Source organism: Aulostomus chinensis, chromosome 15, assembly GCF_037954235.1.
Source record: "Aulostomus chinensis isolate RoL2024-O1b breed Wild chromosome 15, RoL_Achi_v1.0, whole genome shotgun sequence".
Taxonomy (NCBI): domain Eukaryota; kingdom Metazoa; phylum Chordata; class Actinopteri; order Syngnathiformes; family Aulostomidae; genus Aulostomus; species Aulostomus chinensis.
Window position 1 is genome coordinate 24,988,329 of NC_141334.1, and position 144,179 is coordinate 25,132,507.

General features: G+C 44.6%; 2 protein-coding genes and 6 non-coding genes across 11 annotated transcripts in view; 7 read left to right on the forward strand and 1 right to left on the reverse strand.

Annotated features, from left to right (window-relative positions):
• The first annotated feature begins 12,949 nt into the window (after nt 1-12,949).
• trnaa-agc (transfer RNA alanine (anticodon AGC)) lies at nt 12,950-13,022 on the forward strand. The gene has a single exon. It is a non-coding gene; the product is annotated as a tRNA-Ala (tRNA).
• Nucleotides 13,023-21,292: 8,270 nt separating this feature from the next.
• Nucleotides 21,293-21,364, forward strand: trnam-cau (transfer RNA methionine (anticodon CAU)). The gene has a single exon. It is a non-coding gene; the product is annotated as a tRNA-Met (tRNA).
• A 15,217-nt stretch (nt 21,365-36,581) lies between these two features.
• On the forward strand, nt 36,582-36,654 carry trnaa-agc (transfer RNA alanine (anticodon AGC)). Its single transcript has one exon. It is a non-coding gene; the product is annotated as a tRNA-Ala (tRNA).
• A 24,824-nt stretch (nt 36,655-61,478) lies between these two features.
• trnaa-agc (transfer RNA alanine (anticodon AGC)) lies at nt 61,479-61,551 on the forward strand. Its single transcript has one exon. It is a non-coding gene; the product is annotated as a tRNA-Ala (tRNA).
• A 9,726-nt stretch (nt 61,552-71,277) lies between these two features.
• trnam-cau (transfer RNA methionine (anticodon CAU)) lies at nt 71,278-71,349 on the forward strand. Its single transcript has one exon. It is a non-coding gene; the product is annotated as a tRNA-Met (tRNA).
• A 15,222-nt stretch (nt 71,350-86,571) lies between these two features.
• On the forward strand, nt 86,572-86,644 carry trnaa-agc (transfer RNA alanine (anticodon AGC)). Its single transcript has one exon. It is a non-coding gene; the product is annotated as a tRNA-Ala (tRNA).
• A 32,751-nt stretch (nt 86,645-119,395) lies between these two features.
• jhy (junctional cadherin complex regulator) lies at nt 119,396-139,477 on the forward strand. 4 transcript variants are annotated; one of them, XM_086226261.1, is made up of 9 exons: nt 119,396-119,529; nt 123,153-123,406; nt 127,481-128,138; nt 131,279-131,332; nt 132,490-132,740; nt 133,228-133,477; nt 137,383-137,472; nt 138,166-138,294; nt 138,772-139,477. In XM_086226261.1, the coding sequence occupies exons 2-9, from the start codon at nt 123,162-123,164 to the stop codon at nt 138,973-138,975; spliced, it is 1,881 nt and encodes a 626-aa protein (XP_086082387.1). In that variant the 5' UTR covers nt 119,396-119,529; nt 123,153-123,161; the 3' UTR covers nt 138,976-139,477. The 4 variants fall into 4 exon arrangements, with proteins under 4 accessions (XP_086082387.1, XP_086082385.1, XP_086082388.1 ...); XM_086226259.1 differs by having other exon boundaries at nt 119,408-119,529; nt 123,156-123,406; XM_086226262.1 differs by having other exon boundaries at nt 119,408-119,529; nt 123,156-123,406; nt 133,231-133,477.
• A 2,330-nt stretch (nt 139,478-141,807) lies between these two features.
• Nucleotides 141,808-144,179, reverse strand: part of bsx (brain-specific homeobox) — a 2,825-nt gene continuing 453 nt past the window's right edge. The window contains exons 1-3 of the mRNA XM_086226631.1: nt 143,946-144,179; nt 143,451-143,641; nt 141,808-142,961 (exon numbers count right to left, since the gene is read on the reverse strand). The exon at nt 143,946-144,179 is cut by the window's right edge and continues 453 nt beyond it. Coding sequence (XP_086082757.1) covers nt 142,701-142,961; nt 143,451-143,641; nt 143,946-144,179 — 686 coding nt within the window. The 3' untranslated portion in view covers nt 141,808-142,700. The remainder of the gene's footprint in view (nt 142,962-143,450; nt 143,642-143,945) is intronic.

The window sequence follows — 144,179 nt, forward strand, 5'->3', positions numbered from 1 at the left end:
AGCAAGCTGTGACGGCCTCCTGCCTTACTGGGTCTGCTTATGTTGTTCTTCCCCATGTCTGATGTTCTGTTTGTTTCCCTGCAGGCCTCAGGAGGAGGGGCCAATTAGTCCAACTGGGAGCACCTGGCCAGTGCTCCCAAGGGTATAAAAGTCTGGCTGATCAGGCCGTTTTCTCTCTTCCTCCACATGCCTGGCACCTTTTGGTTTGGTTGCCTTCGGCCATCTTAGCATTTTATGTTCACACCATACAACACTCTGCACACCATGTCCTATACATACACCACTGATGACACACCTCATACCTGTATTGAGTATTTTTAGTTATCCTTGCTTTTGTTAAGTAAACTTATCCATTTCTTTATAAACTACTGTGTCTCTCAAGTTTTTTTTTTTGTCATGGCTCCTGAGCCGAGTCATGACAAAGCAAAGTACACCACACATACACTTGGTACAGAGACGCACACATACAGACGGCCAAGGTCCAAGATGTGACCCCTTGACGGGCTCCTGTGATGTGGACAGCGACTGGACTGGAAGGGTCCTGGTGGAGATTCCCCATCAAGAGCATCATCTCCTGTAAAACAAAAAAGGAAATTTACATGCCTCTGTGTCCCTGCGGCCTCTCCCACATTGGCAAAACCACAAGACCTTTAAAAACAAGAATCACAGAACACAGGTGCGCTATCCGCAACCAGGACCCTTCCAGTCCAGTCTCTGTCCACTTCACAGAAGCCCGTCACGGGGTCACCTCATTAAAATACATCAGGATTGAATCCATCAAACCCCCTCACAGAGGTGGGAACGTGGACACGTTACTCCTCAGGAGGGAACTATTCTGGATAAATACATGGGGTACTCCAGCATCAAAAGGACTTAATGAGGACTTCAACATGAAGCCATTCCTATGAACTGTTCATGGTCCACTTTCTGCGATGTTTGAGTGACTTTTTTGATGGCCTTGCGGCCATCGAAATAATTTCCATGTGGTTTATGAAGGTGGTGTTTCATGTACGTCTGACTTTCTTGTGTATGTGCCTGCGAGATTCTGCCACTATATTTCTATCTGTGTACTGCTTCAATACAATGGATATGACAGGTACCTTTGGTCCTGTCTAAGGATGGATCAGTTTTAATTATCATATAATTTAAAACATCTTTAGATTCAACATGTTAAATAACCATCCTATTGATAAAGCAATGTCTTAAAAATATTAAGAGGCGCCTCTATATTTTATTAGATTTATCCCATCTGGCCGGCCTGATTTGTTTTCCATCTGTTGTAATTTAAAGTCCTATGTATATATGACATAATTATCTTGTGTTTTTTGATGGTTTTATTTTTGTACATATGTATGTATTTGTCTTGGTGTGTATAGTGGAAAAAAAATTCCTGATCATGTGACCCCTCGGGGTAGATTAAAAGATGGAGTCCTCTACACAGGATTTAGCCTGAAGAAGAGCAGCTACGCAGCTATATTGATGTGTAGTCCAGCGCCTATTTATGGGATGTGCGCGACTTCTCTACTTTTGCATATCCAGGAATGTCCAATTCCTTTCTGGTACTTGAAGGTAGTATAAAGTCCATCACGTCACACACACACACACACACACACACACACACACACACACACACACACACACACACACACACACACACACACACACACAAACTCACAGCCTGAAATCAGTATAAAAATGTATATCATCGGAAGACATCTCTGACTGCATTGCTCGTAGGGTTCATTGCTGAGAATAAAGAGGTCCCCCATCTGGCACCTGACACTCAGTCGTCTGATTCCTCTCATCCACCTTTTTCTGCCACGACACCTCATCCCCTCTTGATGTCTTTGGACTGCGGGAGGAAGCCAGAGAACCAGAGAGAACCCACGCAGACACAGGGAGAACATGCAGTCTCACCCAGAACCCACAAAGGCACAGGGAGAACATGCAGTCTCACCCAGAAAGACCCTGTGCTTGAGCCAGGGCTCAAACCCAGAACCTTCTTGCTGTGAGGGGACTGTCCTGACCACTGCACCACCGTGTTGGATTTTCTGCAAAATCATGAACTGGCACTTGACAGTGCCAGCATTCAAACCAAACTTCCAAGTGTGTCATCAACATTTCTGTCACTACATGATAGAAGCTGATGAGTTTTTGTATCAGAACAAGAGGAAAGTGCTCCTGGGAAACAGTAACAATTCTTTATTTTGATTTTGTCCTTCACTCCTACACAAGAGAGTGAAAGAGTCGTCTGGCTTGGAGCAGCTGCTGCTTCAGAATGGGACGAGCCTCAGGACTTTCCAGTGAGTGCTGCAAACTTCCACCAGCGCCCACTGCCAGCACGTCTTCATGACGGAGCTGAGAAGAACTCAACAACACCAGAGCACTGAAGAGGATCAGAACACTTCTTTGCTTCCTCGTCTCTCTCTATCTGTCTCTACCATCTGGAGCTGGGGCTAGGACCTTCACATAGTTTTTCTCTTTTTTTCCAAAAGTGAATGACAAGACTTCCTCTGTATGTTAGAATATGAACTATTTAAAACTGCTCATCCCCAGTTTCAGTTAGGATTAAATTGAAAATACAAAAAAAGCTTCCACACTTAAATCCTGTCACTAAGTGTTGTAAACTGTTTCAAACAAATTCAACTGTTAAATAGTTCAAGTGTTTTCTATTGAAACTGAATGGGCTCTTATATACTTTTTTTGTTCCTTTCATGTCCTCCTGAGATCAAAGACAGAATTCTAGGTACAAATAAATACACGATCAAAGCCCTGATGACATCATCAGAACCCACACAGACACAGGGAGAACATGCAGACTCTCCCAGACAGACCTTGTGCTCCAGCCGGGGATCAAACCTGGAACTTTCTTACTGTGAGGCAGCAGTTCTGACCACTGCACCACTGTGCTGCCTGTAAGTCCATTACCCAGAATTCCTCACTCACAACAGTCATTCCATTAACAGCTCTGATTGTTCAACAGTGATGCACTATGACACACCACCTCTCCATGTTTGAGATTGGCCATTTAATGCCTGTGTCCAGGGCAATGCCCCTCCCCTTCATGTATTCCTTAAACAAAATTTCCTGGATTCAACAGGATTTCAGTTTGTGATTTTTCAAAGACAACAAAGAAACCTCTGTGGAGTCATCAGGCATCTGCACCACTCAGAGCAGACTGGAGAGCTCAGCCTCACTCAACTGTGTGAGCCACAGCAGAGCCACCGTGTGTGATGGAGTTTCATTTTTGGCTCCAAGAGCCTGGATTTAATTGGTGTTTTGTGTGTTTTGAGGCCGACTGGCAGCGATGAATGAATGAACCATTGTTCCATGAGGGAGCTGGTGTCAGGTCAGTCCCTGTTTCTACAAGACCTCCTGCTTCAGAGACAAATGGTGAAACATTCAAAACTCAAATTCCTGTTCTTGTTCCAATCCTGCACTCCTAAAAATAAGCCTGTACAACAAAATGGTGGAGCAGAGTGGCGCAGCGGAAGCGTGCTGGGCCCATAACCCAGAAGTCGATGGATCGAAACCATCCTCTGCTAAATGAAAAGAAAAAAATAAACCTGATTATTTAGAGATGTTTATCTATTAAAACAGGGTGGAAAAGAAACTGGTCTTCCTGCAGAACCACAAACCATTCTGAGTGTTAATAACAGTCTACTTTTGACTGAAGCAGAAGTTTACTGATAGAGGCGTTCAATTTAACCTCACAGATAAATTTCCATTTCTATACTGATGATCTGCAATGGTTATTGGGGGGTGGAGCCTAAACCAGCAGTTTTCGGGTGAAGGGCGGGGTTTATCCTCGAGCGGTGACCAGTCCATGACAGGGCCAACACATATAAACAGACTGATTATAAAAATGTTCATCCCCAAGCTTCCACACTTAAATACTGTCACTAAGTGTTGTAAACTGTTTCAAACAAATTCTACTGTTAAACAGTTAAAATTTTTTCTAAAGAAGCTGAATGTGCTCTTATGTACATTTTTTTATTGTGTTCCTTTCATGTCTTCCTGAGATCAAAGACAGAATTCTAGGTACAAATAAATACACTATCAAAGCCCTGATGACATCATCATGAATTCTGACTTGGATCTGGAGGCTCTTGCTTTAATCTTGACTTTGATCTGACTCATGTTTCCTGACAGGTTGCTGTTTCCACTCCAGAGCCAACAGTAGTTGATCCTATCAGACCAGTCTGATGAACTCAGCTTTTCACGTCATCAATGGAATCACTAATGTGAATATGTTTTGTTTCATGATGTTGGGGGAGGGTTTGTTCAGATGATTCTAGGAGAATCAATGATGACATCAATATTTAACATGAACATCAATCACGAACGATTTGTTTGAACTGAACATACTGGATACTGTGGTGCCTGATGAGGACACAACTGTGGTACAAAGATGCAAAAGAGGGTTTTTGGAGGGAGATTTAGAAAAGATGGTTTCCAAATCAAATCAGTTGTTACAAGGGAAAGTCTGCACATCAACACACACACACACACACACACACACACACACACACACACACACACACACACACTCCCACTGACTAACACATATTTTTCATCACGTAAACCACACTGGAGGATTGAAAAAGATTCCACATGTTGGTCAACCAGAGAAGCTTCAACTGGTGAATCACACAACCATGCATGAAGGTCAAGCTGCATTATCTGCTGTGGTCTTTAGCAGCGGAATTAGCTCAAATGGTAGAGCGCTCGCTTAGCATGCGAGAGGTAGAGGGATCGATACCCTCATTCTCCAGAACACTTGAGCTTCTTCTGTTGTTGATCAGAGGACCTGCTGTGTGAAGAAATCTGACATTTCTCCACAAGTGTGAGGAAGTATCACCCTGCTACTGGAAATGTGAATGAACACGTGCTCAGGTCAAAGCTGGAATGAAAAGCTTGTTCAGGATGCCTCCAGTTTTTAAGCTGTCCATAAGGAAATGTGGCACGAGTTGATCTCAGCTTCAGCGCTGAGGAACATCAAGGAAGCAAAATGGAATATGCCCAGTGTCATGCCCTTCACCAAAGATGTCCAAAAACTGCACGTATATCTCACTCAAGAGCAAGATAAATGGTACACATTCTTCTCTGAGAGTCCCTCGGCAAAGGTCTGGAAGGAGCTGACAAAGGTGGGTCTTGTCCAGCTCATCCTCTTCAATCGGCGCAGAGAGGGAGAGGTGGCATGCATGCCCCATCTGCATTTCTATCAAGAGACACCTCTGTTCCACAAGATCTGGACTGGGCACTCTCCGAGGTGGAGAAAAAACTCTTCAGGCACTTCACCAGGATTGTTGTCAGAGGAAAGCGTGGATGCCCAGTGCTCATTTTTCTCACTCCTAAAATGCTGAGTGCCATAGAACTCCTTGTGTCACAGAGAGAAGCTTGTGGGTTTCTTAAAGACAATGAATACCTGTTTGCGTGACCAGGGGCCATGACACACTTCCGAGGATCAGATTGCTTCCGGTACTTTGCAAAGCAATGTGGTGCTGCGTGTCCCAGGACACTGACATCGACCAAGCTGAGAAAGCATGCCGCAACATTGTCAATAGTGCTATGGACTTTTTTAATGACAAAATTGTCCTTATTAGAGAGAAAATTCACCTCCTCCTGCCATTAGCTGACAACATGGCACCTATAGCCTCAGAAGCCTTTGAGGCTGCTGGAGGACCAGACGTACACTTTGACAGTTTTTCTACTGTGAGCCTTGATGAGCTCAGTTCAATCATTTCCTCCTCTAAACCATCCACCTGTCTTCTAGACACCATCCCAACTAAGCTGCTAAAGGACTCTCTACCCCTCGTTAGCACCTCCCCCTCAGATATGATCAATGTGTCGCTGCTATCTGGTTATGTCCCACAGTCCTTTAAAGTGGCAGTAATTAGACCCCTTCTCAAAAAAGCAACCCTGGATCCAGAAGTTTTGGCCAACTACAGACCAATATCAAATCTTCCTTTTCTCTCCAAAATTCTGGAGAAAGCAGTTGCTCAACAGCTGTGTGACTTTCTCCATAGCAACAGCCTATTAGAGGATTTCCAGTCAGGGTTCAGGATTCATCATAGCACAGAAACAGCACTCGTCAGATTTACCAATGACTTCCTACTAGTATCAGATGAGGGACTGGTGTCTGTGCTGGTCTTATTAGATCTTAGTGCGGCTTTTGATACCACTGATCACCATATCCTTCTATGGAGACTGGAACATGTCATTGGCATTACAGGAACTGCACTAAACTGGTTCAGGTCATATTTAGTAGGTCGATCTCAGTTCGTACTCACTCATGATAAACCCTTGGAAACCACTGCAGTCACTTATGGTGTTCCACAAGGCTCTGTGCTTGGACCAATCCTCTTCACCCTTTATCTGCTTCCTCACGGTCACATTATTAGGAAACACTCAATTAATTTTCACTGTTATGCTGACGACACGCGGCTGAACTTATCAATGCATCCACATGAAATAAATCAGCTGACTAAACTGGAGGCCTGTCAAAAGGAGATAAAAACTTGGATGACCCTTAATTTCCTTTTATTAAACTCCAATAAAACTGAAGTCATTGCCCTGGGCCCAAAACATCTTAGAGACACCCTATCTTATGAGATAGGTACCCTGGAAGGAATTACTTTGGCCCCCAGTCTCCCAGTTTCGGTCTGGGATGCAGACACCCTCTCGACCTTTAAGAGCAGACTTAAGACCTTCCATTTTGATCAGGCTTACAGTTGGGCTGCTTAGGCTGGCCCTTAGATATGCTGCTATAGGCTTAGGCTGCTGGGGGATCTCCCATGGTGCACTGGGCTTCTCTCGGCTCCTCTCTGTCCTCCTATATTTGTCATACATAAATCATACTCATACGTATTACTAACTCATCTTCTTCTCCGGAGCCTTCGGGCTCCCCTCATCCCAGATCGCGGGTGCTGCTGGAGGAGGCTGCAGACCTGAAGAGGCTCAAGCTGCCACCCGTAGCTCCACCTGCTCACGTCCCCATCTGTCCATCAGTCTCTTCCTTTTCTCTCTCTCTTTATCTCTGTCCCACTCTTTCCTTCTGCATAAATGTCTTCCGACATTATCTGTCTTTGTCTCTGCCCCGCTCTCCTGCTCTCTTTCCCCCCCAACCGGTCAAAGCAGAAGGCCGTCTCCATTGAGCCCGGGTCTGCTCGACTCGTTCCTGCCTGTTAAAAGGAAGGTTTTAGTCGCCGCTGTTGCAGGATGTGCTTGCTCATGGAGAATTGTTGGGTGTAAATTCACTGAAGGAGCATGGTACTAGACCTGCTCTACCAGTAAAGTGTCATGAGATAACTTTTGTTGTGATTTGGCGCAATACAAATAAAATTGACTTGACAAATTAACTTGACTATTCTTGTTTTATGAGAGAGACTTTAACCTCTGGTTTTGATCTCTGAGTTCTGACTCTGATGTCTTCGGTGGTGACTGAATTCTACCACCTGACAGACTGTGAAGGCTCATATTTGTGATGTCATCCATAAATATATGAAGGTCTTGTTTCAATGTCAGGGAGTCAGTCAGAGCAGTCAGGTGGTGCAGTGGTTAGGACTGTCGCCTCACAGTAAAAAGGTCCAGGGTTTGAGTCCCAGCTCAGTTGCAGGGTCGTTCTGGCTGAGTCCGCATGTTCTCCCTGTGCCTGCGTGGGTTCTCTCTGGTACTTCATCTTCCTCCCACAGTCCAAAGACATCAAGAGGGGACCAGGTTAATCCAGACTCTAAATTGACCGCAGGTGTGGCTGGGAGAGCCAATGGTTGTCTGTCTATATGTGTTCGTCCTGCCAATGACTGGTGACCCGTCCAGAGTAAACCCCTCCTTTTGCCCAAAAGGCTGCCGGGATAGGCTCCACCCCCCTGGGACTCTTAACAGAAAAAGTGGGAGAAAATGGACATCTGTACCACTCAGAGCAGACTGGAGCGCTCAGCCTCACACTTACCTGTGTGAGCCACAGCGGAGCCACCGTGTGTTATGGAGTTTCATTTTAGGCTCCAAGAGACTGGATTTAATTGGTGTTTTGTGTGTTTTGAGGCCTACTGGCAGTGATAAATGAATGAATCATTGTTCCATGAGGGAGCTAGTGTCAGGTCAGTCCCTGAAACATTCAAGACACAAATTCCTGTTCTTGTCACAATCCTGCACTCCTATAGCAAAGCCTGTTCAACAAACAGTAGAGTAGAGTGGCGCAGCGGAAAGGGGCTGGACCCATAACCCAGAGGTCGATGGATCAAACCATCCTCTGCTAAATGAAAAGAACAAAATAAACCTGATGTTTTAGAGATGATTATCTGTTAAAAAAGGGTGGAAAAGAAACTGGTCTTCCTGCAGAACCACAAAACATTGAGTGTTAATAACAGTCTACTTTTGACTGAAGCAGAAGTTTACTTATAAAAGCATTTGTAATTCAGCTAAAAGATCAATTTCCATTTCTATATTGATGATCTGCACTGGTTCATGGGGGGTGGAGCCTATCCCAGCAGCCTTTGGGCGAGAGGCGGGGTTCACCCTGGATGGGTCACCAGTCCATGGCAGGGCCAACACATATAGACAGACAACCTTTGGCTCGCCCAGTCATGCCTACGGTCAATTTAGAGTCTGGATGCACCTCTGTAGCAGAATGAGACCTGTGCCGACTTTAAACATGTCAGCCCACATAACAAAGTCAGGAGTCATGTGGGAAAGTAAGCAAAGTACACCACACATACACATGGTACAGAGACGCACACATACAGACAGCCAAGGTCCAAGATGTGACCCCTTGACGGGCTCCTGTGATGTGGACAACGACTGGACTGGAAGGGTCCTGGTGGAGATTCCCCATCAAGAGCATCATCTCCTGTAAAACAAAAAATGACATTTACATGCCTCTGAGTCCCTGCGGCCTCTCCTACATTGGCAAAACCACAAGACTTTTAAAAACCAGAATCACAGAACACAGGTGCGCTATCCGCAACCAGGACCCCTCCAGTCCAGTCTCTGTCCACGTCACAGAAGCCCGTCACGGGGTCACCTCATTAAAATACATTGGGATTGAATCCATCAAACCCCCTCGCAGAGGTGGGAATGTGGGCACGTTACTCCTCAGGAGGGAACAATTCTGGATAAAGACATTGGGTACTCCAGAATCAAAAGGACTTAATGAGGACTTCAACATGAAGCCATTCCTATGAACTGTTCATGGTCCACTTTCTGCGATGTTTAAGTGACTTTTTTGATGGTCTTGCGGCCATCGAAATAATTTCCATGTGGTTTATGAAGGTGGTGTTTCATGTACCTCTGACTTTCTTATGTATGTGCCTGCGAGATTCTTCCTCTATATTTCTATCTGTGTACTGCTTCAATACAATGGATATGACAGGTACCTTTGGTCCTGTCTAAGGATGGATCAGTTTTAATTGTCATATAATTGAAAACATCTTTAGATTCAACATGTTAAATAACCATACTATTTATGAAGCAATTTCTTAAAAATATTTAGAGGCGCCTCTATATTCCACTAGATTTATCCCGGCCGGCCAGCCTCATGTGTTTTCCATCTGTTTTAATTTAAAGTCCTATGTTTATATGACATTACAATTATCTTGTGTTTTTTGATGTGTTTATTTTTGTACATATGTATGTATTTATTTGTCACGGTGTGAATCGTGGAAAAAAAAATCCTGATCATGTTACCCCTCGGGGTAGATTAAAAGATGGAGTCCTGTACACAGGATTTAGCCTGAAGATGAGCAGCTACGCTCCAAACGCCGCTGTATGGTGATGTGCTAAATAAATGCACAAAAGTGAGCTGATGTGTGCGGACTCTTTTTTGCCTTTCTATATTGATGTGTAGTCCAGCACCTATTTATGGGATGTGTGCAACTTCTTTACTTTTGTATATCCAGGAATGTCCAATTCCTTTCTGGTACTTGAAGATTGTATAAAGTCCATAACATCACACAAACACACACACACACAGCCTGAAATCAGTATAAAATGTGTATCATCTTCTGTATCATTGGAAGACATCTCTGACTGCATTGCTCATAGGGTTCATTGCTGAGAATAAAGAGGTCCCCCATCTGGCACCTGACACTCAGTCGTCTGATTCCTCTCATCCACCTTTTTCTGCCACGACACCTCATCCCCTCTTGATGTCTTTGGACTGCGGGAGGAAGCCGGAGTACCAGAGAGAACCCACACAGGCACAGGGAGAACATGCAGTCTCACCCAGAAAGACCCTGTGCTGGAGCCAGGGCTCAAACCCAGAACCTCCTTGCTGTGAGGGGACAGTCCTGACCACTGCTCCACCATGTTGGATTTTCTGCAAAATCATGAACTGGCACTTGACAGTGCCAGCATTCAAACCAAACATCCCAGTGTCATCAACATTTCTGTAACTACATGATAGAAGCTGATGAGTTTTTGTGTCAGAACATGAGGAATGTGCTCCATGGAAACAGTAACAATTCTTTTTTTTGATTTTGTCCTTCACTCCTACACAAGAGAGTCAAAGAGTCATCTGGCTTGGAGCAGCTGCTGCTTCAGAATGGGACGAACCTCAGGACTTTCCAGTGAGTGCTGCAAACTTCCACCAGCGCCCACTGCCAGCACGTCTTCATGACGTAGCTGAGAAGAACTCAACAACACCAGAGCACTGAAGAGGATCAGAACACTTCTTTGCTTCCTCGTCTCTCTCTATCTGTCTCTACCATCAGGAGCTGGGGCCAGGACCTTCACATAGTTTTTCTCTTTTTTTCCAAAAGTGAATGACAAGACTTCCTCTGTATATTAGAATATGAACTACTTAAAACTGCTCATCCCCAGTTTCAGGTAGGATTCAATTGAAAATACAAAAAAAACCTTCCACACTTAAATCCTGTCACTAAGTGTTGTAAACTGTTTCAAACAAATTCAACTGTTAAATAGTTCAAGTGCTTTCTAATGAAACTGAATGGGCTCTTATATACTTTTTTTGGTTCCTTTCATGTCCTCCTGAGATCAAAGACAGAATTCTAGGTACAAATAAATACACGATCAAAGCCCTGATGACATCATCAGAACCCACAAAGGAACAGGGAAAACATGCAGACTCTCCCAGACAGACCCCGTGCTCCAGCCGGGGCTCAAACCTGGAACTTTCTTACTGCGAGGCAGCAGTTCTGAACACTGCACCACTGTGCTGCCTGTAAGTCCATTACCCAGAATTCCTCACTCACAACAGTCATTCCATTAACATCTCTGATCGTTCAACAGTGATACACTATGACACACCACCTTTCCATGTTTGTGATTGGCCATTGAATGACTGTTGCCAGGGCAATGCCCCTCCCCTTCATGTATTCCTGACACAAAATTTCCTGGATTCAACAGGATTTCAGTTTGTGATTTTTCAAAGACACCAAAGAAGTCTCTGTGGAGTCATCAGATATCTGCACCACTCAGAGCAGACTGGAGCGCTCTGCCTCACTCACCTGTGTGAGCCACAGCAGAGCCACCGTGTGTGATGGAGTTTCATTTTAGGCTCCAAGAGCCTGGATTTAATTGGTGTTTTGTGTGTTTTGAGGCCGACTGGCAGCGATGAATGAATGAACCATTGTTCCATGAGGGAGCTGGTGTCAGGTCAGTCCCTGTTTCTGAGAGACCTCCTGCTTCAGAGACAAATGGTGAAACATTCAACACTCAAATTCCTGTTCTTGTCACAATCCTGCACTCCTAAAGCAAAGCCTGTTCAACAAGTGGTAGAGCAGAGTGGCGCAGCGGAAGCGTGCTGGGCCCATAACCCAGAGGTCGATGGATCGAAATCATCTTCTGCTAAATGAAAAGATCAAAATAAACCTGATTGTTTAGAGATGTTTATCTGTTAAAACAAAGAAACTGGTCTTCCTGCAGAACCACAAACCATTCTGAGTGTTAATAACAGTCCACTTTTGACTGAAGCAGAAGTTTACTGATAGAGGTGTTCAATTTAACTTGACTGATAAATTTCCATTTCTATACTGATGATCTGCATTGGTTCTTGGGGGGTGGAGCCTTTCCCAGCAGTTTTCGGGTGAAGGGCGGGGTTTATCCTGGAGAGGTCGCCAGTCCGTGACAGGGCCAACACATATAAACAGACTGATTATAAAAATGTTCATCCCCAAGCTTCCACACTAAAATACTGTCACTAAGTGTTGTAAACTGTTTAAAAAAAAAAATTGACTGTTCAACAGTTCATGTGTTTTCTAATGAAGCTGAATGTCCTTTTATATACTTTTTTATTGGTTTTTTTTCATGTCCTCCTGAGATCAAAGACAGAATTCTAGGTCCAAATAAATACACTGTCAAAGCCCTGATGACATCATCGTGAATTCTGACTTGGATCTGGAGGCTGTTGCTTTAATCTTGACTTTGATCTGACTCATGTTTCCTGACAGGTTGCTGTTTCCACTCCAGAGCCAACAGTCGTTGATCCTATCAGACCAGTATGAAGAACTCAGCTTTTCACTTCATCAATTGAATCACTAATGTGAATATGTTTTGCTTCATGATGTTGAGGGAGGGTTTGTTCAGATGGTTCTAGGAGAATCAATGATGACATCAATATTTAACATGAACATCAATCAAGAACGATTTGTTTGAACTGAACATACTGGATACTGTGGTGCCTGATGAGGACACAACTGTGGTACAAAGTTGCAAAAGAGGGTTTTTGGAGGGAGATTTAGAAAAGATGGTTTCCAAATCAAATCAGTTGTTACAAGGGAAAGTCTGCACATCAACACACACACACACACACACACACACACACACACACACACACACACTCCCACTGGCTAACACATATTTTTCATCACTTGAACCTCCACTGGAGGATTGAAAAAGATTCCACATGTTGGTCAACCAGAGAAGCTTCAACTGGTGAATCACACAACCATGCATGAAGGTCAAGGTGCATTATCTGCTGTGGCCATTAGCAGGGGAATTAGCTCAAATGGTAGAGCGCTCGCTTAGCATGCGAGAGGTAGAGGGATCGATGCCCTCATTCTCCAGAACACTTGAGCTTCTTCTGTTTTTGATCAGATGTTGTTTGAACAATGGTGACGTTTGTCCACAAGTGTGAGAAAGTATCACCCTGCTACTGGAAATGTGAATGAACACGTACTCAGGTCAAAGCTGGAATGAAACCAGTGACTTTGAACCACCCACATAGTGAAGGAGTTCATCCTGCAGGTTGAGGGCAGCTTTTAAATTCATTCAACATTGATTACGTTCCCGTCTCCTGCTGAATCACCATCCAGAACCTGGTCAAGAGGAGACAAGAGTTCAGGAGGTGATGTGACGGCTTGTTGGACAACTTAGCATTCAGAGCTGTCCAGTCTGAGATCCCAACTCCACACCATCGAGAGCCTCCTGGATGATGTCCTCAAGCAGCAGTCCCTGTTTGTCTCCTGGCTGGACGCGCTGCACCTGGATGGCCCCGCAGCTCTGAGAATCCAGGAAATAGTTTTGCTCTTGGCTCATCTGATGTCCATCCTCTCCTGCGTACGTTGGTTGTGGAGAAGGGGAGACGGATTTCTTTTCCTCAATTCTCTCCAGATGTCCTTCTTGTGTGTCAAACTACTTTGCTCAAAGAGCTCCCTGACCCAGTGGCTACAGGTGCCTCGACCTCTCTGGAGCAGCCCGTCCTGAGTGGATCCAACAGTTTCCCATGGGAAACGCTGTGATTGTCCCTCTCCTTTTGCTGTCTCCAACTCTGTGAGTGCTTCTACTGGTCCTTCACCATCGTCCCTGCTGCTAGGTGGAGCACTGGTTATGACTAAAGCCAGTGGTTACATCACCTCTAGCTGAGACTTGCCGGTTGATACTGCTTCATTCAACTGTGCTTCCTCTGCCACTGCCCTCGCTGGTGAGGCTGACAGCAGGTTTTCTCTCTCATCTGAACCCTCTGTTTATGATGGTGGCTGAAATCCTGGTCATTGGTGATTCAATCATCAGGTCTGTTGAACTCCCAGGTGCTATCACCAACTATCTTCCTGGTGCCAAAGTTGTGGACGTTATCAAACTGTCCCCAGTACTCATCGATCTCCACACCCCAGCTCAAATTCTGATTATACTGGTGTGCACCAATGACGTCATGAAGAGTCAGTCAATCACACTTCATGACCAACTCCAGTCTCTTGTAATTTCAATTCTGTGTTTCTTCTGGCCCCATCCCTGCTCCTTCCAAATGCAGGGAGCATTTCAGCCGTCTTTACGGTCTGCATGAATGGCTGAAAGACTTCTGGACTGCAACTGGTTCTGGTTTTATCAGCAACTTTGACTGTTTTTGGACCGATCCTGTCCTTCACAGATCTGATGGCCCACACCCCAACATGAAAGGTGTTTGACAAAACTTCATGAAGTTCATTGCTTTTCATTCTGATTGATGCTCATGTCAGCATGACCCTGAGCCAGTAGCCACTCCCACTCATCATGAAGAGCATCTTTCCTCCCTCAATAATTTACAAGCCACCAGGTGTCAAGTACTCCAGTACATTACACAGCAAGACTGTCAAAAAAACCTGTTAGTATGTGTTTGCATAGGTGGGTTCTGTCTGACTTGATTACTATTAAAATACTTCCTGCTAGTCAGTTTAGTCACTCACTTTCAAAGGGTTGTCTGTGGAATCTAAGAGCCATCTTTTATTGTTAATGATTTTATTTTAGCACATTTTATTTTCCTTGTTGAAACTTGGTCAGAGTCTGAAGTTCCTCTCATTCAGGCGTCCTCATGGTCATAGTTTTTGGAATAATCTTAGGCTCTCTGTTTCGAGGGGGGGCTGCTTCACTTGGATAAATGCTGAGTGGAAATGGAAATCCTCTCCAGTTTGATCTCGTTATGATGAAGGATCTTTTAAAGGATTTTAACAGAAGAGGAACGATCTAAGTACTTCTCTCAACTTACTGCTGCTAACCCCCATAACCCTAGGCTGCTTTTCAAGACCATCAGTTCCCTGATCCACCGCCCTCCTGTGACTGCTGAAGTAACTTCTTTTGAGAGATGTCAATCTTTTCGTTCCTTTTTGTTCATAAGGTCTCAAACATCAGAACCTCAAATGTTCCATCTCTGTTTACTTCATCATACAGAAAACTGGACCACACCTTCAGGTCTTCACTGTAACAAATTGCTGTGTATTTACGGTGGATTTTACAACAGTATTCTTCTGTATTTCATGATAATTGTAAAATACTGTTAAATATTCATCCCTTTCATGTAAATTAACAGATAAAATGGCCAGTTAACAATGACATCAAGACAAAGGTCAGATAAGTTAATTTAACAGCACTAAACAGTATTTGACATGAATTACTGTAAATTTACAATGGATTACAACACTATATTACAGTACTTTATAATAATTGTAAACTACTGTTTTATATCCATGCTTACATGTTGATTAACAACTAATTCTCAGTCAATAACAAACTTAATTTCACAGCATGAAACAGTATTTTCTTCAAACCAGTGGAAACCAGTGTCAATTGCAGCCAGAGCAGCGCATGGAGAGCAGGGAAAGTAAATTCATGCTCATCTCCTAAAGCTGAAGTGTCCACTGTCATTTTGTCTGCATGATTCTTGAACTGTTGACATTTCAATTGATTGTTCAGTCCTTTTCAATATTTCAGGTTGCTAAAGCAAGCTCTGTTCCTAGCTTGAGCCCAAGCCTTGTTGCTCGCCTTCAAAAAGTGTTTTTCATTGTTTTTATTGTAGTTCATGTGTCATAACCATCATAACTATCACTGGCCTGCATGATAATATCTAATCACTGTTAGAGCTGGCCCGCTGGATTATTGCATGCACCGCTAATACACTACAAATCCCACAATGCACCGTAAGTGAGTTAGCGTGTCAATCGGGAGCCCGCGAGCGCAAGTCCTCTTGCACTCATTCATCAGCACTCCAAAGGCATGTTCAGACTTGGTACAGAAATGGTAAAAATCTTGGTATATCATCCACCAGAAATTTCTTGTAGAGAAATATTTCCATGATAAATGACTATGGAAAGCTCCCAATAAGAAGTGAATACACCTGATTTTTGAAATTTATAATAACTATTAATGTTCTGATATGCTTTGCAAGCTTTGTTAATTTCAGGTTCAATTCATGCAATAAGGTCATTTGCAAGGTCTCAATAAACACTGAACCAGTCTGGCCCTCGACTTTTACCAATTTTTAAAATTTTGCCCAACTGTGTATTTGAGTTTGACACCCCTGTCTTAGAAACTACAAATAAATTGCCAATTACAATGTTGAACTAACTTGTGTCAACTTGTGATATTACAGAGCTGCCTGTGCTCCTCAAACGCAAAGGAAGGATCTTCCACAAGTTTAGATTTAGTATGTTAGTATATCACATGATTTTTGTGGTCAAAGATAGACATTTAACTAAAGCAAAATAATCTTGTGACGTGTGCTAAGACATGCACTCATATGTTAACATATGTTAGGCATATGTGGACCCACAGTTGCACACCCAGTGCTTCTTGTAAGTGTGTTTTTCCTGGATGTCACAGAACTTTCCAAAAGTTCAGAACATTTAAATCTCACAGCGACCGCCACTGCTGTCCACTTCCCAAGATACTAATGGAGATAGTGTTGTGCAGACTGATGAGCCAGGTCAGTTAAGCTGTGAACAATCAGAAGTCTGCCCAGAGGCTGTGGAAGAAAATCAGTTCTTCAGAAATTTAGCAATGTTTTATCTCAAGTTGCAAGTCAAATTTCTCCTCCCAGCTTCTGTGATTCAGGCTATCATAGAGGACTATCAACAGATGCACGACATTCGTCAGTCGAACCTGCTTTTCAAACTCTAGTAAAAGCTTGCAAATCTTGGTCTTGCAGAAACTGACATAGAGAATGTTATTGATACACGATGATGTGAAGATCCTTTCAGAAAATGTAAGACCCAAACACTGAAAACTGACCAGGGGCCTCATGTATCAATGAGATTTACGCAAGAAAAACATGCGTTCGCAAGGATCGAAGTACGAGTTTGAAGTCGAAGTACGAGTTTAAAGTGGTACTTCGAGTTAAAAAAAAAAGTTGAAGGAACAAAAAAACTAAGATAACAGCAAAAAAGACAAAAGTGTTCCTTAAAAAAAAGTTGAAGGAGAAAAAGAAAAAGTGGAAGGAAATAAAGACAAAATGTCAGGGGAAAAAATAAAAATTGAGTAGAAAAAAAAAAACTTAGGAGAAAAAATAAAGCATTAGGATATAAAAAACAAAGTTGTAGGAGAAAAAACTCAAGTGTGAGGCGAATGTCCCCTAGGGGGCACAAATTCAACAACCCTTTGTTTCAATAGAGATATAAAAAAAATTCTACTGGAAATTGTTTTATGAAAATGTACTTCCCAGCTCAGAAGAGCAGAAGTGCTGTAGTAAAATATCCCTGGGATCTTGCAGTCTTTGTGATGAAGGCACAAAAGTGAAGTCTGTGCGCACCACTGAGCCATTAAACCCGTTCAAGTCACTTGAGCATGCGCTGACGTGATTTGACCAACAAGACGAACGCGCTTGAATTTTAACGCATGTCGTCTTGTTGTGCGGACAAGGAAATTCTATTTCGACCAACCATAGGGGGTTGCTTGTTAAGGAAACAGTTCTGTAAATTGAATACAAAATACTCTTATTTTGAGTCAGATCAATGAAAAAACTTAATATAGACCAACATTAGCTCGTTATCTTTTTTACAGTGTGGAAGATGAATTAATCTCAACCAGTTATGGTAGGAGTGAGAATTGGGAAAATAGGAGAAAGGCTCTAGGTGGGTTCCTTCATGAAAAAGCTGAAGGGGCTTTGATTAAAAATAGTCTCCACTATCAAAGACACACATGCCCCAACATCCTTCTTCTTTAAGCCTGAGAAAAAGGTCAGAGAGAATAATGTGATGATGCATCTCAAGCTTCCAAATGGAGTCACAACAACAGGTCCAGTAAAGATGAGGAAGCTGGCAATAGATTTGTACACTGATCTCTTGAGTGCTGGGAGCTGTGAACTGGAGTGTGTGGAGGAGATCCGGGAAGGACGACCACAGCTGAGTGCAGCACAGGCAGCTCGCTGGAGGCCCCATGTCCTTTGAGGAAATGACTGCAGCAGTTAAACAGCTCAGCTGTGGTCAAGCCTCAGGAGTTCATGGACTTCCCTCAGAGTTCTACAAGGGGTTCTGGACTTTGATTGGTAAAGACTTGTATGAGGTTTTCATGGAATGCTTGGATTCTGGGACCTTGCCATTAAGTTGTATGAGGGCAATCTTCCCAAAACCCAAAAAATAGACCTGGGGTTGCTAAAAACCTGGAGACCAGTGCCGTTGTTATGTACAGACTATAAGATAATGGCAAAATGTCTTTCTAGCAGACTCAAGAAATTCATGGACAGTGTTATTCACTCCAGTCAAACATACTGTGTCCCTGAACGCACAATTATGGACAACCTATTCCTAATCAGAGACATTATTGACATTTCCAAGTTACAGGATTTAGATGTCTCTCTTTTTTCAATTGATCAAGAAAGGGCTTTTGACAGAGGCGATGGCAGGTTTCGAGTTTAAAACACTTGAAGGTTTTGGCTTTGGTAAAAAGTTCATTTCATGGATTAAGTTGTTGTATTCTGAGGCCAGTGTCCTTTTAAAGGTGGGGGGAGGACTCAGTCGACCAGTGGCGTCAGACAAGGTTGTCCCTTATCCGGGATCTTGTGTTCTCTGGCCATGAGCCTCTCTTAAACCAGCTAAGGCAGGGTCTCTCAGGGCTGGCCTTCTCTGACAACAGTGATACGTCTGTTTACACTGATGACGTCACAGTGTTCCTAACAGGTCAAAAGGATGTCATAATTCTTTTTTAAAAAATTTGCTTTATATGAGCAAGCATCCTCTGCAAAAGTTAACCGGTCCAAGTCTGAAGGTCTGCTGTTAGGTAAGTGGAGTAATAAAGAGAAGCCAGTATTCCCAGCTGGGCTTCAGTGGAACACTGAGGGGATGAAATTCTTCGGTGTTTTCCTGGGCAGTGAGAGCTTTGTGAGTAAAAACTGGGAGGGTGTAGTTGAGAAAGTCTGTGCCCGATTGTCAAGGTGGACTTGGATCCAGCCTCTCTGTGGAGCTGTGGCTACAAACAGACATGCAGACACTGCTTCTTCTTCAATAGTGAGGAGTCTCTGCAGCTTTGTGGCTTGGATGTCCAAGACTGAGTCCTCTCCTCTCAGTGCTGCGTCAGCTGCTAAGTGATTTAGACAACAGCTTGTTTGTATTTGGGCCCTGATACGTAGCGGCACAGCGGAGCTGTGTCCCTCTGGTCAACTTCCTCATCAGTCAGGCTAAAATGAGCATCTGGCTGAGTAGAAGACACAAAATGAAAGGTCTGGGGTCGACTGAGGCCACACTCATGTTCAAAGGTTTAGTTGCCACTCAGCTGAAAGTTGAGTTGACATCTTACAGGATGATGTCTCACGTAGAAGGATTGGTGACTGTTTGGGGGGGGGAGTGTTTTATGTACTGTGGTCGACCTCTGAATCACAGAATGTCTGCTCCTGTTGGTGTTTTTGCTGTAGATGTTGATTGATGTTTGTTGTTCATTAATGTAGGTAATATATTGGATGATTAAATGTCAAGCTCTCTCTCTCTCTTGGATCAGTGTGTAACTTTTGGCCCACTTTGTACCTGTAAACCCACCATGAAATCTGCATTGTGCTCCTTCTTGGAGAGAGCAAGAGGCTTGCAGCACCTGGTATCCCAACAGTCTCCATCCAAGTACTAACCAGACCCAATCAGGCTTAACCTCTGAGATCAGACCAGATCAGGTGTTCACAGGCTGGTGGGGCCTTGAGCCGACGGGAAGGCCTCATGTTGGTCTGTAGTGATCCCAGTGATCATAGTGATCACATGCAGTTCAACATTTCAGAACCTGACCTGACCAGAGCGCCCTGTGCTGACACACCTAGCAGGTGGCTGCGAAATGGCCCTGATTTCTCCAGGACCCTGCAAAGCCTGCAGGTCTTCCTGCTCAAACTCCAGATTTTCAAAGATGAGGTTCAATCTCCAGTGAGCCTACCAGTGAACTGCTGGCAGAGTTGCTGAACTTGAGCTTTGGTAAAATCCCACCTCTGCCGAGAGTCAGGAAAGGCAGGCCTGCTCTCCTGGGACGCTCCCAAAAATACTGACAAGCACTTCTAAAAGCCTGGTGGGTGAGAAGAGCTGTGTTCAAATGCCAACAGGAGCTTTGAAATGAATATTTTTCATAAAAACAGAACAGGAGACAGAAGAGTGATCACTAAAACCCTCAGGCTGAGTGTGACATCTTCTAAAAACATTGAAACGATGAGTAAAACCATAGAAGCGGTCCTGTCTAGTCAGTGGTAACAAGTTACCTGTTGAGTGAGTCCAGGTGTGCTGTCTATGATCCTGTTAAAAACCCTCCACACCAGACAGCTGCTGTGTTTGTGGGATCCGTGGATCCTGCTGGAAGAAGCAGGATGGAGCTCTGAATGCTTCCTGTCTCAAAGAGCTTCTCTATGCAGCTCACATCCCCTCCAAAATACATGAACCCATCAGATTCAATGTTGAAACGTTTCGTTTAAACTGTTTAAAAAGCCGTCTTGTCCAGGAGGAGCGCATTTTATAGGTGCCATAGAGATTTTGAAGGGGGTATTAATTCTTGTTCTGTGGTGTGATATGTAACCCCTCAAAAAATGGTTGGGTCTGTGATGGCTGAGAAGCTTCCTAAAGGCTCTCTGAAACCGCTATGTTACCATGTTGGGTTTAGAATGCGTCGTTTGTCCCTATTGGGGTCGTTTCTGACCTTATCTGGCAACCTCCTTATTTATGCAAGTGCATGAGTTGAAGGCAATGGGTTGCCGTTTTTTATCTGGCAACCTCATTTAACTACGACTCCGTGATTGGCTGCCCTCACTGTCCCTGAAAAGAACTCCCACTTTCTCGGCGACTGCTACTGTCAATTGACAACATTCCATATCATACAAAAACATTCGTAAGATAAGATACCAAGTAGCCACGGCCCAGTCGCAGATCCAGCTGAATATGCAGTGGCGGGGTGGCCGTCGGGACAACCGGGAGTTTTCCTGGTGGCCTGGCCCCTTGGTAGCCTGCCTGGCTGGCGAGATTCCTTCCCCCTCAAGCCAGGCCATTGAATGTTGTCATTGAGCTGGTGTCAGGTCAGTCCCTGTTTCTACAAGACCTCCTGCTTCAGAGACAAATGGTGAAACATTCAAAACTCAAATTCCTATTCTTGTCACAATCCTGCACTCCTAAAGCAAAGCCTGTTCAATAAATGGTAGAGCAGAGTGGCGCAGCGGAAGCGTGCTGGGCCCATAACCCAGAGGTCGATGGATCGAAACCATCCTCTGCTAAATGAGAAGATCAAAATAAACCTGTTTGTTTAGAGATGTTTATGTGTTAAAACAGGGTGGAAAAGAAACTGGTCTTCCTGCAGAACCACAAACCATTCTGAGTGTTAATAACAGTCTACTTTTGACTGAAGCAGAAGTTTACTGATAGAGGTGTTCAATTTAACCTCACAGATAAATTTCCATTTCTATATTGATGATCTGCATTGGTTCGTGGGGGGTGGAGCCTAAACCAGCAGCTTTCAGGCGAGGGGCAGGGTTTATCCTGGATAAGTCGCCAGTCCATGGCAGGACTAACACATTTCTAATGAAGCTGAATGTGCTCTTATATACTCTTTTATTGTGTTTCTTTCATGTCGTCCTGAGATCAAAGACAGAATTCTAGGTACAAATAAATACACTATCAAAGCCCTGATGACATCATCATGAATTCTGACTTTGATCTGGAGGCTCTTGCCTCAAATAAAATCAGTTGTTCCAGGGGAAAATCTGCACATAAAGACACAAACACACACACACACACACACACACGCTCCCAGTGGCTACCCAGCGGGCACCTTGAGAACAATTTGACGTTAAAAAATAGTCAAGATTTTGACTACTATTATAAATGGCTTGCAGAGGTTAAGACATCCTTATTTTTGGAAAAAGATCCTACAAAGGGATCAATCCTACATCAGGTTACTGTGCTACACATTGTAAGTCAAAATATTTGACATCAAATTAACGTTGCTGCTTTATACCTGACATCAAAACAATCAAATTGGTGTGAATTTGATGCGCATTCAGCGCTTCGGCTGCATTCCACCGAGTTTTGCCTTGTGTGTCCGCTATGCCCCCCCCCCCCCCCCCCGCCTCGGTTGGCGCAGAACTGAATTTTTCTTTTTAATTTAAGTAGTAAAGAAATTTAGCACGGAGGATGAGATGGTGGAAAGGTGGTGGGTGTTCCTGTTACGTTCACACCGGACGCAAATGTGAATTTCGCGTCATGTCATTGGCGCGAATTTGACGCAAATGGGGCAAGTAGTTGATGGTAGAAGAACAAGGTCATGTTAGTGGCTTACAAAGCATAAATAAAACATAACTTGCAGCTTTCTAAATCGTGAACAGGGAGACTCAATGGTACAGTCCAAGACCCAGACAGGGTAGTTTGAGGGAGAGACCAAAACTTAATTGGCCAGGATTGATGAGGTACAATAGGGTGAAGTAAATGTATGTTTGTGTGTTGTATATAGTTTGAAACTTTACAGGTTCCTGATACGTGGGCCCGAGCTGTGTGGAAGGAGAGAGGTCAGGAGGAGGAGGGAGTCATCCCCTTCTCTTGGGTTAATAACAATTGTTTGTTCTGGAGCTGATGCAACCAAAGCCCTTGAGAAGATGGCCGAACCAGAAAAAAACTGGAGGAGATTTGTTCTCTCAAAAGTCAAATTCACTTCAAGTATGTTCATATTAATTGCTACCTATTTTATATTTATCTTTTATAAATATTAATAATGGGGCTGCACGGTGGTGCAGTGGTCAGCACTGTGGCCTCACAGCAAGAAGGTTCTGGGTTCCAGTCCCGGCTCGGGCGCGGGATCTTTCTGTGTGAGTCTCCATGTTCTCCCTGTTCCTGCGTGGGTTCTCTCTGGTACTCTGGCTTCCTCCCACCATCCAAAGACATGCACTTTGGGGACTAGGCTGATTGGATTCTCTAAACTGACCGTAGGTATGAGTGTGAGTGTGAATGGTTGTTCGTCTCTGTATGTTGGCCCTGCGATGGACTGGCGACCTGTCCAGGGTGAACCCCGCCTCTTGCCCTTAGATGCTGGGATAGGCTCAAGCCCCCCTGCGACCCTTACTAGTAAGGAATAAGCAGAAGACGACGATGGATGGAAATATTAATAATGCATGATTTTCATTTATATCAGTGGAAAAAGAAGAGTGTGAGAACTATGATCTTACCACGGCTGCTGAGATCAGTGATGAGGAGCTAGCCCTTTCCTGGCCCAAGCAGGCATCCAAGAAGAAGGTCCTTGAAGACTTTGTTGAAGGTATAATTATGAAACATTTGTAAAGCAAGTTATATTTTCATAATATTTTATCAGTGTTGGGAATGTTACTTTAAAAAACTCAGTACTTGTTCTAAAAAGTAACTGAGGTTGTAACTGAATTATTCTGTCATTGAAGTAATCCTTTACTAGAGAAAGTAACGATGATGTCCCTGATGTGCGGAGAGTCAGTGACTCCTTTTGCAATCTGTTTCCAATTCCTATGGAAGTTTTTGGTTTAGCACTCCCACCTGAAGTGCTCCTCTATAGAACCGCAGCTGCTTTTTTAAAAACTATTTACATCATAATGTGGAAAAAGTTGGTATTAGGGATAGTATTTGGATTTTTAAATGTTACTGAATGCTGTTGTTTTTTGAGGCTCTTTGACACTATGGCCCCCATAGCTTTCCCCGTTTAGCGACAATGTAGCAGTTAGCTGCGGGAGTGTTCCCACCCACCAGGACAGATTCTCCTTGCAACTTTTCCTGTTGTAGCACTCAGGGATATCAGGACATCGCACCCCCAGTCCAGGATAGCAGGTAGGTCAGGACCAGGTCACCAGTGCACCCAGAAACCCCCAGGACACGGGGAGCCCCAGGCCACCCCTCCCCCTGGAAACAGTCACAGGCCCAACCCATGCATATATATATTTTAACTTATTTACTCAGAACCACTACTGGGTTTGCTGGGGAACTGCACTTTGAAATTTCTGGCATGAAACATTGATAGGGCAGGTAGAAGGATCAGTACACAACAAAATACTGTAGCACCAAAAACTCATTTTTTTAAAAAAAATGTGGCTTTTGTTGCATTTTGGAAAAGATCTCTTCATATATTCATATATACAAATATGCATGACTGTGTGTGTATTTGTTCAAGTATCTGTGTTGTCCCCTTCAAAGTAACACCTGGAAGTGTATTTATACATATTTAATATAATGTTGGAAACTTATTTTTTCAGACTGCTCAAATGATCAAGTGATAAAAGAAAATAATGTTTTAATGTTTTATTGTCACACTATGTTCAAATAGAAGTTCATTCAAGGTCACACTGTTATCATCATGAAAACGCACCTGCCTTGATATGAGCACCCATTCACACACTGCCATGTATCTGTATTATCAGTATAATAAAGGAGCAAGGAACTGTCTCGGCGGACTCTCTCTCGGGAAGCCACTGAGACAGGATGCCCTTTGTACAAAGCTGAATGAGTTCGTGTTGTGTCTTTCCTAATAGCGGGAATTTAGGTTTCGACCTGTTTTCCCTTAACATTTAATTGGTTCTTCGAGCCGGATAAACGCAGTGACTGCCTCGACGACGCCGGGAATCCACACCGCAGACTGTCGACAGCCAGTTCACCATAGGGGAAGTGAAAGACCCAAACCGTTGAATTCGTGTTGGGCCAGTGGTTAGAGGAGACCGGGCGCCGTCGCCGCGGTTTACTCGTTTTCCGAAGAAACAGCAATTGTCTGAGGTAAGACATAACACGAAAAGACCAAAAGTGTGATTGTGTCTGTACTGGAGGTGAGCGAAGAACCTAGGTTGTCAATATAGAAGTGACGTAATACTTCTAAGTAAAGGAGACGGAGGATCTCCGACAGTGTGACCCAGTGAGAGGTCTAAAAAACTAATCCGGAGGGATTAGACAGAATTAAGACGACGTACTGTCTTAATAAAACGCAAAAGTCCCGAGGTACAGAACAAACAGACGAATGAAAGTGTAAACGTATGAATGGTAGTTAACTGTCCATCACTCACGACAGTTACTACATAAAAAAGTGGGAAGGAAACAACAAACCACCTGTAGATGCACAGGCAAGAATTCTCCACCTGAAAGGGTAGAAGTGAGAGTTACTACAGACTGGTAATTTCAAATTGTTGTCCCACTGAGAAAAGTCGTCAAGTAGCGACCACCCCAGGTGTTAAATTGACGACTCCCAAAAGACATATAAAAAACATAAATGTCCGGAAGCGAATTAATAATTGGAGTTTGGGTCGACCCACAGGGACGTCAAACAAAAGTTGATTATATATTCAGTGATCGCGATATTCCAAGTGTAAAATATAGTCGAGTCACATTCTATGACGATAGAATCCAAATAAGACAAAGGTTCATTGACCTCGAACTCGCTGAAGAATTAATAGTCAAGGTTGAAGCTTTCAATTTAATGTGTTAATAAACCACGATGGGAAAAGGTCAAAGCAAAGAGTTAACAGGCGATGCCCTGTACATGGAAAAACTGTACCCAGGTGCAGGACAAGTATGTTCAAAATGGATGTCCAAATATGGGTTTTCCGGAAACCTATCACTAACAGACATCCTGTCGCTCCGATCACAGTTAGCAGTTGATAGACAGAAGCAGAAAAAGGGAAGTAAGAAAAGACAGAAACTGGACAAAATGGTTGAATGAATGCAAGAGAAGAGACAGAGTACGGAAAGATAAGGAGAAGCAGAAGTTGGAGAAAAAGCTGTGTAGTATGATAGGAGAAGATAGGAAACATGTATGAGAGTAAGACACAGGTCAAAGAGAAATACAAAGAAAGGAGAAATAGAGAGCCAGTCAGGATCAGATGAGGAAGTAAGTTACACCGGCCCTACAACTAGGGGCCGACAAATCAAAACTGAGTGTACTTCAACTGCGAAGTCAAAACGCCCACACAGCACGAGCCCACATGAAAAGAATAAAGGAAAAGGGAAAAGTAAATACCCCTTGCAAGATGTGAAAGACACAGTCCGTGCTTACAGGGACGGAAAACCAGAACATTCCTCAGACGAAAGTGAGGAAGAAAGGGCAGTTGGAGGAACTCTAGCTCCTCTAGTGGAAGTCACAAACCCGAGATACGGCACAGACACAGATGGAGATGGTGCTGACATGCGACCTACTCTCGAAGTATTCCGTCCATGGACTCCCGGAGACCTCCGGAGAGCCGCAGATGGAATCACACCTCCCAGTGAAGATACAAATGAAAGCATAAACCAATTACAGGAACTTATTCGAAGTTTCAGACTAAATGGTCAAGAAATAGTCAGACTTCTACTACTAGTATGTAGACATCGTTGGTCCAGTGTACAAGGCCCATTTACTGGAACCGACCCCCAAGGAAGACCATTTCACCCAGATGACCTCAATCTAACCATACAGTTGCGAGAAGTATGGGAGAGAATGAGAAATGAATATCAGACACAACCTGATTACACCAAAATTGGATCATGTACACAAAAATCAGGCGAAGACCCAAGTGAATACGTGGGCCGCCTGTCCAAGGTAATGCGGAAACACTCTGGCATACCATACAGCGCTGATCCAGCATCCCCATTCCAACATCAGCTAAAACTAGCAATGGTGAACGGTCTACAACCGGACATTCAACGAATTGTAAAAAAGAATCGGGTTCTCATGGGAACTGGAACAGTGGCTGATGGCATATTACAAGCAAGACATGCCGAAAAAGTCCTGGCAGAAAAACAGGCCAGAGACTCAAGAAATGATCCAGCAGGAGTATTTGTGTTCCACCCTCAAGGAGGGAAAACACCATGCAAAGGGAAAGTTGATTTTAACCGAGGAAAAGATAAAAGACAGGAACAAAGTGGATGGAAACGTCCTCAAACTTCCCGTCCTCAAAATAACAGAGATGAAGAACAAAGAGAAAGGGACAGAATTAACAGAGCATGCTTCCATTGTCACCAAACAGGACATCAAGCCAGAGACTGTCCTGAAAAACGTAACCAATCATCATGACTAGCTTCATCTACATCACAACCGACTGATGATGAAGACGAAAATATGCTAGACATACAAGCTCGTGTAGCTGATCAAAGCAAGATGCCAATCAGACGATTAAATGTTGGAGGAGCAGAGTTCGATTTCCTCTGCGACTCCGGAGCTTGTACAACTGTAGTGAGAACCTCTCCTCCTGAATACAAAAGAAGCAAAAAGACTGTTTTAATTCGCAGTGCATCAGGTCACACATGTAAAAACAATTTCTCAGAACCACTATCTGTGACCGACATCAAAACAGGACGATCAACCACGGCACGAATCTTAGTTGATCCATCATGTCCTATCAATCTATTAGGAAGGGACATACTTTGCAGACTACAATTTGCCATCGTGCCAAATGACAACAAAATGATTTGTGTTCCAATGGACACAGTAGGTGTCGTTCAAGGTGCGTGCGAACCACATTTCTATTGGACATTAGATATAGAAATAGGAGGAGGTACTCAACTTAAGGTGCAATTACCACAAAAACCGCCCGCTAAGTTACAAGACATGCCGACTGACCAACTACATTGTACATTGAGATACAATCAGGACCCAGGTCCAGACCCAGACTACGACAAACAAATTCAGAAACTGAGCAAACCACAAACTATCCGCCTCACTGCTCTGTATGTCTCCTGCATGGGCGAAGCAGCTGCATCTGTTTCCCTCACCCCAGAGCAACAACTATTATTCAGAGGCAGATATCCACCACATTGCTCATTGCGCAAACTTCCTGAGTCCTCATGGAAGGACCTAGGTAAGATAGTTGATGTAGGAAATCGCACAACGTGGCCATATGTCCCAATCGGACAGTGGGCCACCGATGACAGAACAGGAATGAGTCGATTAGTGTTAGGTTGGACTCTGAGAGCCAAACCGACAACACATTTAAATGACACAGATGAAGAATGATATCAACTAACACTGACAGCTACTCAAGAGGCAAGTTTAAATGCCCTACCACAGATATTATGGTCAACTGGACCAACTGACGTAGGACTAATCAGAAACGTCACACCGGTAGATTTTATCCCACTTCCATCATTAAGACCACAGATACGCCAATATCCAATCTCAAAAGAAGCAACTAACGGTATTACACCTGTAATTGAAGATATGTGCAAATCAGGAATTCTATGTCCTGTAAATAAATCACAATTGGAGTGTTATACCCAAATATTTCCTGTAAAGAAAGCAAACAAGAACGCTTGGAGAATGATCCAAGATCTCCGCGCAGTAAATGAGATCTGTAAAAAAGATGACGTCAACGTAGCAAATCCACATACAATCATGAATAGTGTGGAACCTGATGCTACGTGGTTCTCCGTAATCGATTTATCAAATGCATTTTTCTCGGTACCACTTACAGCAAATGCTAAGCAATATTTTGGATTCCAATTTAAAGGACAATATTACACATACAACAGGCTCCCTCAAGGATTCTGTAATAGTCCTACAAGATACACAGAAGCTCTAAAACAATCAATGTCTACATGTCCACCTCTGATACATGGTAAATATTTGCTGTACGTGGATGATATTCTGATAACTGGACGCACACAAAAAGATTGTGAGTCAAACACACTCACCGTCCTTAAACATTTAAGTAATGAAGGTCACAAAGTGTCAAAAGGTAAGCTGCAATATGTCCAACAACAAGTGATCTATCTCGGTCACCATCTATCAGCAAACGGGAAACAGCTATTAGAAAGCAGAAAAACAGCTATACAAGAAGCTCCTAAACCACAAACGAAACAACAGATGATGTCCTTTTTAGGACTCTGCAATTTCTGTAGGCAATGGATAGCTGAATTTGCAGTCACTGTCCAACCTCTGATGACAGCAATACATGGTCACGCCATGGCCATGAACGATCCTGTTATCTGGACGGAAGATATGAACGCTGCATTTGACAAATTAAAATCGCTACTGCAAACTGACGTCATGTTGAGTCTACCAAACTATGATAAACCATTTCATCTCATGGTTTCTCATAAAGGCCCATTTATGACGGCAGTACTCTTACAAGAATTCGGCAGCGCGAAAAGACCATTAGCCTACTATTCTAGACAAATGGACAACATCATTAGTGGTTTTCCTGATTGTGTTAAAGGTTGTTGCGCGGCTTATGAAGCTTTACAATCATGTGCAGACATTATATTAGGACACCAAGTCACCTTCTACACTGAACACTCAGTACATGAAGTCCTATTACACGCGCATCTACCATTTGTAACGCACGCTAGACATCTACATTTAATCAAAGCATTGTTGTCAAAAGAAAATGTAACCGTTACGAGACGCACAGCCGTCAATGTTGCAGACAACGTTGCAACACCGCTAGATGGAGCACCACATAGTTGTATTGCAGACATCAAAACACATACGCAACCACGTGCTGACATTTCCACATCTGCATTGACAGATGGAGAAGTTGTTTTCGTCGATGGTTCCGCTTCAAAGGATGAGAAGGGGGTCAACCGTGTGGGTTATGCTGTCGTCACAGCCGACTCTGTGATTGAAGCTCGCGCTCTCGCTCCCTCCTATTCTGCACAAACAGCGGAACTAGTTGCAGTTATGCGAGCATGTGAACTCTATGCAGGGAAACATCTCACTGTCTACTCTGACAGTCCATACATTTTCAGTTCCATACACCACCATGCACGTATATGGGAACTGAGGGGTTTCAAGACCTCTGCGGGAAAAACATTGACACATGCCTCATTACTACTACTTGATGCAGTACAGTTACCAAAACGCCTAGCTGTATGCAATTGTGCAGCACATCAAAATGATGATTCCCCTATATCAAAAGACAACGCCTTTGCCGATGCTACAGCCAAAAAAGCTGCAAGAACCAATGACATGTTACAATTATACGCTGCCACAGTTGGTTCACAATTAACCCCAGAACTACTAACAGATGAACAGAAAAGAGCACCGGTCTCCGAGGTAAAGACGTGGATAGCCAGAGGTGCTGTCCTATCTAATGATATCTACTGTGTTAATAAGAAACCTATTTTACCAAAATCCCTACACGCAGCCGCAGCGTTGGTGAGCCATGGAAATACCCATGTCTCAACAGGAGGGATGGTAACATTGGTGAATAACCAATTCTACACTATAAATTTCGAAACTCAAGCAAAAATTCATGTTGCAAAATGTATGATATGTCAAAAGAATAATGTACAAGGCCGACTGCGACCTAAACGAGGGGCATTCCCGACGCCTCCTCGCCCATTTCATACAATACACATGGATTTCATTGAATTAACATGTGAAGGAGGTACTAAATATGCGCTAGTGATCATTTGTGCATTCTCTAAATGGGTCGAAATATACCCAACCAAAAAAGCAGATGCCCCGACTGTTTTAAAATGCCTATGTAATCACTTTTTTCCCACATACGGTATCCCAGAAATTATCAGATCAGACAATGGTACACATTTTGTTCATCAACTTATGACCGGCATCGCAGAATACTTAGGATTCATACCAAAAACACATTGTTCCTATCATCCCCAAAGTGCAGGATTGGTGGAACGAACAAACGGAACAATAAAACAGAGACTAAGAAAAACTGTCACTGAGACACAAAGGCCGTGGCCTGACTGTCTCTCGCTTGTCAAAATGTGGATGAGAATAACATCAAGCAATGGACTTACACCTTTTGAGATTGTGTACGGTAGACAGTTCCCCCTCCCTATCCTAAATGGTAACATAGAAAAATCAGAAAAAGAAACATCGTTAGCAGATTGGATGAGACACATGTTAAAACAACAAGACGTTGTGAACGCTAATAGCATACCAGACGCACCTGTATCTTCTCCCAACAGACAGCCACAACCTGGTGACTGGATCCTCGTTAAAGTCCTACAAAGACCAAATTGGAAAACACCAAGGTGGGACGGACCATATCAGGTACTATTAAGTACACCCACAGCTGTTAAAATAGCAGAGCGACAAACGTGGATACATCAGAGTCATTGTAAGTTGCTCCTCGATTACAAGAGCACTGGAGACACTTAGTGTGAAGGCCAGAACACCTCCAGGGCAGTCTACTCTGAACTGAGACCACAAGGGTCCAAGGAAGGGGGACAACAGGAGGGACCTCCTGGCACCTGGAGCTGGTGAAGTAAGGCAAGGCAAGGCAAGGCAATTTTATTTGTATAGCCCGTTTTCACAGTTTGTCTCAAAGGGCTTCACATGGCATCATAACAACATCCTCTGTCCTTAGACCCTCACATCGACTGAGGAAAAACTCCATAGAAAACCCTTTTAACAGGGAAAAATCTGAGAAACCTCAGGGTGAGCAACAGAGGAGGGATCCCTCACCCAGGACGGACAGACATGCAGTAGATGTTGTTACAGACAAGAAAACAGTTTATAACACAGAATGTAGGAAACATGGAAATGTTAATAACAGCTGAAGAAGGAAGCTTCTGGTAGGGGAGGCAGGGAGAGCAAGCCAGCTTGATGGGGGACTGGATGGCAGACTGGTTCATGGAAGGGGAGCGCAGGCCGGTGTAACAGTAGGGAATAAGAGGGGGGGGGGCGATGCAGGCGGCGGTTGGGGCTCTGGTGGATCTGTGGAAACACAGAGAGACTGCGAGACAAGTAAACATCGTGGAAAGGGTCAATCACCCTGAGGCCACCCTACGTGTCTCCCTAGGGAACGAATGTATTTAGTTGACATAATCCTTGTCGCCTGCCTGTTATTGATTCTGTGGAAGTGTGAACACGGAGGTGTCACACCTACGACGGTCCTGTTCCTTAGCTACTGGTCAATACTTCTCATGTTACGGCTCACATTTGAATAGCCATGAACATCATAATAACCAGTATTATCCTTCTCAGCCATATCGCTGTAGGCGGCGCGTCAGTCATAGATATAGACTTAGAGGGACTCTACTACAATAGCAGGTCGAACTTGCTTACAGGCACATTCAAACAACCATGTAACGACTCAGATACCAGTGGGACCAAAACACCCGACCAATATTTGTGTTACCAATGTAGAAATGGAGCAGTAAATTGGTGTTTCATGAGCAATCAACTGAAAATAGGTGGCTATGGTATACAATCATGGGCGGGATATGTCGCATACGTCGACACAAAGGGCTATAAATCATCAAGCTCGGATTGGTCGTTTGTAATCAGACCTACAAAAAGGAACTCAGACCACACAGGTAATTCAGGGTTGAGAGACGGTTCATACGGAAAACGTGAAGGAGCACAGAAGTGGAACAAAGTCCTCACAATAACTTGGGATAATACCCTATTTTGTATCATAATAAATGGCACAACGACACCTATTCCTGACATTGATGCTACAAGAACACATAGACAACAAGTATGCACAAGATTCGGTATATGTATACACAGACCAAGCCGACGTGACCCTTGTACATTCATCAGTCTATGCCCAAACACCACTACTAATACCCAACACTGCAGTAAACAAGGTGACGGAGACTTCACCATAGGACGTAGAACCTCAAGCACCTCTAAAACAGCGAGTGTCCTAATTAGTAGTGTAGGCGGAGGACAAAACTGGAATTCAAAGTACCTAAACTTTCATTATAATGCGAGTCAGCCTCCCTCAAATACATTGTATACAATGGTAGCCACTATTGCCCGAAGAGTAACAAATACGAGCTGCTATGCATGCTCACTATTCCCTCGTAGCTCAAGCGACACAGCAGTGGTAAAACCTAACCCATATGATGTCACCAAAACATATTGTATGCTGCTGGGATTGACACACAAGTACAAAAACCAAACTGATAAGCCTGATTGGTATAGACTCAATGTGACCATGGACAATGCATGTTTAAGACACGCAAGTAAGCTAATTAGAAACGACTCCTCTGACCCAAAACTCATTCCGCCTGTCATGCATGTGATACAAGGCACCGAACCAACTAGTTTCCCAGTTTGTTTCCAACGTAACTTCTCAGAAAAAGGAGACGAGGTACACGTCGGTTACAATAAAGGATGTCAAGTAACATTGCCAGCCACATGCGGCAACGTCACAAATTCTACAACATGTTTGGACCCTTCAGGAAATCATGCCAACTCAACCAAATTACATTCCAACTTCACACAGACAATTGTGTGGCCATCCGACGATGGATGCAATTCGCCCCAAGAAGCTGTATGGTTGTGCGGGACCGCGGTATTCCGAACCCTACCAACCGGCTGGGTAGGAACTTGTTCTCTAGTGTGGCTAAGCCCCACCATCACCGTTCACGACCAGATACAACATGACACACATGAGTATCCACATTATAGACCAAGCAGACAAAAACGCGATACAGGACACATGACAAGTGGTGAAACCAAATTCCTATCAGGAATACTACCATGGTGGGGTGCCGTAAATAACGCCCTCAACATGGACAAATTACACGTTGAATTGGAGAATCTCCCAGCCACAGTGTTAGAAATCACTAATACATTATCATCATATGCGGTAGCTGTGCAAACCATGCTAATGCAACACCAGATGGCACTTGACATACTATTTGCAGCACAGGGTGGGTTATGTCATGTGATAGGTGACAAGTGTTGTACTTACATCCCTGACATCGGTGATAACCTGACGCATGCCGCGAATCATCTCAACATGTTGTTAAAACAAATGAAGAACGACGAGACAACGGCTAACCCCGAGAGATGGGATTTCTGGGATTGGTTATGGCCCTCAGGCCTATGGGGAAAACTTAGAACAGTCATAGTGCCAACAATTGCATTTTTTGTATTGCTCTGTGTAATTATAACCTGTATTGTCCCATGTGTGAAGAGCCTGGTCACCAAACTAGTTGCTGTACAAGTTGAGACGTACATGAGACTGAATCAAAAAGAAGAACACGCACAATCACTCATTGAATCATGCATAGATGACGAAGACGGATCCTCAGATGACATCGTTCTCCGAGACATACCTGACCTGTTCCCAGATCCTGGTGGCTATGATGGTTAGACAACAAGAGCAGAGTGCTGAGGACTCTAGCTCCACCGGTGGGCCATGTGCTAGTAACCTCTGACCCCATCCCCATGTATATACATGTTACTTGCTTGAAATAATAACTTGTGTAATTTCATGTTTTGCAAACTCCTCATATTCACAATGTACTCTCACTGTCTTGTCATTCGTATGAAGTCTTGACCGAAAATCGAGAGAAGTGGTTATTGATGGATTTAAACAAAGTATGACAAACAGGAGGGAATGATAAAAGGAAACAATGTTTTAATGTTTTATTGTCACACTATGTTCAAATAGAAGTTCATTCAAGGTCACACTGTTATCATCATGAGAACGCACCTGCCTTGATATGAGCACCCATTCACACACTCCCATGTATCTGTATTATCAGTATAATAAAGAAGCAAGGAACTGTCTTGGCGGACTCTCTCTCGGGAAGCCACTGAGACAGGGTGCCCTTTGTACAAAGCTGAATTAGTTCGTGTTGTGTCTTTCCTAATAACGGGAATTTAGGTTTCGACCTGTTTTCCCTTAACATCAAGATTGGTGGCAGTGGCATCCGTGACAATGTCGGCAACGTCATGAAGAGGTTAGCTGTGTTCTTTATCAGTCAATCCTAGAAAAATTGCAGCAGTTAAACTGCAGTTGACCATGATTAACTAATAACCTTGATGTGTATGTGTTCGACAGAGTCCTTACAAATAGGGTAATGGCGGGGCTCAATATGGATGGCGGTAATGGCAAGGGTGCCTTCAGAGCAATGAGCCTTTGCCAGGTCATGATTGGTAAGTAGAATCTCCTTTTGTGAATCTCTTTTTGTGCATCGCCTGTTGTTGAAATACACTGCTTAGAAAATAAAGGGACGACTAGAATAATTCATCCTAGATGTCATTTAAGGAAATGTTTCAGTTAAAAATCTTTATTAATCAAACAGGGGAATGTGTTGAGAGTAAAATAATAAAAGCATGTTTAATGTAAAATGAAATGCTTGCTATGCTTTCCTAAGGGTCCTGGCATGGGTTGGGCCTGTGGCTGTTTCCTGGAGGAATTTCCACTGAAGTTGGATCAGCCTGTATTCTGAGTTTCCACTTTAATTTTGAGCAGGATTCCAAATCCAGAACCCCATGGGTTGATAATTGCATTTTACATAAAACATTCTTTAGTTATTTTACTCTCAACACATTCCCCTGTTTGATTAATCAAGATTTTCAACCAGAACATTTCCTTAAAAGACATCTAGGATGTATTATTTTAGTGTTCCCTTTATTTTTTGAGCAGTGTAAGTTGTTTTGCAGGGTTTCCCCCCAGTGCATTTTAAACAAGGCGGGCCACCTGTCAGGAAAAGCTGGTGCGCAACAGTTTGGGTGGGCTTCATTATAGCCACTAGCGTCCCCTGCGGTGAGCTGTTGTTTGCTTGAGGACCGATCACGAAACCCCCCCACCCCATCGCCAGGCTATGCCTAATTTCTGGGGGAAACCCTGTTTTGATAAATATTAGGTCCTCAATCAAAAAACTCATTTTATTCAACACTTGTGAATTTGCTTTTTTCAGACGCCATTCAGAAGTCAGAGCCTGGCGCGACTGAGGCTGCTATTGTGTCCAGGATTGCAATATATTTGCGGTCAGCACCGGACAGAAAAGGTGGGGGTGGGTGCAGGCCTGCAGCTGTGATTGATTGATAGATTGATTGAAATTGATTTGTGTTTTGAAAAAGTTTTTGTAAAAAAAATTGTGTAAAATAGAAAATAAAATGTTTTGAGCATACATGTATGCTTGATCATTGAGAGATATTCTCAGGTGGAACCTGTTGTAGAAAAAGAAAATGTAGCACTGCCACTCCCACGCATGCAATACTGCAAAACTACATGGATCTCAAGCTTTATTTTATTGCTTTGTACTGGAATCACAAGATCTTCTTCTTTTAATCCTGATAGAGATCCTTTAGTGAGACAAAGTCTAGAGTAAGGCAATTCTACTTGCAATACTAGATTGACATTCAAATGATGTCAAAATAACATCATATTGTATGGCTGAAAGTTTAAAGAATCACATTGAAACATCAGAATAACATCAATATCATGATTTGGCTTCAGCACAAAAGAATCTTAACATCAAAGCAATATCAAAATAAGATCAATTTGATCATTATTTGGCAGAAATTTGACAATAATCAAATTGATGTCAAACTTTGACATCAATTTGATTTATGTTTTTGACCAAATCATGATTTCATTTTGATATCAATTTTTGAAATCATCTTGATGTCGCATTGACATCAGATTCCCACTAGCTAACACATATTTGTCATCTCTTAAACCTCCACTGGAGGATTGAAAAAGATTCCACATGTTGGTCAACCAGAGAAGCTTCAACTGGTGAATCACACAACCATGCATGAAGGTCAAGCTGCATTATCTGCTGTGGCCATTAGCAGGGGAATTAGCTCAAATGGTAGAGCGCTCGCTTAGCATGCGAGAGGTAGAGGGATCGATGCCCTCATTCTCCAGAATACTTGAGCTTCTTCTGTTGTTGATCAGAGGAGCTGCTGTGTGAAGAATGCTAACGTTTGTCCACAAGTGTGAGAAAGTATCACCCTGCTACTGAAAATGTGAATGAACACGTGCTCAGGTCAAAGCTGGAATGAAACCAGTGACTTTGAACCACCAACATAGTGAAGGAGTTCATCCTGCAGGTTGATGGCAGCTTTTAAATTCCTGGGTGCCTCGACCTCTCTGGAGCAGCCCGTCCTGAGTGGATCCAACGGTTTCCCATGGGAAACGCTGTGATTGTCCCTCTCCTCTTGCTGTCTCCAACTCTGTGAGTGCTTCTACTGGTCTCTCGCCATCGTCCCTGCTGCTAGGTGGAGCACTGGTTATGACTAAAGCCAGTGGTGACATCACCTCTAGCTGAGACTTGCCGGTTGATACTGCTTCATTCAACTGTGCTGCCTCTGCCACTGCCCTCGCTGGTGAGGCTGACAGCAGGTTTTCTCTCTCATCTGAAGTCTCTGTTTACGATGGTGGCTGAAATCCTGGCAATTGGTGATTCAATCATCAGGTCTGTTGAACTCCCAGGTGCTTTCACCGACTGTCTTCCTGGTGCCAAAGTTGTGGACGTTATCAAACTGTCCCCAGAACTCATCGATCTCCACCCCTCAGCTCACATTCTGATTATACTGGTGTGCACCAATGACGTCATGAAGAGTCAGTCAATCACACTTCATGACCAACTCCAGTCTCTTGTAATTTCAATTCTGTGTTTCTTCTGGCCCCATCCCTGCTCCTTCCAAATGCAGGGAGCATTTCAGCCGTCTTTACGGTCTGCATGAATGGCTGAAAGACTTCTGGACTGCAACTGGTTCTGGTTTTATCAGCAACTTTGACTGTTTTGGACCGATCCTGTCCTTCACAGATTTGATGGCCCACACCCCAACATGAAAGGTGTTTGACAAAACTTCATGAAGTTCATTGCTTTTCATTCTGATTGATGCTCATGTCAGCATGACCCTGAGCCAGTAGCCACTCCCACTCATCATGAAGAGCATCTTTCCTCCCTCAATAATTTACGAGCCACCATACAGGTGTCAAGTACTCCAGTACATTACACAGCAAGACTCTCAAAAAAACCCTGTTAGTATGTGTTTGCACAGGTGGGTTCCGTCTGACTTGATTACTATTAAAATACTTCCTGCTAGTCAGTTTAGTCACTCACTTTCAAAGGGTTGTCTGTGGAATCTAAGAGCCATCTTTAATTGGTAATGATTTTATTTGAGCACATTTTATTTTCCTTGTTGAAACTTGGTCAGAGTCTGAAGTTCCTCTCATTCAGGCGTCTTCATGGTCATAGTTTTTGGAATAATCTTAGGTTCTCCAGTTGGGGGGGGGCGCTGCTTCACTTGGATAAATGCTGAGTGGAAATGGAAATCCTCAACAGTGTGATCTCATTATCACACAAGTTTTGAAAAATGGACTCAAAGTGAGCTGGGTAGGACGCTGTCACAGAAGCTGAATGAATGAGTGGGTTCTCTTTTTCATGGGACGTGGATGAGAGTGAAACAAGAACTTCCTGGATTCAACAAAATTTTAGTTTGTTGGCATTTTTTCAAAGAGACCAACCAAATCTCTGAGTGGTGCAGATGTCTGATGACTCCACAGAGCAGACTGGAGCGCTCAGCCTCACTCACCTGTGTGAGCCACAGCAGAGCCACCGTGTGTGATGGAGTTTCATTTTAGGCTCCAAGAGCCTGGATTTAACTGATGTTTTGTGTGTTTTGAGGCTGACTGGCAGCGATGAATGAATGAACCATGGTTCCATGAGGGAGCTGGTGTCAGGTCAGTCCCTGTTTCTACAAGACCTCCTGCTTCAGAGACAAATGGTGAAACATTCAAAACTCAAATTCCTGTTCTTGTCACAATCCTGCACTCCTAAACCAAAGCCTGTTCAATAAATGGTAGAGCAGAGCGGCGCAGCGGAAGCGTGCTGGGCCCATAAACCAGAGGTCGATGGATCGAAACCATCCTCTGCTAAATGAAAAGACCAAAATAAACGTGATTGTTTAGAGATGTTTATCTGTTAAAACAGGGTGGAAAAGAAACTGGTCTTCCTGCAGAACCACAAACCATTCTGAGTGTTAATAACAGTCTACTTTTGACTGAAGCAGAAGTTTACTGATAGAGGTGTTCAATTTAACCTCACTGATAAATTTCCATTTCTATATTGATGATCTGCAATGGTACGAGGGGGGTGAAGCCTATCATAGCAGCTTTCGGGCGAGGGGTGGGGTTCATCCTGGATAGGTCACCAGTCCATGGCGGGGCCAACACATATAAACAGATTGATTGTAAAAATGTTCATCCTCAGTTTTCAGTTCGAGACAGGATTTAATTGTGGAAGATTTTTTGTATCTTCAATTTAATTCTAAGTGTTGTAAACTGTTTCAAACAAATTCTACTGTGAAACAGTTCAAGTGTTTTCGAATGAAGCTGAATGTGCTCTTACATACTTTTTTATTGTTTCTTTCATGTCCTCCTGAGATCAAAGACAGAATTCTAGGTACAAATAAATACACTACCAAAGCCCTGATGACATCATCATAAATTCTGACTTTGATCAGGAGGCTCTTGCTTTAAATAAAATCAGTTGTTCCAGGGGAAAATCTGCACATAAACACACAAACAAACACACGCACACACACACACACACAAACACACACACACACTCACACGCTCCCAGTGGCTAACATGATCTGGCTTTGTCAAACTTCGGCGGTATTTTGTAGTTCGCAGCCATTTTCAAACCATCCTCTGCTAACAAAGATTGTCACAACTTGATAGACACGACGTTCCATTAACAGAAAACACAACACACCGGCAGTTAACTCCTAACTCCCCTCTTGACAACAACAGTACCTCCCGCGCATGCGCAGATACGACACCGGAGGGTTTTTGCCATAAAGTGTTGTATATAAAGTGTTGTGGATGTGCAACATAGGAACAAAGTTTGTTAACAGCCAGAGGCTTGCTGCAAGGAACCCTCAGCCAGTATACAGAGTGCCAGCAAAGAGTGCCATTGCTGAAGAAGTTCCAGTCCACATGCGGACTGTCACTGACCGCACTGCAGAGGAAAAGAGACTGGTGGACTTCATTGTCCAATCACAGGGAGCTGAGCAGCATTTAGTGGTACTTGAAGAATGTTCACGTTTTCTCATCATTGCAGACTAACTCACAGAGAGGATTCACCAGGGCCTTTGCTAGGAATACCATCAACAGACAGATTTTTAACATGCAGCTAATTCATTGTATCTTTCTCTTAAATGTATTTATGTATTTAATGTAACTGACATTTACTGTTTGTTGTTCAGTGACTAACAACGACCACACAACAGACTCATAAATCCAATTCCCACAAAATATTTTTCTCTGTAACTTGGTGTGCCCATAGGGTTCGGGTCTACTCAACGGGACGCAGAAGTGGTTTTGTCCAAAGTCCTCTTCCCAGGTGCCTGTCTACCTTGACAATGAGGAACAAGAGGACATCCTTTTTGCCTTTCTGAAGGCAGTATTTTATAGAACACCACCACAACTGAGGATGAAGTGCAGTTCATCTTTAGTGTTCTATTTCCAGAGGTAGGCCTAACCATGTATGTATTTTCGTGTCTCCCAGTTCCTGGACTTTCAAAGCCTACATAAACAGCATGCCTACCATGGTGCTACTTGTGTACGGACCCGTGTAATGGCTTGCTGTTCTGTATTAGTGTAATGGAGTAATTAAATTATATATTTTTGAAGGAACTACTCTCTTTTGGAAAGCCATCATGTAGATTATGTTTTTAAGTGTTTCAATATTTCTTTGTATTTTCGTGACTCCAATTTCATGGCCATGGGGAAGTTTCTTTGTTTTATGTTTTTGCATAATGTTTGAAAAATGATGTTCACAAAAAAGTCAATAAAAGTGTTTGTGGTAAAATGATTCCAGGATATGTTATGGCCCTTTGAAGAGTTTAAGAATATTTTGATGATATTGCGATAATATCGTGACTCACAGTTACTTCAGCAGGATGAACGTGACATGAAATTTTCATCATCGTCCCATATCTACCCACAACCCCCTCACATAGAACCAGGATCCCTCAACTGAATGTACTTTTAAAACTGAGTAGTTGGACAGAAAGCAGTATTTTGCTGGAATTAACCTTTAAATCTATAACTTGTTAGAAAGTATTTTGGTGGAATTGGAAAGACCTTTAATACTATAATTAAAAAGTAGTATTTTGCTATCATCCAATTAGATAGGTGGCGCTGTCTCGACAAACCTAAAGTCCTAAAACTTCTTGTTATCATCCAATATGATAGGTGGTGCTGTAGGGTCCTGGAACTGTGGTCCTGAAAGTGCAGTCCTGAAACCTCCGCTCTCCGGCACTGCAGGACACGAATATTGGAAAGTTAGTCTGAGCTAAGCTAGGAGCTAAGCTTGGGCAGTCCGCACGAGCTAACAGGGGCTAGCTAGCAGCTAATTGTTTGGCTCCATCAGTGCAGAACCGCCACAGGTCCAATTCCACCCCGCTATACCTCGCCTCCAGCCCTTCAAAAAAACCCACATTTAACACACTTATCTGAATCAATGAAGGAGGCAGAAGAGTAACAAAATAACGTGACACACTGAACAGGAGAGAGGAGATCGAGAAGGAGAAGCCATCGCTAGCTTCGAGCTATCATATGATGTAATGTCTAAACCAAGGTTAAACTGCACAAAACAGATTTTTTTTTTTCAAAACTAGAACATCCACTTACATGCATATTATCACGGTTCTTAACATTATTTTGAATTTAAAAGATTAAATATTGGTTAAATATCATTACAAACGGTGGCACGGGGTGCAGTGGTGAGCCACACAGCAAGAAGGTTCCGGGTTCGAGTCCCGGCTCGGAAATAGGATCTTTCTGTGTGGAGTCTACATGTTCTCCCTGTGCCTGTGTGGGTTCTCTCCAGGTTCTCTGACTTCTTCCCACCATCCAAAGACATGCAATTGGGGACTAGGCTGATTGATTCTTCAAATTGAATGTAGGTGTGAAGGGTTGTTTGTCTCTTTGTGTTGGCCCTGTGATGGACTGGGGACCTGTCCAGGGTGAACCCCGCCTCTCACCCGTAGCTGCTGGGATAGGCTCCAGCCACCCCCCCCCCCACACACACACACACACAACCCTTAACAGGAATAAGCTGAAGACAATGGATGGATCATTACAAACATAAATTCTAATACATGTTACACGGAGTGTGGTGTTAAACCTGCTGTACTTGTAAAGTGTGGGATAACTTTTGTTGTGATTTGGCGCCATACAATCAAAATTGACTTGACATGTACAACACTTTTGATTCCAAGCTTAAATCTGAACAAATATTTGACAGCTTCAAGATGGAAGCAATCGACTCTGATTTAAAGCTCATTCTGATCAGTAACAATTTTTGTTTGGTAATTATGTCTCAAAAATAAAACAAAGACATTTCAGTCAGACAGGTCATGTTTGAAGTATTTATTACAAAAATTGTTTGGTGCTTTGATGCTAAAATATCTTAACCACCCCATCCCTACACACCCCCACCCCACTCCCACCCTTTCACAACTGGAAAAGCAAAGAAATTCCAGTCAGTGGTCAGACAGGTGAGACCTTGCGTCTGTTTCTAAAGGGCCTGCTGATGGTTTGGGCCAGTGCAGAAAAGAACCTCCTAACTGCAGCGCACTTGGGCTCTTTAAAAAGGTTCTTGTGGAATGAGGAGACGATGCAGCTTTTAAAAGCTACACAGTCAGTCTCCATTATTTCTACCACAGCCTGTGCACTGCCCCATTGGTCTAGCAGGTCCTTAAAAATTGCCTTGTCTAGATTTTTAAAGGCCTTCTCAGTCACTTTGAAATCCACTTTCCTGAGATCGGCCCAGACCATCTTATTAAGGCGCCTGGTCAGATCCTGCAGCATCGGCGCAGTCAATGTGATCTTTCCATTCCGAAGTACTCTTGAGACAAGCTTAAGAAGTAAGATGTCTATGGACGCCCTCCTCACGTCCTTCCAACAAATGACTCTTTTGGGTGCTTCACCCTTTAAGGGTGATGATGGCGTGTTCTCTGTGAGGGGAACCTCCTCAATTGTTGGGCCCACTGCATGTTTACGTTGGGACAACAGTTCCTCTTGAATAGCTGTCACCATTAGCATCATCTGGTGCTGAGCCCTGAATTTCATCCACCACTTAATCAGCTTTTGGTGGATTGACACCCCACGCCAGACAGCAGTATACATGCGAGCATGTGAAGAGGGGACAAGGCTTCTGTCACCGACAATGTGTCTGTAAACCGTGGTTGTCAGTTCATTGGTCCCTTCCTCATCTTCTAATTGCTCTAGCCTGGAGAAAACGCGCCGCTGGTTTAAACCGGGCTGATCATCCAGGCTTCCTCTGACAGTATGGGAGTCCAGGCTGTCCATGAGGGACTTCATGGACACCTGGCCGTCTTCCTTGTCCTCCTGGGTGACTCCACTCTTGAACCTTTTCATCAGGCGATGGATTGCTGCTCTAGCAATGCATTTGCCAAAGAAGCTTTTTAGGGTGTGGCCCAGTCACTCTCCCAACCGCTTATTCTTCCTCTTGGAAGCAGCGCTCCCCACACGCATCTCCTCACAGCTCTCTTTCTCTTCATCTGCTAAGACTTGAGCGACTTCCTCCACGACAGTCTCCACCTCTTCTGCAGTGTAAGACTGCAGTCCATCATCCATCAGGTCTCTGATGTATGACTGGGAGAATTCACCAAGCTGCTTCCTGATGATCTCTCGATCTGTGGATGCTACATGGCTGTCTTGTGGGGTCAACGCCTCCCCGTCGGGTTCCAACAAAGATTCTGCATTTGCTGGCTCACCCTCGTGCTGCAGCTCCTCTCTCAAGTCATGTTGAGAGACGGACTTGTTTTTCCGTCTTGGTCCAGAGACAAACATATTTTTTGCCTTAGCCATGAATACTTTCAGCATGGCAATAGCTTGACTGAGATTATGGTTCAGTCTGCTGGTGGATGGGATGCATTGGCCTGGCTCCTCGGAGGCAGCAGCACTCACACTCTCTGTGACCTCCTGACTAACCAGCCTGGCCAACCTCTCTGAGCTCTTACACTCTTGGTTTTCTACACCCAGAACCTGAGCAAAGCTCTCAGGCAGCGTGTCACACAGGCTAGCCTCCAACTGCTCATCCTTAATTGTGGTGGGCATTTCCTGGACGATCACTGACACAGATGACACTACGTTCATCAGCAGCTCTGCCACCAAAAATTTTAAGGCATCATCTGGTTTACCAGATGCCAACAGCAGCTTTTGCGGCCCTGACATTCTCCCAAAGAAGAACTTGATCAGCGAAAGAAAGCAACGCCCGATGGCGACTGGAAAATCCTCCATCATCTCTACTGGTTGAACTCTGTTCTGGTCTCTGGTTGAACTGTCAGAAAAGGATACTTGATCCTAGCAGCTATGGTTGTTGAATGTTAATCTTCTGAATAAATGATGGCTGATATAAGTTATTTCTTCCAGAAAAGATCACTGAATTTAGGAACTTCACTGAGAGGATGACAGCAGCAAGATGATGCTACAGATGTTGTTCACAAAGAGCAAAGCATACTGACATTGGGGGAACACCTCTTCAACAAGCATGGGCATGATTTCACAAAACACAATGATATCAGACAAAAGATGCGGGAGGCGGGGGGACTGGTTCTTCAAGGAAAGAAGAATGGCAAGTTGGAGAGGGTGCCAGAGTTCTTTGTGCCAGCTAATTTCCCTTTTGTGATAGAAGCAGTGAAGAATGTGGCTGGTTTCAATGAGGAAACAAACAAATACAAAACACCATCGTTGGCGTTGAAGTTAGGCCACACCCTCAATAAAACGGAAAATATTGTTGAATGTGAAGGAAAAGGACAAGGAGAATGTGCTAATGCTGTGCTCCAGCACATCGTTGTTAAAAGTTATTTAGAAGCCATAATTCAGGAGATTGTTGTTCATTTTATATGTGGCCCAAGGAAAAGTGGTTATGATGTGCAGTGATGATTCCACTGCAGGAGGAAGTGGGCTCATCAAGTACTTGATATTTAAGTGTTATTTTTACAGGCAACCCTGTTACAAGCCAAGAGCATAACAGTGTTGAGAAATGAAGCTCTTAATATATTTGTCTTGAGTCCAACATGCACAGATCTCTCATACAAACACAAGTCAATGGTGAAGATGAAAATGCAAAATAAAACTTAAGAATACAAATATGATGCAGACACCTTACTGAAGTGAAGTTCTTTAATGATTGTAAAAACAAACTCTCCATCGCTGTACTGGCTTGAAAATGGAAAGAAATCTTTTACAGACAATGTGTAACAGTGACACCTGGTTGTGGTTTGTGGTAAGACACAACTACTGCGTCCCCACTAGGACAGAATAATCAGACAAAATGTGAGATTTATATTTTGAGAAAATCTGATATTTGACTCTCATTTTTAAGTTTTGAAAAATCAGCAAAAAATGTGTGGTAAAACCAAGCCTGTATCTCTTTTAGAAAGTTGTGTCCCCGCCTGTAGCCACCATGCAAGCCAGGTTTTAAGTCCCCTCAACATGGAAAAACATGAATGTGTGTGTTCTTGTATTACTACACTTCTTGGGACATCAACCCATAGTTCCAGAGAAAACCTTTGCATCTGATGGAAAAATGGCTCACATGCAGCCTGGTAGTGAAATATTGAAAGAATGGCATGGACCAAAGAAGGAGGGATTTTTATTGGGTGTGTATTGTATTGGTTTTAAGAAGTGCACCCCCTTTTGGCCAACATATGTAACTGCAAGCCTGACTCAGACATTAAAATGAAGGGATGAAAGACATCATCTCTTTTGTAACTGCCTACATTTGAAAAAAAACATAACTGTATATTTGTTTATTATGTACATTTTATATAGTTCATAAAAATCCATTTAAGACCACAAAATATTAAATAAATTATGATGACCTGAATGGATTGTATATGAGGCAAGGCAAGGCAATTTTATTTGTAGAGCCGTTTTCGCCAACAGTTTGTCTCAAAGGGCTTCACATGGCATCATAGCAACATCCTCTGCCCTAAGACCCTCACATCGACTGAGGAAAAACTCCATAGAAAACCCTTTTAACAGGGAAAAATCTGAGAAACCTCAGGGTGAGCAACAGAGGAGGATCCCTCACCCAGGAGGGAAAGACATGCAGTAGATGTTGTTACAGACAAGAAAACAGTTTACAATACAAAATGTGGGAAACACGGAAATGTTAATAACAGTTGAAGAAGGAAGCTTCTGGAAGGGGGGGGCAGGGAGAGCAAGCCAGCTTGATGGGGGACTGGATGGCAGACTGGTTCATGGAAGGGGAGCGCAGGCCGGTGTAACAGTAGGGAATAAGGGGGGGGGGGCGATGCAGGCGGCGGTTGGGGCTCTGGTGGATCTGTGGAAACACAGAGAGACTGCGAGACACCAAGGCCAAAGTACAAAGTGCAACAAGTAGTGGTAATGAGAGTTCCAAAATGTGCAGGAGGAGAGGAGGAGAGAAGAGAGGAGAGGAGGGGGGGGGGAAGAGAGGGGGGGAGAGGAGAGAGGAGAGGGGAGAAGAGAGGGGGGGGAGAGGAGGGAAGGGCTCCATGTAACCTAATGTGTCCCCCAGCAGTCTAAGCCTATAGCAGCATAGCTATCAATGGTTCAGAGCTACCTGAACCAGTCCTAACTGAAGGCTCTGTCATAGAGGAAAGTCTTAAGCCTGGACTTAAACGTAGTCAGAGTGTCTGCCTCTCTGACCCATGGAGAGATGCTGGTTCCACAGTAGAGGAGCCGGTACCTGAAGGCTCTACCTCCCAGTCTGTTTTTAGAAATTCTGGGAGTCACTAAAAGACCTGAATTCTGGGAGCAGAGTGCTCTGGTGGGACAGTAGGGACTAATGAGTTCTTTTAAATAGGATGGGGCTTTATCATTGAGAGCCTGATGAGTCAGCAGAAGGATTTTGAAGTCGATTCTAGATCCTACAGGAAGCCAGTGGAGAGAAGCTAAAGTGGAGAGATGTCTTCTTAACTCCTGTCAAAACCCTTGCTGCAGCATTCTAGACCAGCTGGAGACTCTCCAGAAAGTATTTAGGACATCCTGAAAAGAGAGAGTTGCAGTCGTCCAGCCTAGAAGTGACAAACGCATGCACCAGTTTCTCAGCATCACTCTGGGAAAGGATCTTCCTAATCTTAGCGATACTTCGCAGATGGAAGAAGGCGGTCCTAGTCACATGCTTTATGTGGGAGCTGAAGGAAAGGTCCTGGTCAAAAATGACTCCAAGGTTCCTTGCAGTTGTACTCGGAATCAGGGTGATGCCATCTAGAGGAGTGATCTGGTTAGAGAGCGTGTGGTCATGGTCTAGTCTCTGTAGTAGGATGCTGTGGTCGATGGTGTCAAATGCAGCACTGAGGTCCAAAAGGACAAGTACAGAGACGAGACCTCTGTCTGAAGCTATAAGAAGATCATTAGAGACTCTGACCAGTGCTGTTTCAGTGCTATGGTGTTCCCTGAATCCAGACTGGAAGGCGGCAAAGAGATCGTTGCTGTGCAGGTGTTCATGTAGCTGCTCCAGGACAACCTTCTCAAGGATCTTGGAGATGTAGGGGAGGTTGGATATCGGCCTATAGTTGGCAAATACATCTGGGTCAAGAGAAGGTTTTTAAGTAAAGGGTTGATGACAGCCACTTTAAAGGCCTGTGGCACATAACCTGTGACTCAGGAAAGATTCATTTGGTTCAACATAGAAGTGTTGACTAGAGGGAAGGCATCCTTAAGGAGGCTTGTTGGTATGGGATCCAGCAGACAAGTGGCTGACTTGGAGGAAGTGACTGCAGAAGTTAATTCTGACAGGTCGATGGGGGAGAAGCTGTCCAAGTATTCACCAAGTCTGGGAGGTGCTTCTATGGGGACTGTTGTCTGTCCTCCATTACTGGTAATCTTTTTTCTCATATTCACAATCTTTTCAGTAAAGATAGATAGGAAGTCGTTACTGCTGAGAGTTGGGGGATGCATGGCTCAACAGCACTATGGTTCTTGGTGAGCCTGGCCAAAGTGTTGAAGAGGAACCTGGGGTTGTTCTTATTCTTGTCTATTAAGGATTAGGAGCCAGCGCTTCTAGCATTACGGAGTTCTTTTTTATATATTAATAATTCCAGGCTTGGTGGTCTTCCTCGTGCTGGCTGGAATGTGTCTTCCTTTCCAGTTGTCTGGTCTTCTGTTTCAAGTCACGCAGCTCTGGGCTGTACCAGGGAACTATTCTTTTTTGGTTGATAACCTTCTTTTTCAGGGGAGCTATGGCATCAAGTGTCCCAAGGAGTGGTGCTGCAGTGCTGTCCACAAGATAGTCTACCTGCTTGGGGGTGAAATCAGCATAACTGCCCATTATATTACTACAAGATGTGGCAGCAAGCTCTGCTGGAATAAGCTCCTAAATCTAGAAACAGCAGTGTCAGATAGACATCTACTTAAGCGGGATTTTTTCCCAGGTAGGTTATAATTTGTTCAAGTAAATTCAAATGTAATTAAGGAGTGATCAGACAAGACAGGGTTTTGAGGAAGAACTGTGATGAGGTCAGCTTCTATTCCATCAGTGAGTACTAAATCAAGGATGTGATTAAAAGTGTGAGTGGGTTTGTTTACCCTCTGACAGAAGCCAAAAGAATCAAGAAGCGACTTAAACGCAGTGGCCAGACAATCATCATTGACGTCCACATGGATGTTAAAGTCACCCACTATAATGACTTTGTCTGAATTCAATGCCAAGTTAGACAGAAAGTCAGGGAATTCTTCTAAGAACTCAGAATAAGGTGCAGGAGGACGGTACACCACAGCAAGTAAGAGTGGTTTCTCTGCTTTCCAGTCTGGGTGGGAAAAGCTGACAATAAGGCTCTCAAATGAGTTAATGAACAATTAGGTCGAGGGTTAATAAGCAAATTTGACTGATGAATTGCAGCTCCTCCTCCTCCTCTGCCAGTATTATGAGGTACATGGTAGTTAATGTAACCAGGAGGGGAAGATTCATTTAAACGAACATACTCATCTTGCTGCTTCCAGGTTTCAGTGAGTGCTGATACACCAATCTGATAAATAGTAATTAAATCGTTCACTCGGAGAGACTTGGATGGGACAGATCTAACATTTAGCAAACCACATTTAATAGTTGTATTGGGTTGATTTGCTGGAGCAGTGGTTTTAATTTGAACTCAGTTGCTATAAGTTACTCCTCCAGATTTGGGTGCAGGCTTATATAGCCTCAGGGCAGACACAGTTTCTATAGGCTGGGTGGGTGACAACACGAAGGAACCAGCAGAGGGGCGTGTTAAACTGCAGCTCTGCCTGCTGGTCTGAACTCTGGTTGCTTGTCAGGGATTAGTATGGCTAATAAATTGCTCTATGTTCCTAGATAAGAGAGATGCACCATCCAAAGTAGGATGGACGCCATCTCTCCGAATCACACCAGGCTTTCCCCAGAAGGAGCTCTAATTTTCTATATAAGCCACGTTGTTATCTCAGCACCACCTGGACATCCAGCAATGGAATGAACACATGCGGCTAAACATGTCGTCACTCGCTAAATTGGGCAGTGGGCCAGAGAAAACTACGGAGTCCGACATTGTTTTAGCGTAGTTGCACACCGAAGCCATGTTAACCTTCCTGTTGAGTTCTGGTCAAATCTGACCGATTTAAACTTAAAACATCCACAAATATTATTTTTTATACCTGATTGCTTCAAGGCCTTATGAATTCCTCCACACTGTGCACTTGAACATATAAAAATGATGATCACCACTTTAATGGAGTTTTAAGTGTTTTAATCAACTTTTTTACACAGGTGGTGTTCCCGGTCAAAAGTGACCGGCAAAGGAAATGAATGGGAATCCAGACAACCATTGGACATAAAACATACATAAACATACACACACACACACACACACACACACACACACACACACAAACATAACCCTAACCTCATTCCACCGTGCTCACTGAGATACAGCCACTTACACACTCTACCACTATCAAACACAAACACATGCACACAAACACGCGCGCGCGCACACACACACACACACACTCACACTCACACACTTCAGGTACAAGTCTTTCTCTCGAGCCGATCCTCCCACGTGAACCAACGTCTTGATGAAACCATGTATCGTATCTTCACACAGACCAAACAGGTGTTTGTTACGGGAACCCCACTCTTTCCTACGCTTGCCCACACCTGCCAGACCAATCAAAATATCATCTTCACACAGACCCGATACATAGAGCTTGATGTTTGCCTTGCATTCCTTTTACTCTGAGCACAGGGAGTAGGCGACTGACAAGGCGCTTTTCTGTTGAAGAGGTTTTGGTCCAGTTTTTTTGGACATGATGAAGAGGGCACTGAAATTCAACCAGACATAGAGGAGGATGTCCACTCTAACCTGAGTGTCACATGCCACTCTTGTGCATGAATTCACATGCGCATACACACACACACACACACACACACACACACATAAACACACACAAACACACCTATACACACACACACACACACGCATACACACACATCATCTTTTACTCCAGTTTCGAACACAGGCACATACATACTTCATGTTGAGTTTTGTCTTTAGTTACTTAGTTACATGTTGTCATTTTGTAATGCAGTTATTATTTCCCAATTGCATGTTAAAAATAAATTTGCGACATTGTTCACAGTTTAAAAATGTTAAATAAAAATTTGGTGATGATAAATACTTTTTGTGCTGATTTAAGAGCAGTTAAAACACACCGGTCAAATTTGACTGGGAACGCTACAGTAGGCGATGAGGGGTGAACACGACACGAAGGTTAACTTTAGTTCATTCCGACTGGTGTAGCCAGGTGTCATTAGCGCCGACATGTATTACAATCTTACTGTATTTAACCGTACGTTTTGCCAGCAGCTTTAGCCTCAACGTCGCCCGCTCTGGCCCCTGGGATGCACTTTATGCTCGCTGGAGTCTCTACCTTCACGTTGCAAGAACAGAGCTACCAATGACTAACGTCAGCTTCACAGCGGGGCTGCAAGCAACAGAGCAGACATGTTGAGTTTTACTCTCAGCGGGTGTGTCGCTGAGTGGGGAAAAGCGGTTGGAGACATGAAGGGGTTAGGAGATAACCGCCTAAGTAATGATGATTGGCTAAGATAGAGTAAGAGTTCATGTTCAGCCAACCAGAGACATCAGGTCACTGAGTTAGTAACGGAGTTACTCCACTATGAAAGTGGTTTGTGTTTACACACAAACCACACCCACAGACAAACTATCAGGGATGGCGAGTCCGGAGTCACGGGGAAAGATGGCGTTTTCAAGACGGAAGTATAGGCACTACTTTAACTTCATTGAGGTTAAAGGTCAAAATGTCCATGTTGAGTGTAGGTTATGTCGTCCAAGAGCAAAGAGGCTGTCAACATCCAATGTCAGCAACTCCAATTTAATGAAGCGCCTCTCGACGGCCCAGGCTTCTACTAAACTAGTGGCCAGAAACACCGTTGTCACCGCTGATGGTGACAGCAAGCAGGTGCTGCTAACGTGAGCTCTGCCAACAAAGGAGGACAGGAGCCACGCGTCCAAGCAGCCACAGCTGGATTTTTCTGTCCTGCTCCACAGGAACTTGTGACACAGACAGAACTTCAGGAGCTGAGAGGCCGTTATGTTGTTGAAAACAGGCTGGCGTTGTCAGCAGGTAGTTCAGACTCCAGAGCCTATGAGGAGAGGAGGAGCAGCTCCGCCGCAGGAAGACATTTTCTAAATACATACAAACAAATTCTTTGACATTTTTAAACTTAAAAGAAAAAAGAGTAACGCAATAGTTACTTTCTCTGGTAACTAATTACTTTCATAGTGGAGTAACTCTGTTACTAACTCAGTTACTTTTTGGGAGAAATAACTAATTACTTTTCAAAGTAAAGTGCCCAACACTGCTTGTTAGTTTGGTACATTTGGCAGTGTCTTGCTGGAGCAGTTTTATTTTCTTAATCTCATCTTTTCTGCTCCACCATTTCTTTCTCACTTGTCTTCTTCTTCTTGACATTTTTTTCCTCGCTATCCATCAGGTTCATGCCACAAAAAAGCCGACTGGGATGAAAGTCAAATAGCCAATCAGATTTCAACAAAATTATGTCGTTCTCAGGTCAGACAGGACCAGGCAGGTTGACTTCTCAACGGGTCGGGGCAGCCCGACAAATCCGAAGGGATTTGCAGGTTCGGGTCAAAAATGTATACAAGCGGGTCAGGTTGTGTTGGACGTTGGCCAGCCTTTTTATTTTAACCAAAAAAAAAATCCCTGGTAAAGAAAGTCTCTGGCAGGCTGCTGGCTGCAACATGCATCATGGAGAGGGGCGGGGCCAGACCTGACGTTGCCGCGTGCACGTCTTCGGCCTGGCCCTGGAGGAGAAGATGGAGTCTGTGACACGTGAACTTGCTGCAGGTGAATTCACTGTCGCTAGAATCACGACGAGAGGAGCGGGGAAACCAGAGGGTGGAAAATGTTTGCAGAGGTTCAAGATTCTGATGGAAGTTCTAGCAACAGATGACGTTTTTTCCTGTTGTGTTATTTTAGTGTTTGAACTACAATGTGTGGAGTGAAAAGAAGCCCTGCTGGCACGTGTTTGACTTCTAGTTATTTACTACAGATTGAAGAAAATAAAACCAAAACAAGAACAAAATAAAACAAGAATATAAACGCAGCATTTTGGGGTTCCAAAAAGCCGCAGCAACCATTCAGGAAACCTCCCAACCTCCCTGTGGCCTCCCTGCCTTCAGGTGCCGACCCAACCAAAACACACAGTGAAGGAATAACAGTTCTGGGGCCACAAACAGGCGGCCGGCGGGCCAGATGGGGCCCGGGGGCCACCTTCTGAGGATCATTGACATGAACCAACTCATGGCGATGGTGTGGATAACAACAGTTACCAGGTCACCACAAATGTTCAGAGTTGCCATTTCTGATATCAAATATCCACTTTCTTCTTCCATTCTTATGAGGCCAATTATTATCCCAGTCATTATTGCTGTCATTGGTATCTGTGTTTTGTTCATCACTGCTGTTACTGACCTGATGACTAATTTCTGTATTTTGTCTCCTTCTTTACTTGTTTAATCTCTTCAGTCTCCAACAGGACCTTTACAGGACAGAGATGTCCAGCTCCCAGTGAAGGACTTTACTGAGCTCATGTGGAGAGACGCCTCTCACCTGGGACTTCCTCAGCTTCACTCCTCCTTCAGCGCTTCATCTCTTTTTCCTGTCATTTATGATTTATTTATCCACCCATTTATTTATTCTACTCCTTTTACAAGTACCTTCTTCATTATGTCATTCATTAGCCTGCCATGATAGATATTGTGGCATTAATAAAACACGAGATACAAAGAAACTGAACAGAACACACACACGCGCACACACACACACACACACACAGAGTTTCTGCAAATATGGCTTCAGTTGCTTTGATTCTCGTGTCTTATTTCAAGGTTCAGTTGTTGACACTTGGTCTTTTCTCACTGTTAACTTGTCTCTCCTGCTTCATGTAAAATAAAAGAACATTTTTAAAGTTGATCTGAAGCTCAGGTGAGACCAGTTAGACTGTGGTGGCCCGACACTCTCTGGGTTTAGCAGCAGCTCAGTCACCACTTTTGATTGAACGACTGTGGTTCTACCAGCACACGAGAACTGGACAACAGTCCATTTATTGGACTTCTTTACAAACGGAACACAGAGCATCAGACCAGTTTAGGGCCGAGTGGAGTCGATCCAGAAATCCAGCTGCTGCCTCCAGGACGAGCCAGTTGATTTGAGCCGTTTCAAACACACCTCTATCTTCAGCATGCAGATGAACAACAACAATGGATCGACATACATGTGCAAGCAGATCTTCTCAAACATGAACTACATCAAGTCAAAATACCGCACGCGGCTCACAGACGAGAGCTTGCAGTCCTGTGGGAAGATTAAATTTCATCTGACGTGCCCGATGTTGAGAAGCTGTCCAGCGATGTCCGAAAGCAGAAACCGCATTAAACGGGTGAGAACACAATCCTGTCATACGCACATATTTAAAAGTGCATACCTTTTTTATAAAGAGATTTATGGTTTTTTTTTACATATATTTGGAATGACACTTTGGGTTTTTTTTTTTTTTTATTGCTCAGGTCCGAGGATTGCTGCGCTTGTACTGTGCAATGCGTGTCTGTTGCTGAGATGACAGTGAAAAGAGAAGAGGAAGCTGCTGCATTGAACACTTGCACTGTCTTATTTGGCGTTTGCAGGAAACCACAGAGAAGAGGATAATGCACAGAAATCAAACTTGAACTGCCTTATTTGAATATATGTGCTTCAATGTTCAAAAAGCTACTCTACCGTGTTTTATTTTTTCAAAAGCTCCCTTCTAATTGAAGGCTGTTTTTATTAATAATAGTTTGAAAATGTAGCCTATTCATTTGTGTCTGTTGTCGCCATGAGAGGTAGAAAGAAAAAGGATTTTCCTGCCGTTTTGTCATTTGCACTGACAGGCTACTTAACTTGGCATTTGCAGAACTGAGCAAGGCACAATGCACAGAAATGCCCTGAAATCGAAATTAAACTTGATTATTTTTGTTTTACGTAGCCTGCTTAGGGTACCTTTTCAAAAGGCTGCTGTTGAATTTTTATAATGGCAGGTTGCATTTTAATTTCAGCCGTTTTATTGCACTTTGTTGCCCAGATAATGAGGGGAAAAAAGAGGAAGCTTGTAATCTTATTGAGTTTAGAAGAGGATTGTGTTGTTATTGAGGTTAGATGAGAACTGCATTTCATTTCCATGGGAAGGTCTGAATTCAATTGTTTTGTTTTTTTCAAATCCTCAAAATAAAAAAATAACATGAAAATTCAGACTTCTTTACCGTATTTGATTTCATCAATGCAACAAAACACATTACATCGATATTGCAATGAAAGTGAAACTTAAAGCACCAAATATCGAACAGCAGAGTAGTCATGTGGTGTGTCATTCTCTTCAGGCTGCAGGGAAAATTAACATTTAATCATGAATGCACATCATTTATTTCTAACCTTAATAGTCGGCTAATATAGCTGACATACACTTACAGCCTGTTTTGCCTTCATTATAAGCTCGTATTGGGCTTTGAAGTTTTTGCGGCTCCAGACAGATTTGGTTTTTGCTTTTTTGCTCCACTTTGGCCCTTTGAACATGTTGGGTTTCTGACCCCTGCCCGAAACTGTCATCCTGTCACATGACAGGAGTCATCCAGTCATGTGACAGGATGACTCCAGTCATGTCAGTGATGTCACTTGGCAGGACTGTCATTGCCGTCACATTATAGAAAAGAATTCAGACTCCATATTTATTGAGCAGTTCTGGTCTTAAAACACTTGACAGCTACAGGAGATTCATGATGGCTCAGTATCTTCAAATCAGCACTGGACAGAAGGCTACGACTCCACTGGGTTGTTTGTTTGGAGCATTCAAAGATCTGGTGCATCTTGGTACCAGCTGTATTTATGCACTCAACGATCCTGGTGAATGGGATTCTGCTCCTCCATCTCTAAGGCTGACGGAGCAGGAGGAACTGACTGAGAGGAAAGCTGCCCTTGAGCAGCTTCAGTCCCTGTGTGAGGACACACAGGCAGAAAATGAGGATTTGAGGGAACAAGTTTCTGCTCTTGAATGTGAGAATAGAAGTGCAGTCCAGGAGATACAGAACCTCACTGCTGTGGTGGCGGACCTCCAAACAGTCCAAGACAAGAACCAGACTCAGATAGAAGATCTGAACACAACAGTCCACAGGCTTCTGCATGAAGGGAGGAACCCTCAGGAGGAGAACAATGAGCTCAGAAAAGAGCTGACCCTCGTTCAGTCTCTGAGGGAGAGTGAACAGGTGGAGATGAGATGTATCAAGGACAACCTGAATGAGAAGAATACTGAACTTGAGCAGCTCCAGTCTCTGTGTGACAAGAGATGGACAGAAAATCAGAATTTGTGTGGACAAGTTTCTTGTCTTGGACAAGAGAAGATCATTTCATATCAGGTGGTAGAGAACCTGTCTGCCATGGTGGGCAACCTTGAGTCTGTGAGGGAGGAGAACCAGACTCAGATTAGAAACTTGAACTCACAAGTCCACAATCTTCAGCTTGAGGTGAAGACGGTTTGCAAGGAGAAGTGTGACCTCAAGTGTGAGCTCAAATTCATCCAGGCAGAGATGAACAAAATCAGAGACAAACTCACTGAGAAGAAGAGGAAACTTGAACAGCTGAAATCCAGGAATGAGGAGAGAGAGGCAGAAAAAGGATATTTGAGGAGCCGAGTCTCTATTGCATCTCAGGAGACAGAGACCTTCACTGCTGAATTGGCCCACCTTGAAACAAGGAAGGACAAGGACTCCACAAAGACTGACAGTCTGAACGGTGAAGTTCAGATTGCTCAGAAGGAAATCCTGGGAAATCGTAATGATTTAAAAAGCTGTGTGCAACAGGAAAATCAGGACCTTCAAGCGAAGGTCCAGCAAACTTCTGAAGAGCAAACACACTCTCCCATACGTCCAGCCAGGGAAGAGCAACTGGATGCTCCCATATGTGCTTCTGCCATGGAGCCATGGGATTCTGCCCCATGTCCTGCAACTGAAAAGCAGAATGATGGGGGCACCCTGGAGACTGGACCTGCTACGGGTCAAACCAGAGGTTTACTGAGCCGTATGGCATCTGGTGTAAAAAAACCTCTGCGTTATTTGTTTTACTTTTATAATGTTTTATTTTATATATTTGTTTGGTTTTATTTGGTTACTTTAGATGATCCTGATCACAACAACAGTTGATCTCAGCTTGATTAGCTGTGTGCTTTGCAGTTTAAAGCACTTCAGCAATACCTGTGGGGTCCCTTATCCTCACTGACCGCAGGTATTCAACCTCACAGAGGGAGATTGTACCTTGCAGGTTGCAGCTCCTAGACTCTGGAACGCTCTCCCATTGGACATGAGGACACTGTGGACACCTTTAGAAGAAGCTAAAGACCCATTTGTTTGGTAATATTATTGTTCATGATGGAATCGTCCCTCTGTACCTGCCCACACAGGTCAAATGATTCCCTCTTTAAAACAGCTCTTCCATTACATGGATGTACATCACAACAGTCACAGCTCACAGATGCTCCTATTCCCTCCAGTGGGAGGCGCTACAAGTGACTGATAAGGGTCAGGGGGTCAGGCTTCGTTAAAGTAATGGATCTGGATGAGGTTGTTAGGGGAGGGATAAGGTAGTGGCAAAGTTCAGGCTGTAGTGGTGCTCAACAGGGCAGGACAAAACATAACATCCTGATGGCATTGAGTGTGATTTCTGCAACAACCAATCAATGACAGCGGGTGGTGACCTGCTCATGTGACGCTTGTGTTGATGATTACTGGGTCTCCTCGATGCTCATTTATCATGAAATGAATCTCTCTGTGTGAAACACCTGAAGACTCCTGAGTTCTTTCACATGCTGGCATCTTGGAAACTCCCACTGGAACATTCACAACTGCTCCGTTATGTCTTTATATTAGAGGTGGACTTTTAAGATAATCAAGGGCTCCAGACTAAACGCTCAAAGGACCGGCCAGGGCTCAGAGCTGTTTTTGTTTCCTTTTCTCTTTTTTTGCCCTTGTGTGTTCTGTTTCTGGTTCATCAGTACGTGGCACTGTAAAGTGTCATGCAAGTCCAGGTTTCCAGCAATTCACGGCAATTTGCAGGCAACACAGAAAACTGGCCATGAGCCTACCCTAATCCTTCCAAATGCAGGGAGTATTTCAGCCGTCTTTACGGTCTGCATGAATGGCTGAAAGACTTCTGGACTGCAACTGGTTCTGGTTTTATCAGCAACTTTGACTGTTTTTGGACCGATCCTGTCCTTCACAGATCTGATGGCCCACACCCCAACATGAAAGGTGTTTGACAAAACTTCATGAAGTTCATTGCTTTTCATTCTGATTGATGCTCATGTCAGCATGACCCTGAGCCAGTAGCCACTCCCACTCATCATGAAGAGCATCTTTCCTCCCTCAATAATTTACCAGCCACCAAACAGGTGTCAAGTACTCCAGTACATTACACAGCAAGACTGTCAAAAAAACCTGTTTGTATGTGTTTGCACAGGTGGGTTCTGTCTGACTTGATTACTATTAAAATACTTCCTGCTAGTCAGTTTAGTCACTCACTTTCAAAGGGTTGTCTGTGGAATCTAAGAGCCATCTTTTATTGTTTATGATTTTATTGTATCACATTTTATTTTCCTTGTTGAAACTTGGTCAGAGTCTGAAGTTCCTCTCATTCAGGCGTCCTCATGGTCATAGTTTTTGGAATAATCTTAGGCTCTCTGTTTCGAGGGGGGGCTGCTTCACTTGGATAAATGCTGAGAGGAAATGGAAATCCTCTACAGTTTGATCTCGTTATGATGAAGGATCTTTTGAAGGATTTTAACAGAAGAGGAACGATCTAAGTACTTCTCTCAACTTACTGCTGCTAACCCCCATAACCCTAGGCTGCTTTTCAAGACCATCAGTTTCCTGATCCACCGCCCTCCTGTGACTGCTGAAGTAACTTCTTTTGAGAGATGTCAATCTTTTCGTTCCTTTTTGTTCATAAGGTCTCAAACATCAGAACCTCAAATGTTCCATCTCTGTTTACTTCATCATACAGAAAACTGGACCACACCTTCAGGTCTTCACTGTAACAAATTGCTGTGTATTTACGGTGGATTTACAACAGTGTTCTACTGTATTTCATGATAATTGTAAAATACTGTTAAATATTCATCCCTTTCATGTAAATTAACAGATAAAATGGCCAGTTAACAATGACATCAAGACAACGGTCAGATAAGTTAATTTAACAGCACTAAACAGTATTTGTAATGAATTACTGTAAATTTACAGTGGATTACAACACTATATTACAATACTTTATAATAATTGTAAACTACTGTTTTATATCCATGCTTACATGTTGATTAACAACTAATGCTCAGTCAATAAAAAACTTAATTTCACAGCATGAAACAGTATTTTCTTCAAACCAGTGGAAACCAGTGTCAATTGCAGCCAGAGCAGCGCATGGAGAGCAGGGAAAGTAACAAAATAATAGGTCTCCACTATCAAAGACACACATGCCCCAACATCCTTCTTCTTTAAGCCTGAGAAAAAGGTCAGAGAGAATAATGTGATGATGCATCTTAAGCTTCCAAATGGAGTCACAACAGCAGGTCCAGTAAAGATGAGGAAGCTGGCCATAGATTTGTACACTGATCTCTTGAGTGCTGGGAGCTGTGAACTGGAGTGTGTGGAGGAGATCCTGGAAGGACGACCACAGCTGAGTGAAGCACAGGCAGCTCGCTGGAGGCCCCATGTCCTTTGAGGAAATGACTGCAGCAGTTCAACAGCTCAGCTGTGGTCAAGCCTCAGGAGTTCATGGACATTATTGACATTTCCAAGTTACAGGATTTAGATGTCTGTCTTTCTTCAATTGATCAAGAAAAAGCTTTCGACAGAGTCGATGGTAGGTTTCCACTTTAAAACACTTGAAGGTTTTGGCTTTGGTAAAAAGTTCATTTCATGGATTAAGTTGTTGTATTCTGAGGCCAGTGTCCTTTTAAAGGTGGGGGGAGGACTCAGTCGACCAGTGGCGTCAGACAAGGTTGTCCCTTATCCAGGATCTTGTGTTCTCTGGCCATGAGCCTCTCTTAAACCAGCTAAGGCAGGGTCTCTCAGGGCTGGTCTTCTCTGACAACAGTGATACGTCTCCTTACACTGATGACGTTACAGTGTTCCTAACAGGTCAAAAGGATGTCATAATTCTTTTTTAAAAAATTTGCTTTATATGAGCAAGCATCCTCTGCAAAAGTTAACTGGTCCAAGTCTGAAGGTCTGCTGTTAGGTAAGTGGAGTAATAAAGAGAAGCCAGTATTCCCAGCAGGGCTTCAGTGGAACACTGAGGGGATGAAATTCTTCAGTGTTTTCCTGGGCAGTGAGAGCTTTGTGAGTAAAAACTGGGAGGGTGTAGTTGAGAAAGTCTGTGCCCGATTGTCAAGGTGGACTTGGATCCAGCCTCTCTGTGGAGCTGTGGCTACAAACACACATCAGACACTGCTTCTTCTTCAATAGTGAGGAGTCTCTGCAGCTTTGTGGCTCGGATGTCCAAGACTGAATGCTTTCAGAGTGAAACCTCCTTCAGATGTTGTTTTCTTTATTTAATCTGGTATTTTGACAGCTCCCTTTGCCTCCTTTTTTTTCTAGAACTGCGTTCTGGACTGTTGCCGCCTACTTTCACCCCTGCTCATCAGTCAGGCTAAAATGAGCATCTGGCTGAGTAGAAGACACAAAATGAAAGGTCTGGGGTCGACTGAGGCCACACTCATGTTCAAAGGTTTAGTTGCCACTCAGCTGAAAGTTGAGTTGACATCTTACAGGATGATGTCTGACGTAGAAGGATTGGTGACTGTTTGGGGGGGGGGGGGTGTTTTATGTACTGTGGTCGACTTCTGATTCACAGAATGTCTGCTCCTGTTGGTGTTTTTGCTGTAGATGTTGATTGATGTTTGTTGTTCATTAATGTAGGTAATATATTGGATGATTAAATGTCAAGCTGTCTCTCTCTCTTGGATCAGTGTGTAACTTTTGGCCCACTTTGTACCTGTAAACCCACCATGAAATCTGCATTGTGCTCCTTCTTGGAGAGAGCAAGAGGCTTGCAGCACCTGGTATCCCAACAGTCTCCATCCAAGTACTAACCAGACCCAATCAGGCTTAACCTCTGAGATCAGACCAGATCAGGTGTTCACAGGCTGGTGGGGCCTTGAGCCGATAGGGAAGGCCTCATGCTGGTCTGTAGTGATCCCAGTGATCATAGTGATCACATGCAGTTAAACATTTCAGAACCTGACCTGACCAGAGCGCCCTGTGCTGACACACCTAGCAGGTGGCCGCTAAATGGCCCTGATTTCTCACACTCCCACTGTTTAATAACAGTCTACTTTTGACTGAAGCAGAAGTTTACTGATAGAGGTGTTCAATTTAACCTCACAGATGAATTTCCATTTCTATACTGATGATCTGCAATGGTACGAGGGGGGTGAAGCCTATCCCAGCAGTTTTCGGGCAAGGGGCGAGGTTTATCCTGGATAGGTCACCAGTCCATGGCAGGGCCAACACATATAAACAGACTGATTAAAAAAATGTTCATCCCCAGTTTTCAGTTAGAGACAGGATTTAATTGTGGAAGATTGTTTTGTATCTTCAATTTAATTCTAAGTGTTGTAAACTGTTTCAAACAAATTCTACTTTAAAAACAGTTCAAGTGTTTTCTCATGAAGTTGAATGTGCTCTTATATACTTTTTTATTGTGTTTCTTTCATGTCCTCCTGAGATCAAAGACAGAATTCTAGGTACAAATAAATACACCATCAAAGCCCTGATGACATCATCATAAATTCTGACTTTGATCTGGAGGCTCTTGCTTCAAATAGAATCAGTTTTTCCAGGGGAAAAATCTGCACATAAACACACAAACATACACGCACAAACACACACACACACACACACACACACACACACACACACATACACTCCCAATGGCTAACACATATTTGTCATCTCTTAAACCTCCACTGGAGGATTGAAAAAGATTCCACATGTTGGTCAACCAGAGAAGCTTCAACTGGTGAATCACACAACCATGCATGAAGGTCAAGGTGCATTATCTGCTGTGGCCATTAGCAGGGGAATTAGCTCAAATGGTAGAGCGCTCGCTTAGCATGCGAGAGGTAGAGGGATCGATGCCCTCATTCTCCAGAATACTTGAGCTTCTTCTTTTGTTGTTCAGAGGAGCTGCTGTGTGAAGAATGCTGACGTTTGTCCACAAGTGTGAGAAAGTATCACCCTGCGACAGGAAATGTGAATGAACATGTGCTCAGGTCAAAGCTGGAATGAAACCAGTGACTTCAAACCACCCACATAGTGAAGGAGTTCATCCTGCAGGTTGAGGGCAGCTTTTAAATTCATTCAACATTGATTATGACCTTCATGCATGGTTGTGTGATTCACCAGTTGAAGCTTCTCTGGTTGACCAACATATGGAATCTTTTTCAATCCTCCAGTGGAGGTTTAAGTGATGACAAATATGTGTTAGCCTGTGTGTGTGTGTGTGTGTGTGTGTGTGTGTGTGTTTATGCGCAGACTTTCCCCTGGAACAACTGATTTTATTTGAAGCAAGAGCTTCCAGATCAAAGTCAGAATTAACGATGATGTCATCAGGGCTTTGATGGTGTATTTATTTGTACCTAGAATTCTGTCTTTGACCTCAGGAGGACATGAAAGAAACAATAAAAAGTATATAAGAGCACATTCAGCTTCATTAGAAAACATTTTGACTGTTTCATAGTAGAATTTGTTCAGAACACTTAGAATTAAATTGAAGATACAAAAATTCTTCCACACTTAAATCGAACTGAAAACTGGGGATGAACATTTGTAAATCAGTTTGTTTATATGTGTTGGCCCTGTCACGGACTGGCGACCTCTGCAGGATAAACCCCGCCCCTTGCCCGAAAGCTGGTGGGATAGGCTCCACCCCCCTCGTACCATTGCAGATCATCAATATAGAAATGGAAATTTATCTGTTAGGTTAAATTGAACGCCTCTATTAGTAAACTTCTGCTTCAGTCAAAAGGACACTGTTATTAACACTCAGAATGGTTTGTGGTTCTGCAGGAAGACCAGTTTCTTTCCCACCCTGATAAACATCTCTAAACAATCACGTTTATTTTGTTCTTTACATTTAGCAGAGGATGGTTTCGATCCATTGACCTCTGGTTTATGGACCCAGCACGCTTCCGCTGCGCCACTCTGCTCTACCATTTATTGAACAGGCTTCGCTTTAGGAGTGCAGGATTGTGACAAGAACAGGAATTTGAGTCTTGAATGTTTCACCATTTGTCTCTGAAGCAGGAGGTCTTGTAGAAACAGGGACTGACCTGACACCAGCTCCCTCATGGAACAATGGTTCATTACTTCATCGCTGCCAGTAGGCCTCAAAACACACAAAACACCAATTAAATCCAGGCTCTTGGAGCTTAAAATGAAACTCCATCACACACGGTGGCTCCGCTGTGGCTCACACAGGTGAGTGAGGCTGAGCGCTCCAGTCTGCTCTATGGAGTCATCAGACATCTGCACCACTCAGAGATTTGGTTGGTCTCTTTGAAAAAATGCCAACAAACTAAAATCCTGTTGAATCCAGGAAGTTCTTGTTTCACTCTCATCCACGTCCCATGAAAAAGAGAACCTACTCATTCATTCAGCTTCTGTGACAGCGTCCTACCCAGCTCACTTTGAGTCCATTTTTTAAAACCTTTGTGATAACGAGATCACACTGTTGAGGATTTCCATTTCCACTCAGCATTTATCCAAATGAAGCAGCACCCCCCCCCCCCCCGCCCCCAACCAGAGAGCCTAAGATTATTCCAAAAACTATGACCATGAGGACGCCTGAATGAGAGGAACTTCAGAATCTGACCAAGTTTCAACAAGGAAAATAAAATGTGATGAAATAAAATCATTAACAATAAAAGATGGCTATTAGATACTACTGTTACACTGGCCTGCGCTCCCCTTCCATGAACCAGTCTGCCATCCAGTCCCCCATCAAGCTGGCTTGCTCTCCCTGCCTCCCCTTCCAGAAGCTTCCTTCTTCAGCTGTTATTAACATTTCCATGTTTCTCACATTCTGCATTGTAAACTGTTTTCTTGTCCGTAACAACATCTACTGCACGTCTGTCTGTCCTGGGTGAGGGATCCCTCCTCTGTTGCTCACCCTGAGGTTTCTCAGATTTTTGCCCTGTTAAAAAGGTTTTCTATGGAGTTTTTCCTCAGTCCTTCCCTGTCCTTCACCAGATGGTGACGGAGGAAGTGAGGATGGACTCAGTGATGGCTGTGTAGAAGTGCACCATCATTGTCTTTGGCAGACAGAATTTCTTCAGCTGCTGCAGGAAGCACATCCTCTGCTATGGTTTCTTGATGAGGGAGCTGATGTTTGGCTCCCACTTGAGGTCCTGGGAGATGATGGTTCCCAGGAAGCGGAGAGACTCCACAGTGTCAATGGTGGAGTGACAGAGGGTGATGGGGGCAGGGCTGAGTTCTTTCTTAAGTCCACAACCATCTCCACTGTTTTCGAGCGCTGAGCTCTCAGTTCACTGGAAAGTCCTGAGGCTCGTCCCATTCTGAAGCAGCAGCTGCTCCAAGCCAGCCAACACTTTAACTCTCTTGTGTAGGAGTGAAGAAATCAAAAACAAAATTAAGAATAATGACTGTTTTATCAGGGCACATTTCTCCTGATTCTGATACAAAAACGTAACAGATCCCATCATTTAATTTTCAGGAAATGTTGATGACACACGGGAAATTTTTGATTTTGTGCCATCAGTCAAGCGCCAGCTTAACATGTGAGAGGCAGCAGGATCCATACATGTATTATTTTTTACAGTAGCAAAGGGAGGCAACCTTGTAGGATTCAGTTGAGTTTTGTCAAAGGTTCACACTTAAGGTGTGAAAACGTTTAAGGAAGAAGTTTGAACTGAACTAGCCAGGAGTTGAACCTACAGTCTTCCGTCCAGTCATGACCCCGGGGTAACCAATAGTGACAGATCTCCCATCAATCCATCCATCCATTTTCTACCACTTACTCTGTTAAGAATCACGGGGGGAGGGAGGGCGGGGTGGAGCCTATCCCAGCAGCCTTCCCCCTGTGGAAGGAAGCTGGAGTAACAGAGAGAACCCAAGCAGGAACAGGGAGAACATGGAGACTCACCCAGAAAGACCCCGTGCTCCAGCCGGGGCTCAAACCAGGAACCTTTTTACTGTGAGCCGAAAGTCCTGACCACTGCACCACCGTGCTGCTCTGATTGAATCCCTGACATTGAAACAAGACCTTCATGTATTTATGGATGACATCACAAATACGAGCCTTCACAGTCTGTCAGGTGGTAGAATTCAGTCACCACCAATGACATCAGAGTCAGAACTTAGACATCAAAGCCAGAGATTAAAGTCTCTCTTCTAAAAAGGGGAATACAGTGTAATATCCTGCAAAATATTAAATCGGTTCCCATCCATGGAAATATATTTGTAATATTGTTTATGGTACTGCAATAATAATGGAGCATCTGTGACAGTGTAATGATAGATATTTCAAGGAGTAAAAAGAATTCTGATCAAAGAATTTTGAGATCAGTTTGATCCTTTGTGATGGGAGGGGAGGCATCGAGGCTTCTCTCTCTCTCTCCTCTCCTGCATTGCATGCTGGGAGTCTGAGTGTGTGAGTGGCTGTGGAGTGTTTAGTGCAGCTGAATGAGGGGGGAAACTTTGTGACACCTTGTTTCCAGTTTCTGCATGTTTTTCTTGGTGACAGGTAAGAGGTGTTTAATTCAATGATTTGTGGTTCTTGTTGAAATGACTTAATCAGTGGCGTTTGTGCTGGGAACCATGGTGTCCCTCCCTGAGGAGGGCTCGCCTCCCATGTCGATCAGACACGGGGTCGGAGTCGTGGCTGATGCTCGGGACACTGGGGGACAGGTTCGGGTGATCAGATGGGACACAGTAACATCACGTGGCTCTCGGATGAGTAAAGCCGTGGGGGCTTTTGTCCGGGAGGAGTGTTTGGTTCACCTGTCGGTTGACAAAGTCCTGGTGCTTGATACCGTTTCACGGCTGTATGTGCCATTGACCCGTATCACCATGTCAGGTGTTCTCCTTGGGACTTGGCGAGAGCAGTCGCACTCCTCCTCTTCTTTTCTGTCTGACTGTCATTCTTTGTGACGCAAATGGCACGTACTATCATCCCCCGTGTGTTCCTGACCCCTGCCTCTGCCCTCTCCACCTCCCTTGGGGTGGCAGCGCCGACCTTGTAGTCTGGCTGCAGGCCTCACTCTCACTTGCCTCTACTGGGTCAACGGACTGTTCAAGTTTAGCGTACAAATGTATATGTGCTGCTGTTAATTATGAAGTGTACCATTATTACGATTAACCTGTAATAGTTGTGACTGTGTGTGTTAGCTGTATCAGGCATTTGAGTGTGGAATGGAATTTCCCCTTGGCGATTAATAAAGCATCTATCTATCTATCTATCTATCTATCTATCTATCTATCTATCTTCCTCCTTTCATCCCAAACCAGATGATTGAAAAAGAACTGACGTGGTTGCAAGTGGTTTCAGAACAGTTCGTCTGGGCTGTAAAGACGCCAGACTGCAGCACGTTTGCCATGGTTCAACATCATGAAGTATGAGATGCCAGACTGCAGCACGTTCAGTCTCTGAGGAGGAAGGGGTTCATGTATTTAAATGATCCCTTGCAAACTCTGGAGGTGTCCTTTAAAGTAAAGTTTGAAAACAGGTTCTACACTGTGTATGCTAGTTCTGGCAACATGAAATGCTTTGAATGGGGTGACACTGGTCACAAATGTTCATCCTGCCCACACAGGGACCAAGCATACAACAACAGGCTTCTTTGGGCCACAATGTCACCTGTAGGTTCCTCAGACCATCATTTGCTTGTGGTAGATACTTCCTTGCAGGTGACTTCTTGACACTGTCCATACTGGCATTTTAATGTGAGGCTGATTCATAACCAAAATTTGGAACAGTTCTTCTCTGATTTCTGGGGGCAGTGGAGGCTGAGAAAAAATGATTTTGAAAACTGAGCTTGGTGGTGGGAGGTCGAAAAAACACAAATCAAAATTTTGATCCAGCAGTACACGAAACACATGGGTGGCATGGAGGATTTGAACAGCTTGAGAAAGAAGTTAAGGTCCTGGAAGATGACGACACACGAGAGAAAGATGGCAGAACGCTCCCATTGCAAGGCAGGTGCGACAGGTGCCGGTAACGCCACTTCAAAATTAATCAATAATCGACCTGGTTTTTGTTTTAACATTAAGATTAAACAGCGCAGATTTATCACTGATTTGATACAGTCGGCCATAATTGCAAGTTACATCGTTACAGTTCTGGCTTTGTCTGTGCATTGTTGTTGGATAACAACGAATCTACACCAGCAAAAACAAAATGAACTTGCTACCTTTGATCCACGGAGTCAATACATCTCATACTCCATGATGTTGAACCATGGCAAAGCGGCTTCCCCGACGAGGCAGATTCAATCCAGGGAGAGAGAAGGACCATCAGAACAACTGAGAAGATCTCTCGGATACCTCGTTATGACGCTGCTACTTGCAGGAGATATCCACCGAAACCCTGGGTCTATCTTCAGCTGTCGCGGTGACCTATGGGCTGCTTCTAACAAAGCACTTTAACCTCACTCAACTAATCCAAGGCCCCACCAGAATCACACCATCATCTCAAACACAAATTGATTTCATATTTAGTAATAAGCCAGAGAGAATAACAAAAACATTTAATTTCTTAACTGGATTATCAGATCATAATTTAACATTGATATCAAGGAAATTAACAAAACAAAGGTTTATGTACCAACGGGAAAATAGAAGAACCTCAAGTATTGTACCAAAGACACTTATTAGTGAATTTGAATGTCAGTTTAAGCAACAGAACTGGAATGAGATCTTGTCTACTAGGGAGCTTGAAAATGCCTCTGAGAACCGAATGACTATTATTAACAGGATTAAGGCGATTTTAGCAAAAAGGTTAAATTCTCAAGAAAAACAAAAAATCTACCTTGGCTTTGTGATCAAGTTTGGGACTTAATGCGTCAAAGGGATTACGCATTGAAAATTGTACTTAAATCTGGGTTAGCAGGTGATAGGAGAACCTTTCAGCAGCTACATAACAAAGTAGTGAATAAATTGAGAAAGGCCAAAGCAAATTTTTTCATTAACATTATAAATGACCTAACCCTAACCCAGGGAACTCCAGGAAAACATGGCAAAATATTAATAGAGCTCTTAAGAAAGAAAGCAATAAAAAAATATACTGGGTATGAATTGCAAGTGCAGGGGACCCTCATCCAGGACAAAGTCCAAATTTCCAAGAGTTACTTTATTGATTCAGTTCATGATCTAGCATTAGGTTTTGGCGCAAGAGAGAAAATCATTACATTTGTGAAAGACGATATTCCATCCTTTAACATCTCAGAAGTGGCAGAAGTGTCTGTAGCTAAAATCCTAAAGCAGCTCAGAAATTCCAAGGCAAATGACATTTTTGACTGTGACTGTGCATTTGTTAAAAAGTTTGCAAATATTCTTTGTTCTCCTACTACTCACTTGGTCAATTTATCCATTGCACAAACTTCCTTTCCTACTGCCTGGAAGACAGCAGTAATAACCCCCATCTTTAAATCTGGGGATGCAGCCAATGTCTCAGTTCATAGGCTTATCAGCACCCTCCCTACCATCTCTAAAATAACTGAAAGGGTTGTATGTGACCAGCTGATAGCCTACTTGGAGGGCCACTCCCTACTGCACCCTATGCAGTTTGGATTTCGGGCAAATCATTCAACGGAAACGGCCTTTGTTACTTTATAGAGCAAATTAAATCTAAGCTTGACGGAGGTGGTGTAGTTGGTGCTGTCTTCCTGGATTTTAGGAAGGCGTTTGACACAGTAAATCATGTTTTGTTGTCCAAACCCTCACAGCTTGATTTGTCTGCGAATGCTTTGTCATAGATGGAATCCTATTTAGTTTCAAGAGAGCAGTGTACAGGAATTATTGACACATGCTCCACCCTGTCTAATAGCACCACTGGAGTGCCCCAGGGACTAATTTTATTTAGTCTATATATTAATGATGTACCCTTGATTTGCCCAGATGTTCACACGCAAATGTATGCAGACGATAGTTATTTATGTCCATGCCAAAACTAGAGAATAAGCTGCATGAAAACTTACCTCAGCCTTAAACAGAGTGTCAGATTGGCTGACATACAATTGTCTTACTCTTAATGTGAGCAAGACAGTAGCCATGTATTTCTCCATCAAGAGGTGTGATGTAGATGAGCAACCTGACATCCTTGTTAATGGGGAGGGCATAAAACTGTTGACAGTCTTAATTCTGTCAGGTCCATTCATATCAAGAAACACAGATGATAATGAGCTTGATTTGTTTATTATAGTACAATTGGCAGTATGGCTCTGTTCAGGGGAGTCCCCTGATAATTTTTCATTAGCACCATGAAACAGGGGACCAGCAGCATGAGGGAAGGTTCTCCCAGTTTAAGACTGGAAGAGCAATTATACCCCTGTGAACAGAGCAAGCGACATGACATGGAAAGAACTATGCCATGTATACACGACAAGGTGGAGCTGGGGAGGTGGAGGTGGAGGTGGAGGTGGAGGTGGAGGTGGAGGGTTGCCAGCAGGAGCAGCATAAACCAGAAGCTAGCAGAGCAGCAGCTGAGGCCGGATGATATTTAAGTTGAGAGGGGCCAATCAGAAGCGAGGGATTTGATCAGTTGATGCGGAGCAGCTGTAGATCGGCTGATTGATCAGTTGATTGACGGACAGGAAGCCAATAGCGCTTGACGACCACAGCCTGACAGAACTAACGCTGACGCTCGATGTATCTGGGTGTCATTAAGAAGACTGGATTATTAAATGTCAAGCTCTCTCTCTCTCTCTCGCTCGGATATGTGCGTAACTTGGTGCCCACACTTTTGGTCACAAGTCACCTGTTGAGTGAGTCCAGGTGGTTAAAAACCCTACACACCAGACAGCTGCTGTGTTTGTGGGATCCGTGGATCCTGCTGGAAGAAGCAGGATGGAGCTCTGAATGCTTCCTGTCTCAAAGAGCTTCTCTGTGCAGCTCACATCCCCTCCTAAAAACATGAACCCATCAGATTCAATGTTGAACGGTGTCGTCTAAACTGTTTAAAAAGCCGTCCTGTCCAAACATTTGTTGGTGCAAAGACATTTAAAAACACAAGTTGAACATTTTCCAAAGCTGCTCTCTCTTTCTTTCAACACCTGGAATGATTTCCTCCAAATCCAAAGAAACCGGTATAAAAAACCTCCTGGAGAATCAAAGTCCACCCTCTGCTACAGCTGGACTTGGGACTTAAAATGACCCCCATTAAAAGCCTTCCTGCCTTCCCATTCACTGACTGTTGTGCTGTGGGTCTCCTGGACAAACATGGCGGGGATCCTCTTGATCTCCATGAGTTTAAGAAGAGCAGCTCTTTTAAAATCGGCTCTGGCTCCATTCAGGTTGAGAGAGCTGCGATTAAAATCACACATGAATGAAAGAGGAAACACAATCAAACATTTCAGCATGAAAGAGGAGCGGATTTTAAAACTCAGCATTGCCACCTCCAGGAGGGAAGCCTCCCGTGACCCAAGAGGCTCCAGCTGGTAGAGCTCTCTCACTTTTCTCCACCACCTCGCGAACCTTAGCTGTAGCATCCAAGCCAGTGCCCCCCCCCCCCCCCCCAGCCCCCTCCACACGATGACTTCATTGAATGCCCAAAGGGCCTCATCAAGAGCTCTGTCAGGTGCCTCTGCTGTGGAGGGTCTATCTGTCCGTCCACATTCAGACTGTAGCAACGACTCTGCTAGAATCAAACTACTCAGGATGAAACAAACCAATGTTGAGATCAAGGAGCAACTCACCAGCTGATCAAGAGTCCTCAGCACCAGTAAAGCCTGGTCCTGGTCCCTGGGTGGGCTCCAACCACCAGCCTCTGGGTTAACAGCTGAGCACTGACCGATTGCACCACAGAGACTCTGAGTCTCCTGCTGTTCATGAAGAGTTTTCAGACTAAATTCAGTGTGTGAGGTCCACACTGCACATTTGAGGGAATATGAAGGACAGATGAGAGTCTGATTGTCATGGCGAAAGACTTCACCACCAGAGCTGAAACAGCCCCCACCATCTTAACCCCCCCCAGACCAAACAGGCTTCACCAGAAACAGACACACCTCCTATAACATCCATTGATGATTCAATCTGATTAATAGAACATGCAAACAAACGAGACAGTGATATTGTATGATCAGATGCTGAAAGATATTTACACGTTTTTTTATGTTCTGGTTTGTTTGTGTTTATCACACAAGTTTTAAAAAATGGACTCAAAGTGAGCTGGGTAGGACGCTGTCACAGAAGCTGAATGAATGAGTGGGTTCTCTTTTTCATGGGACGTGGATGAGAGTGAAACAAGAACTTCCTGGATTCAACAGGATTTTAGTTTGTTGGCATTTTTTCAAAGAGACCAACCAAATCTCTGAGTGGTGCAGATGTCTGATGACTCCACAGAGTAGACTGGAGCGCTCAGCCTCACTCACCTGTGTGAGCCACAGCGGAGCCACCGTGTGTGATGGAGTTTCATTTTAGGCTCCAATAGACTGGAATTAATTGGTGTTTTGTGTGTTTTGAGGCTGACTGGCAGCAATGAATGAATGAACCATTGTTCCATGAGGGAGCTGGTGTCAGGTCAGTCCCTGTTTCTACAAGACCTCCTGCTTCAGAGACAAATGGTGAAACATTCAAAACTCAAATTCCTATTCTTGTCACAATCCTGCACTCCTAAAGCAAAGCCTGTTCAATAAATGGTAGAGCAGAGTGGCGCAGCGGAAGCGTGCTGGGCCCATAACCCAGAGGTCGATGGATCGAAACCATCCTCTGCTAAATGAAAAGATCAAAATAAACCTGATTATTTAGAGATGTTTATCTGTTAAAACAGGGTGGAAAAGAAACTGGTCTTCCTGCAGAACCACAAACCATTCTGAGTGTTAATAACAGTCTCCCTTTGACTGAAGCAGAAGTTTACTGATAGAGGTGTTCAATTTAACCTCACAGATAAATTTCCATTTCTATATTGATGATCTGCATTGGTTCGTGGGGGGTGGAGCCTAAACCAGCAGCTTTCAGGCGAGGGGCAGGGTTTATCCTGGATAAGTCGCCAGTCCATGGCAGGACTAACACATTTCTAATGAAGCTGAATGTGCTCTTATATACTCTTTTATTGTGTTTCTTTCATGTCGTCCTGAGATCAAAGACAGAATTCTAGGTACAAATAAATACACTATCAAAGCCCTGATGACATCATCATGAATTCTGACTTTGATCTGGAGGCTCTTGCCTCAAATAAAATCAGTTGTTCCAGGGGAAAATCTGCACATAAAGACACAAACACACACACACACACACACACACGCTCCCAGTGGCTACCCAGCGGGCACCTTGAGAACAATTTGACGTTAAAAAATAGTCAAGATTTTGACTACTATTATAAATGGCTTGCAGAGGTTAAGACATCCTTATTTTTGGAAAAAGATCCTACAAAGGGATCAATCCTACATCAGGTTACTGTGCTACACATTGTAAGTCAAAATATTTGACATCAAATTAACGTTGCTGCTTTATACCTGACATCAAAACAATCAAATTGGTGTGAATTTGATGCGCATTCAGCGCTTCGGCTGCATTCCACCGAGTTTTGCCTTGTGTGTCCGCTATGCCCCCCCCCCCCCGCCTCGGTTGGCGCAGAACTGAATTTTTCTTTTTAATTTAAGTAGTAAAGAAATTTAGCACGGAGGATGAGATGGTGGAAAGGTGGTGGGTGTTCCTGTTACGTTCACACCGGACGCAAATGTGAATTTCGCGTCACGTCATTGGCGCGAATTTGACGCAAATGGGGCAAGTAGTTGATGGTAGAAGAACAAGGTCATGTTAGTGGCTTACAAAGCATAAATAAAACATAACTTGCAGCTTTCTAAATCGTGAACAGGGAGACTCAATGGTACAGTCCAAGACCCAGACAGGGTAGTTTGAGGGAGAGACCAAAACTTAATTGGCCAGGATTGATGAGGTACAATAGGGTGAAGTAAATGTATGTTTGTGTGTTGTATATAGTTTGAAACTTTACAGGTTCCTGATACGTGGGCCCGAGCTGTGTGGAAGGAGAGAGGTCAGGAGGAGGAGGGAGTCATCCCCTTCTCTTGGGTTAATAACAATTGTTTGTTCTGGAGCTGATGCAACCAAAGCCCTTGAGAAGATGGCCGAACCAGAAAAAAACTGGAGGAGATTTGTTCTCTCAAAAGTCAAATTCACTTCAAGTATGTTCATATTAATTGCTACCTATTTTATATTTATCTTTTATAAATATTAATAATGGGGCTGCACGGTGGTGCAGTGGTCAGCACTGTGGCCTCACAGCAAGAAGGTTCTGGGTTCCAGTCCCGGCTCGGGCGCGGGATCTTTCTGTGTGAGTCTCCATGTTCTCCCTGTTCCTGCGTGGGTTCTCTCTGGTACTCTGGCTTCCTCCCACCATCCAAAGACATGCACTTTGGGGACTAGGCTGATTGGATTCTCTAAACTGACCGTAGGTATGAGTGTGAGTGTGAATGGTTGTTCGTCTCTGTATGTTGGCCCTGCGATGGACTGGCGACCTGTCCAGGGTGAACCCCGCCTCTTGCCCTTAGATGCTGGGATAGGCTCAAGCCCCCCTGCGACCCTTACTAGTAAGGAATAAGCAGAAGACGACGATGGATGGAAATATTAATAATGCATGATTTTCATTTATATCAGTGGAAAAAGAAGAGTGTGAGAACTATGATCTTACCACGGCTGCTGAGATCAGTGATGAGGAGCTAGCCCTTTCCTGGCCCAAGCAGGCATCCAAGAAGAAGGTCCTTGAAGACTTTGTTGAAGGTATAATTATGAAACATTTGTAAAGCAAGTTATATTTTCATAATATTTTATCAGTGTTGGGAATGTTACTTTAAAAAACTCAGTACTTGTTCTAAAAAGTAACTGAGGTTGTAACTGAATTATTCTGTCATTGAAGTAATCCTTTACTAGAGAAAGTAACGATGATGTCCCTGATGTGCGGAGAGTCAGTGACTCCTTTTGCAATCTGTTTCCAATTCCTATGGAAGTTTTTGGTTTAGCACTCCCACCTGAAGTGCTCCTCTATAGAACCGCAGCTGCTTTTTTAAAAACTATTTACATCATAATGTGGAAAAAGTTGGTATTAGGGATAGTATTTGGATTTTTAAATGTTACTGAATGCTGTTGTTTTTTGAGGCTCTTTGACACTATGGCCCCCATAGCTTTCCCCGTTTAGCGACAATGTAGCAGTTAGCTGCGGGAGTGTTCCCACCCACCAGGACAGATTCTCCTTGCAACTTTTCCTGTTGTAGCACTCAGGGATATCAGGACATCGCACCCCCAGTCCAGGATAGCAGGTAGGTCAGGACCAGGTCACCAGAGCACCCAGAAACCCCCAGGACACGGGGAGCCCCAGGCCACCCCTCCCCCTGGAAACAGTCACAGGCCCAACCCATGCATATATATATTTTAACTTATTTACTCAGAACCACTACTGGGTTTGCTGGGGAACTGCACTTTGAAATTTCTGGCATGAAACATTGATAGGGCAGGTAGAAGGATCAGTACACAACAAAATACTGTAGCACCAAAAACTCATTTTTTAAAAAAAAATGTGGCTTTTGTTGCATTTTGGAAAAGATCTCTTCATATATTCATATATACAAATATGCATGACTGTGTGTGTATTTGTTCAAGTATCTGTGTTGTCCCCTTCAAAGTAACACCTGGAAGTGTATTTATACATATTTAATATAATGTTGGAAACTTATTTTTTCAGACTGCTCAAATGATCAAGTGATAAAAGAAAATAATGTTTTAATGTTTTATTGTCACACTATGTTCAAATAGAAGTTCATTCAAGGTCACACTGTTATCATCATGAAAACGCACCTGCCTTGATATGAGCACCCATCCACACTGCCATGTATCTGTATTATCAGTATAATAAAGAAGCAAGGAACTGTCTCGGCGGACTCTCTCTCGGGAAGCCACTGAGACAGGGTGCCCTTTGTACAAAGCTGAATGAGTTCGTGTTGTGTCTTTCCTAATAGCGGGAATTTAGGTTTCGACCTGTTTTCCCTTAACATTTAATTGGTTCTTCGAGCCGGATAAACGCAGTGACTGCCTCGACGACGCCGGGAATCCACACCGCAGACTGTCGACAGCCAGTTCACCATAGGGGAACTGAAAGACCCAAACCGTTGAATTTGTGTTGGGCCGATGGTGAGAGGAGACCGGGCGCCGTCGCCGCGGTTTACTCGTTTTCCGAAGAAACAGCGATTGTCCGAGGTAAGACATAACACGAAAAGACCAAAAGTGTGATTGTGTCTGTACCGGAGGTGAGCGAATAACCCAGGTTGTCAATATAGAAGTGACGTAATACTTCTAAGTAAAGGAGACGGAGGATCTCCAACAGTGTGACCCAGTGAGAGGTCTAAAAAACTAATCTGGAGGGATTAGACAGAATTAAGACGACGTACTGTCTTAATAAAACGCAAAAGTCCCGAGGTACAGAACAAACAGACGAATGAAAGTGTAAACGTATGAATGGTAGTTAACTGTCCATCACTCACGACAGTTACTACATAAAAAAGTGGGAAGAAAACAACAAACCACCTGTAGATGCACAGGCAAGAATTCTCCACCTGAAAGGGTAGAAGTGAGAGTTACTACAGACTGGTAATTTCAAATTGTTGTCCCACTGAGAAAAGTCGTCAAGTAGCGACCACCCCAGGTGTTAAACTGACGACTCCCAAAAGACATAAAAAAACATAAATGTCCGGAAGCGAATTAATAATTGGAGTTTGGGTCGACCCACAGGGACGTCAAACAAAAGTTGATTATATATTCAGTGATCGCGATATTCCAAGTGTAAAATATAGTCGAGTCACATTCTATGACGATAGAATCCAAATAAGACAAAGGTTCATTGACCTCAAACTCGCTGAAGAATTAATAGTCAAGGTTGAAGCTTTCAATTTAATGTGTTAATAAACCACGATGGGAAAAGGTCAAAGCAAAGAGTTAACAGGCGATGCCCTGTACATGGAAAAACTGTACCCAGGTGCAGGAAAAGTATGTTCAAAATGGATGTCCAAATATGGGTTTTCCGGAAACCTATCACTAACAGACATCCTGTCGCTCCGATCACAGTTAGCAGTTGATAGACAGAAGCAGAAAAAGGGAAGTAAGAAAAGACAGAAACTGGACAAAATGTGTGAATGGTCGGATGAATGGTTGAATGAATGCAAGAGAAGAGACAGAGTACGGAAAGATAAGGAGAAGCAGAAGTTGGAGAAAAAGCTGTGTAGTATGATAGGAGAAGATAGGAAACATGTATGAGAGTAAGACACAGGTCAAAGAGAAATACAAAGAAAGGAGAAATAGAGAGCCAGTCAGGATCAGATGAGGAAGTAAGTTACACCGGCCCTACAACTAGGGGCCGACAAATCAAAACTGAGTGTACTTCAACTGCGAAGTCAAAACGCCCACACAGCACGAGCCCACATGAAAAGAATAAAGGAAAAGGGAAAAGTAAATACCCCTTGCAAGATGTGAAAGACACAGTCCGTGCTTACAGGGACGGAAAACCAGAACATTCCTCAGACGAAAGTGAGGAAGAAAGGGCAGTTGGAGGAACTCTAGCTCCTCTAGTGGAAGTCACAAACCCGAGATACGGCACAGACACAGATGGAGATGGTGCTGACATGCGACCTACTCTCGAAGTATTCCGTCCATGGACTCCCGGAGACCTCCGGAGAGCCGCAGATGGAATCACACCTCCCAGTGAAGATACAAATGAAAGCATAAACCAATTACAGGAACTTATTCGAAGTTTCAGACTAAATGGTCAAGAAATAGTCAGACTTCTACTACTAGTATGTAGACATCGTTGGTCCAGTGTACAAGGCCCATTTACTGGAACCGACCCCCAAGGAAGACCATTTCACCCAGATGACCTCAATCTAACCATACAGTTGCGAGAAGTATGGGAGAGAATGAGAAATGAATATCAGACACAACCTGATTACACCAAAATTGGATCATGTACACAAAAATCAGGCGAAGACCCAAGTGAATACGTGGGCCGCCTGTCCAAGGTAATGCGGAAACACTCTGGCATACCATACAGCGCTGATCCAGCATCCCCATTCCAACATCAGCTAAAACTAGCAATGGTGAACGGTCTACAACCGGACATTCAACGAATTGTAAAAAAGAATCGGGTTCTCATGGGAACTGGAACAGTGGCTGATGGCATATTACAAGCAAGACATGCCGAAAAAGTCCTGGCAGAAAAACAGGCCAGAGACTCAAGAAATGATCCAGCAGGAGTATTTGTGTTCCACCCTCAAGGAGGGAAAACACCATGCAAAGGGAAAGTTGATTTTAACCGAGGAAAAGATAAAAGACAGGAACAAAGTGGATGGAAACGTCCTCAAACTTCCCGTCCTCAAAATAACAGAGATGAAGAACAAAGAGAAAGGGACAGAATTAACAGAGCATGCTTCCATTGTCACCAAACAGGACATCAAGCCAGAGACTGTCCTGAAAAACGTAACCAATCATCATGACTAGCTTCATCTACATCACAACCGACTGATGATGAAGACGAAAATATGCTAGACATACAAGCTCGTGTAGCTGATCAAAGCAAGATGCCAATCAGACGATTAAATGTTGGAGGAGCAGAGTTCGATTTCCTCTGCGACTCCGGAGCTTGTACAACTGTAGTGAGAACCTCTCCTCCTGAATACAAAAGAAGCAAAAAGACTGTTTTAATTCGCAGTGCATCAGGTCACACATGTAAAAACAATTTCTCAGAACCACTATCTGTGACCGACATCAAAACAGGACGATCAACCACGGCACGAATCTTAGTTGATCCATCATGTCCTATCAATCTATTAGGAAGGGACATACTTTGCAGACTACAATTTGCCATCGTGCCAAATGACAACAAAATGATTTGTGTTCCAATGGACACAGTAGGTGTCGTTCAAGGTGCGTGCGAACCACATTTCTATTGGACATTAGATATAGAAATAGGAGGAGGTACTCAACTTAAGGTGCAATTACCACAAAAACCGCCCGCTAAGTTACAAGACATGCCGACTGACCAACTACATTGTACATTGAGATACAATCAGGACCCAGGTCCAGACCCAGACTACGACAAACAAATTCAGAAACTGAGCAAACCACAAACTATCCGCCTCACTGCTCTGTATGTCTCCTGCATGGGCGAAGCAGCTGCATCTGTTTCCCTCACCCCAGAGCAACAACTATTATTCAGAGGCAGATATCCACCACATTGCTCATTGCGCAAACTTCCTGAGTCCTCATGGAAGGACCTAGGTAAGATAGTTGATGTAGGAAATCGCACAACGTGGCCATATGTCCCAATCGGACAGTGGGCCACCGATGACAGAACAGGAATGAGTCGATTAGTGTTAGGTTGGACTCTGAGAGCCAAACCGACAACACATTTAAATGACACAGATGAAGAATGATATCAACTAACACTGACAGCTACTCAAGAGGCAAGTTTAAATGCCCTACCACAGATATTATGGTCAACTGGACCAACTGACGTAGGACTAATCAGAAACGTCACACCGGTAGATTTTATCCCACTTCCATCATTAAGACCACAGATACGCCAATATCCAATCTCAAAAGAAGCAACTAACGGTATTACACCTGTAATTGAAGATATGTGCAAATCAGGAATTCTATGTCCTGTAAATAAATCACAATTGGAGTGTTATACCCAAATATTTCCTGTAAAGAAAGCAAACAAGAACGCTTGGAGAATGATCCAAGATCTCCGCGCAGTAAATGAGATCTGTAAAAAAGATGACGTCAACGTAGCAAATCCACATACAATCATGAATAGTGTGGAACCTGATGCTACGTGGTTCTCCGTAATCGATTTATCAAATGCATTTTTCTCGGTACCACTTACAGCAAATGCTAAGCAATATTTTGGATTCCAATTTAAAGGACAATATTACACATACAACAGGCTCCCTCAAGGATTCTGTAATAGTCCTACAAGATACACAGAAGCTCTAAAACAATCAATGTCTACATGTCCACCTCTGATACATGGTAAATATTTGCTGTACGTGGATGATATTCTGATAACTGGACGCACACAAAAAGATTGTGAGTCAAACACACTCACCGTCCTTAAACATTTAAGTAATGAAGGTCACAAAGTGTCAAAAGGTAAGCTGCAATATGTCCAACAACAAGTGATCTATCTCGGTCACCATCTATCAGCAAACGGGAAACAGCTATTAGAAAGCAGAAAAACAGCTATACAAGAAGCTCCTAAACCACAAACGAAACAACAGATGATGTCCTTTTTAGGACTCTGCAATTTCTGTAGGCAATGGATAGCTGAATTTGCAGTCACTGTCCAACCTCTGATGACAGCAATACATGGTCACGCCATGGCCATGAACGATCCTGTTATCTGGACGGAAGATATGAACGCTGCATTTGACAAATTAAAATCGCTACTGCAAACTGACATCATGTTGAGTCTACCAAACTATGATAAACCATTTCATCTCATGGTTTCTCATAAAGGCCCATTTATGACGGCAGTACTCTTACAAGAATTCGGCAGCGCGAAAAGACCATTAGCCTACTATTCTAGACAAATGGACAACATCATTAGTGGTTTTCCTGATTGTGTTAAAGGTTGTTGCGCGGCTTATGAAGCTTTACAATCATGTGCAGACATTATATTAGGACACCAAGTCACCATCTACACTGAACACTCAGTACATGAAGTCCTATTACACGCGCATCTACCATTTGTAACGCACGCTAGACATCTACATTTAATCAAAGCATTGTTGTCAAAAGAAAATGTAACCGTTACGAGATGCACAGCCGTCAATGTTGCAGACAACGTTGCAACACCGCTAGATGGAGCACCACATAGTTGTATTGCAGACATCAAAACACATACGCAACCACGTGCTGACATTTCCACATCTGCATTGACAGATGGAGAAGTTGTTTTCGTCGATGGTTCCGCTTCAAAGGATGAGAAGGGGGTCAACCGTGTGGGTTATGCTGTCGTCACAGCCGACTCTGTGATTGAAGCTCGCGCTCTCGCTCCCTCCTATTCTGCACAAACAGCGGAACTAGTTGCAGTTATGCGAGCATGTGAACTCTATGCAGGGAAACATCTCACTGTCTACTCTGACAGTCCATACATTTTCAGTTCCATACACCACCATGCACGTATATGGGAACTGAGGGGTTTCAAGACCTCTGCGGGAAAAACATTGACACATGCCTCATTACTACTACTTGATGCAGTACAGTTACCAAAACGCCTAGCTGTATGCAAATGTGCAGCACATCAAAATGATGATTCCCCTATATCAAAAGACAACGCCTTTGCCGATGCTACAGCCAAAAAAGCTGCAAGAACCAATGACATGTTACAATTATACGCTGCCACAGTTGGTTCACAATTAACCCCAGAACTACTAACAGATGAACAGAAAAGAGCACCGGTCTCCGAGGTAAAGACGTGGATAGCCAGAGGTGCTGTCCTATCTAATGATATCTACTGTGTTAATAAGAAACCTATTTTACCAAAATCCCTACACGCAGCCGCAGCGTTGGTGAGCCATGGAAATACCCATGTCTCAACAGGAGGGATGGTAACATTGGTGAATAACCAATTCTACACTATAAATTTCGAAACTCAAGCAAAAATTCATGTTGCAAAATGTATGATATGTCAAAAGAATAATGTACAAGGCCGACTGCGACCTAAACGAGGGGCATTCCCGACGCCTCCTCGCCCATTTCATACAATACACATGGATTTCATTGAATTAACATGTGAAGGAGGTACTAAATATGCGCTAGTGATCATTTGTGCATTCTCTAAATGGGGCGAAATATACCCAACCAAAAAAGCAGAAGCCCCGACTGTTGTAAAATGCCTATGTAATCACTTTTTTCCCACATACAGTATCCCAGAAATTATCAGATCAGACAATGGTACACATTTTGTTCATCAACTTATGACCGGCATCGCAGAATACTTAGGATTCATACCAAAAACACATTGTTCCTATCATCCCCAAAGTGCAGGATTGGTGGAACGAACAAACGGAACAATAAAACAGAGACTAAGAAAAACTGTCGCTGAGACACAAAGGCCGTGGCCTGACTGTCTCTCGCTTGTCAAAATGTGGATGAGAATAACATCAAGCAATGGACTTACACCTTTTGAGATTGTGTACGGTAGACAGTTCCCCCTCCCTATCCTAAATGGTAACATAGAAAAATCAGGAAAAGAAACATCGTTAGCAGATTGGATGAGACACATGTTAAAACAACAAGACGTTGTGAACGCTAATAGCATACCAGACGCACCTGTATCTTCTCCCAACAGACAGCCACAACCTGGTGACTGGATCCTCGTTAAAGTCCTACAAAGAACAAATTGGAAAACACCAAGGTGGGACGGACCATATCAGGTACTATTAAGTACACCCACAGCTGTTAAAATAGCAGAGCGACAAACGAGGATACATCAGAGTCATTGTAAGTTGCTCCTCGATTACAAGAGCACTGGAGACACTTAGTGTGAAGGCCAGAACACCTCCAGGGCAGTCTACTCTGAACTGAGACCACAAGGGTCCAAGGAAGGGGGACAACAGGAGGGACCTCCTGGCACCTGGAGCTGGTGAAGTAAGGCAAGGCAAGGCAAGGCAATTTTATTTGTATAGCCCGTTTTCACAGTTTGTCTCAAAGGGCTTCACATGGCATCATAACAACATCCTCTGTCCTTAGACCCTCACATCGACTGAGGAAAAACTCCATAGAAAACCCTTTTAACAGGGAAAAATCTGAGAAACCTCAGGGTGAGCAACAGAGGAGGGATCCCTCACCCAGGACGGACAGACATGCAGTAGATGTTGTTACAGACAAGAAAACAGTTTATAACACAGAATGTAGGAAACATGGAAATGTTAATAACAGCTGAAGAAGGAAGCTTCTGGTAGGGGAGGCAGGGAGAGCAAGCCAGCTTGATGGGGGACTGGATGGCAGACTGGTTCATGGAAGGGGAGCGCAGGCCGGTGTAACAGTAGGGAATAAGAGGGGGGGGGCGATGCAGGCGGCGGTTGGGGCTCTGGTGGATCTGTGGAAACACAGAGAGACTGCGAGACAAGTAAACATCGTGGAAAGGGTCAATCACCCTGAGGCCACCCTACGTGACTCCCTAGGGAACGAATGTATTTAGTTGACATAATCCTTGTCGCCTGCCTGTTATTGATTCTGTGGAAGTGTGAACACGGAGGTGTCACACCTACGACGGTCCTGTTCCTTAGCTACTGGTCAATACTTCTCATGTTACGGCTCACATTTGAATAGCCATGAACATCATAATAACCAGTATTATCCTTCTCAGCCATATCGCTGTAGGCGGCGCGTCAGTCATAGATATAGACTTAGAGGGACTCTACTACAATAGCAGGTCGAACTTGCTTACAGGCACATTCAAACAACCATGTAACGACTCAGATACCAGTGGGACCAAAACACCCGACCAATATTTGTGTTACCAATGTAGAAATGGAGCAGTAAATTGGTGTTTCATGAGCAATCAACTGAAAATAGGTGGCTATGGTATACAATCATGGGCGGGATATGTCGCATACGTCGACACAAAGGGCTATAAATCATCAAGCTCGGATTGGTCGTTTGTAATCAGACCTACAAAAAGGAACTCAGACCACACAGGTAATTCAGGGTTGAGAGACGGTTCATACGGAAAACGTGAAGGAGCACAGAAGTGGAACAAAGTCCTCACAATAACTTGGGATAATACCCTATTTTGTATCATAATAAATGGCACAACGACACCTATTCCTGACATTGATGCTACAAGAACACATAGACAACAAGTATGCACAAGATTCGGTATATGTATACACAGACCAAGCCGACGTGACCCTTGTACATTCATCAGTCTATGCCCAAACACCACTACTAATACCCAACACTGCAGTAAACAAGGTGACGGAGACTTCACCATAGGACGTAGAACCTCAAGCACCTCTAAAACAGCGAGTGTCCTAGTTCGTAGTGTAGGCGGAGGACAAAACTGGAATTCAAAGTACCTAAACTTTCATTATAATGCGAGTCAGCCTCCCTCAAATACATTGTATACAATGGTAGCCACTATTGCCCGAAGAGTAACAAATACGAGCTGCTATGCATGCTCACTATTCCCTCGTAGCTCAAGCGACACAGCAGTGGTAAAACCTAACCCATATGATGTCACCGAAACATATTGTATGCTGCTGGGATTGACACACAAGTACAAAAACCAAACTGATAAACCTGATTGGTATAGACTCAATGTGACCATGGACAATGCATGTTTAAGACACGCAAGTAAGCTAATTAGAAACGACTCCTCTGACCCAAAACTCATTCCGCCTGTCATGCATGTGATACAAGGCACCGAACCAACTAGTTTCCCAGTTTGTTTCCAACGTAACTTCTCAGAAAAAGGAGACGAGGTACACGTCGGTTACAATAAAGGATGTCAAGTAACATTGCCAGCCACATGCGGCAACGTCACAAATTCTACAACATGTTTGGACCCTTCAGGAAATCATGCCAACTCAACCAAATTACATTCCAACTTCACACAGACAATTGTGTGGCCATCCGACGATGGATGCAATTCGCCCCAAGAAGCTGTATGGTTGTGCGGGACCGCGGTATTCCGAACCCTACCACCCGGCTGGGTAGGAACTTGTTCTCTAGTGTGGCTAAGCCCCACCATCACCGTTCACGACCAGATACAACATGACACACATGAGTATCCACATTATAGACCAAGCAGACAAAAACGCGATACAGGACACATGACAAGTGGTGAAACCAAATTCCTATCAGGAATACTACCATGGTGGGGTGCCGTAAATAACGCCCTCAACATGGACAAATTACACGTTGAATTGGAGAATCTCCCAGCCACAGTGTTAGAAATCACTAATACATTATCATCATGTGCGGTAGCTGTGCAAACCATGCTAATGCAACACCAGATGGCACTTGACATACTATTTGCAGCACAGGGTGGGTTATGTCATGTGATAGGTGACAAGTGTTGTACTTACATCCCTGACATCGGTGATAACCTGACGCATGCCGCGAATCATCTCAACATGTTGTTAAAACAAATGAAGAACGACGAGACAACGGCTAACCCCGAGAGATGGGATTTCTGGGATTGGTTATGGCCCTCAGGCCTATGGGGAAAAGTTAGAACAGTCATAGTGCCAACAATTGCATTTTTTGTATTGCTCTGTGTAATTATAACCTGTATTGTCCCATGTGTGAAGAGCCTGGTCACCAAACTAGTTGCTGTACAAGTTGAGACGTACATGAGACTGAATCAAAAAGAAGAACACGCACAATCACTCACTGAATCATGCATAGATGACGAAGATGGATCCTCAGATGACATCGTTCTCCGAGACATACCTGACCTGTTCCCAGATCCTGGCGACTATGATGGTTAGACAACAAGAGCAGAGTGCTGAGGACTCTAGCTCCACCGGTGGGCCATGTGCTAGTAACCTCTGACCCCATCCCCATGTATATACATGTTACTTGCTTGAAATAATAACTTGTGTAATTTCATGTTTTGCAAACTCCTCATATTCACAATGTACTCTCACTGTCTTGTCATTCGTATGAAGTCTTGACCGAAAATCGAGAGAAGAGGTTATTGATGGATTTAAACAAAGTATGACAAACAGGAGGGAATGATAAAAGAAAATAATGTTTTAATGTTTTATTGTCACACTATGTTCAAATAGAAGTTCATTCAAGGTCACACTGTTATCATCATGAAAACGCACCTGCCTTGATATGAGCACCCATTCACACTCCCATGTATCTGGATTATCAGTATAATAAAGAAGCAAGGAACTGTCTTGGCGGACTCTCTCTCGGGAAGCCACTGAGACAGGGTGCCCTTTGTACAAAGCTGAATTAGTTCGTGTTGTGTCTTTCCTAATAACGGGAATTTAGGTTTCGACCTGTTTTCCCTTAACATCAAGATTGGTGGCAGTGGCATCCGTGACAATGTCGGCAACGTCATGAGGAGGTTAGCTGTGTTCTTTATCAGTCAATCCTAGAAAAATTGCAGCAGTTAAACTGCAGTTGACCATGATTAACTAATAACCTTGATGTGTATGTGTTCGACAGAGTCCTTACAAATAGGGTAATGGCGGGGCTCAATATGGATGGCGGTAATGGCAAGGGTGCCTTCAGAGCAATGAGCCTTTGCCAGGTCATGATTGGTAAGTAGAATCTCCTTTTGTGAATCTCTTTTTGTGCATCGCCTGTTGTTGAAATACACTGCTTAGAAAATAAAGGGACGACTAGAATAATACATCCTAGATGTCATTTAAGGAAATGTTTCAGTTAAAAATCTTTATTAATCAAACAGGGGAATGTGTTGAGAGTAAAATAATAAAAGCATGTTTAATGTAAAATGAAATGCTTGCTATGCTTTCCTAAGGGTCCTGGCATGGGTTGGGCCTGTGGCTGTTTCCTGGAGGAATTTCCACTGAAGTTGGATCAGCCTGTATTCTGAGTTTCCACTTTCATTTTGAGCAGGATTCCAAATCCAGAACCCCATGGATTGATAATTGCATTTTACATAAAACATTCTTTAGTTATTTTACTCTCAACACATTCCCCTGTTTGATTAATCAAGATTTTCAACCAGAACATTTCCTTAAAAGACATCTAGGATGTATTATTTTAGTGTTCCCTTTATTTTTTGAGCAGTGTAAGTTGTTTTGCAGGGTTTCCCCCAGTGAATTTTAAACAAGGCGGGCCACCTGTCAGGAAAAGCTGGTGCGCAACAGTTTGGGTGGGCTTCATTATAGCCACTAGCGTCCCCTGCGGTGAGCTGTTGTTTGCTTGAGGACCGATCACGAAACCCCCCCACCCCATCGCCAGGCTATGCCTAATTTCTGGGGGAAACCCTGTTTTGATAAATGTTAGGTCCTCAATCAAAAAACTCATTTTATTCAACACTTGTGAATTTGCTTTTTTCAGACACCATTCAGAAGTCAGAGCCTGGCACGACTGAGGCTGCTATTGTGTCCAGGATTGCAATATATTTGCGGTCAGCACCGGACAGAAAAGGTGGGGGTGGGTGCAGGCCTGCAGCTGTGATTGATTGATAGATTGATTGAAATTGATTTGTGTTTTGAAAAAGTTTTTGTAAAAAAAATTGTGTAAAATAGAAAATAAAATGTTTTGAGCATACATGTATGCTTGATCATTGAGAGATATTCTCAGGTGGAACCTGTTGTAGAAAAAGAAAATGTAGCACTGCCACTCCCACGCATGCAATACTGCAAAACTACATGGATCTCAAGCATTATTTTATTGCTTTGTACTGGAATCACAAGATCTTCATCTTTTAATCCTGATAGAGATCCTTTAGTGAGACAAAGTCTAGAGTAAGGCAATTCTACTTGCAATACTAGATTGACATTCAAATGATGTCAAAATAACATCATATTGTATGGCTGAAAGTTTAAAGAATCACATTGAAACATCAGAATAACATCAATATCATGATTTGGCTTCAGCACAAAAGAATCTTAACATCAAAGCAATATCAAAATAAGATCAATTTGATCATTATTTGGCAGAAATTTGACAATAATCAAATTGATGTCAAACTTTGACATCATGTTGATTTATGTTTTTGACCAAATCATGATTTCATTTTGATATGAATTTTTGAAATCATCTTGATGTCGCATTGACATCAGATTCCCACTAGCTAACACATATTTGTCATCACTTAAACCTCCACTGGAGGATTGAAAAAGATTCCACATGTTGGTCAACCAGAGAAGCTTCAACTGGTGAATCACACAACCATGCATGAAGGTCAAGCTGCATTATCTGCTGTGGCCAGCAGGGGAATTAGCTCAAATGGTAGAGCGCTCGCTTAGCATGCGAGAGGTAGAGGGATCGATGCCCTCATTCTCCAGAAGACTTGAGCTTCTTCTGTTGTTGATCAGTGGAGCTGCTGAGTGACGAATGCTGACGTTTGTCCACAAGTGTGAGAAAGTATCACCCTGCTACTGAAAATGTGAATGAACACGTGCTTAGGTCAAAGCTGGAATGAAACCAGTGACTTTGAACCACCAACATAGTGAAGGAGTTCATCCTGCAGGTTGATGGCAGCTTTTAAATTCCTGGGTGCCTCGACCTCTCTGGAGCAGCCCGTCCTGAGTGGATCCAACGGTTTCCCATGGGAAACGCTGTGATTGTCCCTCTCCTCTTGCTGTCTCCAACTCTGTGAGTGCTTCTACTGGTCTCTCGCCATAGTCCCTGCTGCTAGGTGGAGCACTGGTTATGACTAAAGCCAGTGGTGACATCACCTCTAGCTGAGACTTGCCGGTTGATACTGCTTCATTAAACTGTGCTGCCTCTGCCACTGCCCTCGCTGGTGAGGCTGACAGCAGGTTTTCTCTCTCATCTGAAGTCTCTGTTTACGATGGTGGCTGAAATCCTGGTCATTGGTGATTCAATCATCAGGTCTGTTGAACTCCCAGGTGCTTTCACCGACTGTCTTCCTGGTGCCAAAGTTGTGGACGTTATCAAACTGTCCCCAGTACTCATCGATCTCCACCCCCCAGCTCACATTCTGATTATACAGGTGTGCACCAATGACGTCATGAAGAGGCAGTCAATCACACTTCATGACCAACTCCAGTCTCTTGTAATTTCAATTCTGTGTTTCTTCTGGCCCCATCCCTGCTCCTTCCAAATGCAGGGAGCATTTCAGCCGTCTTTACGGTCTGCATGAATGGCTGAAAGACTTCTGGACTGCAACTGGTTCTGGTTTTATCAGCAACTTTGACTGTTTTGGACCGATCCTGTCCTTCACAGATCTGATGGCCCACACCCCAACATGAAAGGTGTTTGACAAAACTTCATGAAGTTCATTGCTTTTCATTCTGATTGATGCTCATGTCAGCATGACCCTGAGCCAGTAGCCACTCCCACTCATCATGAAGAGCATCTTTCCTCCCTCAATAATTTACCTGCCACCATACAGGTGTCAAGTACTCCAGTACATTACACAGCTAGACTCTCAAAAAAACCCTGTTAGTATGTGTTTGCACAGGTGGGTTCTGTCTGACATGATTACTATTAAAATACTTCCTGCTAGTCAGTTTAGTCACTCACTTTCAAAGGGTTGTCTGTGGAATCTAAGAGCCATCTTTAATTGGTAATGATTTTATTTTCGCACATTTTATTTTCCTTGTTGAAACTTGGTCAGATTCTGAAGTTCCTCTCATTCAGGCGTCCTCATGGTCATAGTTTTTGGAATAATCTTAGGTTCTCCAGTTGGGGGGGGGGGGTGCTTCACTTGGATAAATGCTGAGTGGAAATGGAAATCCTCAACAGTGTGATCTCATTATCACACAAGTTTTGAAAAATGGACTCAAAGTGAGCTGGGTAGGACGCTGTCACAGAAGCTGAATGAATGAGTAGGTTCTCTTTTTCATGGGACGTGGATGAGAGTGAAACAAGAACTTCCTGGATTCAACAAAATTTTAGTTTGTTGGCATTTTTTCAAAGAGACCAACCAAATCTCTGAGTGGTGCAGATGTCTGATGACTCCACAGAGCAGACTGGAGCGCTCAGCCTCACTCACCTGTGTGAGCCACAGCGGAGCCACCGTGTGTGATGGAGTTTCATTTTAGGCTCCAAGAGACTGGATTTAACTGATGTTTTGTGTGTTTTGAGGCTGACTGGCAGCGATGAATGAATGAACCATTGTTCCATGAGGGAGCTGGTGTCAGGTCAGTCCCTGTTTCTACAAGACCTCCTGCTTCAGAGACAAATGGTGAAACATTCAAAACTCAAATTCCTGTTCTTGTCACAATCCTGCATTCCTAAAGCAAAGCCTGTTCAATAAACAGTAGAGCAGAGCGGCGCAGCGGAAGCGTGCTGGGCCCATAACCCAGAGGTCGATGGATCGAAACCATCCTCTGCTAAATGAAAAGACCAAAACAAACGTGATTGTTTAGAGACGTTTATCTGTTCAAACAGGGTGGAAAAGAAACTGGTCTTCCTGCAGAACCACAAACCATTCTGAGTGTTAATAACAGTCTCCTTTTGACTGAAGCAGAAGTTTACTGATAGAGGTGTTCAATTTAACCTCACTGATAAATTTCCATTTCTATATTGATGATCTGCAATGGTACAAGGGGGGTGGAGCCTATCATAGCAGCTTTCGGGCGAGGGGTGGGGTTCATCCTGGATAGGTCACCAGTCCATGGCGGGGCCAACACATATAAACAGATTGATTGTAAAAATGTTCATCCTCAGTTTTCAGTTCGAGACAGGATTTAATTGTGGAAGATTTTTTGTATCTTCAATTTAATTCTAAGTGTTGTAAACTGTTTCAAACAAATTCTACTGTGAAACAGTTCAAGTGTTTTCTAATGAAGCTGAATGTGCTCTTATATACTTTTTTATTGTTTCTTTCATGTCCTCCTGAGATCAAAGACAGAATTCTAGGTACAAATAAATACACTACCAAAGCCCTGATGACATCATCATAAATTCTGACTTTGATCAGGAGGCTCTTGCTTTAAATAAAATCAGTTGTTCCAGGGGAAAATCTGCACATAAACACACAAACAAACACACGCACACACACACACACAAACACACACACACACTCACACGCTCCCAGTGGCTAACATGATCTGGCTTTGTCAAACTTCGGCGGTATTTTGTAGTTCGCAGCCATTTTCAAACCATCCTCTGCTAACAAAGATTGTCACAACTTGATAGACACGACGTTCCATTAACAGAAAACACAACACACCGGCAGTTAACTCCTAACTCCCCTCTTGACAACAACAGTACCTCCCGCGCATGCGCCGATACGACACCGGAGGGTTTTTGCCATAAAGTGTTGTATATAAAGTGTTGTGGATGTGCAACATAGGAACAAAGTTTGTTAACAGCCAGAGGCTTGCTGCAAGGAACCCTCAGCCAGTATACAGAGTGCCAGCAAAGAGTGCCATTGCTGAAGAAGTTCCAGTCCACATGCGGACTGTCACTGACCGCACTGCAGAGGAAAAGAGACTGGTGGACTTCATTGTCCAATCACAGGGAGCTGAGCAGCATTTAGTGGTACTTGAAGAATGTTCACGTTTTCTCATCATTGCAGACTAACTCACAGAGAGGATTCACCAGGGCCTTTGCTAGGAATACCATCAACAGACAGATTTTTAACATGCAGCTAATTCATTTTATCTTTCTCTTAAATGTATTTATGTATTTAATGTAACTGACATTTACTGTTTGTTGTTCAGTGACTAACAACGACCACACAACAGACTCATAAATCCAATTCCCACAAAATATTTTTTTCTGTAACGTGGTGTGCCCATAGGGTTCGGGTCTACTCAACGGGACGCAGAAGTTGTTTTGTCCAAAGTCCTCTTCCCAGGTGCCTGTCTACCTTGACAATGAGGAACAAGAGGACATCCTTTTTGCCTTTCTGAAGGCAGTATTTTATAGAACACCACCACAACTGAGGATGAAGTGCAGTTCATCTTTAGTGTTCTATTTCCAGAGGTAGGCCTAACCATGTATGTATTTTCGTGTCTCCCAGTTCCTGGACTTTCAAAGCCTACATAAACAGCATGGTGCTACTTGTGTACAGACCCGTGTAATGGCTTGCTGTTCTGTATTAGTGTAATGGAGTAATTAAATTATATATTTTTGAAGGAACTACTCTCTTTTGGAAAGCCATCATGTAGATTATGTTTTTAAGTGTTTCAATATTTCTTTGTATTTTCGTGACTCCAATTTCATGGCCATGGAGAAGTTTCTTTGTTTTATGTTTTTGCATAATGTTTGAAAAATGATGTTCACAAAAAAGTCAATAAAAGTGTTTGTGGTAAAATGATTCCAGGATATGTTATGGCCCTTTGAAGAGTTTAAGAATATTTTGATAATATTGCGATAATATCGTGACTCACAGTTACTTTAGCAGGATGAACGTGACATGAAATTTTCATCATCGTCCCATATCTACCCACAACCCCCTCACATAGAACCAGGATCCCTCAACTGAATGTACTTTTAAAACTGAGTAGTTGGACAGAAAGCAGTATTTTGCTGGAATTAACCTTTAAATCTATAACTTGTTAGAAAGTATTTTGGTGGAATTGGAAAGACCTTTAATACTATAATTAAAAAGTAGTATTTTGCTATCATCCAATTAGATAGGTGGCGCTGTCTCGACAAACCTAAAGTCCTAAAACTTCTTGTTATCATCCAATATGATAGGTGGTGCTGTAGGGTCCTGGAACTGTGGTCCTGAAAGTGCAGTCCTGAAACCTCCGCTCTCCGGCACTGCAGGACACGAATATTGGAAAGTTAGTCTGAGCTAAGCTAGGAGCTAAGCTTGGGCAGTCCGCACGAGCTAACAGGGGCTAGCTAGCAGCTAATTGTTTGGCTCCATCAGTGCAGAACCGCCACAGGTCCAATTCCACCCCGCTATACCTCGCCTCCAGCCCTTTAAAAAAACCCACATTTAACACACTTATCTGAATCAATGAAGGAGGCAGAAGAGTAACAAAATAACGTGACACACTGAACAGGAGAGAGGAGATCGAGAAGGAGAAGCCATCGCTAGCTTCGAGCTATCATATGATGTAATGTCTAAACCAAGGTTAAACTGCACAAAACAGTTTTTTTTTTCAAAACTAGAACATCCACTTACATGCATATTATCACGGTTCTTAACATTATTTTGAATTTAAAAGATTAAATATTGGTTAAATATCATTACAAACGGTGGCACGGGGTGCAGTGGTGAGCCACACAGCAAGAAGGTTCCGGGTTCGAGTCCCAGCTCGGAAATAGGATCTTTCTGTGTGGAGTCTACATGTTCTCCCTGTGCCTGTGTGGGTTCTCTCCAGGTTCTCTGACTTCTTCCCACCATCCAAATACATGCAATTGGGGACTAGGCTGATTGATTCTTCAAATTGAATGTAGGTGTGAAGGGTTGTTTGTCTCTTTGTGTTGGCCCTGTGATGGACTGGGGACCTGTCCAGGGTGAACCCCGCCTCTCACCCGTAGCTGCTGGGATAGGCTCCAGCCCCCCCCCCCCCACACACACACACACACACACACACACACACACAACCCTTAACAGGAATAAGCTGAAGACAATGGATGGATCATTACAAACATAAATTCTAATACATGTTAAACGGAGTGTGGTGTTTAACCTGCTGTACTTGTAAAGTGTGGGATAACTTTTGTTGTGATTTGGCGCCATACAATCAAAATTGACTTGACATGTACAACACTTCTGATTCCAAGCTTAAATCTGAACAAATATTTGACAGCTTCAAGATGGAAGCAATCGACTCTGATTTAAAGCTCATTCTGATCAGTAACAATTTTTGTTTGGTAATTATGTCTCAAAAATAAAACAAAGACATTTCAGTCAGACAGGTCATGTTTGAAGTATTTATTACAAAAATTGTTTGGTGCTTTGATGCTAAAATATCTTAACCACCCCATCCCTACACACCCCCACCCCACTCCCACCCTTTCACAACTGGAAAAGCAAAGAAATTCCAGTCAGTGGTCAGACGGGCGAGACCTTGCGTCTGTTTCTAAAGGGCCTGCTGATGGTTTGGGCCAGTGCAGAAAAGAACCTCCTAACTGCAGCGCACTTGGGCTCTTTAAAAAGGTTCTTGTGGAATGAGGAGACGATGCAGCTTTTAAAAGCTACACAGTCAGTCTCCATTATTTCCACAACAGCCTGTGCACTGCCCCATTGGTCTAGCAGGTCCTTAAAGATTGCCTTGTCTAGATTTTTAAAGGCCTTCTCAGTCACTTTGAAATCCACTTTCCTGAGATCGGCCCAGACCATCTTATTAAGGCGCCTGGTCAGATCCTGCAGCATCGGCGCAGTCAATGTGATCTTTCCATTCCGAAGTACTCTTGAGACAAGCTTAAGAAGTAAGATGTCTATGGACGCCCTCCTCACGTCCTTCCAACAAATGACTCTTTTGGGTGCTTCACCATTTAAGGGTGATGATGGCGTGTTCTCTGTGAGGGGAACCTCCTCAATTGTTGGGCCCACTGCATGTTTACGTTGGGACGACAGTTCCTCTTGAATAGCTGTCACCATTAGCATCATCTGGTGCTGAGCCCTGAATTTCATCCACCACTTAATCAGCTTTTGGTGGATTGACACCCCACGCCAGACAGCAGTATACATGCGAGCATGTGAAGAGGGGACAAGGCTTCTGTCACCAACAATGTGTCTGTAAACCGTGGTTGTCAGTTCATTGGTCCCTTCCTCATCTTCTAATTGCTCTAGCCTGGAGAAAACGCGCCGCTGGTTTAAACCGGGCTGATCATCCAGGCTTCCTCTGACAGTATGGGAGTCCAGGCTGTCCATGAGGGACTTCATGGACACCTGGCCGTCTTCCTTGTCCTCCTGGGTGACTCCACTCTTGAACCTTTTCATCAGGCGATGAATTGCTGCTCTAGCAATGCATTTGCCAAAGAAGCTTTTTAGGGTGTGGCCCAGTCGCTCTCCCAACCGCTTATTCTTCCTCTTGGAAGCAGCGCTCCCCACACGCATCTCCTCACAGCTCTCTTTCTCTTCATCTGCTAAGACTTGAGCGACTTCCTCCACGACAGTCTCCACCTCTTCTGCAGTGTAAGACTCCAGTCCATCATCCATCAGGTCTTTGATGTATGACTGGGAGAATTCACCAAGCTGCTTCCTGATGATCTCTCGATCTGTGGATGCTACATGGCTGTCTTGTGGTGTCAACGCCTCCCCATCGGGTTCCAACAAAGATTCTGCGTTTGCTGGCTCACCCTCGTGCTGCAGCTCCTCTCTCAAGTCATGTTGAGAGACGGACTTTTTTTTCCGTCTTGGTCCAGAGACAAACATATTTTTTGCCTTAGCCATGAATACTTTCAGCATGGCAATAGCTTGACTGAGCATACGGTTCAGTCTGCTGGTGGATGGGATGCATTGGCCTGGCTCCTCGGAGGCAGCAGCACTCACACTCTCTGTGACCTCCTGACTAACCAGCCTGGCCAACCTCTCTGAGCTCTTACACTCTTGGTTTTCTACACCCAGAACCTGAGCAAAGCTCTCAGGCAGCGTGTCACGCAGGCTAGCCTCCAACTGCTCATCCTTAATTGTGGTGGGCATTTCCTGGACGATCACTGACACAGATGACACTACGTTCATCAGCAGCTCCGCCACCAAAAATTTTGTGGCATCATCTGGTTTACCAGATGCCAACAGCAGCTTTTGCGGCCCTGACATTCTCCCAAAGAAGAACTTGATCAGCGAAAGAAAGCAACGCCCGATGGCGACTGGAAAATCCTCCATCATCTCTACTGGTTGAACTCTGTTCTGGTCTCTGGTTGAACTGTCAGAAAAGGATACTTGATCCTAGCAGCTATGGTTGTTGAATCTTAATCTTCTGAATAAATGCTGGCTGATATAAGTTATTTCTTCCAGAAAAGATCACTGAATTTAGGAACTTCACTGACAGGATGACAGGATGACAGGATGACTGACAGGATGACTGACAGGATGATCAACCCACGACCTTGAGATTAAGAGTCTCAGCAACATTTCAGGGAGCGGGAGGATCAGCTGCACAACTCTGACAAGTGGCTGATGAGCCGGTTCCGGCTACTGCGGGCCATTCTCCTGCAAATTTGTGAGGAGCTGCGACCGGCGCTCCAGCACAGAACCGCCAGGAGCCGAGCTGTTGAATGTAGTCCTACGTTTAGCTTGCATTGTTTAGGAAGTTAGAACTGCAGACATGCAGTAGAAATAGAGAGGAAATCTTTCAGAGTTCTAGCAGTGGTGCAAGCTGATGACGTAGTGATGCTCGTGCAGGTTTAGTGAGGAAAACTGTGCATTGTATCACTTTGATCGTTCAGTAAAGGAGGAGCCATCACTTTTCTATCGTCGTCATAAAACTTCAAATACGCGTAGTGACTCATTCTTTCCGTCATTAGAAGAGGTTCAGATGTATGAACATGATGATCAACAACACTGGTGATTAGAAGGGAACTTTAGCCAATAACAGGTCCCACCACTGTTTTCATCTCGTGGGGTTAGGTTTGGGGTTGCTCTGAACCCACCGCGTTCACCCTCTCACACTTCTGATCCCAGTCACAACATTTATTGTTTATCCTGACACCACTGGACATCGGACATCATCCGGGCACCAAAGCAGCTCAGCAGACCTCCGCCATTTTCATAATGTCTCCATTATTCATGTTCTGATTATTTTCATTCAGAAACTAGAGAGTTGTGAAATACCACAACAGTTTTCAGCTTGGTGGTGAACAGTATTTCAACTTACATTCCACTGGTGTAATGGCAGTGACTGATGTATACTCTATGCAGTAGTACTAATCAAGTGCAGTCCGAACTGATACTTTATCTCCAATGATACGAAGGATAATAATGTGAAAATGGACGAATAATGAATATAATGTCAAGTCATGTCAACTTTACTCAGCATCACAAAGTTAATTTCAGAAAACACAAGACATTTTACAAAGCACCTGGAGTTTGGTTGTGTCAAGTGGACAACTTGCCGCTCTGGGCCAGCCAAGTCTGTGCAGAGAGACACTTTGACGAAAGTGTCCAGGGTGTTGTGGAGTCTTTGCTTGTTTCTGTGTTGTTCTTGTGTTGATGAAACTGCTGGGTGCCCGCTGGTTGAATAGAAAGGATCTTTAATTTGAGTGTATAAACTTTGTCCTGCATTCAGGAAAAACTGAGTGACAGCCCTTTTTTTCCACTCTAACAAGTCTAGAATGTCATTACAATAATTTAAGTTCTTAAAATCCAATTTAGCATGTTTTTGATTTTTGTTGCTTTCTTTTGGCTGACAGGACAAATGCTTGGACACTGAAAAATCATCAAGTTTGGAGTTCAGTGAGGATGACTGGGTCCCTCAGTCAACTTCTGACGGTCACTCTCTGGAGCAGATTGTTTACGTGAAGATATTAAACGGCACAAGGATAAGAAGAGTAAGGTTCCGAAAACATCTTCATCCAGCTTTCAAGAAGTAGATGACCAACCACGCAAGAGAAGGCAAATGAGAGGTGACAGTTTATCTATGTTTATCTACTGTTTATCTACTATGGCTGAGAGGGGCACAGACAAGCCCACTGACCCTCTTGGCCGTGACCTACGCAAAGGGGTCGCCCGGCTCATCGCACTTCCCGAAAGCGATGCGCAAATATTAGTCGACTACAGAGTCGGAGACTGCGACGTAAATCTAAAGCGCCTGGTAAGTGATCTCAATGAGTCACCCAAACTAAATACGTCGAGTGCCAAAATACTGGGCGAAATGCTCCTGTTGCTCTGTCAGAGATCTGAACAACAAGAGCTTGAACATCTCCCCCCCTGTGCACCCAGCCAGATAAGAAGCCACCACTGAGCCACGCAATCCGAGAGGTCCCTGGTGAAAGAAGGCTCATTCCAGCTTCTTCACCCTTCTACGAGAAACTCCAGCAGATCCTTGCAGGCTGCCTCGCCGCTGTTTCTGCGAACCTCCGAACCGAGCCGACCCGCGCTCTGGACCAACGGAGATCGAACACCTTACCGCTCCACCGGGTCAAGTAAGGATTCCTTTAACTAGGCATTTTCTGGGCACAGAAATAGCTTAGTAGTGTTTGTATGATGTCTATGAATGTTCTGTTTATGTGACGGAATTCCTGTAATTAGCAGATATTACATAGCATTATACGGTATCTATTGATGTAGTTATTAATAACCGTGACCTCTCAAGAAGGTGTTACCTGTTACTAATTCTGCACAATCACTGCACACTCTATCTCTCTCGCTCTCTCTTCCACTAAGCGCTCAGCTTAGTAATTAACCGCTCAACATTTTACACCTCCACGGTGCAAACTAGCGGCTAGCTAGCCTCAGCTAACTAGCCTCAGCTGTTAGCCTCAGCTGTTAGCCTCAGCTGTTAGCCCCGCTGCAACGCTAACTGGTTGCTAGGCAACCAGGCTCCCCCCTCCCCTCCTCACTCTCTCTTCCATATACACACACACACACTTCCTCACTCACACACGCTTACACACACACGCTCACACATATCACTTTGTGTCTTTTGTTTAGATAACCATTATACCAACGTGTTGCTGATTGATTGATACACTGTGTTAATAAATATATTTTTATTACATGAGAGAAGTCGTTGTGTCTTTTGTGTACAAACTTGTGGTCACGTGTCTAAGCAATAGCCAGTGCTCGGATCTCATCCTTCAACATCAGAGCCGTCCCTTGGTAGTTAATGTTACAGAATATTGACTGTTAGTAGATAAACTCTGTTAGAGACTCATAACTGTTACAGGTTTGGTCATATTTTGTTTTCCCTGAACACATCAGGGTGGTGCCCCGAATAATTAATATTAACTAGTAACTTATTTGATAATCAATAATTCTATCCATAATTATTGATTATCATTATTTTTTACCAATTCGCTCTTCAGCGCACAACAGGAGTGTGACCTGAATCCACTTTAAATCCAAAAAGTCATTGTTGAGCACATTGTGAGGAGAGATGAGCTAAACACACATTCACCCTTTCATGTCAAGCTTCGTTCATTCTCAGGAAAGATCCCCAGGCCTACAATTGAGACAGACTATGACACATGGCGTTCAAATGTCAAACTTCTCTGGAAAGACCCCAGCATGTCTCGTCTTCAGAAATCACGGAAAATCTTTAAAAGTTTGAAACCTACCTGACACTGCTGGACGCAGCCTTCGGAACTGTTGAGGACGATGAAGAGCTTGTCGACCAGTTTATGAACACTCTTCAGGACCCTGGTGAAAAGGCTTCTACTTACCTCTGCGGTCTTCAAGCTTCCCTGAACCTTGCTGTCAAGAGAGGAGGAGCTGCTGCTGGAGAAGCAGATAGACACATTCTCAAACAGTTTTGTCACACGTGTTGGGACAACACTTTGCTATCTGACCTCAACCTTGAAGAAAAGAAAAGCCGCCTTCCTTCATTTTCAGAGCTCCTGTTGTTGGACCGCACTGAAGAGGATAGGCAAGCAGCTAAAATCATTCATATTAAGAAACACCTTGGCTCACACCGGCAGTGGACCATGGAAAGTTCTCAGGGTGCATGCGTCTGCAGTCAACAAGCAACGTTTCACCCTGAGTGCGACCCACTGATAGAGCTTAAACAGCAGGTGGCATCTCTGCATAGCCAACTCACCATGCCCATCTCTAAGAAAGCCAAAAAGTCTCCAAAGCCTGAGGTGAGCTCTGAGCAAAGACCAAGTGGACCAGCACCCTTTAAACTTGATCCTAGAGTACCAAGCTGGAAACCCACCAGTGAAAAGACAATCACCCAGCCAAGACCGTGGTACTGTTTCAAATGTGGTGAGGATGGTCACATTTCTTCAGCTTGTAGTAACAACCCAAACCCCACCCTCGTCAATGAAAAAAGGGATCAGCTGAGTGAAAAGCAACGCCTCTTGGTGGCCAAAGATCTCTCACTAGACAATAGGGATTTTTAGGTGGAGTCTCAGTTGAAGGGCAAACAGAGGCTGCAGAGAGTTCACCAACTCCCTGCTTGAGATAAAAGTAATGCCAAGCCCAGGTTCAGTGCTGCCTTGAACCAATCCAACATCAGAAAACCTCCACTTAAAGTCCCGCGCAAGCTGGTAGGCACAAGAAGTACAGGCCAAGTTACTATTCACAGTGTGGCAGCAGGCATAGCACCCAAGGTTCTTTGAACACACCTTGATGGCCTGTCGGCCTATCAGAGAACAGGTGCCCATATTTAAGACGGCCCCTCCCTCGCCCTTCCTGCTTCGTAACACTTTATGTGGAATTGGCAGTGGGTGCGCATGCTGCTCTGTCCTGCTCTGTGCTGCTCTGTGCTGCTCTGTGCTGCTCTGTCCTGCTCTGTGCTGTTCTGTCCTGCTGTGCTGCTCTGTGCTGCTCTGTCCTGCTGTGCTGCTCTGTGCTGCTCTGTCCTGCTGTGCTGCTCTGTGCTGCTCTGTGCTGCTGTGCTGCTCTGTCCTGCTGTGCTGCTCTGTCCTGCTCTGTGCTGCTCTGTGCTGCTCTGTCCTGCTGTGCTGCTCTGTGCTGCTCTGTCCTGCTGTGCTGCTCTGTGCTGCTCTGTGCTGCTGTGCTGCTCTGTCCTGCTGTGCTGCTCTGTCCTGCTCTGTGCTGCTCTGTCCTGCTGTGCTGCTCTGTGCTGCTCTGTGCTGCTGTGCTGCTCTGTCCTGCTGTGCTGCTCTCTGCACTCCGTTTGTGAGTGGTAGGTTTCCTTCTCCCTCTCTCTGCATATGATGATGGTAACATTCGAGTGGCTAATGCTAGTGTGGTCTAAGGAAATGCTGACATCCGGCTCCCTCCCTCTTGCCTTCCCTCTGGGATGAGCGTGTGTGCGTGCGTGCGTGTGCGTGCATGCTGATACACTTCAGCTAAGGTAGGTGCCTGTTGTCGGCCCGCAGCTGTCATTTTCAGCCAAAAACTGTGCTAATGATCTATTTTATCAGGGACAATCAACCAACCGGACGCTGCTGCTTTGTCTATGCTGACCCAGCTTGTCCATCAGGGTAATCTGCGTGGCCGTGGGTTGTTGAAACGCAGCCTTGCTGCTTCGGCTGCTCGGTGCTTCGGGTGGCCCTTTCAGGCTATTTCCTGCAGTTACCCACTCTGCGCGTCCACGAGGTGACACACAGCTGAACGGAGCTGAATCCCATGGATTTTTTTTATTGTATGAGTGATGTTTGGGTGTGGAATTAATTTTGGTTAAATTATTTAGTTTTCTTATTCATTTCTATTTCTTGTTTTGGGTTTCTTGAGTTAATTTGTTTCAGTTTGATTTATAGGATTAATTGATATTTGCTTTTTGTTTCTTTTGATCAGGGTTAACTTTCTTTCATTTGTGTTCGCCTTTTTGGTTAAATCGTGTTTTGAATTATAGTTTTCTTTGAATTGGGTATTTTGCTTTGATTTATTTTGGGCTGTATTTGAATGATTAAAATTTTCTTTCTATAGGTTATTTTGATTTGACTTCTCCCACCAATTGAATTATTTTTGCATTTGGTTTGAGTGTAACTCTTAAATTGTTTTTTTTTTCTTCTTGTTTCAGTGTCAGAGGCCGGTGACTGGTGGTGGTGTCCCCTCTTTGTGTGCTGTGTTTCCCGGGTGACGGTCACTTCCTGGTGTGCGTGTGTGGGTGACTTATTTTTGACTTCTTTAATTTGGGTGAACTCCCCCCAGATACAATCGCTCACCCCCCCTCGAAGTCTCTGCCCTGATCAATTTTCCTTTGTTAGGTGTGTATGTGAATGTCTGATTGCAGATTGATTTTAACTTGATATCTAAATAAAATATATTTTTTTACACCACAAACCACGTCTCCGGCCGATGAATGGAACTTACCTGTGTGTCTTGTCCCCCTAGTAAGAAAAATAAAACTCTCTGGGTGAAATTCCCAGGGTGGCGTTGTTGGGCAACTGTGAAGAACCCTCTCAAAATTATTGCGCTGTATTAGTGGAATTAGCGTCCCTTTCCCTCGCCACAACAGCAAACCGTTCAGTTGTCGTCTTGATACAGGTTCCCAAGTACTGTCTTTTTGTTTTTTTTTTCACAAAAGTCTGTGTATCCGTTGCCACACCCAAGTCGGCCATTTCCAACAATGCAGTGGGGCTGCTGCTGGTAGTTGTCTCACTCTGACAAGCACTGCACTTTTGTACAGTTTTTTTTCAATGTCCTTACCCAGACCAGGCCACCACATGTAGTTTCTTGCCAACACTTTCATTCGGCACATCCCAGGATGACCCTGGTAAAGATCATGGAGCAACTTAAGTCTGAGAGCTGGAGGGACAATGACTCTCATTCCCCAGAGAACACAACCTTGTTCCACTGATAGCTCAGTTCTTCTGGTAAAGAACGGTTTGTCTCCTCCCTGAGATGACTTGGCCAACCACGTAGAGTGAGCTCCCTCACTCGGCTGAGCACCGGATCTTTGTTTGTGCTGTGTACAATGTTGTTAGCTTTCACACGCAAGTCCTCCATAAGAGAGAAATAGAAGATTTTCCCTTCTTCTGCAGTGCTGTCTCCAACTTTACTGGGCAATCTTGATAGTGCGTCTGCATTTACATGATCTGCAGACTGGCGATACTCTATTTCATAGTTGTAGGCCATTAGTATGAGCGCCCGCTGCTGCATTCTTAAAGCGGCTTGTGTGGGGATTGCTGACTTCAGCCCGAGAATAGCCAACAGGGGTTTGTGGTCGGTAATGAGAGTAAACTTTCTCCCACTGAGATACTTGTTAAATTTCTTCACTCCAAAAATAATAGACAGGGCTTCCTTCTCTATTTGAGCATATTTGCTCTCGGCCCCAGTCAGTGTACGAGATGCAAATGCTATGGGCTTTTCTTCCCCATTCTCCATCGCATGTGAGATCACAGCGCCGACACCATAAGGCGAAGCATCACAGGCTAACTTCAGTGGCTTACTCGTTTCATAATGAACCACTAAGGTGCTCTGTAGTAGATGATCTTTTGCACCTTTGAACGCAGCTTCACATTCCGATGTCCACTTCCAAAGACTTTCTCTTTTCAGGAGCTGCATGGACAGATTTTTCATAAACCTGCCATAATAGTTCAGTAGCCCCAGGAAGGAATGTAACTCTGTGACATTGGTGGGACTCGGTGTGTTCACAATGGCTTTCACTTTCTCTTCTGTGGGGTGAAGCCCTGTACTATCTACAGTGTGTCCTAAATATTCCAGTTTGTCTGTCTTGAACTTACAACATGAGTCAAGCAATCAAAATGTATTTTTTCCAGGCGACTTAACACTTCTTCCAGCTTACACAGGTGTTCTTCACTTGAACTAGCTATGATCAAGATGTCGTTGAGGAAACATGTTACACGTTCTATTCCCTGTAGGATTTCATCCATCACTGCCTGGAAGATGGACGTGGCACTTGAGATTCCCTATGACAGCCGGTGGTAAGTGTAGAGCCCACAGTGTGTGTTCACTGTGAGGTATCTTTCTGAGCCCTTATCCAGCTCCAACTGTTGATAGGCATGTGATAAATCCAGTTTAGTGAACAACTTACCTCCAGCTAATGTTGAAAAAAGATCTTCAGTATTGGGCAATGGATAAGTTTCCTCTTCCACACACTGATTTATGTTCACTTAGTAATTTCCACAAATCCATAGTGATTTGTCTACCTTTGGCTCAGTCACTGTAGGCACAGCCCATTCACTTTTGTCTGTTTTTGATATGATTCCCATAGTCTCTCGTCTGTCCAGTTCTTTTTCAACAGTCTCCTTTAGAGCATATGGCACTGGGTTTGCTTTCTTAAATATTGGCTGTGCATCTGGCCTTATCTTGATCGAAGCCTTAAACTCTCGGATGGTGCTGGGCCCTTCCTTAAACACCCCCTTGTGCCCTCATAGGATTACTGCCACCTCTGGATCACCAACATCTCCTGTTGCCTTGACTTGGAGTATTTCTTTCCAGTTTAATCTAAATGTCTTGAGCCCATTTCTCCCCAGTCGTGCTGCTCGGTCGCCTTTCACAATAACCAATTGTTCTTTGGCTGCTTGTTGTTCATATACTACATTCACAGTCACTTTCCCTAACACTGGGATGGGTTCTCCAGAAAAGCGGATTGCGGTATTTTACATTGGCAAAGTGGCAAGTGGGTGAGTGATGTCTCGTAGATGCTCTCTGACACTCGAGACACACATGCTCCTGTGCATCTAACTGCATGGGTATGTTCCGGCCTTCAATGTTCATGTCAGCCATAGCCATCATGACCATCTGAAGTGGTGCATACTGAGTACAGTCCAAATGAATTTTCATTATCCCCGTCTGCCAAGCTTGTTTCAGCCTCCTGTTTGACATAATGGGTTTTCAGTGGTGCCTCTTTATTTCTACACATGCGTGCAATATGTCCCACTTTTGTGAAATGGTGACATTTTTCTTGTTTAAATCTGGACACAGCAGCTGGATGCTTACCTCCACATCTGTAGCAAGGCTGATGTGGCGGCTGCTGCTTGTCATCCACGCTGCTCTTTTGCCAGGTGTACACATGCCATAGCTCGTGTTACTTGATTTCTGCTTGTCATCTCTTTTTATTTTGGTTGTACACTCGATTAACTGTTGCACTCTCTTTTATTTTTCCAGAGAATTCCAACATGTTGCGTGAAGCCATCTCCATGGACAGTGCTGTGTCACATGCACTTTTAAAAGTTACATTTGTCTCTGCCGGTAATTTCCTCAGTATGGCTTCTGATCTCAGTCCACTCACAATCCTATCACGGAGGGCATCATCCAAGTGAGCACCAAAATCACAGTTTGTAGACAGCGGTTTCAGAACTACTATAAAGTCACTCACTGATTCACTTTCTTGCTGATTTCTCTTCTGAAATCAAAACCTCTCCATGATGACAAGTGGTTTGGGCTTGTAATGGTCAACTGCTTCTCATACTTGGCTTATCTGGCAGGAGTAAACTTTTCAAAAGTCTGTAGGCATCCGCTCCAATTAACGACTGGAAGACACTAACTCTCTTTTCATCCGCCACAGTGTTCGCGGCCATCCACTGTTCCAGTCTCTCCAGGGAAGATTCAAAATCTTCCTTACCCTCCTTGTATTCTGATATGCTGCCGATTAGGGCCATGCTGGAGTCCGTTGCATTGCTATTAACTTGTAGTCACATTAGCTTGTTAGCTCCTTTGTTAGCCACTCACGTTGCTGCCACAGTCTTTGTTCTTGTGATCTGCCGGTTATATCTTTACGTCTCTCGTCTTCTGGTATGCTTTTTCTTTCTTTAAGGATCCCATCCTTGTCGCCAAACTGTAAGATTTTGAGTTTTCCAGACTCGATGAGACAAACTAAGAATCAGACTTTCAAATGAATTGAAACTTATTTGGGGTTTGGGATTTATTACTAAACTTCTGTCAAAAATGGCAGCAACTCCACCTCCTGGGCCAGAGCCTGGAGGAATATGAGTGTTAATGTGACTTATATCTGAGTTCAAATTTAGTTATACTTGAATTGTGATTAGATGCGGCACGGTAGTGCAGTGGTTAGCACTGTCGCTTCCCAGCAAGAAGGTTCCAGGTTCGAATCCCAGCTCCATCCCCCTTCTTCCTCTTATCCTGTAAAAGGTTGCAGTGGGGTGGAGCCAGCGGCTACGGGAGAGAGGTGGGGTTCACCCTGGACAGGTTGCCAGTCCATCGCAGGCAGGGCCAACACAGAGAGACAGACAACCATTCACATTCACACCTACGGTCAATTTAGAGTCTGGATTAACCTGGTCCCCATTTACATGTCTTTGGACGGTGGGAAGAAGCACCGGAGAGAACCCACGCAGGCACAGGGAGAACATGCAGACTCACCCAGAAAGACCCGAGGCTCCACCCACAACCTTCTTGCTGTGAGATGGCAGTGCTCACCACTGCATCATTGTGTCATCAGAGAATGCCACCAGATCATTTGCATTTTCTGTAAAATCAAGTAAACATGAACATACTGAGTCACTCAAAGAGCTGGTGGCACAGTGGCTCAGACTTGGAGTGCTGATTCTCATCCCAGCTGCTTCACATTTGGCTGCAAACTGTCCCATAAGAGCAGGAGGTCGTGGCCTGATGGAGCTAAGAAGACCACATCATTTGCAAAAAACAGAGACAACATCCTCCCACCACCAAACTCGACCCCCTCCACCATTCAGCTGCGCCTAGAAAGAAATTCTGTCCAAAAAAGTTATGAACAGAACCAGTGACAAAGAGCAGCCTTGGTGGAGTCCAACCCTCTCTCGGAACAAGTCCAACTTACTGCTTACTGTTAAATATTGATGTCATCATTGATTCTCCTAGAATCATCTGAACAAACCCTCCCTCAACATCATGAAGCAAAACATATTCACATTAGTGATTCAATTGATGAAGTGAAAAGCTGAGTTCTTCAGACTGGTCTGATAGGATCAACTACTGTTGGCTCTGGAGTGGAAACAGCAACCTGTCAGAAATCATGAGTCAGATCAAAGTCAAGATTAAAGCAAGAGCCTCAAGATCAAAGTCAGAATTAACGATGATGTCATCAGGGGTTGTGATGGTGTATTTATTTGGACCTAGAATTCTGTCTTTGATCTCAGGAGGACATGAAAGAAACACACTTGAGAAAAGTATAGAACATCCAGCCTCATTTATTTGTATTCACACCAAATGTGACGCATTTGAAAAAGTCTTCATACCTCAAACGGCGTGTTTGAGTTCTATCAACAACAAAAATCCTTTCACAAACAGCATTTCTGCACTTCACGACTCAGGTTGAACATTAGTTTTGAATTTGGGGTCAGCACAACTCTTGAGGCCCCTAAAAGATGAAATAACACTTTTACACTTAATAATAATAATAATAATAATAATGACAATGTAAAACATCATCTTTTTCATTTTCACCAAGTCAAATTTTTTTAGCAACTCCAGACCGAACCACAGATATAAAGTGTTTTTTAATTTTTTTTAAATGTATGCCCTTTTTTCAATGAAAAAAACCCACAAAATATGCAATATTTACTACACACAAGCTGCAAAGTGGAATATATGGGGTGCAGTTGTTTATTATTGTGTTCACAGGTCATTTTTAATGAATGCGCTCCAAATGTGGCTCTCCGGTTCTGTTGTAGTGTAGGAGCTAACAGAAGAAACGAGCCAGTTCCTGACTGCACCCATGGAACTTCATCATTCACGCTCCCGCTTCAATCTACGCACATACGGGCCAACTACGCCATCTACTGGAATGTTTCATTATTACAGGCACCAGACTCTTGAGCACATGTCCCTCTGTTTTAAGATCAACAGCTGTCCTGAGAATATAAAGAACATGGAAAATGTAACTTAGTTGACTGCATTAATCATTTCAGTAATAACCAGACACTCCCAAAGGAATCAGCAAATAACAAATTACAAATGGAAATTAGCCTCCGAACCTCTTCATGTTCACTGTTTTCTTTATTTGTATTTAGTACCCAGCAATTAACTTCACTTAACAGGGCTGTAAATGTTAACTTAAGCTTAACTACTTTTGTAATGGCTAGTCTATATATATATATATATATATATATATATATATACACACACATATATATATATGTCTCTCTGTCTTCCTCCATTATCTGTCTTTGTCTCTCTCCATCAGTCTCTCCTTTCTCTCTCTCTTTATCTCTGTCCCTCTCTTTCCTTCTGTCTCTCTGTCCTCCTCCATTCTCTGTCTTTGTCTCTGTCCATCAGTCTCTCCTCCTGTCTCTCTTTATCTCTGTCCCTCTTTCCTTCTATCTCTCTGTCTTCCTCCATTCTCTGTCTTTGTCTCTGTCTCTCTGTCTTCCTCCTTTCTCTCTCTCTTTATCTCTGTCCCTCTCTCTCCTTCTGTCTCTCTGTCTTCCTCCATTCTCTGTCTTTGTCTCTGTCCATCAGTCTCTCCTCCTTTCTCTCTTTATCTCTGTCCCTCTCTTTCCTTCTGTCTCTCTGTCTTCCTCCATTCTCTGTCTTTGTCTCTGTCTCTCTGTCTTCCTCCTTTCTCTCTCTTTATCTCTGTCCCTCTCTTTCCTTCTGTCTCTCTGTCTTCCTCCATTCTCTGTCTTTGTCTCTGTCCTGCTCTCCTGCTCTCTCTCCGTCCCCACTGATCCTGGATCTGCTCCACCTTCCTGCCTGGTAAAGGAAGGTTCTGGTGGCTGCTGTTGCAGGATGTGCTGCTGATGGAGAATTGTTGGGTGGAGGTTCACTGAAGGAGGGAGGTGCTGGACCTGCTCTACTTGGACAGAGTCAGGACAGAACTTTGGTTGGGGTTTGGCGCCGTACAAATAAAACTGGCTTGACTTTTTGAGTTGACCTTGAGTGTCATGAAAGGCGCCAATAAATACAATTATTTGTTATTATTACTTCAAATCCTGGGCTGGCACGGTGGTGCAGTGGTTAGCGCTGTTGCCTCACAGCAAGAAGGTTCTGGGTTCGAGTCCTGGCTCGGATATGGGATCTTTCTGTGTGGAGTCTGCACGTTCTCCCCATGAATGTGAGTGTGAATGGTTGTCTGTCTCTATTTGTTGGCTCTGCCAGGGACTGGTGACCTTTCCAGGGTGAACCCTGCCTCTTGCCCCCAGCTGCTGGGATAGGCTCCAGCCCCCTGTGACCCTGAACAGGAACAAGTGGAAGACAATGGTTGGAGATATATGTATTTGTGTGTGTGTGTTTCTTTATCTACTGGCAGAGGTGGGCCACAGCTGCTGGTGGCGTCCTGGCACACCCTTTTCTCATCACTTCATCACTGCTGTATAAACCCTGGTTCACGCTGCCAGACAGTTCGGCCATCCATGTGATCACGCTCGGCTGTATTACTGAGTGTTTGGGTCACTCCTTGTTGTGCTCACCTCGTGACCTTTTGTTCTCCTCGTCCACAGTTTACTGCCTCCCCCACCGGCTGCCGCTCTGCATCTGTCACCCAGCCCCCGCTCACCTTAATTCATCCCCCCTTTGCCTGCACACTGCTGCACCTTGCAGCACCTGGGAAGCGGACCCTGCCACCTCTCCACACCCCCCCATCTCCCGCTCAGTTCACAACCACTGTTTAGCTCACAACCACCATCTGTAGGAAAATATCTTCCCACTCAGTGTAGATAAATTTATTCATATATTTGCTTAAACTGTAGTTAAATTTATACATATATTTACTTAAAATAGAGTGCAGGAAACACAAGGCAGTGAAGCACAGACCAGACTGTATCAGAGTGGACAGGTGAAAAGGTCACAACAGGGAATAGCAGGAGTGTAGCACATGGCTAGCATCACTCCCTCAAACTAATTAAGTCAGAACAGAGTCCACAGAATTTCTATGGTAGGATGAAGTAGAGGGAGTCAGAAGCAGATAAGAGCAAGGTCGTGAATCAGGGAAAGAGAGGTTTTGATCTTCACGGATGCAACAAGAAGTCGATGGGAACAGAAGGTTCTGGCACGCGGTCAGACAGAAGAATCTGCAAAATAACACGAAGATCAAAAATACACACTTGCACGCCGAAGCGATCACGTAAGCACCTCCTTGTAACATAAAACTGGAGAAGATAGTTAGATCGTTGGACTTCTTGCCCCAACGCCAGGGACGACGCATCTGCGTATGCCGACTCCAGCATAGGGGAAGACGATCTCCAGAGCTCTTTATTCTTTCCTGTTAATCTGAATAAATTCTTTTGAACCAACTGGAAGGTGTCCTCTCCGGATATTGAACAGCGCAATACATATACTCTGTGGGTCCTTCTGATTGATTAATGATGACTTGTTGAAAAATTCCTTCATCAGTCATCACTTCAGCTCCCTGTGATGAAGAAGTGTGTCCCCCAATCTTAGTTTTTATCTTTCTTATGGACTCTTGACTAAGTTCAACTCAAGGGTTTAAGGGGAATGTGTGTGTGTTCTGGGAGAAATGAAAATGATGGGCTGAGTGTGTGTGAGTGTGTCAGCAGTAACTGACCATCACAGGGTGCAGTGAAAGGAGCCCCAGCAGTGTCTCGTGATCCTGTTTTCTCTCTCTCTCTCCCTCTTTCTCTCTCTTCCTAGATCCTGGTGGGAAGGATTGCCATCACTTCACCAAAGGATCCAAATGCAGGAAGAACAAAAGGATCAAGAACAGCAAACAGAAAAACCTGAGTTGCATCCCAGCCCCTGCTTGGAGTCTAAGATTCCAGTGTTCGATTCCTGAAGTAGCAGGACACTCGTGGTGATGATGCCAGTTCTCTCAGAGAAGGAAAGACGGGCGTCACAGCAAGGAGAGAGAGAGAGAGAGAGAGAGAGAGAGAGAGAGAGAGAGAGAGAGAGAGAGAGAGAGTGGATACAGCCAAGAAGAGTTCAAGAACATTACATTAATACAGATGATTGGTACGCGCACGCGCACACACACGCGCACACACACACACACACACACACACACACACACACCCTCTCTCTTATACTTTGTAACAGTCAGGTTCTTCTCCTTCTATCTGTAATACCAAGTCTCACCACAGGGTGGAAGCACTGTCTTGTCTTCTTGCTCCACGTCCATCACCACCCTGGAGCAGTGAGACTGATGGAGCCAGCTGAGCTCCTCCTCCCAGCATCCACCTTCAAGTTACTGAGCTGCTTGTGACTCAGAATGTTAAACATGTTAAAAAAAAGAAGATAAAATGTGAAAATGCACATACATGCTCATGCAAAAATCCAAATCCTCAGCAAACATAGAGCAAAATTCCAGGAATTGTCAACAACTGAGAAAAGAAGGTTCAAGTTCCACAGGGAGCAAAGATTTTCTAGTCCTCTTTTCTGTGTCATATCTTGAAGCAATAAATACTTTTGTTCTTCTCTCTTCCTCACTAAACCTCACCTCATCACAAAGAACCAGTCAACCAATGCAGTCATCATAGCAATAGAAAAGGAGGAAGAACTCTATCAGCCGAAGAACGAACCAACTATCATGGATCCGCGTCATACGCCTTCAGCTCTGCTTGACCGTTGCCAACGACGACGGCGACATTGTTCATTTCTCCTGTTAGTGCACCGTAACTTCTGGCTGAGTCTCTTCAACGAGCTGCTGCTTGACCTGGAGCAGCAAATACGACTCAGAGCCTTCAACCCTGCAGGGTTCCTCCAGGGTCCACATGGCAGCTTCCTTCATTGGAGGACAAGCAGAAAAATGGAGCAGATTCTAGAGGAAGCTCAGAGAAAAGCATGTTTCAGAGGAAGAACACACGTATGTAGTTGTCATGTATGTGTCCCATCCACTCGTATCAGCCAGTGCCCTCAGAGTGCCAACAGAAGACATGTTACTGTAGCAACATGCTAAAAACATGACAAATACATATAATCTGAGTATGATACAAACAGATGGAAGCTCGGTGAGCAGAAGGCTGGCAGAGGCAAATGTGGGGACCACTGGTGGAGCCACAGACATCGTTCTTTTTCAGGATAGAAAAGTCAGACAATGACATAAGAAACAACAGGGATTGATTACCTCAGGTGGATCGTCACATGTCTGAGTTTGACCTGCTTCAGTTCTGTTCAGGGAGACTCTTTCAGACAGAAAAAATGACAACCATTCTTTATGTTTGCTTCACCAAAAATGTATGTCATGAAGTGTGTACAGTGTAGCAGAGCTGAGTAGAGTAGAGCAGAGCTGAGTAGAGTAGAGTAGAGCAGAGCTGAGTAGAGTAGAGCAGAGCAGAGCAGAGCTGAGTAGAGTAGAGCAGAGCAGAGCAGAGCTGAGTAGAGTAGAGCAGAGCAGAGTAGAGCAGCGTAGAATAGAGCAGAGCTGAGTATAGCAGCGTAGAGTAGAGCAGAGCTGAGTAGAGTAGAGTAGAGCAGAGCTGAGTAGAGTAGAGCAGAGCAGAGCTGAGTAGAGTAGAGCAGAGCAGAGTAGAGTAGAGTAGAGCAGAGCTGAGTAGAGCAGAGTAGAGTAGAGCAGAGTAGATTAGAGTAGAGTAGAGTAGAGCAGAGTAGAGTGGAGTAGGGTAGAGTAGAGCAGAGTAGAGCACAGTAGAGTAGAGTAGAGCAGAGTAGAGCACAGTAGAGTAGAGTAGAGCAGAGCTGAGTAGAGTAGAATAGGGCAGAGCAGAGCAGAGCAGAGCAGAGCAGAGTAGAGTACAGTAGAGCAGAGCTGAGTAGAGCAGAGCTGAGTAGAGTAGAGCAGAGCTGAGTAGAGCAGAGTAGAGCAGAGCTGAGTAGAGTAGAGTAGAGCAGAGTAGATTAGAGTAGAGTAGAGCAGAACAGAGTACAGTAGAGCAGAGCAGAGTAGAGTAGCGTAGCGTAGAGCAGAGTAGATTAGAATAGAGTAGTGCATAGTACAGTAGAGCAGAGCTGAGTAGAGTAGAGTAGAGCAGAGCTGAGTAGAGTAGAGTAGAGTAGAGCTGAGTAGAGCAGAGTAGAGCAGAGCTGAGTAGAGTAGAGTAGAGCAGAGCAGAGAAGAGCAGAGCTGAGTAGAGTACAGTAGAGTAGAGTAGAGCAGAGCTGAGTAGAGTAGAGTAGAGGAGAGCTGAGACGAGTAGAGAATAGTAGAGCAGATCTGAGTAGAGTAGAGCAGAGCTGAGCATAGTAGAGTAGAGTAGAGCAGAGCTGAGTAGAGCAGAGCAGAGCTGAGTAGAGTAGAGCAGAGCAGAGTAGAGCAGCGTAGAATAGAGCAGAGCTGAGTATAGCAGCGTAGAGTAGAGCAGAGCTGAGTAGAGTAGAGTAGAGCAGAGCTGAGTAGAGTAGAGCAGAGCAGAGCTGAGTAGAGTAGAGCAGAGCAGAGTAGAGTAGAGTAGAGCAGAGCTAAGTAGAGCAGAGTAGAGTAGAGCAGAGTAGATTAGAGTAGAGTAGAGTAGAGCAGAGTAGAGTGGAGTAGGGTAGAGTAGAGCAGAGTAGAGCACAGTAGAGTAGAGTAGAGCAGAGTAGAGCACAGTAGAGTAGAGTAGAGCAGAGCTGAGTAGAGTAGAATAGGGCAGAGCAGAGCAGAGCAGAGCAGAGTAGAGTAGAGTAGAGCAGAGCTGAGTAGAGCAGAGCTGAGTAGAGTAGAGCAGAGCTGAGTAGAGCAGAGTAGAGCAGAGCTGAGTAGAGTAGAGTAGAGCAGAGTAGATTAGAGTAGAGTAGAGCAGAACAGAGTACAGTAGAGCAGAGCAGAGTAGAGTAGCGTAGCGTAGAGCAGAGTAGATTAGAATAGAGTAGTGCATAGTACAGTAGAGCAGAGCTGAGTAGAGTAGAGTAGAGTAGAGCAGAGCTGAGTAGAGTAGAGTAGAGTAGAGCTGAGTAGAGCAGAGTAGAGCAGAGCTGAGTAGAACAGAGTAGAGTAGAGTAGAGCAGATTAGAGTAGAGCAGAGCAGAGTAGAGTAGAGTAGAGCAGAGCGGAGTAGAGCAGAGTAGATTAGAGTAGAGTAGAGTAGAGTAGAGCTGAGCAGTGCAGAGTAGAGCAGAGTAGAGTCGAGTAGAGCAGAGCTGAGTAGAGCAGAGTAGATTAGAGTTTAGTAGAGCAGAGCAGAGTAGAGTAGAGTAGAGCAGAGCGGAGTAGAGCAGAGTAGATTAGAGTAGAGTAGAGTAGAGTAGAGCTGAGCAGTGCAGAGTAGAGCAGAGTAGAGTAGAGTCGAGTAGAGCAGAGCTGAGTAGAGCAGAGTAGATTAGAGTTTAGTAGAGCAGAGCAGAGTAGATTAGAGTAGAGTAGAGCAGAACAGAGTACAGTAGAGCAGAGCAGAGTAGAGTAGCCTAGCGTAGAGCAGAGTAGATTAGAATAGAGTAGTGCAGAGTACAGTAGAGCAGAGCTGAGTAGAGTAGAGTAGAGTAGAGCTGAGCTGAGTAGAGTAGAGTAGAGCTGAGTAGAGCAGAGTAGAGCAGAGCTGAGTAGAGTAGAGTAGAGCAGAGTAGAGCAGAGTCTAGTAGAGCAGAGTAGATTAGAGTAGAGCAGAGTAGAGTAGAGCAGAGCTGAGCAGAGCAGAGCTGAGTCTAGTAGAGCAGAGCAGAGTAGATTAGAGTAGAGCAGAGCAGAGTAGAGTAGAGTAGGGCAGAGTAGAGTAGAGCAGAGCTGAGCATAGTAGAGTAGAGTAGAGCAGAGCTGAGTAGAGCAGAGCAGAGCTGAGTAGAGTAGAGCAGAGCAGAGTAGAGCAGCGTAGAATAGAGCAGAGCTGAGTAGAGTAGAGTAGAGCAGAGCTGAGTAGAGTAGAGCAGAGCAGAGCTGAGTAGAGTAGAGCAGAGCAGAGTAGAGTAGAGTAGAGCAGAGCTGAGTAGAGCAGAGTAGAGTAGAGCAGAGTAGATTAGAGTAGAGTAGAGTAGAGCAGAGTAGAGTGGAGTAGGGTAGAGTAGAGCAGAGTAGAGCACAGTAGAGTAGAGTAGAGCAGAGTAGAGCACAGTAGAGTAGAGTAGAGCAGAGCTGAGTAGAGTAGAATAGGGCAGAGCAGAGCAGAGCAGAGCAGAGTAGAGTAGAGTAGAGCAGAGCTGAGTAGAGCAGAGCTGAGTAGAGTAGAGCAGAGCTGAGTAGAGCAGAGTAGAGCAGAGCTGAGTAGAGTAGAGTAGAGCAGAGTAGATTAGAGTAGAGTAGAGCAGAACAGAGTACAGTAGAGCAGAGCAGAGTAGAGTAGCGTAGCGTAGAGCAGAGTAGATTAGAATAGAGTAGTGCATAGTACAGTAGAGCAGAGCTGAGTAGAGTAGAGTAGAGTAGAGCAGAGCTGAGTAGAGTAGAGTAGAGTAGAGCTGAGTAGAGCAGAGTAGAGCAGAGCTGAGTAGAACAGAGTAGAGTAGAGTAGAGCAGATTAGAGTAGAGCAGAGCAGAGTAGAGTAGAGTAGAGCAGAGCGGAGTAGAGCAGAGTAGATTAGAGTAGAGTAGAGTAGAGTAGAGCTGAGCAGTGCAGAGTAGAGCAGAGTAGAGTCGAGTAGAGCAGAGCTGAGTAGAGCAGAGTAGATTAGAGTTTAGTAGAGCAGAGCAGAGTAGAGTAGAGTAGAGCAGAGCGGAGTAGAGCAGAGTAGATTAGAGTAGAGTAGAGTAGAGTAGAGCTGAGCAGTGCAGAGTAGAGCAGAGTAGAGTCGAGAAGAGCAGAGCTGAGTAGAGCAGAGTAGATTAGAGTTTAGTAGAGCAGAGCAGAGTAGAGTAGAGTAGAGCAGAGCGGAGTAGAGCAGAGTAGATTAGAGTAGAGTAGAGTAGAGTAGAGCTGAGCAGTGCAGAGTAGAGCAGAGTAGAGTAGAGTCGAGTAGAGCAGAGCTGAGTAGAGCAGAGTAGATTAGAGTTTAGTAGAGCAGAGCAGAGTAGATTAGAGTAGAGTAGAGCAGAACAGAGTACAGTAGAGCAGAGCAGAGTAGAGTAGCCTAGCGTAGAGCAGAGTAGATTAGAATAGAGTAGTGCAGAGTACAGTAGAGCAGAGCTGAGTAGAGTAGAGTAGAGTAGAGCTGAGCTGAGTAGAGTAGAGTAGAGCTGAGTAGAGCAGAGTAGAGCAGAGCTGAGTAGAGTAGAGTAGAGCAGAGTAGAGCAGAGTCTAGTAGAGCAGAGTAGATTAGAGTAGAGCAGAGTAGAGTAGAGCAGAGCTGAGCAGAGCAGAGCTGAGTCTAGTAGAGCAGAGCAGAGTAGATTAGAGTAGAGCAGAGCAGAGTAGAGTAGAGTAGGGCAGAGTAGAGTAGAGCAGAGCTGAGTGGAGTAGAGCAAAGCTGAGCAGAGCAGAGTAGAGTAGAGCTGAGTAGAGCAGAGTAGAGCAGAGCTGAGTAGAGTAGAGTAGAGTAGATTAGAGCAGAGCTGAGTAGAGTAGAGTAGAGGAGAGCAGAGTCGAGTAGAGAATAGTAGAGCAGAGCTGAGTAGAGTAGAGCAGAGCTGAGCAGAGTAGAGTAGAGTAGAGCAGAGCAGAGTAGAGCAGAGCTGAGTAGAGTAGAGCAGATTAGAGTAGAGCAGAGCAGAGTAGAGCAGAGCAGAGTAGAGTAGAGTAGAGTAGAGCTGAGTAGAGCGGAGTAGAGCAGAGCTGAGTAGAGTAGAGTAGAGCAGAGCTGAGTAGAGAAGAGTAGAGTAGAGCTGAGTAGAGCGGAGTAGAGCAGAGCTGAGTAGAGTAGAGTAGAGCAGAGCAGAGTAGAGTAGAGTAGAATAGAGTAGAGCAGAGCTGAGTAGAGTCGAGCAGAGCAGAGTAGAGTAGAGTGGAGTAGAGTAGAGTAGAGCAGAGCAGAGTAGAGCAATGCAGAGTAGAGCAGAGTAGAGTAGAGCAGAGCTGAGTAGAGCAGAGCAGAGTTGAGTAGAGTAGAGTAGAGCAGAGCTCAGTAGAGTAGAGTAGAGTAGAGCAGAGCTGAGTAGAGCAGAGTAGATTAGAGTTTAGTAGAGCAGAGCAGAGTAGAGCAGTGCAGAGTAGAGCAGAGTAGAATAGAGTAGAGTAGAGCAGAGCTGAGTAGAGCAGAGCAGAGTACAGCAGAGATGAGTAGAGTAGAACAGAGTAGAACAGAGTAGAGTAGAGCAGATTAGAGTAGAGCAGAGCAGAGTAGAGCAGAGCAGAGTAGAGTAGAGTAGAGCAGAGCGGAGTAGAGCAGAGTAGATTAGAGTAGAGTAGAGTAGAGCAGAGTAGACTAGTGCAGAGTAGAGCAGAGCAGAGTAGAGCAGAGCAGAGTAGAGTAGAGCAGAGCTGAGTAGAGCAGAGCAGAGTTGAGTAGAGTAGAGTAGAGTAGAGCAGAGCTCAGTAGAGTAGAGTAGAGCAGAGCTGAGTAGAGCAGAGTAGATTAGAGTTTAGTAGAGCAGAGCAGAGTAGAGCAGTGCAGAGTAGAGCAGAGTAGAATAGAGTAGAGTAGAGCAGAGCTGAGTAGAGCAGAGCAGAGTACAGCAGAGCTGAGTAGAGTAGAGTAGAGCAGATTAGAGTAGAGCAGAGCAGAGTAGAGCAGAGTAGAGTAGAGCAGAGCGGAGTAGAGCAGAGTAGATTAGAGTAGAGTAGAGTAGAGCAGAGTAGAGCAGTGCAGAGCAGAGCAGAGTAGAGTAGAGTAGAGCAGAGCTGAGTAGAGCAGAGCAGAGTTGAGTAGAGTAGAGTAGAGTAGAGCAGAGCTCAGTAGAATAAAGTAGAGTAGAGCAGAGCTGAGTAGAGCAGAGTAGATTAGAGTTTAGTAGAGCAGAGCAGAGTAGAGCAGTGCAGAGTAGAGCAGAGTAGAATAGAGTAGAGTAGAGCAGAGCTGAGTAGAGCAGAGCAGAGTACAGCAGAGATGAGTAGAGTAGAACAGAGTAGAACAGAGTAGAGTAGAGTAGAGTAGATTAGAGTAGAGCAGAGCAGAGTAGAGTAGAGTAGAGCAGAGCGGAGTAGAGCAGAGTAGATTAGAGTAGAGTAGAGTAGAGCAGAGTAGACTAGTGCAGAGTAGAGCAGAGCAGAGTAGAGCAGAGCAGAGTAGAGTAGAGCAGAGCTGAGTAGAGCAGAGCAGAGTTGAGTAGAGTAGAGTAGAGTAGAGCAGAGCTCAGTAGAGTAGAGTAGAGTAGAGCAGAGCTGAGTAGAGCAGAGTAGATTAGAGTTTAGTAGAGCAGAGCAGAGTAGAGCAGTGCAGAGTAGAGCAGAGTAGAATAGAGTAGAGTAGAGCAGAGCTGAGTAGAGCAGAGCAGAGTACAGCAGAGCTGAGTAGAGTAGAACAGAGTAGAGTAGAGTAGAGCAGATTAGAGTAGAGCAGAGTAGAGCAGAGCAGAGTAGAGTAGAGCAGAGCGGAGTAGAGCAGAGTAGATTAGAGTAGAGTAGAGTAGAGCAGAGTAGAGCAGTGCAGAGCAGAGCAGAGTAGAGTAGAGTAGAGCAGAGCTGAGTAGAGCAGAGCAGAGTTGAGTAGAGTAGAGTAGAGTAGAGCAGAGCTCAGTAGAATAGAGTAGAGTAGAGCAGAGCTGAGTAGAGCAGAGCAGAGTAGAGCAGAGCAGAGTACAGCAGAGCTGAGTAGAGTAGAACAGAGTAGAGTAGAGTAGAGCAGAGTAGAGTAGAGTAGAGCAGAGTAGAGCAGTGCAGAGTAGAGCAGAGTAGAGTAGAGTAGAGAAGAGCTGAGTAGAGCAGAGCAGAGTTGAGTAGAGTAGAGTAGAGTAGAGCAGAGCTCAGTAGAATAGAGTAGAGTAGAGCAGAGCTGAGTAGAGCAGAGTAGATTAGAGTTTAGTAGAGCAGAGCAGAGTAGAGCAGTGCAGAGTAGAGCAGAGTAGAGCAGAGCGGAGTAGAGCAGAGTAGATTAGAGTAGAGTAGAGCAGAGTAGAGCAGTGCAGAGTAGAGCAGAGTAGAGTAGAGTAGAGCAGAGCTGAGTAGAGCAGAGCAGAGTTGAGTAGAGTAGAGTAGAGTAGAGCAGAGTTCAGTAGAATAGAGTAGAGTAGAGTAGAGCAGAGCTGAGTAGAGCAGAGTAGATTAGAGTTTAGTAGAGCAGAGCAGAGTAGAGCAGTGCAGAGTAGAGCAGAGTAGAGCAGAGCTGAGTAGAGCAGAGCAGAGTAGAGCAGAGCAGAGTAGATCAGAGCTGAGTAGAGTAGAACAGAGTAGAATAAAGTAGAGTAGAGTAGAGCAGATTAGAGTAGAGCAGAGCAGAGTAGAGCAGAGCAGAGTAGAGCAGAGCAGAGTAGAGTAGAGTAGAGCTGAGTAAAGCGGAGTAGAGCAGAGCTGAGTAGAGCAGAGTAGAGCAGAGCTGAGTAGAGTAGAACAGAGTAGAATAGAGTAGAGTAGAGTAGAGTAGAGCTGAGTAGAGCAGAGTAGAGTAGAGTAGAGCAGAGTAGAGCAGTGCAGAGTAGAGCAGAGTAGAGTAGAGTAGAGTAGAGCAGAGCTGAGTAGAGCAGAGCAGAGTACAGCAGAGCTGAGTAGAGTAGAACAGAGTAGAGTAGAGTAGAGCAGATTAGAGTAGAGCAGAGTAGAGCAGAGCAGAGTAGAGTAGAGCAGAGCGGAGTAGAGCAGAGTAGATTAGAGTAGAGTAGAGTAGAGCAGAGTAGAGCAGTGCAGAGCAGAGCAGAGTAGAGTAGAGTAGAGCAGAGCTGAGTAGAGCAGAGCAGAGTTGAGTAGAGTAGAGTAGAGTAGAGCAGAGCTCAGTAGAATAGAGTAGAGTAGAGCAGAGCTGAGTAGAGCAGAGCAGAGTAGAGCAGAGCAGAGTACAGCAGAGCTGAGTAGAGTAGAACAGAGTAGAGTAGAGTAGAGCAGAGTAGAGTAGAGTAGAGCAGAGTAGAGCAGTGCAGAGTAGAGCAGAGTAGAGTAGAGTAGAGAAGAGCTGAGTAGAGCAGAGCAGAGTTGAGTAGAGTAGAGTAGAGTAGAGCAGAGCTCAGTAGAATAGAGTAGAGTAGAGCAGAGCTGAGTAGAGCAGAGTAGATTAGAGTTTAGTAGAGCAGAGCAGAGTAGAGCAGTGCAGAGTAGAGCAGAGTAGAGCAGAGCGGAGTAGAGCAGAGTAGATTAGAGTAGAGTAGAGCAGAGTAGAGCAGTGCAGAGTAGAGCAGAGTAGAGTAGAGTAGAGCAGAGCTGAGTAGAGCAGAGCAGAGTTGAGTAGAGTAGAGTAGAGTAGAGCAGAGTTCAGTAGAATAGAGTAGAGTAGAGTAGAGCAGAGCTGAGTAGAGCAGAGTAGATTAGAGTTTAGTAGAGCAGAGCAGAGTAGAGCAGTGCAGAGTAGAGCAGAGTAGAGCAGAGCTGAGTAGAGCAGAGCAGAGTAGAGCAGAGCAGAGTAGATCAGAGCTGAGTAGAGTAGAACAGAGTAGAATAAAGTAGAGTAGAGTAGAGCAGATTAGAGTAGAGCAGAGCAGAGTAGAGCAGAGCAGAGTAGAGCAGAGCAGAGTAGAGTAGAGTAGAGCTGAGTAAAGCGGAGTAGAGCAGAGCTGAGTAGAGCAGAGTAGAGCAGAGCTGAGTAGAGTAGAACAGAGTAGAATAGAGTAGAGTAGAGTAGAGTAGAGCTGAGTAGAGCAGAGTAGAGTAGAGTAGAGCAGAGTAGAGCAGTGCAGAGTAGAGCAGAGTAGAGTAGAGTAGAGTAGAGCAGAGTAGAGCAGTGCAGAGTAGAGCAGAGTAGAGCAGTGCAGAGTAGAGGAGAGCAGAGTAGAGCAGTGCAGAGTAGAGCAGAGTAGAGTAGAGCAGAGCTCAGTAGAGTAGAGTAGAGCAGAGTAGAGTAGAGCAGAGCTCAGTAGAGTAGAGTAGAGCAGAGCTGAGTAGAGCAGAGTAGATTAGAGTTTAGTAGAGCAGAGCAGAGTAGAGCAGTGCAGAGTAGAGCAGAGTAGAATAGAGTAGAGCAGAGCTGAATAGAGTAGAGCAGAGTAGAATAGAGTAGAGTAGAGTAGAGCAGAGCTGAGTAGAGTAGAGCAGAGCAGAGTAGAGCAGAGTAGAGCAGAGTAGATTCGAAAAGAGCAGAGCTGAGTAGAGTAGAGTAGAGTAGAGTAGAGTTCAACAGAGACATTTCAAGAGTATTTCAAAAATGCAAAAGTGAAAAACAGATCCACAATGAAATATTGCTGTCCCTCCTGTCTTACTTAAGCATTCTCAGTGTGTATCATCATTTTTACTGCTAAGGACAAATGCACCTGTTGGACGTGTGACACTAAACCTTAAGAGTCCTCCTTAATCATGGGCACTGTCTAGTAATAATAACTGTTCTTCTTTGTAATATTGTGTTTTCTTCCTAACTGTTCTAATGGGAGTGAAAGTAAATCAAATGTCCAACACTTTCTTCTCCTACAGAGGTTCTTCTGCTGCAGCTGCTGTTAGTTTTTTGTTTTTTCACATTGAGATTTCGTTAAAATGAGTTGTTATGATCAATGTGATCGTGGAGGCTTTTGTTCTGGCCCGGTCGCTCCTGTCAGAAGCCAGTTTTCGAGGGCCAGAGCTCCACGTGTACCTCGACCATGCTGCAGTTGAACAAGGACCTTTGCTTTCTCAGCCTGTAGCAGGCAGCCACGCTACTTGGACTGAAGAGGTTCAAAAAGTATCATGACAAACACAATAAACAATTCTCCCATTCTACTAAATAAAAGCCTTCTCAAATCGTTTGAGCAAGAAACTGCTGAGTTTGACCGATGAAGGCCAGTGACTAAAGCTGCCTCCACCAGATGGCACCTTTGTGATAATCGCGTTGAAAAACATCAACAAAGTAACCTCCAGACTACACGTAACCTTCGCTGCTACTTAAGGACAGATTGCAGAGTTTACGAGGCTCATGAATGCACCGTGACTCCCAAAAGTTGTGAGCTAAAATTACCGTACACAGGAGTGTAGCTGCGCAATCAGTTTCCCGGTGGAGGCAGTGCGGGGAGGCCGAACGGTCGCTGGTTGCTCGATGCTCGCTGGTGACCTAAACCTGAGCTGACAGACCTGAACGCTCCCCAGCGGCTCTTTTACTGTTTCAGCTCCATAATCAAGAAAATGTGATAAAAGCCACAGGTTTGTATCTATTGGCCTTCTCCCGGGGAATTCTGGCAGAAACACGGTGCTCACTATCCTCGCGAGTAGGAGTAGCTTCTCCGGTTAGTAGAGAGCCTGTCCGACCGTGATCGCAGCTCTAGGGACGCAGCGCGTCTGCCAGTCGGAGGTTGTACAAGGGGCAGTGAAGGCAGCACGCCGCCTGAGCGTCGGCGTTCCTATGGTTACAGTGCAGCGTCCTGGGCGGAGGAGAACAGGTTTGTGGGCATATTCTTGCTGAAATCTCCGATGTTTCGTTCATGTGTAGCCCGCTTGTTGTTGGAAGGAAACACTTTAGACCGCGGTGGTCTTGTCAGGGTCCGACACGCGAGTCCACCCCGGCCTTCCTTCCGAGATCCAGTCGAGGGTCGGTCCCGGTTTGCACTCCTCCGGACGGGGCCTCTCCCTACCGGACGAGCCGAGCGGCTCCTGGGCTGTGTGTGACGGTTTGATCCGACTCGGTCGTGATCCTCAGTTCTGGGATCAAAATCAGGTCGTGTTCTGTCTCTGGTCAATAGTTGGAAGTTGTATACACTAATACGCCCTTGGACTCTCATGACTCACGTTTCTAAACCACATTCGCCAGCTTCCGATTCGGCACTTAAGGGGAAGGTTAAGGGGAAATTAACGTAACGTGTACAGCGACTGTTTATGCACTGATTGTCTGTTTTTTTGGACACTTTTTGATGTGAAAACATTTTAGGCCTTTTGGGTTAGATATTAACTTTGCCTGACACCCACTAATGTATTTGTGAAACTTTTATTCTATTTGTGAAAATGCCAAAGGGGATATTCCTCCGTTTCTGTTTTATTCCTAGACCTCATAAAACCAGATCCAGATGAGAAACCACTGCACTTAGACTTGTCAAATCTGGACTGGATTGTCCTACAGAGGCTGCAGATTCAGAAAAACACAGTCTCTGATTTGTGAAACCTTTATTTGATTTGTGAAAATGCAATGAAGGCACATTTCACTGCTTTTTTCTCATCTAGTCTACATTAGACCAGGTCCAGATGAAAAACCACTGCACCTAGACTTGTCAAATCTTGACAGGGTTATCCTACAGAGCCTAAACACTCACAACAACACAGTCTCTGATTTGTGCCACATTTATTCATTTTATTTTTTTGCAATGCCAAAAAGGTGCATTTCAGACCAGGTCCATGTCTAGAACCTGATTTTTTGTCCCCCGTCTCTCCATCTCCTTTGTGTGAAACATGTATAGTTCTTCTTTCTCTCTTCAAAACAAAAGTAAAATTGATGTTGATCTCTTGAGAAACATTAAACACATCTTCACAGATGGTCATTTGGGAGATACACCTCCCAAAAATGATGACTTGCCCTCACCTTTGCTCCGTCTGCCCACGTTCCACCACTCCCACAGCTTCCGACACTGTCATTTTGCTCACCTCTTGTAGAGCCTTTACTGTTGCCTGTGTTAGAACCACTTTAGCTGTTAGTGTGCTTATTTTTCACCCAAGATTCTGCCGAGCGGCCGCACACACAAATATTTAATGCCCCCCTGTTTGGGCCATACCCATATGGATTAAATACTGACCAGACCCTTAAGAGTTTCTGCTTAATCCCTGAAAGATGATTGTTGTAAATACAACCTATATATTTAGTGCACTGCTTGAGGTTTTCACTTAATACTAGAGTGCTGGAATATGCCATTCTGTTTAATACCAAGCGAGATAACTTCCGTTTTTCAATATAAGACGTCATGGGATTTACGGCGTATGCTCGGAACGATTCAGAAATGAAACAGGTTATCCCCCCCCCCATCCTAATAATCCATCCATCCATCGTCGTCTTCTGCTTATTCCTCACTAGTAAGGGTCGCGGGGGGTGGAGCCTATCCCAGCATCAACGGGTGAGAGGCGGGGTTCACCCTGGACAGGTCGCCAGTCCATCGCAGGGCCAACATAGAGAGACGAACAACCATTCACACTCACATTCAGACCTACGGTCAATTTAGAGAATCAATAAGCCAAGTGCCCAATTGCATGTCTTTGGACTGTGGAGGAAGCTGGAGTACCAGAGAGAACCCAGCAGGAACAGGGAGAACATAAGGACTCACACAGAAAGATCCTGCGCCCGAGCCGGAGTGTGATTTAAAATCGAACCTGGAACCTTCTTGCTGTGAGGCCACAGTGCTGAACACTGCACCACCGTGCAGCCTTCATCCAAATAATCCAAGTGCTAATTAAGTTGTTTGTCCAAGTTATTTAATATTTTAAAAAAGAAAAGAAAAAGAAGTACGGGTCATTATGGACTGCCCCAAAAAGTTTTATTCTTCAAAATATTTAGTACACTGTTAACTTAAAGAGGACACTTAGTAGTCTGGAAGCCTGTGATGTCATGCAGCCAAAGCCAAGGCAACTGTAATCAGATATCAAATGAAGAAGCATCAGCAAACAGCAAAAAACCACAGTAACAACCCTTAAATCAAAGGCTGGAGTTATTGTCAACTGCTGCTGGATGCTTAAACATGTTCTCATCTTATCATTACATGATCTGTAGAGATGATTTATTCTAATTTAAGTGATGCAACCCCACCAGATGGAAAAAAAGCAGTGAAATGTGCCTTTATTGCATTTTCACAAATCATCATCATCAGAGACTGTCTTTTTATGAGTCTGCCACCTCTGTAGGATAACCCTGTAAAGATTTGACAAGTCTAGGTGCAGTGGTTTTTCATCTGGACCTGGTCTAAGGTAGACGAGTTGAGAAAAAAGCAGTGAAATGTGCCTTCATTGCATTTTCACAAATCAAATAAAGGTTTCACAAATCAGAGACTGTGTTTTTCTGAATCTGCAGCCTCTGTAGGACAATCCAGTCCAGATTTGACAAGTCTAAGTGCAGTGGTTTCTCATCTGGATCTGGTTTTATGAGGTCTAGGAATAAAACAGAAACGGAGGAATATCCCCTTTGGCATTTTCACAAATAGAATAAAAGTTTCACAAATACATTAGTGGGTGTCAGGCAAAGTTAATATCTAACCCAAAAGGCCTAAAATGTTTTCACATCAAAAAGTGTCCACAAAAACAGACAATCAGTGCATAAACAGTCGCTGTACACGTTACGTTAATTTCCCCTTAAACTTCCCCTTAAGTGCCGAATCGGAAGCTGGCGAATCAGAAGCTAACTTCAGTGTCGTCCGACACGACAAATGAGGCCGGGGACTTTAGGGAAGTGAGACCTTCAGTCCATACCAAAATACATGACCCTGGCCAGACCTGCACAAGTTCCCTGTTTATGGCTTTTCGACTAATGGAAGAGTACCTGTCAGTTGTTGGGTTTCTCAAGTGCAGGCAAATACTTGCATGTGCAGACGCCTCCACATAGACCGGAGTGGCTCCTCTGGTACGGCCCCGTTGGTCCAGTACTGGTCCAGTAGAGTGCGACTATTGACACCACATCTCACTGACAGAAACAGACCAGTAACCGCAACTGTTTATGTGATGACTGTCTAAATGATACACTTTCATGGCTGGAGATGTGGTTTGTGTTTTCTTGGGCTTATCGGTACAGTTTCCCGTTGAGACTTGACTGGTTTTGAAAGTTACCACCCTGCTACAAATTTCCTCTGGTTTTCGTGAAGCAGCCAAACATGGAAAAAGGACCCAAACAGGTGAAGCAGCAGGCACCAGCAGTTCCGGGGAACCAGCGAGACCCAGTGGAATCAGACACAGAGAGCCTGGCCCATGATAGAGCCACCACACAGAGGCAGCAGCTTCCGGAGCATCGTGACCACACAGGGGAAGATCTCCAGGTTTCTGATAGCCTGGAGCTCGCAGCAGCCCCCCCCACCACTGGGACTCTGAGTGATCAACTACATGAGAGAGAGGCAGCAAGGTAGGTGGAACTGTTCCCATGGGATTCTAGTTTCTGAGCGACCCTACAAAGGAACACCAGGCTGTAACGAGTACCATGGTCGAACAAGAACTCACTCATAACCTCACTCACTCATTCGCTCACTCACTTACTCAGTCACAGATTCACTCACTCTCTCAGTCACTCATTAGTCACTCACTCATTCACTCACTCACTAATCACTCACTCATTGACACACTCGCTCACTCCCTCACTCACGAATCGCTCGTTTACTCACACTCTGACTCACTCACTAATTTCTCGCTCACTCACTCACTAATCACTTGCTCACTCACTAATCACTCGCTCACTCACTCACTCACTAATCACTTATCACTCACTCACTCACTAATCACTCACACACTCACACACTAATCACTCACTCCCTCACTCACTAATCAGTGATTCACTGACTCACTCGCTCACTCACTAATCGCTCGCTCACTCACTCACTAATCACTTACTCGCTCACTCACTCACTAATCACACACTCACCACTCACTCACTAATCACTTGCTCACTCACTCACTAATCACTCACTCACTGACTCATTCGCTCACTCACTCGCTAATCACTCACTAATCACTCACTAATCACTCACTCACTCACTCACTTATCACTCACTCACTAATCACTCACACACTAATCACTCACTCCCTCACTCACTAATCAGTCATTCACTGACTCACTCGCTCACTCAATCCCTCACTCACTAATCAGTCATTCACTGACTCACTCGCTCACTCACTAATCGCTCGCTCACTCACTCACTAATCACTCACTCACTCACTCACTCACTAATCACTCACACACTAATCACTCCCTCACTCACTAATCAGTGATTCACTGACTCACTAATCACTCACTCACTCGCTCGCTCACTCACTAATCACACACTCTCCACTCACTCACTTATCACTTACTCACTCACTCACTAATCACTCACTCACTCACTTATCACTCTCTCACTAATCACTCACTCATTGACACACTCGCTTACTTCCTCACTCACTAATCGCTCGTTCACTCACACTCTCACTCACTCACTAATCACTCGCTCACTCACTCACGAATCACTTGCTAACTCACTAATCACTCGCTCACTCACTCACTCACTAATCACTTGCTCACTCACTCACTAATCACTCACTCACTGACTCATTCGCTCACTCACTCGCTAATCACTCACTCACTCACTTATCACTCACTCACTCGCTAATCTCTCACTAATCACTCACTCACTCACTCATTCACTAATCGCTCGCTCACTCACACTCTCACTCACTCACTAATCACCAGCTCACTCACTCACTAATCACTTGCTCACTCACTCACTCACTCACTCACTCACTCACTCACTAATCACTCGCTCACTCACTCACTCACTAATCAGTCACTCACTTACTCACTAATCACTCGCTCACTCACTAACTCACTAATCACTCTCTCACTCACTAATCACTCGCTCACGCACTCACTAATCACTCACTAACCTACTCACTCACTAATCACTCACTAATAACTCACTCGCTCGCTCACTCACTCAGTAATCGCTTGCTCACTCACTCACTAATCACTCACTCACTGACTCACTCACTCCCTCACTCACATATCAGCCATTCACTGACTCACTTGCTCACTCACTCCCTCAGTCACTAATTAGTCATTCACTAACTCACTCGCTCACTCACTCACTAATCACTCACTCACTCGCTAATCTCTCACTAATCACTCACTCACTCACTCAATCACTAATCGCTCGCTCACTCACACTCTCACTCACTCACTAATCACCAGCTCACTCACTCACTAATCACTTGCTCACTCACTCACTCACTCACTAATCACTTGCTCACTCACTCACTCACTAATCACTCACTCACTCACTAATCACTCGCTCACTCACTAACTCACTAATCACTCTCTCACTCACTAAGCACTCACTCACTCACTAATCACTCACTCACTTACTAATCACTCACTCAATCACTCACTCACTAATCACTCACTCACTCACTCAATCACTCATTCACTAATCACTCACTCACTTATCACTCACTCAATCACTCACTCACTCACCACTCACTCACTCACTCACTCATCACTCACTCACTCACCCAGGGTCCAGCCTAAAGAATTAGGGGCGGGTGTCTTAACTTCTACCCTCCATGTAGGTGTTTTGGGGCCATGAGGTGTAATTCCTGGCCTCAGTTCAACCTTGTGCCCATGAATCAGTTAAGTTGAGGGAACAAGTTATGGCCTGAGGTTGTACCAGTGGTGTAACAGCACAGACGGTGGAGCAGCCCAACCCGTGTCAGACTCTTATGTAAGTGCTGGGAGGAGCTCCCTGCCTTGTGGCGACTGCCTGCTGAGCCCAACGGCCACTTCTCCAATCAGGGACAGATTAATTAACACCGAGCAGATAATGGTGCTCCTCAGACCGACACGGGGGGAACCACAGCAGCCGTCCATCGCTCAACTCTTTGCTGGCACCGGCCCGATGAAGGTTGAATGACCCGGGTTCATTACATCATCGTGAACCCTCAGCGTTTATTTAATTAGATGCAGCCACGGATGGTACTGGAGGGAGGCTGGCCTAATTCAGGTGCCCCCTGAATAAAGACTGTCATTGGTAGCAAATTAGATTTTTGTTTTGTTGGGGTGGATCACAATAAGTGGTCACTCGTGGTCCATTAACAGCCAGCATTGTAGAGTAGAGGAGATCTCTCTATTGGGGGAACAATGGTGGTCGTCCACGTAGGGACAACGGCACATCTGTTGTTGCGCTCTTGTTGACTCGGCCTGTTGTTTCCTTCAGACACGGCCTGATAGTAATTTCCTACCAAAATGGAAAAGGGACATTCTCTCTTTTGCTGCCATTAACCTGTGGAGATTGATGCCCGCCAAGTGTTGGTCTGTTTCCAAAACATATTGTTTCAGAGGAAAATGACCGTGACATATTCTGACAAAAGGCTTCGTTCCCTGGAGCGGAGGCCATGGACACGCTCCCGTTCCAGTCGTGTGCTCACAGTCCTCCCCAGGAACTCCTCAAAGCGGGTGGGCCTTCTCACACAATGCCACTGCATAGTTTACAAATCCAGCAGGGTTTCCTCATTCAGGCAAAAGATTCCTATTTAGGCTCCCCCATTCATCTCCTGCACCATATTTTACACCCATCTCGCTCCAAATATTGCCAGAGAATATTTGAGTACAGTCCGTGCGGCCATTTTTATTTCACTCCCCCAGTCACAGCATCTCGCTGGCTTTTGTTGTCTGTATCTTTGGCAGGAAATAATGGGCTTGAGTCTTCCCAGTGTTCCAGGCGTCAAGCCCAGCTGGATGTTTTAATGCATTCTGCAACTTGTTTGAGTCGGACTCATTTGAGAGATATCCCTTACCCCTTTGGCCTCATTGAAAAGAGTGGCCCTTTACACCTTGCACCCCCCCACCCCCACCCTCATCCAATCACCACCCTCACACAACATCGTGGTGAGAGAGGCAAATTAGGCTCCCCTCGCCCTCCAATAAGCACAACAAAGGCTTTCTGCTATTTATTTTAATGAGATCTTTTCATCGCTGTCTGAAAGAGCATTTTACCCTGCAATTTTCAAGCCATTTCATAAGCTGAAAATTGCCGTTTGTGAACCATTCCCCTGCTAGTAGCTCTCAAATGCACTCTCATTAGTGAGCCTGGAGGTGAAAATATGAAAATTATCTGTAAATACAGGCTTATAATCCCCTCATCTGTTTCAATTTCAAAAGTCTCTCAAAGCCCAGCTCTCTGTTTGAGGACATCATCGGGCTAATAATGGTCTAATGCGTGGTGTTCGTTTGACATCAGAACAGATCTGCGTGGCATTCAGGTGTCCGCCGATCGTCCCTTAGATACTGAGATCGCATTGATAATGTTGCCGTCCAACATTTGACTGAAACTCGTCAAGTTTGTGTGTTGATTGACTAAAACCATAAAGTTCTAATTTGCTGTCCCAGTTATTAGTTCAGGTTAACTGTTTTCATTTGATGCAGTTTCACTTTTGTTGTTTTTGTCCCCTGTAGCCCGCGGCGCTCGGACGACGCCTGCTCAGACCTGCTCCATGACCCTGACCTGAAGGGAGGTAGCTGCCTCAGGCCACATGGCTCTGACCGGGAACATCACCCAGCACCAAGGCAGAAATCAAGTCCGTCTCAGGAGCCCATCAGGAAAGGAGTTTACAGATACATCAGCTGTACCAGTCCAGCTGTGGCGGTGAACCCTCACCTGGGTGGCAGTGATCAGCCGTTCCGCCTCCTCCCAGCAACACCCCCCCACCATCACAAGCATGATTTGCAGCCTGCTTTGTCGGAGGCAGACCTCACAAACACTTTACTGTCTGTACACAAAGACAAGCGGGACAACATCTGTGACAATGAGCAGATGAAAAGATCTTCTGAGTCGACTGAAAGCAGCAGGGAAATTCATGCCTTGCACTTGACAGAAGATGTGGCCCACCACGGGGAAGACCTGGGACACCCACAGGGAGGACCCACTCAGAGCCCATCCCCACAGGAGAGTCCTAAGGCTCCTCGGGATGAGTTAAACAGAAGTCGAGGGAGACACACAGAGGACATCGTGGAGCGGAACAAGAGAACCCTGGGACAGCGCACCTCCACGCCTGGCTCCTATGTGAGGGTTCACGCTCTGAGGCAGGGGGAGAAGCTTCACGCTGTCAGAAAGGTGGGTAGAAGAGACTTTCAACGCCAGTACAGAATTCGAATTTAATCTTGAAATAGAAAGGGTGCAGTTACAGGGAAGGACACCAGGAGCTGCACTCGCACTGGGAATGAGTCTTGGGTACTGCTATTGTCCTGCTGTGGTGCCAGAGCAGCGTCACCTGGACGGAGCCACCGTGATCCAGAATGATTTGCTGCACCAGATTAGATGGTTGAACATCTGTTCTGGTGATTAATTTGTTAATCCTCTGTGCTTTGGGGACCAACGGGTTTATTACATCTACTGAATGCATGTCTCTCCTTTAACAAGTAGGTTGATGATTTTGAAAACCTGCCTTACGTTCTTGAGGCTCTGGCTGTGTTCTGCACAGATACTGGGAACTTAACACCGTTGTGTATTTCGACAAGTGTAGCTCCTCCTTTGCAGAGGTGATGGTACCATCGTGTTCACATTCTTTAAGGTGCTTCAAATTCAGAATTCTGTTCTTTTTTTCCCTAAAACAGAGTTGAATGCGGCTCTTTTCATGGGAGACTGTTGGCCAAAATTATTCCTGTCTTTTTCGCCCCCCCCCGAGCATCAGCAAAGCTTTTCCTCCTTTCGCGGACTCATTGGTATTTATATGTGTCATCTCAGACAACAGCCAACAGAATATGCCAGACTCTTTGCTCTGACCCTGTCTGGGAAATTAATTTTGAGGGGAACGTAGCTGTTTTCATTGCCCTCTCTCCCGCCATGTCTGGCTATGCAGTGCTTATTATGACTTGATGTGTACAACAAGAACATCAGAGACGCATGGTTACCAATAGGCTCTTAGACATCCCTGCACCTGGCACAGTGGCATAATTGGTCAGGATAGCCCGTGTTTCCCATTTGTCGGGCCACAAGACTGTTTGTTGGCTATAATACCCCCAACCTTGTTCACCCATCTGAGCCCCGGCCCTCTACAATGTCTCATATCATCACCATTTACATAGTCAAGAGCCGTTAGCTTTGTGCAACGGCAAACAGAGCCAGAGCCGTCCCCTCTCCTCAACCCTTGTGTTTTGTCATTTTCCCTCTGAATTTGCTTATTAGATTTCAATTGCCGTGCCTCCCTAAAGATGTGTCTTACTTAATAGGAGGCATAGGGTAGACAAGCGGGGGGCACCAATTTGCATGTAGCCCCTTTCCTGTTTCATCACAGGTTTAATCACTAAATTGGGTGTGACAGGGAAACATGATTACTGGTCAGTAAAAGCCAGGTTTAAGTAATTTTTTATAAATTATTTGAGAAATAGGCACAGAAAAAGAAGATGATTAAAAAACAAAGAAGAAAAGAAAAAAAAACTTGATTTTGCTGACCTGAAAATGACCAAAGCTTTTCTGGAGCTTCCTCCACATCTAATGTCTGACCTGCATCAGCTGATGATTAACAGAATTAAGTGGTGCAGCGGCATGTTTCTGGCCAGCTGAAGGGCCGGAACATGAGGTCAGGTCAGGGTCCTGTTGTACATGACGGGCACCGCATGTTGTGCCGTTCTTTATCTCGCCAAATGTAGCAACAATATTTGCGTGATAATTAAGAGCGCTCCTCATTGGTCAGGCTCCACTTTTGCTCTGCGGTCTGTTGTTTTGGAATCAAACGGTTTATTTTCACACACATGCTGAATGAAACATTGCAGATCAAACAGGAAACATGAACATTTTTGTTGTCTTCGAGCTTCGGGACGAGATTAGAAGGGAGGCAAAGGCAACTGTTTGTTCTATAAATGTTTTATTCTGCTCCTTCACTCCCCTCTTTGTCTGTAGCTCCTTGTTCAAGTAGCAAATACTCCATGTACAAATTGCATCCCTTTCACCAATCAGTATAAATCCAGACAAGCCAGTTGTTTTTAGACTGGCTCCTTTAAAAGACCCCATTTGGTCTTTTGAAGACAGCAGACATCTGAGAGGCAACTTGTTATAATTAGACGTGTTATTAAATGTACACAATTTCCTAATGCAGCAAACGTTTACTCTGGCGGTAGCAATGATTGGCTTCATTGGGCTGGGGTCTCCTTTGATAGTGACAGAAGTAGCAGATCAATCTTCTGCTCTTGCACTCAGCCCTCACAGCCCCTTCTCCTCTTGCAGGCCCTCACTTCAAAGCCAGGGCAACATAATGTACAGTCTTTTAATAGCTTTAGACCAAAGCTCTGGGGAGCTCTCTGCCACTGTATACCCTGCCTCAGTCTAAACACCTAATCAAGATTACCTGGGCTGGCCACAATAGCAGCTAAATGCAATTCAAGATCCACAGCCCCTTTGAAGTCTTCATTGCGAAAAGCAGATGTTTCCGGGGTACAGGGGGTAATACAGCTAGCTGCAATTGCTCGACTCTGTTGTGACATCATTGCACAGAACAGCAATTACGTGTCTCGCAATTTAGCAGAAAAGATATTACACAGCTTACTGTCGTCCAAATGTAGAATGACTCCATCATTTGTGCTGAATGATTGGTGATTTTATGGTGGGTAACAAAAGGTAAAGATAGTTGCACTGGATAAAGGTGAGAGGTAAAAGTGTGTGTGTGTGTGTGTGGGGGGGGGGGGGGGTACTGCTGGACAGCCACAACTGTCCTCACTGAGCTCTTGTAATTGCAGCCAACTGTCAAATGCCTCCCCTGACTGGTCAGAGCGTTCATCACGGTGCTGGTTCAGCTAGTTGCCAAATCCTAACAAGGAGCTAGAAGACACAGCACCAGGTAGCCAACACAATGACAGTTCTAACGGTGCGACCGAGGCATCTCAGCCTATTAGATGCAAGTGCACTTATTGACGACTGGATGTTCTCATTCCCTGTGACATTCACCTATTCATGCTCTCAGAATTAGTGGCATTCAGCGAAAAAGTCCTCACTGTGTCGATACAATCGATCCACTCAGATGGTCCTCTGCCACTGAGGGGAATCCTGAAGTTGACTAAATGATTTTCATTACTGCATTAACAGTACATATTTCCATGCTTCAAATAGGTGCTTGAGGGACAACTGTTATGATGCGGTCAAAGGAGCCGGGCATTAATAGAGCTGGATGCAGCATTAACAGGTGCAGGTGTGGAGGTGTTAGCAAAGATGAAACCTTCCTTGCAGTCTTCGTGCTTCATCCTCTGTGTTCTGTTTTGAAGGTTTGTGACCCAGAGGCAGGCGCCGCTGAGAGCCCCGACACGCACCAGCTGAGGGTAGGTTTATACTCACCTGGCTGATGTGGACGGCCTGAACAGCAGAGTCTGATCGTGTAGTCCAATCTGCTCTGTTGTCAAGTATAGTTGGTAAGGAAATGCATTGCCTCAAGTCCCAGCGAGGTCCATCTCACTGCTGCACAGCTGGGACACGAGTGCTCCGGCTTTTAATAGTTTTGGGGAATATGGACACAATCAGCAGTGGAGCTGTTGCTGCATAGAAGAAGAGGAGGACTGGGGAAGCATTATTATTTTGAACACTTGAGCAGCCACCTGCCAAGCAGAAGAGTATAAATGTTTTCCCGCTGGAATGAGCAAAGCTGGTGTTTGCTAAATCAGTGGTATTAGATGCAGGAGACACTCGCTTGGAGACCTGCTAAATAATTTGGTCAGATCATGCGAAGAACTGCAGTCTTTCCCGCTCTCGAAAAAGAAATGCGCCTCAGTCAGAGCTCATGTTTGTCTGGAGGTGGAAATGGTGAGTTAGCTGACTTTGCGAGTTACGTTATCACGTAAGAATTAAAGATGTAAACTTGTATGGCAACAGCCTCTGAATAGAGAATTCAGTTTCACCTTGTGTAGCTTCTTTGTGCACGTGATTAAGGCACAGACCCACTGAATGTGAGCTGATGGGGGACAAAATTCACTCCCTTTTATTGCTTAAGGAAAGTAAATCCTGCACAAAGCATGCTGGGAAATGAGATTCAGTGGTTGATTCTATAGGGCCTGGTGGTGGGACGGGAGGATTGGATTTTGATAAATGTTCAAAAATAACAATTTTTTTAGTTGATTAGTCATTAAAATGTAGTTTCCCACATTGTTGAAAATCAGGTTTTAGGTGTTTCATACTTAGTAGCTATAACCTTTTAACACAAGAGTCAAATCCTTTCAACGTCATCCCTCACATCTCTTTCTGCAAATGTTATCTAAAAGCTAAAATCTGCCAGGCTTCTCTGTTCACTGTCTGACACGTTTGGATTTCAGTGGAGATGAAAACGCGAAGCAGTGTTTTACTCCCTGCATCAATGAAGAGTCCTCAGAAGCTTAGCAGCATTTTCGTTCTTGTTTTCTGGAGACTGCTCCATCTATTTTGCTCTGACATTCTTCATCAGTGAACAAATGTTCTCCTGAAACCGTTAATCCGACCCTGACCTCAGGTCACCCAGATCAGCAAAGGGCAGAAATCCCAGCGGAAGGAAACCCCCCACCCCTCTCCTCAGAAGCAGTCCTCCTCCGGCCTCCCTCAGCCAGAACCTCTGAGGAAGACTCTTGATGATGAAGCTCAGCCTGCCTTGTCCCAAGCACATCCACAAAGACACCCCGCAGACTCCCCTCACTTGTGCTGGCAGGAGCCGCCTGCAGAGCTCCAGCACGAGAGCCAGGAGAACAGTCCCGACCAATACCAGAGGTGAATCACTTAAACCCTTGTTTATCTTCGTCAAGATCAGAAAGATATTAAATTCTACGCGTCTTGTTGGGAAAAGTGAATCATGACAGCAGAAAATAAGAGGAAAAAAAAAAAAAGAAGAGAAATAAGGTTAGAAAACTAAACTGAAGACAAACAGTTCCATAAGGCTACAAACAGAACTTGGCATCTGTTTTTTACCATTCTGGAATCCTGAATAAACTGTGTCTTCTAGTGTTAGCTGCTATCTCTAAACTCTCGTCGACGTAAATCACTGCTGGTCATACGTCCTGCACCAGCTGGACGCAGACAAAGCATCGCTGGACGCAAGGATCTCCAAATTTCCTTACAACGATAATTAATATAACAAGTAACAGCATATTTGGGCTCTGAAATGACAGCTGTCAGATATACTGAGGAGATGCTGAAAAGATACATCATCTTATCCTCAGCAGACCTGATCATTTAACCACCAGTCTGTCTTTTCCAGCAGAGCTGCATTGTTGGGTGAAGGGAGGGACCTGAAATGGAGTCCTAACCAGGTTTGTCAGGACCTCACCAGGACACCCTCCACCTCTTGGTCACAGGGCTCCAGCCCCCACGCTGTGTTGCCACCCATAGGGAACTCTGGAACGGCCACGGTGTTTGAGCTGAACTCAGGTCAGAGCGTGAACACACCTAACCCCGTCCACCCGTCACAGATGCACAAACAGAGGGAAGCCAAGAGAATCACGTTCCAGGTGAGCGCGCATGCATTGGTGGCCCGCTTACATGTCGCCACAGTCACCATCAGCTCATTTCCTCATGAGCAAAACCACGTCTAATCCATAGTTCCTCATAACCGTTGTGACTCCAAGTGTTGACATGTTGTTACATCTTCAGTTGAGGTCAGCAGTTCCACAGTGGTGAACCACAGAGAACCACAGCTCACCAGGAATATCCATGGAAGGTTGAGAAACCCGGCCGTCACTCTGCCTCTCTCCATCTTCTGCTCTTTCTACGCTGGTAGATGTTTTTTATTCCTCCCTGATTACACAGAAACATGTCTGAAGGCTAAATCAGAAGTTAGCATCTCCATGGTTCCTCCAGTGGGGTTGTTGGGTTGATTCAAGATTATTGCTAGAACAAGCTCCACAGTGAGTGAATGTTTGTAGGACTTACAGGTTCAGTTCATGGAGATCAACGTAACCAACAGACACAACTACAATGATCTTGGAGCCAATGCAACTGTGTGAAGCATAAAGCTGCGGCTGTGCTGGCCGACTACCCTGCTGACACGCTCTTCTTCTGTGGTCGATGTGATGTCTGCAACTCCACTCTGTAGCAACTCCTGTTTTCAAGACACATCAAGGCCTCCGAATGCAAAGGGGAGGAATAAACTGACGTGTTTTATGCCATAGAGCGTAAAACAGGCTTTTAACTAAAATCCCAGTGGCTCTGAGACCAGGGCCCGACCATGCAGGTTTTAGGACTCATTTTAATTCCACTCTGTTGCATTCTTGCTGAAATTCCAGAACTGTTCCACTGAATACAAAACCTTTCTAACCAGGTACCACCTCAGAAAAAATCGAACTCCCCAAGTAGCACCACAGTGAGTAAAGTTGAACTAGAGCAGCATAGCATCTCTCCCCAGCTCCGGGGGGGGGAGTACCAACATGGTTCCTCAGGGGGCCAACATGGTTCCTTAGGAGGGCCCCACTTGCTGGATAGAGTCAGTGAGGGAGGGCCCAAAAAGAAGGAGGCATGACACAGACCTGCTGGGATGTGTGGATGAATCGGAACTGGTTTAACTGGATGAGTCGGTCTGGTGAGCTCTGAGGTCACAATGAGAAGATCCACTTGTTGTTGGAATCCCGTTTACGCAATCCAGGCTCAGTACCTGTGCCCACTCAGAGGATGCAGTCGGGGCCCAGGATTCCTCTGCTGGGCTGCGCATTCACTACATGAATGAACGTGGCATCCGACACAGTTTTATTTCTAGAAAGACTAAAGGTATTTTTTAACAACAATTCGGTTAGAATATTTCCATTTCAAAGAATTTAATGTTTGATATTATTCTTTGTTTTTAAAAAAAAATATTTTGGACTTGTTTAATTTTCAAAATATGTTTTCTGTGACTCTACATGTACCACTTGAGGTGCGTTTACCATAGTTTGAGAACCTCGGATCATCTTTTTTACTGTTGTTAATTCCTGTGAAGGCTTTATTTGATCCTGAATGAGAGCGTGGCGGTGAACATGCTACATACATGCTCCTGTCAGGCTTTCAGTTCAGTACATGGGACTGGTACTGCTGGCTCTTCCTGTTGCAGTGTACTGCTGTGCAGTTGTGAGATGTGTTGGTGGCCTGTTTGCTACTTGCCAGTAAACTATGTATTCACCAGCCTGCTGACCACTTGCATTTATAAACTGCGTCACAAAACTAATCTGCGCTCTCATACTGAATGGTCACATTCAAGTGAGACCTATAAGACCACATTATGCAGTTTCACTTCACAAATGTTACCCATGAATTCTGAAGTTGTGTGTCGTTTGCCTTTAATCCCCACATACACAGGAGGTTACACAAATAAATGTCCCTTTGAAGTCTCAGATAATCCCCTCAGCTGTCCCCATGCATGGACTGCTTAATCCAGCAGGAGTGTTCTGGTGACTAAGGGGACAAAACATCAGGTTAATTGTCTCGCTCCACTAAGATACACTTAATTGCCATAAGATGATGACTGTATAAAGCACTGAGCTGCAGGCTCCGAAAAGCCATTTGAAGAAGTGTTAGAGGATAAGGTGATTAGACAGGAGAGAGTCTGAGAGGCGCAAGGCCACTAAAGATGCATTTGCGTTAAATGATTTGGCCGTTGTTGTTTCTCTTTCCTGTGTCCTTTGGTCTGTGCAGGTGGGTCCTGAGTGGATAGTGACTCAGTAGTTGCTGACTGTGGAGCCATATTATGTTGTTACTGTGGATTTAGAAAGTTCTTGGTGAGACCCGACAGATAGCTCTCGTCTGGTCTGGCAGCCATGTTGGATCGTTGTTTTTCTGGCTGTCCTTGGTAGGTTTGCCTCATGCGTTTGTCCGATGTTCCATGGCGGTGCTGTTCACTTGTTTTAGTGCTCATACTGGAGTCTTCCTCAATGTTTAACATCTCAGGCCTTGAGGGGTTTTGGGTGCGTCATGATTATGTAGTGGTTGTTGTCCTGGTGTAGTGTCCCCAGCAGCCGAGGGAAGCAGACCGTGTCTGCTTATTCTGTTCCAGAGGTGAGAGCAGAGATCAGGCAAAGGTCTTAACGAGACAGACATGGAAATATAACGAAACTCCTGTCCTGCAAGTGTTGCTCCGGCTTTTGCTAACTTCCCGTCTGTAGACCCTATGAAGCAGGAAGAGTGCTTCTTGCCTGAGGTCTTTGCCATTCTTCTGGATCACACAAAGGCCATGCCATCTGCACTGCTGAGCTTCACCTCCCATGTGGGTTCTGTAGGCTTTAGAGACACTTCACATACCAACCTGAGCCTGTCAGTGCCAAAAACAAGGTTTCTTTTACCTCTGTAGCTGTTTCCCTGTCGCCAGTTATCGCGTTCTACCTCAATAATGGACCAGTTCCAGTGGTTTTAATCGATTGCAATTGCAGCTGCATGGGAAAATGCAGCCCAGTTCCGAGTTCAGGGAGGTGGCTCCAGATGTTTGTGCTCACACTGGAGCCTCCAGATACTCCTCCTGCGGTGCCCACCGCTCCCCCTGCCCCCTCATTTCTCCATGTTAGCCATCATGACTGACAAGATTACGGGCTCAATTTGTAAAGCAGTCTTGAAAACAGCAGCCATGAAAGCAGATGAGCATGACTTAGTGTTGGGGAGTCGGGGGGCTGGGAGAGAAAGGCACCCTGTGGTGTTCACGGTGGTGGCTACATCCAACTGGAAGCCTCGGTAGCAGCCAGTGCAGTCTGGAATGATTAACCCACTTTTGTGTTGGACATCTTAAAGATTGTGTGGCATCTGACATCTCAGGGGTTGGAACACTGGCTGGCTTTCGGAGGCGTATCCACACGTGCTCAACAGGGTCGCTGCACCAGAACAGAGTAATTAGCTTTTAGTTTGGCTCTTCATTCACAGACGGAGATCTCGGCTAAGATGTGCTAGCATCACCCGTAGCTAGGCTGCCTCACCGAAAACCCACTGGAGGTTGTTTTTGTGTACCCTCGGGTGTAACTGTGTGAACATGTTGTTGTTTATAGTTTCTTGTTTCACTGAGTCTGAGCCTGAAAAATCCATCCACTGAGGTTGAGCTGATGAAAAAAAAAAAAAAAACTTGTGTGAAAAAAATCCCGCTAATGTAAAGAGTTCCCATCTGTCAACAGAATCACGCTAAACCTGGTGGGGAGCGGGACCTGGACTGCAGAAGACCCTTTTATATCTTTCAGGCGGATCAAGTTAAATTAAAACTGAGATATATATATTTTTTTTTTTTATTGGCACAAGTTTTCTTTTGTTCCTGTTTCTGTGGGTTTCTTTAAACTTGTAATCGAACCAACAAAGTCTGGTGAAGACACGTCACTGCCGCCACTCCTCTGAAATCAGAACGCTCTACATCCTCTATTGTGTCATACATGTGTGATTAATTTTCAAAACCTCGTTGTCTCTCTCTCCCTCTCAGGCATACAGTCTGAAGGACTACAAGGAGCTGAGGATGCAGGAAGTAAAGCTGGGGTCCCTGGGTCCTGACTACATGGCCATTCATGAGAAGGTTGGTTTGCTTCCAACATGGCTGCTCAGTGCGAATCTGTTCGGAGGACCTGGTTCACTGTGCGTATCCATGTTGATATGGTTTTTAACCTAGGCTGAAGGGTTCCCGTGAGTAGAGGAGGAGCCTCTCTGTTTTGTGTTTTTCCCAGTACGTCATGTCCACCATCACAAACACAATCAACACAGTATAGCATATCAACATGGAGGGTACTGACCGTGTTGCCATGGTTACTGTTTGATAGCTTTTGAATGGGTGGAACTTTCCCCCTTACTGGCATGATGCTTTTATGCATGTTGTCTTTACACAATCACACACATGCATTGACAACGCAAATGAAAGTACCCTAAGAAGTTAAGTGGTCGTTCTGGCTTTGATATAGCTTTTTGTTGATATCCAGTTGTCGGAGGGGAGCATGCTTGGCTAATTTGCTGTAGGCTGGGCCTGGAGCATCTCTGGGGCTGAGCCTATTAGTGAATGATATGTGCAAACGCTGAAGGCCCAGTGAATGGCAGGCTGGGTTTGGTTTGTTGTGCTGTGTGGAGAGGTTCTCCCAAGGGGACACACAAAGAGAAGGGCCTTAAGAGAGAAATGGCTCAGTTAATTAAACCTCCTTTTATAATCTATGTGTGATTCTCTCTTTCTCCCTCCTTCTCTTTTATCTCTCTCCGTCTCTCACTCCTTCACCATCATCAGGCTGAAAAAATGAAACGACAGAAGCTGTATTCAAATGTGATCCGAGAAAAGAACAAAAAGATTAGCACGATTCCCCCTCTGCTGGCGAAGGACCTGGACGCCAAAGACAAGAAAGTTTCCAGGATAAAGGTGTGTGTGTGTGTGTGTGTGTGTGTGTGTGTGTGTGTGTGTGTATGTGTGTGTGTGTGTGTGTGTGTGTGTGTGTGTGTGTGTGTGTGTGTGTGCATCCACTGATGTGAACCCAAACATATGTCTCTTTCAGACTGAGTGTGTGTGTGTGTGATTGTGGTTGTTGAAGAGGAGGAGTGTGTGGGATGAGGGAGAACTTCCGTTCACCAGTGTGACCAGACTGCTCCCCCAGAGCTGTGCTGGATAGAAGACTCACCACTCTAAATTACAGGAAAACCAAGGATGCTGCAACTGAACTGAAAAGCTGAGATGATTAAAAAAAACCTCCTTCCGCTGTTAACCTGGGCTGTGAGCATGCTCCAGGAATGCTACCTGGCCGTTAGCACTCGCTGTCAAACATGGCTCACAACTTTGAGCTACACTACAGAGTGCTACACTTTCTCTCTCTCACTCTCTCTTTCCCTCTCTAATTTCTAGGCCTTAGACTATGCCAGGACCATACCCAAGCCTCTTGCCCCGCCTCAACCAAAACTGAATCGAAAACAGCAGTGCAGGGGCGTCAGAGACCACACTCCCGATAACGCCGGGATGTCCTCGTTGGCAACTCTTGAACGCCTTAGGAGACGGCATGAAGAAGAAAAGCAGGCTGTGGCACGCTTGAAAATACAAAATGGTCTCTGAGATCAGGTGCAAGTGTTAACAGCAGACCAGCACAGTCCTGCACGGGGCTCAAAGTAACAACCACTGCCCGGCAGATGGATGCGTTAGCAAGGAGGCTAAGCTAACGGGCGATGGCATCCATCCAGCACCCCTCTTGGGGAAGCAAACCTTGGAGGCGCTGGCTGCTGTTGGACTCCTCATGTGGGTACCCCATGTCCCCGCAGGCTCTCAAAGGGTTACTCTATCAGGATATAGCATTGTGTAAATACTGCCTCCATTGTACAGCCTAGAAATGATTTGATGTCTTTCTGATGGTACCTGTCAGTTTTGCACAACTAAGTGATATTGATGCTGCACTTGGACAAAACTCAGGCTGAACATTGATTTTGTGAGTTCACTCAGGCTTTCACTGCATTTGCTGTCGTAGTTTCCTTGGTGGCTACTCTTCTGTTGGTGGGCCTATGTCCTTGAGTTGTTCCTCTCCTTGAGTTCACAAACCAGCATCCTAATAAATAATTGAAGATTGATGGATAAACTCAAGTTTAGAATCTCTGTTGTCAATACTCACGTGCCATATTAGCAGATGCCAATATCGGTGCCTCCTTCTCGTCAGTCGGCGTGTTCCGATCGGTGATCGGATCATTGATCAGTGATCGAACAGACGGACAATGATCGTTTTCTCCAGAGACGACTGGATCACTCTAACATTTGTGATTTAATTCAACAGGGTTCCTATGTAGAATTGACAAACTCCTTTGCTAAATATTTTGAGCACTCGACAATCTGTGCTGCCTCGTTTGTAGTTTTTCCACCTTCTGTCAAAGCTGCCATTAAGCAGGACTGGCGAGGAGCGTTAGCGGTGCTAGCTTGAAGGAGGATGAGCAGCGTGGGAGGGACAGCAGCAGCGATGTTGCTACTGCTAGCATCTTTAGCTTCATGTCAAGCCTGACACTAAATGAGAGACCACATAAAGGTGACACACTGAGTAGGAGCAGAGTTCCATTCCCTGGTCTGTCAGTAATAACAGTCTCCAGTATAGACTTGGACCAGTTCTTGGTTCTGGACTTGGACAGGTTCTAGACCTGGACCGGTTATAGACCTGGACCAGTTCCAGACTTGGACTGGTTTCTCTGTGGCTCTTTTATTTTCATCGCGGTGTTTTTCTTCTCGACTCACTCAACTTGCAAACCATCAGTGGCATAGCTCCTCCCACCTTTTGTGTGATTGGATGGTAAACTGGCGATGAATAAATGAACTGGAAGCTCCGAGACTGGAGCACTCACTCATGGACAACATCTGAAGGGAAAATCTGCTCTTCCACTGCAACGTTTTATTTCAGAATTGTTGCATGCAGTCAGCGTCGACTCCAGTGGTTCCAAGAACGTCAGGAACACATGAAGGAGGACCAGGAAGTGACTTTCCTCCCGAACCGTGGTTGAACACACTCCACAAGTCACACATCTGTCCAAGCATGTTAGTTTAATATCATAATATATATTGGCATTGATATTATTATAATAAGTAGAAGTAGCAGTACTGCAGTAGAAACAAGGACACTGAGAATGAAGACACCCCCCCCCCCCCCCCCAGTATTCTCATGGAGGAGGCAGGTCATTTATGTATTTGATCCATATTTTCTCATCCGGGGGCCCAGACACCGCTGGTAGCGGGTCTGACTCGGCCTCCTCCAGTCAGAGGGAGGACAGTCCTGATGTGGTGCCTCCTCCCTCCGCCCCTACAGGCAGTTACTCCTCCCTGTACACGAAAACACTGGTAAGAAGCTCATTTTACTAATTGTACCCTCAGATTATTATCAAAGCACTATTTAGCTCTGTGCAGTATTTTAATTAGATTACAGTCTCTATTTAACCCATCATGGCTCTTTGAAGCTCTGTGTTTTTAGTGTTAAGTCCTCAGATGCGCGGCTGGAAACAAATGATGGAGCCTTTTTAGTTTAATGAGGACCGCTGCCCGTCCACGCCGAGGCTCTTTGCATCTTTTTTTCCCGGCACCTCCTACTCGTGTTCTGCCATTGAAATCCAGTCAATTGAAGGAGTCTTTCAGCGCGGACATGAAGGGGCCACATTAGCATCCCACGCCGGCCGCGGCCGCAGCGGCAGCCGCGGGCGCTTTGATGTAGAGGGGCGCTTTCAGCAGGCGCAGGCTTCCTGGAAACGAGCTGATGGCGCCGCTATTAGCCCCGATGCAGATGCGTCCATGTGTTGTAAAATGCTTAATCTTTTAATTGATCACCTCCTGCGTGGCCCGGCCCCCGCGCGAGCCGCTGCCGGTGAGGACCGGCGGCTGCAGCGCCGGTGATTAACTCCGTCAGGCCAGCACTACTGATGACGTGGCCTCGTCACCGCACGCGAGGCTGCCGGGACTGGTTTTTGTTTTATCATAAATAGTTTTTAAAAGAACAAAGACACCTGATCGTAGTGCTGCACCTGCTGGGTCCATCAACGGGGACCATGACGTTGAGCCTCCAAGTGGACGAGGCGCGACATCAATTATTGATTTTGACACCCATAATGATGATAATAAATCATAAATAATAATAATAACAATAATAATAATAATAACAACAACAATAATAATAATAAAAACATAATGTTAATAATAATACAGCATTATTAATAATAATAATAATAACAAAAATAATATCTCAATCATAATTCTGCAGGTGATCAGGCAGACACAGGCCGAATAAAATAAACAAAAACAAAAATAACGCACGGCCGCCCCCCCCCCCCCGAGTGCTGCAGTTCTGTTTCTCTCGCAGTTTTGATGTAAATAAATGTTCTCTAATTTTGCGACTCAGACACAAATGAACCACCAGAATTATTCTGTTGGAAACACGTTTTAATTTCAGTGTCAGGAGGAACAGATCAGTGTTCGAGGCCCGCGCGCGCGCGCTCAGCCTCTCCGACCGTGAATCTTCGAAGTGTCCGTGGAGGAGGAAGAGCTGCGGGGCTCCCCGCAGGCCCCGCGGCGGAGCCCCGCAGCACCGCGCGGCGTCTCCGCCGGTCGGTCAAATAAAAACAGGAAAGAACCGCCGGAACGCGCGTGAACACAGCAAAATTATTGCTGTGTACAGATGACAATCAGCCACAAACAAACGAACAGGAAAAATAGAAGAGGAGTGAAATCTGAATTATTTATGCCTCTGTAAGATGTGGGCTGACAAGAACGTGGACAAACTCCAGGAGAAAATATCCAAGAGTCAATTTAAGATTAAAAAAGTGCTCCGAAATAAACAACAACAAAAAACAAAACAACAAACAAAAAAAGAAAAGGTATGAGAGTGAAACATTTATCCCTCTATAAGATGGCGGCTGACAACACGGTGGAGAAAATATCAAAAAAAGAGTTAAATTAAAATAAAAATTGTGGCCTACTTAAAAAAACGAAAAAAATAACGAAAACAAAAACCTGAACGACAAAAACAACAACAACAACAACAAAGAGTCGAAGGGAGCAGAACGTCTCGGGCGCGTGCGTTCTACCGCGGACTGGATCGTTTCTACCGGCGGTCAGAGACGCAAACATGGAGGACCGTTATCATGAGGGTCAAAGCAACGACACGAACAATGAACTGTCGGATTCTGGGTTCAGCTTCTTCACACAGTAGAAACGTGGTAGAAAACTCAGCAGGTCCGTGAACGCCGCGCTGTCACGACTGATTCAGCCGCGCTTCTTCCCGGGTGTGAGCATCGGTCCATCTACCGGGGGCCCGCGGCGGCCTCCTATAGCAGCTGGTCCGGGGAGCACACGTCGTCCTCGATGTCCACGTCGTCGTCGTCGTCGTCGTGGTTTTCCTCCAGCAGGAAGGAGTCCGCCTCCAGTCCGTGTTTCAGCTCCTCGTCCCGCGCGCTCCTCTCCGCGAGCTCGGCCTCGCTGGAGCTCTCCGCGGACCGCTCTGGCGGCCCGGGGGGCTTCCGCTCGTCCTGCGCCTTCCTCAGCTGCTTCTTGTGCTTCATCCGCCGGTTCTGGAACCACGTTTTCACCTGGACCGGGGGGGGGGGGGCGCGATATAAGAGAGTGAATCGAAATATGGAAAAATTATTTGACAACTTCAGCAGGCGACAACACGGCGATTCACCCACGTTCGTCTAGTCAGAACGAGGCCCGTCCGTGTGTGTGTGTGTGTGTGTGTGTGTGTGTGTGTGTGTGTGTGTGTGTGTGTGTGTGTTTTCTTGTACTTGCAACACATTGAGGACTAGAATACGCATTTAACCAACAGAGTGTGTACATTTTAGCAGGTCCTCGCTGCTTCAAAGGGCCGTTTGAAGGTCAAGACTTGGTTTTAGGGTCAAGGTTAGAATCAGGTTCAGGTTAGGGTTAGGGTCAAGGTTAGAGTCAGGCAGTCAGTTGAGATGGTTAGGGTTAGGGAATAAAAGTCCTCACAAAAATGTAATGTGTGCGTGTGTGTGTGTGTGTGTGTGAGAGAGAGAGAGAGAGAGAGAGAGAGAGAGAGAGAGAGAGCACGTCTCTACCTGCGTCTCTGACAGGCTGAGCGCCGTGGCCAGCTCCACTCTCTCCGGCGTGGACAGGTACCGCTGGATCTCAAACCTCTTCTCCAGGCCAGAGAGCTGCGAGTCGGAGAAGACGGTCCGGGCCTTCCGGCGCCGGCAATGCTTCCCCGGGAGCTCGGCGTGGTGCTGGAAAAGAGCCGGCACCTGCATGCCTGCAGAGGACGGACACACACACACACACACACACACACACACACACACACACACACACACACACATCATTACGGTTGCCGCCCATCACACCTTTATGTATTAAGCATCATATATGATACTTAATATTAATAAGTATTAATAAGTATAAATACATGGAGCAGCAGAGGATGAAGACCCACAAATTGAATTAAGGAATTTTGGAGGAAAGAAACATGATCACACACACACACACACACACACACACACACACACACACACACACACACACTTGTTGCTAGCTGATGTCAGGCTGTCGGCAGTTACCGGAGGTGAAGAAGTACTGGTGGTGGTGGTGCTCGGGCTTGTGCAGCGGGTGGTGCGGGTGCGGCGCGAGGATCGGCGTCGGCATGAGCGGGTATCCGTACTCCAGCAGGGGCATCCTGGAGGCCAGGGAGCCGCAGAAGGGCGAGGGCACGACCTCCCTCAGAGGCTTGGGCTTGTGCAGCAGGATGTCCTCGATAAAGAAGGAGGTGGAGCGCTGCGCGGGAGCAGCGGAGG

Coding starts and splice junctions, on each gene's coding strand:
- jhy (XM_086226261.1), top strand. CDS start 123,162: ATGGAAAAAGGACCCAAACAGGTGAAGCAGCAGGCACCAGCAGTTCCG. Junction 133,478..137,382: donor CCAAGAGAATCACGTTCCAG/GTGAGCGCGCAT, acceptor TCTCCCTCTCAG/GCATACAGTCTGAAGGACTA. Junction 138,295..138,771: donor AGAAAGTTTCCAGGATAAAG/GTGTGTGTGTGT, acceptor TCTAATTTCTAG/GCCTTAGACTATGCCAGGAC.